Below are 141211 nucleotides of genomic sequence, written 5' to 3' on the forward strand. Positions count from 1 at the left end.
GCTTGGTCATGTACACAGAGTGGAAGATAGCAGGATCCCTAAGGAAGTGCTCTAAGGGGAGATGGCTTCAGGCACCAGCCCCGTTGGCAGACCAACTCTGTGTTGCAAAGATGTCTGCCAACATGGCTTGAAGGTTGGCAACATCAACCCCACCATTTGGGAATCCCTTACAGACAACTGCAGTGCCTAGAGACGGTCCTGTCGTGCAGCCACAGCAGTGACCAGAGGAGGAATGACCGCTGGGAGGAGCATGGAGAGAAGAAACGCCATGAAGCATCTGCATCAACACAACCAGATGTCTTCTCATCTGCCTCAGCTGCAACAAAACATGTCTCTCCTGTATCAGAGAGGGCGCTGTAAGCTTCCAACAGTTTGACTTCGCCCCCCAAACACACTCCTCCATTGTATCCTGAGGCAAACGAATGCCAACCCTCCCGACAGCCAATAAGCATTCTGGGGTCAATGGGCATGCTCAGTCCTCATTGGACAGCTTTGGGGGTTTCCCACCACTGTAGAGAAATTTTATTTCTGAAGATTTTTTGTATTTCTCCAAGTTTTGGAATTACCTCAGGTCTACATAACCGCAGAGCCAGCCCACCAATGAGGCAGGATGAAGCACTCACCTCAGGGTGTGGAAGCCCTGCCCCACCTCTTCCACCACTGCTGGAATGCCCACCTCTCACCAGCGAGTGGCCTTGCCACTCCTCTTCTCTACCCATGGAACAGAGAAAAGGAGCAGTACCTTGAGGAGCACCCCAACTCTCCCCAAGTTTAAGGGGATACACACATTCTGGCAACAGCAGAAGTGAGGGGGGCAGTGGAAGGATAATTCCAATTTCACCACAGGTGGCAAAATGGGCCACCCCTGGGGATCAAGATAACTGAACCGGAATTACCATAGAGCAGAGATGGGAAATGCGTGACCCTCCAGATATTGATGGACTACAACTTCCATCATCCCTAACCATTGCCATGCTGCCTAAGGCTGATGGGCTTTGGAGTCTGTCATCATCTGGAGAGCAACAGGTACCCCATGCTTGGAATAAAAAAAATAAGCAAGATTCTTCTGGAAGTTTCTCTTCAACCTGTCTCTAGTCTAAAAGTAGGAGAGATGCAACTACCACAAGAGTTACCAAATGCCATCATTATATATATTTTGGTGCTGGGGAAAAACTTTCCTCTATAACCAGGCCTTTGGCCTTTTTAATGTATTTTCTTTGGGGGGGGAGTGTTCCTTTGTCTGTCTGCTTTTAAGTTGCTTTGGGTCGCTCTGGGCATGAAAAAGCAACCAACCAATTTAATTACTAATGATAATGTAGATGGCACTTGTCCCTTTGTATACAGGTTAAGCAGCTCAGTGTGCACATGAAGTCTTTGCAATGCTAGGCATAAAAATATTGTGTTAATGAATTTCTGTTCTCTGAAAGAATGTTATTTGTAGCACACTCCCAGCTACTAAGAGTATTAAGTGGCTCAAGCGCTCCATCACATGGACAACCCGGGCTCTCATTTTGCAATTAAGATGCATCACAACAACTGGCTAGAAATTCCCACCAGCATCAACAAGCAGTAAAGGCTAAACAGTGGGAAGATTTTAGCCAGGTATCTTAAAAAGCCAGGAGCCCTTTGAGCACAGAAGAGAAAGCCAGAGGTGCTGGAAATTGCTCAGGGCAGTAGTGTCCAAAGCTCTGAACAGGGACAGCCAAAATGCTTTTCTTATGGATGCAGGGCATGTTGTATGGAGTCCCATTGTGCAAGCAGAAATCCTTGCATTGGTGGGACACGGTGGTTGAATCCTGCCCCATTTGTACATCCAGTCAAGCACTGTGTACTTTGATTGGCAGTAGCTTTGCAGAATCACACACTTTTTCCACCACCTGCTTTTATCTGGCAATGCCAGGGGTTGGACCTCAGACTGCCTGTGTGCCATGAATGTAGCCTGCCACTGGGCTACGGTACCTTCAAACAGTACATCAGAGCTCACACAAAAGTAATATGCACTATTATTTGTGAAATAAGAGAAAACTTGCAAAATGAAAACCACAGGTGGTACAGGTTGTTCCAGTAAATTTTATTTGTTTCTATATAATCCCAGTTTCTGGCTTTGATGCTTTGTGTATAAGGAAGATAAATTGCTTAAAAACAAAAAATAAAAACAAAAAAAACCCAATTCTGATATTGTGTTGTGACGTCTCAAGAGATATTATAGGACACAAGTCAACTACATGGCACTCATGCAGCCAGAGCTACAGTGAACAGATGGCCAAAGTTTCCAGCCAGAAGTCTTCAGGCTCTATGATTAGTCCTCCTGGAGCACGCTATGGCAGAGGCTGGACTTGTTTTGAGTAACCAGAATTATGGTTTCTAAAGAAAATAAAGTGTTAAAACAGCCAGTCGTCATATTCCTTTTCTGAAATACACATAAACGTTCTTTGTAAGTTACATGAATTCAAACCATGTTTTGCTGCAAAAATAGTTGAATTAACAGAAACCTCTATTGAGAAGATTATAATGAAATAATATTAAACCAGAGAAGGAACCCACCCTTCCCTGACCTGTAGAAGTAATTGCTTATTTTTCTTATATACTCCTTCTGTGTCCTCTCTTCAAGGAACTCAAAGCTACAAGCATGACACCCAATGCCCAAAATTATCACAAGAACCCTGTGAGGTAGGTGCAGCAGAAAGTTGTGTGTGTGTGACTGTCCCAAGGTCACCTAGTGAGTTTCATAGCTGAAAGGTGATTTGAGCCCAGACCTCCACAGCTTCTATCCAAAACTCTATCCACTATGGCCATCTGCAATTTAGTCCAACTGTCCACACTGGTATAGCCCCACTATTTTGAAATGTGGTGACAACAGTTAATGCAGTCGTCAGCGCTACAACTATAGCTCTGCCATGCGCTGCAAATCTTTATGTCATAGGAGAATTGTAGTTGGAAGGAACCACAAGGATCATCTAGTCCAACCCACTGCAATGCAGGAATCTTTTTTGCCCAACGTGGGGCTCAAACCCACAAGACAGGAATTAAGAGTCTCATGTTCTAGCAACTAAGCCATCCCAGGGATATGTTTACATACAACATGAATTCACCTCCAACTGAACAGAGCACTCGTTAATTGTATGCTCCACTTGCATTGTTAATTGAAATAGTGCCCCCCCCCCAACAATCAGTCAAGAAAATATATTATACCCTGTGGAGTGAGAATAATTTTTGCTATTCAGCAGAGTTTCCAACATATTGTATTGCTTTCAGTGTGAAACAATCCAATTCAGTGCTTAAGACCAATCATGAAGAAGGTATGACAGTGTAAAAAACAACAACCTGCCTAACCAACCCACCCACCCCGCTTGCTCTTCCATTACTACTGAACCCTTTTCCATTTCTGAACCCTTTTCAATTTCCATTTCCATTACTACTGAACCCTTTTCCATTTCCTAGCCTGGAGAAGAGAAGGTTAAGGGGTGATATGATAGCCATGTTCAAATATATAAAAGGATGTCATATAGAGGAGGGTGAAAGGTTGTTTTCTGCTGCTCCAGATAAGCGGACACGGGGCAATGGATTCAAACTACAAGAAAGAAGATTCCACCTAAACATTAGGAAGAACTTCCTGACAGTGAGAGCTGTTCGGCAGTGGAATTTGCTACCAAGGAGTGTGGTGGAGTCTCCTTCTTTGGAGGTCTTTAAGCAGAGGCTTGACAGCCATCTGTCAGGAATGCTTTGATGGTGTTTCCTGCTTGGCAGGGGGTTGGACTGGATGGCCCTTGTGGTCTCTTCCAACTCTATGATTCTATGATTTCTGTATAGCTGCTGTTCCTAGTCACAGAAATGTGGCACAGCACAATAGGAGCTGCTTGTATGCCTGTACCCCTTTAAAGGCACATGTACAATGGCAAAACAACATGCCAAGGATACAGGCACCCTGATTTCAACTGAGCACTAAGGACATCTATTGCCTTTGTCTCTTGGTGGTTATTTACGTACCCCACTTTTCCTTCCAAGAGCAAAATGTGACATACATGAAGTATCCAAGTGGTTGCTTATCTATCCATGCCCTGGACAAGACCCACACCTATTTATTATTATTTACTTAGCTTCAAAAAGCTAACTGCATTACGTGCCTTCAGTCCATATCCTGGCTAACTGCAGAAGGAAAGCCATGACTCTGACTTTGCAAAATACCTGCTGGCTTTGGATACAGATCGGAAGACAATCTTCAAGCTTGCTTTCCGTCCCATTTGATACAGGGAGGAATGATCCTGGAGCGATCTCTGCTGGCTTCTCTGAAAGACTGGCCTAGTTCAGATGAACACAGCTATGAGCCTTCTGCTTGCACATGAAACCTGTCTGCTGGAGCCACAATTAAACCAGGAAAGCTCTGATTAACCACAGCTTCCTGTCTCATTGAAACCGAGAAACTTCAGTTACCTGCCTTGAAACAAGACGGGTTATCAAACCAACTTCAGTATATGGTTTAATACCCTGGCTTATTCAGAAGCAGGTAGTTCTAGTTTCCCATTCAAACCAAACAGGGAACCGTGGTTAATTAGAGCTGGCCTGCTTTAATCATAGCTCAGGAACGAGGGAAGGAACTGCTTGTTTATGTAAAAGGCCTGTGCATATCTTGGCTTAGTAAGATTATATGATTGCTCAAATGCAAACAGTGTGTGCATCTCAGCTCCATGAATCCAGAGAATGAAAGAACAATCTTTCAGTGCAACGAAAGCTTTAGTTATTACCGTGATTCAACACACAGCTGACCAAAGCAATGCTAAAGGGGGGGGGCATGGGATAAAGGAGAGCACCAGATGACCCTCAGGGTCCCTTCCAACCCTATGATTCTACCACATGGTGGAGGATCTGGCACTGCCTCACCCCTGCTGCTTGCTCTAGCCAGAAGGGGAGGGAGTGGGGAGGGAGGTGGGAGAGGCACCATTCTCCATCTTTTATTTCCCCTCCCCATTAATGTCAAAGGGAGGGGGAAGAATCACTATGTCTATTCCAGAACCCTTTCTGAGGGGCCATTCGATCCTGCAGATCCCAAGGCCTGCTGCAATCCACCCTGTTTCAAGCCCTACCGCAACACATCTTCAACAAAGAATTTTAGGGGTGCACCGGGAGTGTAAGAACTGTTCTGCCAGTGGAACTCCTCTCCACCCACTGAGCAGCACTTACACAGCATCCTAAGGTGGCTTGAGCTATCTTGAAGCCTGCAGCGTTCCTGTTCTACATAAAACAGCAAATTGAGGCTTACACAAATGCCACAATTGTACTACTCAAAAACTGTTAAGTAGAAAACTTGCATGAATTATCAAAGGAACTTTTGGTAAAGAGGACCCCCCCACAGACACACACACAATCATTTACGTCACCACCTGCAATAAATATGTCATATAAAAAACTTCCTCATGTGCAGAAACATGAAAAAAACGTTCCCAGTTCCCTCTACTTCCAGTAGAAGAAATAGCAGCTTTTCAAGTGGCACGTGGACATTTTTTGCAACGCTCGTCTTCTGAAGAACGCAATCCTAGAAGTCAGCATCCAGAGTAAAAACGTTCTCGTTGGTGTCAGCCATAACAGCGAAACGCTGATACTCCGAAACCCTCTTTTCAAAGAAATTGGTTTTTCCTTCCAGCGAGATGTTCTCCATGAAGTCAAAAGGGTTTTCTGCTTGAAAGACCTGAGAAAAAGCAAAGTTATTATTATTAAATCGCAGTTACTGGCCTAAGCACGACAACATTCCTACAAATCTCTGGTAGCTAACTGCTGGAGGCCTTTTCCAATGAGGTAGTACTCCTTTCTCTTAATGGCAAAAAACAAAACCCTTCTATAACATGGCCTTTGGCTGATTAAACAACTATGGCCTTTTAAATATGTTTGTGGAGAAGGGTTTGTTGTTGTTATAATAGCTGTTTTGTGCTTTGCTTTTGTATTTTTATGCCGTAAACCACCCTGTGATCTTGGGAATGAAGGTAGGTATATCAATTTAATAAAAAATAAGTAGAATAATTCTGCCTGCAGCCTTGTCTGTGCAAAAGCAAAGGCAACAAAGCTTTAAGTCTTCTGCAGTTACTTATCTGCCTGCTATATGGCAGCTCCTGAATCAACATCCACTCCCCCTATCACCTCTTCCACTTTCCCAGGCACTTTTACCAAAGCTAAATTTCAAAACTGACAACACATATTCTGAGGCCATTTAGACAGAATGACAAGTCCCGCTCTGGCATTACATGAACCAGGCCTGGGCGATGTATCAATCAGCATAGTGTCTGCTTCACCCAGTGTTATATTGCAGGTGAAGCAGCCACCGCTTCCGAGTCATAATTTCTTACGACAATATTTTAATTTGACTTATTGGGCCCTAATGTCTGATACTCACATTTCAGTGAGTTACAGGTGGGTAGCCGTGTTGGTCTGCCATAGTCGAAACAAAATTTTTAACTGAAAATGATACTGACATATTACTGTTTTTTAGGGATGCAAGAGGTATGACACCGTTTATGTCTGCTGTAAGCAGCAGAGCATATCCTGCAATTACCATTTTAGAAAGTGCACAAAAAGTTGCCAAAGGTATGTGAATACTATTTACAGGTGGGTAGCCGTGTTGGTCTGCCATAGTCAAAACAAAATAAAATAGAAAATTCTTTCCAGTAGCACCTTAGAGACCAACTGAGTTTGTTCTTGGTATGAGCTTTCGTGTGCATGCACACTTCTTCAGATACCAAGCGTATCTGAAGAAGTGTGCATGCACACGAAAGCTCATACCAAGAACAAACTCAGTTGGTCTCTAAGGTGCTACTGGAAAGAATTTTCTATTTTATTTCAGTGAGTGTTCTATTGTCTCTTTTGTTGTTTTATTTTACTTGTGTTCTTTTTTTAACAATACAGTGGTACCTTGGTTCTCAAACTTAATCTGTTCTGCGAGTTCATTCGACTCCCAAAACCATTCGGAAACCAAGGCGCGGCTTCCGATTGGCTGCAGGAGCTTCCTGCACTCAAGCGGAAGCCGCAGAAGCCACGTCAGACGTTCGGCTTCCGAAAAACATTCGCAAACATTAACACTTACGCTGGTTTGGGAGCCAATTGGTTGGACAACTAAGCCGTTCGGGAACCAAGGTACCACTGTATGTTATTTGTTAACAAGATGTTACTTGTGACCTTACATTGCAAGTCACCCTGCACACTATTTATTTTGCTGCAGAAAGGTGGAATACAAATTTTCTCAAATAAATAAATGATACAAAACGATATAAATAAGTAACACAATTAGTAAATAAGATGTACAGTATTTTGCAAGGCAACCTGACCAAAGAAATGTTAGAGATTTCAAATTGCCTACGTGCAGAAATTCAGCTGTCTATCTTCAAGCAATTACCAGTTGGCAGAAAGCTCTCTCTCTAGACCCTTAGCAACGACCTGTGATTGGTCAATGAGTTCCTAAAGAGTGAGCTCTGTGTGAGAGCTTGTGTGGTTAGTGTGTGGTTGGTGTAGAGAAAGTGGTCAGTGTAGAGAGAGAGACAGTGAGAAAAGATTTTATGTTTTGTTTCTTTTATTTGTATAGTCTGTACATAGTAACTTATGGATACTAGTTGTTTCAATAAATACTGTATATAGTTATCCAAGGAGTTGCTGAGTTCCTGCGTTGTGCTGTCCAGTTAATTACACAACAGCCAGAAGCTTCCAGAAAAGGTCTGCGGTTAACTCTGCTGTGTCCAGGAATACGTTATACTCCTGACACTAAATCTTAAGAAGAAAGACTAGTCAAAACATTCCTTGTTTTATTCTATACAACATATATTTTATTTCCAAGTGCTTACAGAGCTCAGGTACAACCCTGAAACAAATGACTATGGCAAAACTTACTAAGGCCCAACCCCACTTACCTGGGAGTAAGCCCCATTGAATTCAACAGGACTTACTTCTTAGAATACATGGTTAGGATTATATTGTAAGGAGAGTAGTGTTAAATGTTTATATCTTCCTGAGCTACCTTACCTTGGAGAAGCCCAGTTCCAGAAATAACCAATCTGCTACAAACTCAATATATTGTTTCATCAGAGTGCAATTCATTCCAATTAAGCCAACTGGCAAGGCCTCTGTTAAAAACTCCTGTAAATTAGAAAAAAGGTTAGATATTTTAGGAGAAGCACAGTGCCAGCTACATAGGAATAACCCATTATAGTCTTGATTCCCATGTTAACAGAGGCCACTTTAAATAGAGCCACAGCTACAACTCACTTAGATCTGGAGGTGTATGTCAAGGTGCTCCATCCTGAAGCAACTGTAGTGACAAACAGTGACTGGTGCAAAAGTGGAGTAGAGCAGGCACCTGACTTTTTAAGAGGAATAGTATTTTTGGTGCAGAAGAAGAAATCCGGAGACTCATCTGCTCACCTGTTCAATTTCAACTGCATTGACAACAATCTCTCTGACTCTTTCTTCTGAAGGTTTGTTCACTAAATACTGAAACATTAGGCAAGCAAAGTTGCAATGGAGTCCCTGAAAAATGAGAATGAAATGGAAAATAAGGGACACTCACCTTGCTCCTACAAACCAGCAGCCAAAAACCTCTCTTTTCCACTTTTATTTATGCATTTAAGGTGCGTGTGTATATATATGCGTAAATATATCCATTCATCCTAAATTAAACGTTAAAAGGGCCAAGCTTTTTACAGCAACACCCACCCACAATTTTAAAACCTGAATAGAACTATCCAGAAGATATTGATAAGACAGCAATATAAAGCAGCAAAGAAGAGAACAGGGGTCTCCTAACAACTCTCAGCACCCCTTGACAAACTATGGTCCCCAGGACTCTTTGGGGGAAGCCATGGCTGTTTAAAGTGGTATGATGCTGCTTTAAATGTATAGTGCAGACAGGGCCAAGTTGGCTTCCAATCCACCCACCCTGATTTTTCATATTTTAAAAATTTCAAGACAGCAACATGCATTATTAGTTGGGGAAAACACACCATTCTTATTAAAACGCGCTGTGCTTAATCTAAAGTGATACATTTACACAATTTTATTTCAACAATTCACATATTACTGGTTGTTTTGTTTTTTGTTTTAAAAAAAAGCAAGTGTGGGGGGATTTCTAGCATCTGTGACTCTTTTATTCGGACAGTTTTGCTTTCAGAGAACAAGACTGGACCCCATTTTGAACATCAGCCCCCCACCACATTACTTCATCTCGGCTAATGAGTTCATTGGAGAAAGTGAGGCCCGGCATCAGTCCTCTTTTCTTGAGCCAAAATATAGCCGCAAAAGAACCAGAGAAGAAGATCCCTTCGACGGCAGCAAACGCAACCACTCTCTCGCCTGTTTCAGAGGAGATTAAAAAACACACACACACACATTATGGTCACAAAGTTCAGACACCAACCCCTCAAATTGTAGAACAGAAGGTTGCAACATATAAAAGGAGAGGAAATTCCAGTACAAATACAATAACAATCTGCACCGAGAGCAACATAATTAACAAGAAAACAAAATATTTTTTAGAGAACACAAATAAAAATCAAATGCAAAAATGCAGTATGAACTCCAGTGTCCCTCCTCTCCACACACGCCCCAATCCTGGTAGGACACCGAGATCCAGCACCGAGGGCCTTCTGGCGGTTCCCTCACTGTGAGAAGCAAAGCTACAGGGAACCAGGCAGAGGGCCTTCTCGGTAGTGGCACCCGCCCTGTGGAACGCCCTCCCATCAGGGGTCAGAGAGATAACCAACTACCTGTCATTTAGAAAATACCTGAAGGCAGCCCTGTTTAGGGAAGTTTTTAATCTGTGACTTTGTATTGTATTTTAATATTTGTTGGAGGCCGCCCAGAGTGGCCGGGGAGACCCAGCCAGATGGGCGGGGTATAAATAAATTATTATTATTATTATTATTATTATTATTATTATTATTATTATTACCAGCTCATTCAACCACCTTCATCCACTCAGGTGGAGTCTTACTCGATACCAGTTCAGTTTCTTACACTGAGTGGTATTAAACAACTTTAGAACACTCAAAAACATTATTTCAACTAAGGCACATATAGTGGAAATACATTACTCAGAAGCAACCTACCAAAAGTGGCTTCCCTGTCTCTTATCCACCTCAGTGCCCAGTCAGCTTTCCTCTTAACGCACGGCATTGTTTCAATAGCGTTAAATAAGAAGTCCCTGGAAAAAAACCAAACCAAAAGATAGCAAGAATCTGAGGCACCAGTATCACGTCTGTGCATCAGACAATATGGGTGGTTCAGCTATGTTTTACCCAAAGCGGACCACCGATATTAATGAACATGACTAAGCTAGGGCTATTAATTTCAACAGGTCTACTCAAGAGTAAAACATAGTTGAATGCCACCCTAGGGCTGTGCAAAGCATCCCAATACAGTTTGGCGCCCAATTTGGTAAACCTGATCAGGCCCTATTCCAGCCAGATCACTCCGGGGCCCAGCCTGACCTGGGCCAAACTCAGATCCCGAACAGGATCAGGGCCTTGTGCAGCCCTAAGTGACAAGGGGGGGGGGGGAGAATGAGATGATACAAGCCGCCTCCTTCCACCACCTCCCTGACCACAAGTTTAATCAGGGTTTCACACAGCTGTATCTGAAGCAGGGGGTCACCCACAGAGGGCTCAATCCTCTCATAACAGATACATGATTAAATGATCTTCTGAATGTGTGCATGTTATGGCAAAACAATAAGTTTTTGCATCTCAAAGAACGTTAAGACACAAACATTTTTCAGATCCTGCTTTTCAAACTAGAAGGAAATATTAACTCATTTCACCACTGAGTAATTTACAGCATGAGTGACAAGGCTATTTCATTTCAGTACATTAATTCTGAAGGAAAATTCACCCTTCGGTCAATAGTGACTGTCATGGTAGGACAGAGGCACCCTTCCGATGCCAATACATGCCCAGATAAGCCACTACTGAACTTAGTGACTGCTCTGTCTTTAAATAAATAAACAAACAAACCATATGAACTGGCATGGGGAGAGAGATGAACCAGTATTCAACTTCTACCAGTCTACCTCATTTCACACATCCAGCCCCTTCATGAAAAAAGGTATTCACCATTCTATTCTAGCTACACACATTTTCCATCTTTGTAATTTTGCACAATTTTTTCCAGGGTTGTGTGTATTCTGTGATTTCATGAAAGTGCTGTGTGAAGAAGAAGAAGAAGAGTTTGGATTTGATATCCCGCTTTATCACTACCCGAAGGAGTCTCCAAGTGGCTAACATTCTCCTTTCCCTTACTCCCCCACAACAAACACTCTGTGAGGCCTTGTAGTTGCTGCAGAATTCTCAGCATTTCAAGAATCACAGTTTTAAAATCATGTTTCTAGTCCATATGACTGGTCATGAGCCTTGAAGGTGTTTTGTAGAATCTCAGAAGTTTTATTTCTAGAGGTCAAAGAGCAGCGCCTCAATACCATGCAGTTCCTTGCTCTTTCTCATACGTACCTGAAGCTGAATTATTCAAATTAAACAAATGCATGGTTTCTTAACTTGTATCATTTATACAGAGGAAAGTTTTTTTTAAAAAAAAAAAAGTTCAAATTTTGGATTCCTCGGATGAATATTGCTTCCTATTTTTAAGCACAAAAGCACATTCTGGTCTGAGTTTAATGAAACTCCTGCTACGAAAATGAGCTGCAATGAACCTTGGCCACAAGCATACCTGTGAGGAGATTGGAAACATCTGAATCTACTTTTTAACTAACCACATCTGAATTTGAGGAATTGTGGCTTATGTAAACTATAGTTAATGAAAACAAAACCAGCATCTGAAAGAATGATTTGGCTCTGACTTCTCCTAACCATAGTTTAGTTTTAAACAAGCCACAATTCCCAAGCTGGGAAGTCGCAGTGAACTGTGGTTTGTTGAAAGGAGACATTTTTACCTCCTCCTCATAGAAGCAAGAGGGAGAGAAGGAAGGGAGGAATGTTGGAACCAAGTCCTACTGTGGCTTATTGCTGCAGTGATGGTCTCCTGTTATGTCTGAACCAGGCCAGAGTCATTCAATATGGAAAGAACACAAGAGAGAAATCCTCTATATTGTAGCAATACTTACGGTGATTACCTTTTCTCGGGATCCTTGATATAAGTGTCTATTAATAAACTGTACATCTCTGAGTGAACATTTTCTATTAGTATTTGGAAGCCATAGAAACAGCGAGCTTCTGGGATCTGCACTTCCTGACTAAAACGTTCCACCTGACAACAAAAGAAGGTTAGAGGTAATTCACACATATACATTCTTAACAACTCATTGAAGGATGCACGATTTTACCATCACTGGAAAGCACTACTGTAGCGGATTTCTCACAGCCCCTCCTCCTCCCTTCAGCAATTATCTGCCTCTGAGCCCCGTAAGGCCGTTACTAGGCGGGGGGAGGGCTGTAGGAACCCAAAAGCATGACCCAATGCACACCGGTACGCTGCCACCACTCCCTTGCTGTGAAGCCCAAGTAGAAGTGTCAGGGAGTCACACCTCCACCTTAATTATACAGGCTTCACGCCTTGGCCCACTTTACCGTGTGGCCCAAAGGATATTTCAGAAAGCCTGGTAGGGTCCAAGCGGTCAGACGCTGGATTCAGCTTCGCTATTAACCAAAGGCAAAATAAGGCAACAGAACTATAGTTCAAAAGTTTATTTAAAAAGAAAGAGATTAAAACAAGGTTACACGTTTCTTAGGAAAGAGTACAATCAGAAAATAAGAACGTTGTAAAATATAACTAACTAAACATACTCACAAAAGGCTTGGTTAAAATAAAAGACAGTTGTTCTCGGCTATCCAGCACGAACACAGAGTGAGTTTTCCCGGGGCAGCTAGCCGCTTGCCCCCAGCTGAGAGTTACAGCCTCCTGGTCACCACCAGCCACCGGTCTCTGACAATTAGCATCTCTAAACGCGGGATTAATATACATAATGATCCCGCGTGGGGTTCCGATAATTATCCAACCCGATTTAAGCTTGAATACACATCCTCCAATCACTAAGGACCTCAGGCATATTTCACAATTGTCAGGTAGTTAACACAGCTGCATGAATGTTGATTAACAGCAGCTCCGGGTGTCTGTATACTCCCCAATTTTCCCAGCCTCGCTGTTTTTTCCCTAATGGTCACTGTTTGATCTTTAACTCTCCCTCCCAGCTGGGCAAGGACACCACTTAGCGTAAATCTTGGTTTGGCTAGATAGCCCCTTAAGAAGGGTAAGAGGAGAAAGTTTATCTTAAAGGGAGCGCCAGGCACGGCAAGCAGGCCCGCATTCTCAAGATGCCAATTTCCTTATACATGGCAACCTCTAATTCACCTCGGAGAGGCCTACCCGCACTACAACTACATTTGACGTAGTTATCAGACAACAGGAAACTTTGGCCAAGGGAATGGGTGTTTCATATCAACACGTGGAGCTGCAATCCTCAAGTACCTTATATGGATGTGCAAACTCATCTAAGGACCTTAAATATTTGAACTGCTTGCTCGAAACGCTAATGGCAAATAAGCCTTGAGGTCATATGCCAAATTTCTAAGTGTTTCATCAGCTTGACTGCAGGTGCTGAAATAGTAAATAAGGCAGGCAGCACAAGGTTAGAAAAGCAGCCCATAAAGTAACTTACCAGGTTTTCGTTCACAATTCCATCGCTGGCTGCAAAAAAAGCCAGGATATGTGAAATAAAGTATTTTTCTTCAGGTTTCAGTTTGTTCCAGTGAGGGAGATCCTTTGATAAGTCAACCTTTGTGAGGAAGAAGAAAAATTCATTGCAAATTTATACTGTAATGGTTCATTAATAACTCTGTAAGACAAAATAAACTGTTGAGGGAAATAAAATGACAATTTATATATTTATTAAATTTGTATACTGTTTTTCATCTGCAGATCTCAAGGCAGCTCACGACATAAAGTTACAAGATAAGAACACAAAATACAAAAGAACAAGAGCAATAACAAAACCAAAACAAACCAATACCCACCCACCCACCGCACTCATATAGCTCCTACAAAGATTCTCTCCGCCATGTCTTGTGCTTCATTTAAAGACATTTGCAAGGACTGGATAGCTTGCTAGTGGACGTCAAAGAAGATGCCTATAACTTGTTCAAAGACTTGTTATTCATTTTGTTATTATCACCATTATCCATTCACTCCTCCAGAAGTCCCAAAATGGCTAACAGCAATAACAAATAATAAACACAAAACCAATATAATTAATTAAAAATAAATTAATTTATGAAACAGTACACTAAATATGCCAGGATATCTGCACTATGTATGATCATTTCTTGCTAACTGTTCCCTGCCCCACTGCAGGTGTAAATACAATCATTTCAGGAGTCATCACCAATCTGTTACCTTAAAAAATTAAAGGTGTATCTATCTAGCATATATTGAGCTCTCAGTGTCACTGACTGCAATTTTTATATCTCATTGCCATTCAGTTACCGCCTTACCATTTTCTCCTTTCTCTAGTCCATTTTTTCCTTTCTCTAGTAAATGAGCACACAAAGTCGAAAGTCCTTTAGTGAAACAGTAGGTATACATTTCGGTAATACCTAGGTATATATGTATTTTGTTTTTCTAGCCTGATCAACATTATTTATTATTTCATAGCAGATAGATAGTTCGAAAGCACGTCCAAGTTCAAGTAGATAAATAGGTACTGCTCCTGCGGGAAGGTAAATGGCGTTTCCGTGCGCTGCTCTGGTTCGCCAGAAGCGGCTTAGTCATGCTGGCCACATGACCCGGAAGCTGTATGCCGGCTCCCTCAGCCAGTAAAGCGAGATGAGTGCCACAAGCCCAGAGTTGTCCGCAACTGGACCTAATGGTCAGGGGTCCCTTTACCTTTAGATAGTTAAGAGCTTAGGCGGCTTCAGCGGCGGGTGCCTGGTGCCCCCCAGAATTCAGTGCCCATGTGTCCTGCACCCCTTGCACCCCCCGGTAAAGATGGCCCTGGGTGCCACATAATTCTTTTATTAATATGCTAAAAGTTCATCCACACTCAACAAGTCAGACACAAAAAGATGAACCAACTGCTGCCAGAAAGACTACCTAAAACAGCACATTATCAGTGGCCCATATCAGTGTTCAAATGCCTGGGAGAAGACAAATGTCTTTGCCTGATGACAATGACAGCACCAGGTGAGCCTCTTTGGGGCAAGTGTTAGTTATGTATCTACAACTCTCGGCACCCTTTAGAAGTTACAGCTCCCAGAATTCTTTGGGGGAAGCCATGACTGTTAAAGTGGTACAAGAGTGCCTTAAATGTATGGTGTGGTTGTGACATCAGTGAATGGAGTCAGTCTTTCGTCACCCTCTCTCCTAGCTGTCCCTGAAGTCTGGCTTTCCTAGGTCTCCTTGACCCTTCCTTTCTTTTTATTCTTCTATACTAGGGGTGGCCAACTCTCAAGAGACTACGATTTCCTTTCAGGATTAAAAACTGGCAGTGATCTACCCCCATTGGGGGGGCGGAGGGTTCAGCTCAAAGTTGTTGAGTGTTGAGCTTTTTTGGGGAAGGAAAGCCCCCCATTTTGGGGGAGTTCAGCTCAAAGTTGTTGAGCTTCTTTTAGGTAGGAGGAAAGCCCCATTTTAGGGTGGGGGCAGCTCAAAGTTGTTTAGCTTTTTAGGGAGGAGGAAAGCCCAGTTTTTTAGGGGTTAAAAAAGCTATTGGGGGGAAAGTTCCATTTTTGGGGTGATTAAAGGCAAGGGACAAAGGGGTAAAGTCACTCACAAAAAGATCACTATGGATCAAAACAGCAGCACAGAGAAAGCTCCGTCTTCCCTTCCAGAGATCATACAACAATGGAGGGCAGGGCGAGGGGGCATGGCAGGAGTCAGTTTTCGACCGCAATCTACCAAAACTTCATGGGGGTCTTACCAGTAGATCGCGATCAACCTGTTGGACATCCCTGTCCTATACCAACCAAAATGATTAAGGGGCTAGAGGAACTCCCCTACGAAAAAAGCCTATACAGGTGTTTTAATTTACAAAAAAAGAAATGGTCATCATAGAGGTATATAAAATGATGCATTCTGTGGAGAAGCTTTTCTTCTTCTCTCATAATACCAGAACAGGAGGTAATGCAATGAAGATGAATGTTGGAATATTGAGGGCAAAAAAGTGTATTTCTTCACACAGCGCCTAGTCAAAATATGGAATTCACTAAAAGATGTAGCTGTGGACACCAACTTGGATGGCTTTAAAATGGAATTAGGCAAATTCTTAGAACTATCCATTAAGAATTATAGCAAATTCTTAGGCTATCAATGTCTACTAGTCATGATGGCTATGTACCAACCCCAGTATCTGAATATCTGTTTCTGGGCAACACCAGCATCAGAGTGTTGTTGTCATGCTTGTGGAATTTCTCCAAAAAGCATGTGGAAGCCACTTGAGAACTGGATACCCAGTTGCCTCTTCTGGAATGTCCTGAAATGTTTCAGAAACGTCTTGAAAGTGGTGTTGAACTACACAAGTCAAGCATAGACTTAAGCTTGCTTTGTTTGCACAGTTTATTGTGGAAACTGTGACACCTCTAACACAGCAGGACACAGAATACACACCTGCACACACAAACACACCCCTACCTCTGCATGTTGTTACACTCACCTCTTCCGCTGTCCAGAAGGAAGCTTGTGCCTGCTTGTACATTTTCCAAATGTCTGGATACTGGATGGGGAAGATGACAAACCGGCGAGGGTTTTTCCTTAAAAGAGGCTCTTCGCCCGATTTTAAGCCATCCTCAGTCTCACCTGAAGATGGCAACAATCTCTAAAGCAAGAACACAACGAGTAGTCAATAACATCGGCCCAGAGATGGAAAAAAGATAAAGTCTCAACCAGAGAAGAATGGCAGATTAAGTTGATGAATTATGCCGAAATGGCAAAAATGACCGTTAGAATCAGAAATCAGGAAGACCAAAATTTTAATAAGTAATGGTGGAAATTTATAATTTATCTTAAAAATAATTGTAAACAGTTAAAATCGTTAGTAGGATTGGAATAACACTCGTAGTTTAATGGTGAATTTTGAATATAACGGAGATGTAAAAGATTTGGATTATTATAAAAGATGCAGGAGGAAATGACTAACATTAGGACCAAAAAGGGGAGGAGGGAAGTCCCGGAGATTCTTTGGAATCTTGTTTTTATTATATATGTTGGATATTTGATTGTAAAACTTTATTTGAAGAACCAAATAATATTTTTTTTTCCAAAATATAAAAGAACACAAGAGTCGTAGAGGGTGGGCTGGTTTTCTACGCCGCCTCGCTGAAAACTCAATGACGTATTATATAGCCTATGTTTTGCTCGGAAGTCAGAGCCACCGAGAGCAGCGGAGTTGGCTCCGAAGTAGACGCGAGCATAGGATCTCGGTCCTGGAGCTCGATCCTGCTGCCCCCCCTTCGCCCTTCCCTGCTCGGATGCAAGGGCCTCCGGGTTTGACGGGGGCCTGATCCCCAGGAAACGCGCGCACCCATCCGGGGAGATGGAGATCCGAATCTGCCCTGCTCACCTCGTCCCGCTGTGGCCTACGAGTGCCGCACGACGCAGGGGGCTCCCGTTGCTCGCCCATGGCCCCGCAGCGGGCCCGGCCCGAGGGCAGCGCCGGCGAGGGGAAGGCGGCGCCGACGACGGGAACTTGCGCGCAGCAGCAACCGGCGGGCCTGCAAGGGCAGCGGCGTCGGAAGAGGCCTCGACCCGGCGGCTCCTCCTCCTCCTCCTCCTCCTCCTCCCAGAGGCGGGAGCGTGTGCGGCCGAAAGGGAAGGCAAATTCTCGCTATCCCTCTGCAAACCCGAGTCTCTCCTCCTTCTCGTCCTTCAAGTCAAGGTGCAGACACAGGTCGAGACAAACAAACAAAAATTAAATTAATAAATAACCCGTCTGAATTCAGCGCTCTGCTTCAGTGGCCTGGAAGAAGTTTCAGCTTTAAAAATGTGAACTGGAAGATATGTAAAATAATATTTTAACATGCATTCGAGTTTGCATATTCACCAGTCATGGGTGCTTCAGTTGAGATTCGTGGCTGCATTGCTGGGGTTTGGACTAGGTGACCATGTTCAAGTTCCAGAGATCTGTTATTACGCTAAACTGATCATCCCAGAGGATCCTGCCCCCTTAAGAGCCCTTATTAGTTCTACCTGAAACTGCAGAGATTGAACTTGACCAAGCTTTTGAAGGACACCAAATTGGGCTGCCCATATCTTAAAAACCCATTTTAAGCACATTTCAACCAACAGAGAATTACAGGCTCAGTAGTATGTTAAGGAATTGTAGCTCTGTGATGGTTAAACTACAGTGCCCTGACTGCTTTGATGGGATCAGAGTGGTCAAAACAAAAATGAATGGCAAAAAGCTCCCGAGGATCTCTCCAAACGGGGTGAATGGACAACAGAATGGCAAATGTGATTTCATATAAGTAATATATAGGGATAGAGTTTGAGCTGTTTTAAGCGCAGTAAACTTATGAGGATCTGGAAGCTGGCTCTTCTCATTGCTAGATGGTCATTATTTCGACAGACAGCCTCTGTTGGAAAGCATCAGTTGCCAAGATAATATGCACAAAGGATATTTATTCGAAGATCACAAGGCATGCAGAGAACATATGGAAGAAGGCATGAGATATGTTAAAAGTAGCACTTGGTATTCGGCCTGGAACCTCATTGGTAACTAGAGCAGCTCTTCTGAGGACTGGTATCCTGCGGTCTCTTTGGCATGCCTAGTAATCTTGCTGCTGCACTTTGGATCAGTTGTCATTTCTGAACATTCAAAGGCAGGCCTGTGGTAAGGGCAGTGCAATATTGAGGTTAGTAGGGCATCTATCACAGTGGTCTGTTACTTTTTTATCAGGAGAGGATGTAGCAAGAGTACCCTCTGGTTAGAAAAAAAGACACTCCTGGCCACAAATAACATTCAAGCACCAAGGAGCAGAATGTCCAAGAAGGAGGAACTGGAGTGACACTGCTTTCAGTGTGGTGGTACCAAACCTGTGGAACTCCCTGCCAGCTGAGATTAGGCAGACACCCCTCCTAGCTGAACTTCAGACACGCCTAAGTCCCTTCCAAACTCTCTGGTTCTGTGGTATGGATTCAGCTAAACAGTTGCACTAGCTAGAGGAGTGCATTAGTACGAGAACAATCTCCCCTCTCCTCCCCCATGGGCCCCCCAAATCAGCCCTAGGGGGTCAGGAGAGCCCTCAAAACTCACAGGGGGAAGGCAGCAAAATCGTTCCACCTAGCAAGCTGAAATGCTTGTGCTGATGGAGCAATGGTAATAGCGCAACAGTGAATTCTACCCTCTGATTCTATTACCACCTTCAAAGCTCTGAAAAGCTATAGGCTATATACATGTCTGTAGCCTATACATAAAAGCTGTAAACCTAGAGGATTAATTTGTCATCCTGTTTATAACTTAATGACTGCAATCCAAGCCAGAGGGATGACTCAAGAAATGTTCCACTGAAAGATGTCATAGCAAAACCATATGCCCATCTCAGCCTCCAAGGTAACTTGAACGGACACTGCTTCACTAGAAGTATTTACTTAGAAAGTATTTACTTAGGTATATGACCCTGCAAAGAGGGTTTGGCATTATCTCATTCGGCAATCATCATAATCTGTTGTTGACCTCTCTTTGGTTCCAAAGTTGACCTTTGCTCAGTGTCTGGCCAGCCAAAAATGTTTTTGGAAGATTCTGTTGAAATTCTTGCAACGTAAGGAGCCTCAAAAGATTTCATCCGGTGGTATTCAAATATTTTATCTGGAATGCATACCACGACTTGCTTTTAAAAATATATATCCCAAAACTCATGCAGCACTTTTACCTGGCATGTGGGTCTTGCAGTGCACTGAAGATGATGTCATAGACGGAGGTGCATAAGACTAAAAAGAATCAACTCTGCCAGAATAACCTGTGAAAAATCAGTTCACCTAGGACGCTAAAGAGCCTTAAAGCAATTGGATTTCATGTTTATTTCATTCGTTTCAAGATCACTCTTGCTTGCATGTGCCTGGTAGAGTGAAATAAAATATCCATCTCCTGCAACTTTCACAAACCCCATGACACATAATGGCAGGGGTGAATGGGGAGCTGTATTCCAAACCATCTGGAAGACATAGCATTGGTGAAGGCTTATCTGCCGCTTAATTCTTATTTTTATCTTTCTTTGCAGTACTTGTACTGTACTGTACTTTTCAGTTTACCAAGATGCTTATTTCAGGGATTTACATGAGATGATTTACTGGTGTCTTTACTATTAAATGTCCCATCTCAAATCCTTTGTACTGTGATTAATATGTTTGCTCTTACATTTGCCTGTTTTAGTTAGGTAGCGCAGGCCTGCTTGCCAAACAGTATAGGATATGTAAGATAGCATTGTTCGGTATCTAAACAAGTTTATATTTAGTTTAAAATTGCTGCTTGCTAAATGAGACAATTTTTGCATTGTATGTTTGCTTGAAAGACTGAGGCCCCATTTAACATTTGCTGCTCACTCCATCTCAGGTTAGGCTTAACTAACGGAAAAATAACAAAAACAAGCAATATACAGAGAATAATTGTGAACACACAATAATAAAATGTGACACAAACAGGCTGCGGTGCTTGACTCTCTCCTACATTGGCCTTGTGGATGATGGTGACAGTCGACCCCTACTCCCCGACACCATCTTCTGGTAGAAGACCAAGAACCTATGGTCAGCAGGCCAAAGTGACTCACACATGTTAACTTCAAGCCAGTGGGCTCAATAACTACCAGGGGAACAGGCTTAAGAAGAAACCCAGTTCCATTTTTTAAATCTGGGACCGTTAGTATCAGCTTTCAAACCAGCACTGTGTGTTGCAATATACAATCGGAGAAACCACATCTATACTTCTAGCTTCAAAGAACTAAAGTTTTCCTATTGCTTTGATTTTTCTTTTACTCTATTACCACATATTTAAAAGAAACTAACTTAAGCCAGACAGCAATGTGGTGTACAATTTTAATAAACATTTCTTATGAAAAGCTTGATACTGTTCAAATATACAGAGAAAAGCTATTTATATAGCTACATATACATCTTGAGTCAATGACTACAGCATAAATCATTCTAGCTTTCCCCTTCGGTTAGAGTATCAGCAAAGTGTTGTCTACATGTATATTTTTTCTTTTTAGGCTACTATATTGGGCTTGTTGACTGTGTAGTTTTATCCTGCTGTGATTGTTGTAAAACAGCTATGTTATATACATAATTATACATATAACATATGGATATGCTATATATACACAGGTTATATATAACAATACTTTACAATATACACAGCCTTTCATAAGAGGGCTCTGGAAGAGATTAACCTTATTAAGCCTCAACACCTCAGTGAGGTAGGTAGCTATCATTATTTTACAGAATGTGAGTAAGAGGCCCAGAGACATTAAGCAACTTGCCATAAAAGCCAGTAGCAGATTCAGAAACAGAATCCAAAACTTTATATCCACTGAATACATCACCAGAAACTCCATCCTTATCCCTCAAAGGGCTGTCATGGGGGAAACTAATTAGTTCATCAATACATGCAGAAAAAATATTATTTTAAAAAAGCACCTGCAGTTATTCCCTAACTATACAAGTCTGGCACAGTCACCTTTAAGAGGACAAACAGTCTTCAGGGTCTACTGCATGGGAGGTCAGAAATGTGCTCTAGCGAGCTTCCCCAAGGCCTGTCAGAGTTAGATTTTCTATAGAAGGCAGCCACTCTATTTTTAAGCTAAGGCAGAAAGGGGCTTGAATGCTCTTGTTAAGGGTGAGTGGGGGAGAGGAGTAGTTTTCCACTTTGGTAGAAATTTAAGCAAGTCTGCAGCGATGTGCTGTTCTCTCCCCACCCACCCCCTAGCCAAGAACCACAGGGACAGGGGAACAACTGAAGCTAAGAATCATAATGGAAATAGTTTTATGTCTAGTACGAGATGGTGAGCAAGCAACAACACAGAGCCTCCCCCTTTCATACATCACTTAAGAACTAAACAAAATGGGACCCTAGCGTACTGAAATACAATAGGACTCTCTCCCCTTCGTTGTAAAAATGTTTAATTAAAAAAAAAAAGCAAGCACTCAGCACACCACAATACATTTGGCAAACTTTTCTTTGTGCTGATTGAACAAAACTACCTTACGCCTCCATCTTATACAGCCTGGTGAAAACAAGAGAGCTTGCCAGGGCAGGGCAGTTCTGCTAACTGTAAAATGTGGGCTGAACTTCCATTTCGACTGAAGAGGAGGATGAGTTTTATTCACTTAGGAAATTTAGAGTGGCTTTGTGAATGACTGTGGTGTGTGGTGATAACTAGGATTATACAGGCTATATAAATAAAAACTATTGTTTCTTCAGTATGACTTTGTACTTTTGTCTGTAATTTATTAAAAACTGTAACAAGATACTTAAAAAAGGCTAGATACAAAAGTAGTTAAGCTGCTCACGAACATTAAATTTCTTCAAAATGTACCTTCAAATAATCATGATCTTATAAACATTTTACAGTTACCAGGTAGTGCCTAGGCTGAAATTTTAAACAGTCTGAGACACAGCAGAACAAGTGTCCAGGTTGGAGTTGGAAGTGGAACAACCTTCTGACTGATTGCTCGAGGAAAGAGGGATACAAAAATGTTGATTGTGAACGATTAAATACTGTGCATTGGCTTCCTTGTTATGTACAAAAAGATCCTCACTAAGGTACACAGATTACATGCAAAACATTAGTGGTGGTATTTGTGTGCCAGTCCAATGCAAAGAGACAAAACTTGCAATGGCAGTGGTTTTTGTAAGCAAATGTGAATGATTTCAACTCTTAGCTCTAACTGGCAAGAACTTTTTACAAGTTCAATATACATGATGCACAACTGCAGCCAACCACAAAATTAAACACCGTTTAAAAAAAGTTAAAATAAAACACAGAACATACTTCATCTTTTATTTTGAAATTCCCTACTCCCTCTATACAAGAACCTTTGCTGAAGCACTTTCCACAAAGGCAGCAGTGAATTTTCTTAGAACATTTTACATATTCCTTCCCCACCCTCCCCCGGCAAAAAGCTAAATCACAGTGTAATTTATATTGTTCTGCTGTCATCTTTGGCTGGGGTTGGCCAGGAAGCCGGCAACTAGCAAATGGTTACAGTCCGACATTGCTAGTGTTCCTTCGGCCCCTTGGGTTGCAAACTTACAGGAATGTTGCATTTAGTCATTGCAATACCAGCAGGGAGAGTATGACAGCATTAACTTTCATAAACTTTTATAGACAAATGGAAAATCTACAAAAAAACTAGCTATTAATATTACACAGCAATACACACTTTTTATACTCTACACAAAACCAAAATTTTTGGTCTTAATGGCGAGTAGCAACTTCTGCTTGAGAATCTGTTTAGAAGAATACAGAGGGACATAAAGGCGAGAAATACAAGTGTTCGCTGTAGGAAGGTGTTGGTCATCTGGTGGCCTTATTGTGATGGATGGCATGGGCTGAAATCCTTCTTCGCTAGCGGGCAAGGATGGGCTAGACGTCCAGAAATAAACCTAAGGTGGAAATAAACAGTGACCTATTAATGATTTGGGGAGGGAGGAACTCACATGCCAATTTCATATTCCAGTGGCATGCAGTGAATTTTTTTGTAGAGGGACAGTTAGGGCCGGAGGCGCCAGCTTGTGAGGGCGATGGGGGGGGGGGAGAGATTGCATGCATGATGTCCTGACGTCACACACATGAGCATTGGTGGGCTTTGGGAATGTGAAGGGAGGACTCATTGTTACTAATGTTACATCCCTTTATCCCAAAATCCTGTACATTCAAACAATATTTAAGATGTTATCTGTCAGCACCATCTTTGATTCTTTGTTTTTCCACAAATAATGGAGCTCTATGGTAGAGAAAATAATTAACACAGAGCTTGAATTGGTTAATAATCTGTAAAAGAAACCTAAAATGCTCAAATAACGAATGTGAAGCATTTCAGAAAATGACCATCTCATTATTAGTTTTATGAGAGTAACTAAAAGTAATCTACTAGAGATTCTCATTGTCCAGTCTTTTAAAAAACTCAAATGTTGAAATCAGAACTAATGCCCAAGGGGAAAACTTACTGATTAACGGCATTGTATTGTAGCCTGATTTTGATACTCCCCCCTCAGTTTCAAAAGAGGTTTGAAATGTACCAGGAGGAACCAATCTTGAAGAGACTCCAAATCCCAAACTCCTGGGTGATTGAACTTGCTCTTAGGGCCCAAGAGGAAATGATACCATACTGGGGTAGTTAAAATAAGAAACTGTTTTTCTCCCCAATGTGGAGTCATCTAGTACCAACAGGGATTAACAACTGCCATGTTGACCAAAAGAAAGAATACTTACTAGATCTTGCCTTTCAGTCATACTCATCTTCTCAACTATGGACCAAAACCAACGTTTGAACTGCAAAAGCTTTTCAGCATTCTCTCCTGTTCAGAAATGAAATAAATTAACAGGCAGATAATAACATTTAGTTGTGGATATCAGATAGTGGACTTAATGGAAATACTCTGATTGTACAAATAGCAACAACCAATTGTGAATTAAAATGCCAATAGCAGACAGAGGGATCCAAGCACATGCTTTCACTAGACTACTTTTAGTACACAAGTAATAGTTTATATTTGAAAGGTTGGAAGAGACTGGTGTGAAGGAGAAACGGATAGGCCAGGGGTCCCCAAACTATGGCCCGGGGGCCAGAGGCGGCCCAATCACCTTCTAAATGCATCCTGCGGACGGTCCGGGAATCAGCGTGTTTTTACATGAGTAGAATGTGTGCTTTTATTTAAAATGCATCTCTGGGTTATCTACAAATACAATGGAGAGACAAAGGGCTGGATGCACCAACCCGTTCTGCTAGCACTCTGAGCAAAGACTCCCACTAGGGCAACAGGGCTTTCTCTCCCTCCTCACCCCCCCCAACCCATTCTGGAGGGCCAGAAGAACCCCTACATCGGCATGTGGAAGGAGGAGAGGGGAGATCATTCCATCAGGCAAGCACAAATGCTTGCGCACATTGAATTTTTCCCATAGTCTGCATGCTTCAGGAAACATTACATTTGTCCACCCAATATGCAAAAAAAGCAGTCTGGAGCAATATTACTGCTGCACGACTAAAAGATTACACAAAAATTTCATACCTGATTCATCATTGAAGGACGTAAAGCTGATTAGCATTTGCACATTTACTTCACCACAGCCATTTACGAGAAGCCTGAAATCTTCTGCTGTCAAGTCTTCCAATGAATTCTTTGGAAGTACATCCAGCAGACCTTTCCTCATTGCCTGAAAAAGCCACAATAATTTTAATTTAAACACTACCAGGAACGGCATGTTGGCTGGTTACTACACAACTAGATGGAAAGAACCAACGACTGGCAGATAAATCTGTTTGTCATGGCAAGTGAGCTATTGTCCTCTGGCAAGCTTTATGAAGGGAGCCCTGCACTTGGAAGGTGGAGCTTGGTGACAGGGTTGTACTGGGCTTTCTGAGGTGAGGAGAAGAACTGGGAACTGTACATGACCTCACGTAGAGGGACAGAGCAAGGTCAGGAACAAGAGGAGAGGCAGAATCTTGGGGTTGAGCCAAACAAAGTTCTAATCAAGAGCATTGAAGCTGCTGGACATAAGTAAGCATTTCCCCTTAATTTCCATGGGTCTATTCCAAGTATTACTAACATTGGCTCCAACCCTTGGTGTTTACAAGTTTTGGCCTGTTTATTAAGGTCAGCCAACATTTGTGGACACCCAATTTCTAGCATGTTGAGTTGTAGTAGGGGTCCCATTTGTTCCTCATGACATGGCTTGTGTTTGTGGGATGTAAAGGTGCAATCAAGTGCAACATTCCAACAGAGGACTAACAGCCTCCATATTCTAACCGGTTGCTGGGAGAACCAGTTTGTCGGTTGCTGGTAGTTTCGAAAGATAACGGCTCAGTTGCAGTCACCTCAGGACCAACTTCCCTCAGGTATAGTTTATTTGCTTGTTACGTAACCTAAGCCTGTCTTCAGGCACAGTTCTGTAAACCTGAATGAATCTAAGAGTAAAATAGATTGATATTAACATGAATCAGATTTGTGTGTGTATTCTTTAAGAGGGATTCAAAGGGATTTTTAACCAGGAAGGCATCTTTACTAGTAGAACTCAGATGAGTCAGCAACAAGCTGATCGCTGCATAAACTTATAAAGGGGATTGTTTAACTCTGCTAAAGTAAACCTTCCCACAGTGTTTACTTCTGCATTGGAATCATGAGCCAATAAGGCAGCACCTTCACAAACACCAAGTGAGATACTTTTTTCATCTCAAGGTATTAATACAAAATTTCTACTTCTTTTTCCTGACTGACTGGCCAAACAAACTAAAAAGTAAACTTGCACCAGCTGTCTGAAGTGACAGCCAGAAAAAAACCACCTGGCCTCCTTCCTCCAGAAGGGCAGAAACTAGAAGAGCAGAGCCCGAAGAATAATATGCTCACACTCAAATCATAAGAGCAGCACTTCCTGTGCTGTTTGTAAATTTCACAGGAGCCTTACAATGCTGCAGGTGAGCAGCAGAAACCCTCCTGGCAACCATTGCTTGCTCAATTTCAGGGACTGCACAGAAATTGTGATGTATCGATTCAAAGACACAGTTCTATGCAAATCATCCAGTGTGATTAAGAAAACATCAAAATAAGCCAATGCCTTTCAACTGTACTACTTTCAGAGAAGCATGTCACATTACTTACGTGTAGAGGCTGTTCTGCAACTACTAACATTCTGTGCTCAGCATATTTTCGGACGTATTCATAAACATTTTGAGGAGTGACTGGTATATTTACACCATTGGAGATAAGTTCAACCTAGGAAAATATTGTGAAACAGAAGGGTGTGTTTTTTTTAATTAAAAAAAATTCCAACTTGTTAAAATACTTACAAATACCTAACATAATGCAGTGTTTTTCAACCTTTTTTGGCCAAAGGCACACTTGTTTCATGAAAAAAATCACGAGGCACACCACCATTAGAAAATGTTAAAAAATTTAACTCTGTGCCTATATTGACTATATATAACGTAATTCTCTTGAATAGGAATCAAATAAACACAAAGAAAGTATTTTATAATTCTTGGACTTAAGACCCGGGGGCCGGATGTGGCCCAATCACCTTCTAAATGCTGCCCGCGGATGGTCCAGGAATCAGCGTGTTTTTACAGAATTGGAACCTGTCCTTTTATTTAAAATGCATCTCTGGGTTATTTGTGGGGCATAGGAATTTGTTCATATTTTTTTCAAAATATAGTCCAGCCCCAAGTAAGGTCTGAGGGACTCTAGTCTTGTACCTGACTGACTTTTTTGTGACAAAGACATGAGTGGAGAAGCTCCTGAGACATCCTGACATGATATAATTAACTGCCATGCCACACTTGAGAGCCCAGCCAATGTGGTGTTTCCCTTTTTTGTGATGATCTTGTGTACAATTCACGGCAGTGGTTGTCCACATACCTGTGCAATATCGTATATTCACAATTCACACCCATGGCAATCTGGCAATTCCTAAACTGCCACCTGTACACCATCTGCTTGCCTTGTGAATGGGCGTTATTTATCCAGCAGTAGGTGAACACGCTGAATCAGTTTATTACTTCTCTTACACATGCACCTATGTGCCAATGTTAACAGTTCAATAAAGACTAAGAAAAATCGACACAAAAACAAAAACCGAGCAAAAATACAATAGCAGCCAAAGATATCCGCACCCACAGGACCCAGCGCCACCTCCGCTGGAGGTGGGCGAATTCCCAGTGAACTCTACCATTTGAGCTGCGGCTCCAGGCCTTGGAGCCTGGTGTCCCTCTGACACTCTCTGTCCTGGGAGTGGCGGGGGGGGGGCACGACAAGTGGGAAACAGGGAAGTGCTGTTAGGGAAGCAATGGGGCCTCGCTCTGGCGCTGGGCTGCCTTTTCAGGGCGGGTCAGAAACGCAAACCAGCCGGCGAGAAGCGCCCCTCATTCCGCCCTCCCGCGAAGCCCCAGGCCAAGCCCTTCCCGAAGGGAAGCCCCGCTAAGGCGGCCTCAGAAAGCGAGCCTGCTCCTTCCTCCTGCAGACTTGGGGACGACGGGGCTCCCTTCAGAAAACCGCCGCCGTCGCTCCAGCCTCCCTCTTGCCGCCTTGACTTCAAACCTCTTCCCTCGTTTGATCACCAGAGCTGCCTCGTGCCCGCTACTTACCCGCCACGTCCCCTCAGGGCGCCGGCCGAGCAGCGCAGCCGAGCGAGGCGGTTGGGGGGGGGAGGCAGCGGCTGCAGCGAGACCAACCCGCCCTCCTCACGCACGCACGCGCCATCACCAGACACACCTTCGCGCGCGTTGGTCCATTTCCCAGTCACTTGAAGGAAGGCAACAACAACGGCCGGGACATTTTTCCCACGGCACACCAGGCAACATCTCGCGGCACACTAGTGTGCCGCGGAACAGTGGTTGAAAAACACTGACATAATGGAAACATATTCCAAGGGGAATTTCCCTCAGCCATATGTTTTGTTAAACTGGCCACTAATATTACAGAAGCATCCATCCATTTCCAATTAATAGCAAAAAGGGGAGAATGGTCTGAGTAATGGTGTAACTGCTGTTTACCTGTCCTCCACCTTCCTCTTTGCACAGGTCTATTGCAAATGCCAAGTCCATTGCTGCAAAAACAGCATCAGCATCTGTACTTTGCGAAGCGAGGATAAGTTGCCGCAAACTTTCATACATTACCGGATCAAAAAAAGCAAAATCATGCCAGTTAACCTGAAAATAAAATGCACATGTAAAACATCACTTTTAGTTTTATCGTCAGCTCACAAGACAGCTACTCTACTGAGAAGTTTTGCTGTTAAGAACTTCAAAAAGCCTTACAAATATTGTGGCCATACCAAGCAAGTTAATCAGGAGAGGCGATATGTCCAAATCTTTTGTTCTTTCATAAGGAAACAAATGTGCCTAGTTCAGACATAACATTCCTCCCTTCTTGTACACCTAACCTTGGCTCTGGTTTCTTGGCTTGCTCTAAATTACAGTTACTACTCATGTGCATGCCAGGAAACTATTTTGAATACAGTACAAGCCACAATATCAGGATAAGCCTAGAGGGCACCATAAGGGAGGGAGGGCTCACTGCTTTCTCTCACGTTATGCCATGTCTGATTTGGGCCTATGTCTCCATTCCATCTTACGCCTGTGGTTAAGAAAGGTTAATGATCCAAAACACCGTTTGAAATAGGTTTGCACATCACAGTTTTTCCTGAGGGGCCCTGGAGGTGGCTACAAAGTACAATTTCCTAAAGCTCAAAGAAGCCTGAATGAACATGGAACTGGAGGGAGCTCCCATTTTCTGGTGGAAAAAGTACACAACAGAGGGAGGAAAAATCATTGCTTTAAATGGAAGGTTGGGTGACATAGCGGCAATATCCAATTAACCAAGCTCTACATTTTAAACCAAGCACCACAATTTTAATCAAATAACACTGCAACCCTATAATTAACTATTCTTATGATTTCTATGCAAGTTTACCTTTCTGCCAAGAAGAACTTTTATTACATGTCGATTTAACGTGATGGGGCAAAGTTCATTCTGTAGCAAGCATAAACCTAGAATTCTGAAGAAAAAAACATATCAGAACAAGAAGTTTTGTTTTTTTTAAAAAAAGAAAAGAAAAAGTGATGAAGAAACCAAGTCAAAAGAAGAGCACCTAAGCAAATGAGATCAATTATATTTTCAAGGTATAGTTGAAATCATTGTAAACCTGGTGCTGAATTGCAAAATCTTGCATCTTTTCGTGACTGTTACTTTTATACACATTCTAGTATTTTTCACACAAAGCGATGCACACAAATCTAGAGAATATTTTACCTGCCAATATTTCTGAAACAATTTAGTCTGGCTTCTGTATTTTTGCCAGGCCTTGGTGTATAAAAGCCACGCTTTCCAGGTTGATAGAACAGCGGTGCATTGTCATCGCCATCATCTGTATCGTCTAATTCCATGTCTACCACACTGCGACTGGAACCATGACGTTTTCTGTTTTCCTTTTATTAAAAATGAGAAGTAAAAAAAAGGGGGTTTGGGGTCTTTTTTCTGCACACTAATGAGGACTGAAATATTCTTCACTGTTACAAGTTGTTTGTCAAAACCACATCCAAGTAAAAAAAAGGGAATTAAACAAATAGTAAAGTAATGGAATTGTACACGTAGTTGTAATTTTATTTGTACAGGTAATCCCTTTAAAGCAAACAGTTTAAATAAAATTTAGTTTCCCCACCACAGTACTAGACTGAAGGACTCTTTCCCTCTTGCAAACAGTCCAACATATTCCATGCACATACTAGTAAACTAAAAAAGGCACTGTTAAAACAGATGTCTTACTTGTACTTTATCTGAAGAATCCAACAAGCCAAGGTCTAGGATACTGTCAGCTCCATTTTCCCTTTTGAACAGAATGAAAGAAAAATATTTAACCAGAGTCAATGTCATGTTTTAAAATTCAATTTAAATGTTATTGTAATATAGTAAAAATAAATCACTCTTTTTTGTCCTTCAAGAAATATGAAAAGAAAAGTGGGCACAGATAGATTTTACTAGCTGCTAAATGATCTGCCTTCCTTTCTCAATATTCTGAATACCCAACAAACAGCTTTCCAGTGGGAAAACAAAGAAAAACAAGTACAAAACCACAGGAATTCTGTAGAGGAGCTACAACATACAAAAGATCTAATTCAATTTTCCCCCTGTGACAGCTCAAAGCCAGGTGCAATCTGAAAAAGTTTTCCCTTAAGGATTTATCCCTAACATTAGTTTACCTTCCATGCGCAATAATAAGTTCCATAGCTTCATCCACTCTCGCTCGAAGGGAATCTTCACTGGCGAGCAACAGAAGCAGCTGAGCAGGAGACAATTCCAACAGCATGCCAGTGATCTTGCTTGCGAATGCCTGGAAACAAGAAATTAGTATCTTATATTCCATTTTTTCCCTAGTCTTCTCCATCTGCTTGGAAATTACTGATTCGGGAAAATTCAGCTGCCCTGGACTCAGCCCACTGCTGTAACTGGTGCTTGTGGGCTTTTGCATTTATTTAAAGGGAGGAGGAAGCTCTGGGTATGGATCCTGTTACATATATAGCTGCTGCTCCACCAGAATTCATCTTGAAGCCTTTTCCCTAGGGGAGTACAGGATCCTTAACGGGGCACTACAACTACAAAGAATTGCAGGTCTAAGGCAAAACTCTTTGTATTCTTCAGCTTATTCACTATTCACCAACATGTCAAGTATGCGTAGACACACCCAATTTTTAAGTGGAATACAGTACATATTAAGAAACAAGAATGATTTTCGCCACAGTAGACAGAAGATAACATTAGCCTTACAGGTTGCATTGCTTGTACACGGGGATAAAGTCTTTCCCCCAGGGCCTGCCGATGTGCTGGAAGAGGATCAGGGTCATCACTAGGATTCCCTTCTGATGCGGGTCGAAAAGGTCTGGTATCAATGGAGAGTTGCCTTCTAAAGTCCCTTAAAAACAACAGCAATTCATCAGAAATTGTCTTTGCTCTCCGAAAGGTCCACATCAAATGCACTACAGGGTATGCTCCTGCTGCGCTAAACCCATCCTTCCCCACCTTTTGTTTTGTGTCCCAGTAAAGTGGCAGGTGCTTCCTAGTTAATTTTTGCTCACTTTTTGAGTCCGTTTTCTGAGGAGCATTTAATTTAGAGATTTATTTTGTGCCTTTCAATGAAATTCCTGGTGAGAACCAGCAGTTTATTATTACAAATCATCTCCTGTTTTGAAGTTAACTTCAAAAGAAAGCTACTTACCTATCCCTGTCCCTCCGAGAACCAGTTCGCAAGCCGCTGCTGTTCCTTCTCATTTCTCTTTCGCGCTCCCTTTCCCGATCCCTCTCCCCTCTGTTTCGTAATCTCTGCATGAGACCTTAATAATAATAATAATAATAATAATAATAATAATAATTTATTTATACCCCGCCCATCTGGCTGGGTTTCTCCAGCCACTCTGCGCGACTCCCAATCAAATATTGAAAACACAATACAGCATTAAACATTAAAAACTTCCCTAAACAGGGCTGCCTTCAGATGTCTTTTAAAGGGGTAAGACATACTTATGGTTTGTAAACAATGCTCACTTTTGCAACAATGCTCATTTACAAATACTATGAAAGATCATGAAGCTGTGGAAACCAAGGCTGAGGGGGAAGAACACAAAATTTAGCTTGGAATCACAATTCCAAATTAAGATTTAAAGACATATATAAATCAGGCTTGTTCATCAAGTTCTATTCCACCACCACACAATATTGGAAGTTTATCTTAAAATATTTGAAGAAGACAAGGTTAAAATGTAACCCTGCATTGGCTGAAGCCTCAAAAAACCCAGCCAAGTACATGTAATTAAAATAAAATGCATCTGCTTTCCCTATTAGTCCTGCCTCTGTTACCTTCCCTTTCTTCAGTTGACTCCCCTTTGATGAAGTTTAGCCTATAGACTCATGGCAGGAATCTGTTATCCTGTATTCTATGGAAATAATATGGTACCAAGGAAGAATTCTGGCAGTCTGACAATTCTTCCTGTTCCCATCCACCCACTCAATGTTCTCTTAGTGCATCTGCAGGCATCTTTATTTCATGCTAAATTGTTCTACACTATGTTTAAATGAAGGATTGATGGAGAATGCAGATTTCCCCCATCAGAATTGTGTGTATTGTGACCACCTTAAGTGCACAGACTTGTGTTGAGTACAAAATTCAGCACCCTCAGTTTTACTGTTAAATAAGCAGATGTGCCCCTCGTAATGATTTGAAAACCTGAGGATAATGCAGAACCCTGCATAATTTCTTGCTCTTCATCCTGCTTCACTGTTCCAAGTCTTCAATGTTATACATAACACATTTATTATAATATACTTACTTGTATGTGTCCCTTTGTTGGCATTCTGAATACAGTCCAGATTTGGCAGCTTCTCATTTGACAAAAAAGCTTGTGCAATGGCAGTGTAAAAGCTTCTTGCTACACCACTGCCTTCTCCTGGTTCATCCTTAAATGTGACCTTTACCCTGTGGACAGCCATTGGAGTTGTAGCACATCGGCGACCAAAATGATTGTTGAGCTGCCTCATCGTCTGCTGAATTAGAAGATCTCTATCCCGATCAACCTAGAAAACACATTAGGAGAACACCTTAAAGAACAGACAAGCTAAAGAATGAAAATATGATATACAGCCACACTAACACCAAAAAACATCCTTCAGCTGCAGCATACACAGCGACGGCTGGGCCACCATTTTACATCCTAATTTACTGAGGTAAGTAATTGCAAGATCAACAGGTATCCACAACTGCTCATCTTTTAAATCTAGCTAAACTCAGAAAGACAGAACTAAAACTTCTTACCTCTAGTGTTAAATCTCTAGACTGTTGGTTTCTCAGTTTTTCCATTTCTCGGCGGAATTTAGATTCTTTTACTTCAAACCCACCTAATTCAGTCAAAATCTACAAAGAGAAACAATGTATTAGTAAAAGGAAAGGCCTACAGAACAATCTAGCAGTCTTCATTCAAGAAGATACTTACTGATCCTGGTTCCGCTCCTACATCTTCCATGAACACTCTGCCAAATAACTCTAGGGAAAGGCGCCAACGTCCAAGCAGCATATCATGAGAAATAACCATCCCCATAAAACTGCACTGCGGCCTGGCAGACAAAAATTAAAAAAGAACCAGGAGAACAGAGATTATTTCTGTATACTAAACTTGTTAAAATTAGGATTATGTTGTGTTCAATTGCTGCCAAACAACTCAAAGTTTCTAGCAGGAAGAGGCAAGTGACAATCTCTCTGCAGTTTCCATCAAGGATTAACTTGATGGCAAGCACATGAATTAAATAGCAAGGTAACATACAAAGAAAAGTGGAACTTGCCAAAACAATGTAAACACCAAACAGCAATGACAATTGAAAAATCGAATAAGAACCAAGATGGAAACCCTGTGTTTACAACACAGCCATTCCCTCTCTCTCTTTTTCCTGTTGCTGTTGCCTATCCTAAGTAGTCAATTGTGGCAACTAACACTCCTGGCTATACAGTATTAAGGACAAAGGAGTAAAAGTAAAGGTGTTGTTTCGTAAGTAATGGTACCTGAAGGATGTCAGAGGTGGACCTTCACTTTCGGTCAGTCCAATCTCTGCCAGTAAACTGCTTTTCAGCTGTGCTGCAAGATCATGAGCTGAAGGGCCCGGCTTAGAACTCTCCGATTCTTCAGATGGCACATTTTGTTCTTCTTCCTTCTTCTGCCGATTCTGCATGCTCATAACATTTTTTAAATTTGCTGCATAAGACATTTTGGTTGGAAGAACCTAAACAAAAGGGCAATGAAACAGGTTTGTAAAACACTGTAGGGTATTTTCATGCTCTAGACTCATCTGCAATACTATTTTGGTACAGTCTGCATATAATCATTAACCACCGTCAACTTTATCATGAAAGCGCTGATCTTGGCTTCTTTGCTCTGCCCCACCAACAAGCAGGAGAAACAAACCTGGCGTTATGTCCCAACCAGGGACTCTGGTTTGTTTTACTCAACCAAATGCAATCTGTAAATCAAGACCAAACTTTGCCTACAGATCATGGTTTGGTTGGAGCAAAACAAACCCCCATCACTGGTTCAGACATAATGCTACAGCCCAACTCATGACGTACAAACAAGGTCACTATAGTGTAAGAATCCAAACTCTAGTAATAGCCGAGCCCGAGAGTTTGGGTTAACTTGACTGGTCCTATAGAAATCAGTGGGATCAAAGTTCATTTTTATCCATAGATCTCTCCACTGAAACAAAGCAAGCCCTAAAAATGTCCAAGCTGATAATATACATAGTACAGTGGTACCTCGGGTTAAGTACGCTTCAGGTTAAGTACACTCCGCTTAAGAACAGAAATCGTGCTCTGGCGGCGCAGCGGCAGCAGGAGGTCCCATTAGCTAAAGTGGTGCTTCAGGTTAAGTACGCTTCAGGTTAAGAACAGACCTCCGGAACGAATTAAGTACTTAACCCGAGGTACCATTGTATTACAGACTGAGATGAGGAGCACTCCAAAATAGCAATGTGGAATTTTCAGATCTAATTTTCTATGGGAGCAGGCCTTTTCTCTTCCAATATCATCCTATTAACACCTAAATTTAATTTTGCATACACACAAGTGGCCATGAACATTTGGAAATCTCCACTGTGGATGCATCCATCAAAAAAAATCTAACAAGCCTTTTTTGAAACAACTTCTATGCATTCCCCACTTAGAGAAAGAGTTAATAGCTATCTGACTAGAGGAGCAGGCAGCAATTGCATTTGGGTAAGGCCTGTCTTCCAGCCACTGCAATTGCATTTCCAGAGTCTGAAATGAATACTGTGGTAATCTTGTGGTTCTTTAAGGCAGGGGAAAGTCCTTAGAAGGTCTGGAAAGGTACTGAGTGTAGTGGATAAAGAAATATGGAGATAGCTAGATTAGATAGATAGATAGATAGATAGACTTGCTCTCCTTTTTTTTTTAGCAAAGTAAGAGTGAAAAGAGAAAGTGGAGGAACGGAGAGGGAAGGAAGCAATGTTATGAATTTGTAACATGTATCACAATAAATTCATACCTCAAGACAGTTTCTATCCACAGTCACTTCCATTAAACACTTTCCACTATTGGCAGAGGATGAATATAGACCCTGACTTGGCCGACCAAACAAATCTTCTTTTCTAGCATTTGGCTGAAAAAAACCCAGAGGTAATTTACATGTGAGCTAACACTGATGCAGATGCAACCTTCCTGATTACAACATAAGCAGCTGGTCCATGCATCTCTTCTCTACAGTGAGAATTTCGATTTTTCTTCCTCATATGCCACCATGCTTTGAGGAAGAGTAACATGCCAAAAAAAAAAAACCTACTGGCTGTATCAATTCCTCCCTTGCATCTTAACAATTAGCCACCCAGGCCCAGGAACAGCACTCCAAATGACTATTACAGGGTTTAATCTTAATGAATATTTTGCTTCACGAACATCAGAACAAGACTGATTAAGGCACTTGGGTAGTTAGCTTGTTTTGCAATGGGTGCGACGGAACTAAGCCACTAAGCCAACCACAAAAAGCTGTTGTTTGGAAAGACGGAAATTGGAATGGTGTACCATATCTTAACAAAAACAATATTGACATATTGGACAATAAGGGACTGAACTTCCTACTGCATATATTAGCAGAAGTTGTAGCTGATTTACAATCTGCTCACAATTGATTAACAATCGCTAAGGTGTCTGGAGTATTAAATTATGTGTGCAGCTTAGGAATCAAGCAATTTAAGCTTTCTCAGTTAATATTACCTGTAACAGATGTGGCTGGTCTGCTAGTGGAATGGCCTCTGCTAGAGGAACTTCAAAAGGATTGGGCGGAATACAGCCAAGGAATGTCATGGAATCTGATCGTCGGAAGAATGGATGATTTTGGCCTGTTTCAGCTGGAAGGGAGTCATCATCTTTGTCATTAAGAGTAGCACCTGAAAAGTGTCCAGTTAAAACAAATCATTGCAATATAACAGTGATTATTTGACACAGATTTGCTCTGTTACACTATGCTGATAACACTTCTCCAGTTTTTAGGATAAAATATGACTTTTGTCTGCTTCTTGATTATTAGCTTATATTTTTTCCAAATTATTAAAAAATACTAATTGTGATTTATTATTTATATGCCGCCCATATTACTGGATTGACCCAGCCACTCTGGGTAGCTTCCAACAAATTAACATCCATAATACTTTTGCACGTTTAAAATGCTATATAAAACAAGGAACAGCATTCAACTACCCTTCCTATTTTTTAAATCCCCCCTTTTCTTCGGCATCGTAACAGCTATCAAATGATTGCAGCTAGTTCCTTCATTCTTTTCAAATACTTCAAAGATGAACTTGTCAGATTACTCATTGGATTTCTAGTCAGACTGCAGTTCTGCAGACAATTTGTCGTCTTCTTTCAGTCTCTCTCACTCACTCTCTCAGGTGCCCACATCCAACACAATCACTTTTTTGCAACTAAGCTACTGGAATTTTCCACCCTACTTTCAGGTGAGAAGCTAAACAAAGATAAGGGTGGCAGTACAGTTTCCTAGTACCCACATAAAACTGTGCTGGCTAGACTTAAAAATTGAGTTTCTAAAGCCTTCTAAACTCAACCCACTAGAAATTCCATTTTCCAGTGTCTACAAAGGAAGGGCAGTCCATGTGAATGTCTACGTCTTAAAATGGTGTTGCTACTGCCACAAGCCCTTATTCCCTAGCTTCACAAAGTTAAATCTGGGAAAGGAGAGCAGAAAACAAGCAAAGAGGGACAGTGGGGAGCTCATCCAGGTGTCCTAGTGTTAGGATTTTTTGGAAGACTCTTGAAAAACCACACTAGGAATACAAGATGAATTGGTGTGGGTGAACCCATCACTACCATAAACCCTAGAAGTTGACTAGATAAGTTATTCAGTGGCAAAGGAGACACTCTGAAACTTTTCAAAGGCATTGAACCCTGGCACTGAAATAGGTCCTACAGCTGACCCCTGGAAAAAAAAACAGCTAGGACTTCATTTTTATCAATTTTATTGTGCTTGAATAATTATCGATGTCCGTGAATCCTTTAAACCCAAGATCCAGAGATATGATCAAGTCTCTATCCAGCTCCCCACAACCCCAAACTGTACAAGTACTAACTTTGATTTGTGTCATCGTCATTTTCGTGCTCTGAATCTTCATTGTCAAGACCAAGTTCCAAAAGTTCCCGGGTCCTTAAAAAAAAAGTGAATGACAGGTTATTTTAGATGGCACGTGGTACTAAAATTTACAACCAGTGCTACACAAGAAAAATAATTAAAAGTATTGTATCAGCTATATAATCCTACAGCTATACCATACACATGCAGGTCCCACTTTCCTCAGAAATTGTTCATTAAGTGAGTGTTTGCATAAAAAGCTTATGATTGCCATTGATTCCTATGGGGGAAATCCCAATGTGTTCCCATGGCTTGCCGGCCTACTGCTTGCCCCTCCATCCTGAATTACTTCCTATAAAGCTGTGCCGAATCCTGATTCAGCCTACCTTATTGGTTTATAAGGTTTTTACTAATATCTGTAATATGTGTCTTTTTGATGCAATGGCCTGTAGGCTACGCATATAAAGTTTGTTGTTGTTGTTGTTCCTATAAAGCTGCCATTTTTACCAAGATCACAGTTCTTACTGTGCTCATATTTCCCCAGTCACAGGTTCATTTGAGAGGGGTCCTCCAGCTGCTGTTCAGAGCTGCAGCCAGAGGCACCGTCCCCACCCCCACCCCACCCCACCAAGCTGTGACTAAGGAAAGGAGTCCAAATAAGGAGCCTGAGCTCAGTAAAAATGGCAGGTTTAAAAGAGGTAATTCTCTAATATTTGTATACACAGAGGTTCCGCCGCTCAGATATCTGATTCAGATGTTCATGTAATGAGGTTAGGTAAATTCTTAATATCTGGATAAATGAAATTTCGTATGAGTATTTGGAAAATTAAGGCCTACATGTATAGTGTACTCATATTTTTATAATGTAATGTTCTAACTATAAATGCAAGTGAAGGCTTAGTGCCAAACATATTTATTTGTATCATTGTGTGTAACACCTTTCAACAAATTCCAAAGGGTAGTTTAAATCCAAAAAGCTGAATATATTTAAATCCTTCCACTATTTTAAAAACAAGCACCCAAAGCAAGAACATTCATTTCCTAAGAAAAAGATAACTGGGAGAATAGTGTGTTTATGATTATGATGAATGTTTCACTTGCCTTTCAGAAAATACTTTGAAAGACAAAAGAGAAATAATAGGATTGGTTTGTGGGTCTTTGTAAATTGGCTTCTATGTTTCTCGGTACATTGTTAAATTGTTCTGTTTCCTGTTGAAAGAGCTTGAGTGCCTTAACTTTGGTTTCACCAAAGAGCTATGGTCACTCGGGTGAATATATGCTGGGAGAGGAATGGAGGCATGTGACCATCAATACTATTGATCTGACCAATGTATCATTCTAGACCACCTTTCCGGTTTGGTACTGGGGGTCCATGACATTCCCTCCTTCATTTTTCAGGTGCCAAAACTGAAAATGTTCATATTTCTAGTCAATTCTCATAACCAGACCAATATTTCAGCAGCAATAGCTAAATTCCTACCAGAAATGCATCATCTTCAGCTATACGTATATGCTAATCTACTGTGTATGCTACATATATAACCACAAGACACATGCATTAGTGTTATGAATCAAAGGGGACACCAATGCCCACTGCACAGTCTAGCTATATTTCCATTGAGTAACTGGCTTCCGTACCTCTTCCGTTCCAGCTGAGGTGTATCCAAGGTAGTCTGCTGGTTCATTGCTTTAATCCAATAAATGAGAGCTTGAAAAACATACGCTACATGTTTCAATGAGCAGACATCCAAAACTGGAAGAACATCCGAATGCTCATCGTTGTGAGAACGCATCAAGGAGAGGGCGTAATTTAAGAAGTCCCCCCTTGCCGACATCATCCCCTGACGAGCACTAAGCAGTGTAGCACGCCTGTAATTATAAAAAAAATATGTTTTGGGCCACAGGAGTACATAGTTTAAACAAGGATAAGCCTCTGCCCCTGGGCTGCTTTCTTTGGCAAAGCTAAGAGAAATACTTGCATTTTAGACCAGGGGTGGCTAAGCTTTTTGTCAGCCAGCCCTCGCAAGGGCTACATGTCAGTGTGGACTACTGCACTGAATTTTTGGCTTGTGGTTACTTGGGGGGGGGGGGAACTAACATACAACTATTAAGGTACACTTGCATACCTTCTGCCCTCCAAAGTTCTTAAGCTAGCTTCTTCTCGTGCTGTCATCCTCTCCCTCCTGGTTGAGTTCTGTGATGCATGAAGTGGGTGGTTTGGGTGCCCTGGGTCTCCAGCAGAGGCAAGGGCAGAACCATAGCGCAACTGAGCTTCGGTGGAGTCCATAATGCTCACCATCCAATTCCACGTGGGTATCAGTTTTTCCTCAACGTAGTTCTAAATCAAATGTGATCAACATTTTGTATACATACACACAAACATAAAAAATTCAGACAAGTTCTGAACCATACTCCACAATGTATCCACTTTGTTCGTCAATTCCCCTAATTTCAACTGTTACCTTTACTTAGTTCCTCACCCACCAGTTTTAGGATCTGGAGGAGGGGAGAATTTCCCTTCCTGGTGGCCAATATAGAGGGCAGAAGAATGATAATAAGCATGAAACAGTAGTTATTTACTGTGACAATACCAAGGAATTTAAAGGTGGAAGCCAGATTTTGCATTAAAGACACTCCAATTTAAACATGGAAATTGGCATATCTTTGTTGCACTTTACCTGCAAATTCACAGCATCCTGGTATGTCAGCTTCACAGCAGCTGGGATCTGAGAGTACACCAGGTGATTGTACTTGGGAATGAGGCCCATCAGATCAGATATTTGTCGGATCACAATGCTATATGCCCTCGCCAAACTGCTTGCCGATGTTAAATAGCTGCTAGCATTGCTAGCCTCAAGAGCCGCTGCTGCTGCCGCCGCACTTGTGCTGATGGTGCCACTTCGACGCAGGTTTGATGGATCAATATAAATCAAGCCTGCTGAACTTGCTAAAAGTAGAAAGAAACACATTTGGGGGGCGTCAACAGCTAAACAGAAGTGAGCTCCAGTATTAGCACTAAGCAGATTATCAATATTTGATCCTATCTAGTCCATAAATTATTCTTAAAATAACAAAAGCACTTCACAGCAGCTTATGAGAAGATGCACATAAATTACTTGTACCCCTTCTGATCAAGAAAAAAACAAAATAAAAAATCAGTTCACTGGGTAGGAAATCAGAAAAAAGAAAGGCCCAGTGGGGTAAAAAAGTAAATAAATCATTTTTATAATACCTGCTGGAGCAGAGGTACTAGATGGAGCAGTGCTGGTAGTCCTCTGATTCTGGGTGTTACGTACAGCCCACTGCATTGAGCGAGGTGCCTGGGCGGCGCCATTGGCATGAGAGCTGTTTGTTGTTCGCTCCAGAGGCTCGTCTAGCATAAAGGTCTCTTGCTCTATATCATCACTCTGACTGCTACTGCTATCTGAATCACTGGTGTCATTGGACTGAGAGTCATCCTCAGAAAAAAATGCTGGAACACTGCTAGCACCTGTGGGGAAAGATATACTATAAGGGTCACTGATAAGAGAGCAGGGTGAGCTTTATTTATTAGGCCAGAAATCCAAAGTATACTGTGGCAGTCAGCTCCTACAAAGTAAGAAAAACTTTTTAAGAAACACACAAATATTTCCCTACCTCACGTTTTTTTCAACATATTTTTAGAAGACAGAGCTGCAGATGCAACCCCACCTTTACACATCCATCAGGCTGCAAGCATAACAACATTATTAACCTGACAGTTGCTGTTGCTGTAACCCACCCTGGGACCTTATGGTGAGGAGTTCTATTTACGCAGGGGTAGGCAACCTAAGACCCGTGGGCCGGATGTGGCCCAATCACCTTCTCAATCCGGCACACAGACGGTCTGAGAATCAGCATGCTTTTACATTACTAGAATGTGTCCTTTTATTTAAAATGCATCTCTGGGTTATTTGTGGGGCATAGGAATTCGTTCATTTCCCCCCAGAAAAATATAGTCCAGCCCACCACATGGTCTGAGGGACGGTGGACCAGCCCATGGCTGAAAAAGGTTGCTGACCCCTGTATTAACAACAACAATAATAGTTAAACATTTCTGATTTTCTCCTACAAAACAGTCAAGGTAACTTAAAAAATAAGCAACTTGTAGACTTCAAGGTTTGCTCATCAACCTCTCTCGGACTAGGGGACACATTTAAATTATTTCAATAATGTATAGCAATATATTGTCCCCCCTCCCCCCCAAAAAAATTGCATAAAAATGAAGGCTGATATAAATAATATTACCTGCTTCTGATCCTGCTGTAGCCGCAGTGACAACACTTCTGCGCCCACTAGCATTGTCCTGGTTGCTATGGTTACTCTCACTATCACTCTCAGTTTCTGCTGCTGCTAGAAGATCCAACTCCATATCACTTCCTAATAACAAATTTATAGAATTATGTTAACACAGTGGTCTGCATGATACAATATTTCAGATTCTTCACAAAGCTATCTTTCATTTTAAGCTTTCCCACTGCTTAACTGTTGAGAAGATTAAGGCACTCCAGTAGTACATTAACTACTGCTTAACTCAACCGCATTTATCTCACAAGCTTGCTGTTTTTTAGACCGATATTACTAACACACAATTACCAACATGCATAGCAATACAAGTTAGATTGGAATAGGGGGTTGCAATAGCTTTCTGTTTCATTTCTAATTGACCTATAGAAGGTTCATTTTACAGTCCCTTGTGAATGGTGAAACCTACGGGTTGCATCCAAACTAAGATACCCACACTTAGGTCCCATTAAAATAAATGTAGAATGTCAGCCATCACTACCATTAATGGGACCAAAGTGAGAGGAAGTAAGACTCACTGAGGTACAGAGGACTTATTCTGGATCCAACCCTGTGCATGTCTTAAAATGACAAATAAACATGACCAGGTATCATACCATCTTCATCATGCTCATCATGCTGCCCTTCTGCCTCAGCATTTTCCTCGCCATGTTCTTCTTGCTCATCATGGTGGTCTTCTTCCCCAGCTACCCCCTCTACCACCTCAACCTGAAACAAGAATTATTATTTTTTACACTGTGTAAATTCTTACGATCTTCAAGGATGTTTTGTAAATACAGCTCTCAAAGCTATGGCTGTTTAAGACATTTTGCACTCCATTCCTAGTTTTGGGCCAGCCCTGTAACATTTTGCTACCTTAGGCAAATAACAAAATGGCACCTTGCACCCCTAACTCCACCTACAGAAGTATGGCATACTGATAGTTGAATCTTATTCTATGACTGGTGATGGGACATCTGCCTGCTGTAGAATGTCAAAAGTAAGTGATGCTCTACTATTTTTCAAACATACGCATTTTTTGTTGTGATGACTATAAAGTGAACACATTGAAAAGTGTTGCTGGGTTCATAACAGCTTTTTGTTATTATGTATTTTCTAAATTAAAGAGAACTTTGAGGCTAAAAAGTGGTGCTCATACTCATAAAAGTTTGGGAAAAGAGGGAATCAAATTGGCTACTCCCAGCTTAGACAATAGACAAAGCCATTCTCTAATGTACCACAGGACTTTTTGCTGCTAGAGGCTAACATGTATTCTTTTTTGGTAGTGTGTTAACACCAAGGTTGTACACTCATTTACATCCCAAACTGCAGTATAGCTGAAACTTCACAAGCCAACTTATTATTTTGTATTCTAGTACTAGATTCATTTAACATTTGCACTGGTATCTACTTTATAATAAATAGAAAGTTGCCCACTGAAAACAATTAAGACAATAACCTCTTCAACATCTGCTGACACAATGTCATCTTGCTCTTCATCTCTGCCACGAACTGGTTGAGACTGACTGATCCGCCTTTGCTGTGGATTTCTAATAATATAGGACGACTGAGACTGACTGGAACTACAAGAAAGAAAGAAGCCTTTAAAAAAATACAATTATATATATTTACACAGCATCATCGCATATGATTTTCTTCTCTTAACACAAAAGTATCAACTTAAAATACAGCAGACAGAAGAACCTCCATAAGTATATTAACATTAGTTTAAAATAGTCAGTTTAATATAATAGATTTCCCTTCTCGTTTTTGAAAGCTTCTTCATTTAAGTTCTTTTGAGCTACCAGCCCAGTCCACTTCCCATGTTAGCTGCACACCTTGTTCTACCTATGGCTTGTTTAACAAAACCACAAGCCATCTCACAGATGAACAAAGGAGCCTCAGCTTGTTTCTCCAAAGCTTGGTTTGTTTGCCAGCTGCTCTTGCTTTGTGCCTCTCTACCATAGTGAATGTCTGGGGATGGATGGCCAAAACATATATGACTTAGAAGAATGTATTTATAATGATAAACATTAAGGAGCATTACCTGCTGGACTGATCAGAAGACGGCCGGGGAGGTAGTGGTTCTACTGAGAACAGTTCTTCGCTGCCTTGCATAGCATCTATACTAGTGCTTGCCAATGTAAAAGGTGCCGTAGGACGTGCAATACCCATTCTGACTGGGATAATGAGGGATTCTGCTACATTGCACAATTCCTCCACAGCGTAAGGTAGCAAAGCTTGGAATACACGCTTGCATTTCCCAATTGGCTGTGGAATGAAGTTACTGGAAACAAGACGTGGGAAGGGAAAACACTGACATCATCAGCCGCATTCAAAAAGGTTCAGAATACACACAAACCAGGACAGCTTGTTTAATTGTTTTGTATTTGCACAACTATTTATCTGTTCATCCTGTTCAGTCAATAGTCAAGTTGCATTGCTTCCCCCTTAACACTGCTAAAATACAGCCCTTCTTTTTGTCTCTTTGGCAAAAAATTTGGTCCCCACCTATAGTCTAGAGGTTGGCCTACTGTTCCACTAGCTGTCTGGTGGATTCAAAACAATATGTTGAATTCTACCTTAAAACTGAAAGAAAGTTAGAAGTATATTATACAGTTGGAGCACTACATTTATGGGAAAAGACTCAAAACACAACAAGTTTAATTATAAAACGATGACTAACCCATTCATCTAGCTTTTCATAAATCAAAGCATTTTATTTACTCTGCAGTCTTTATAGCAATATGAATCAAAGGCATAGTGTGGTGCCCAAGTTATACAACCATGGCAGGCTTTGGCTTACATTTGGTGGGAGACAGTGATACTATCTGGGATGCTGTATGGAGACATGCATCCTAATTTGGTCCTATGTTTCAGGATACACAGCATGAGAAAGCCCCAAGGTTTCTGTGTAATAATGCTATCTGTAGACACAGATGTGTGTATTTGTTTCATTGTACTAACTGAAACACAGTTTGAATTTACTCTCCAGAGGACTGTTTCCAGTTGACGTGTACACCACCTACAAAATACAATGACATCTACCCTTGAAGATGATCTGGAAGTTGCAGATGGTGCAGAACATGGCCACACGGAAAGAGTGGTACAGCAAGATGGGACCGCACAACACTGATCCTGCATGAACTACACTGGCTACCTATTTTTTTGTGCTGGGTCCAACTCAAGGTCTTTATATATTAAAGCGCCAACAACTTAGGACCTCACTACCTGCTAGTTCTCTCCTTATCTGCCAGGCCAGGCCTTGCAATCTGCAGGAGGCAGCTCATTTTGTAGACACACCAGTGAGCATAGCTCGCTATGGGGTGTGTGTGACAAGGGATGGAGTCTTTTTGGGTAGCCTCACACTTGTGGAACTCCCTGCCTATAGGGATCAAGTTGTCCCTCTCACAGTTTTTAGAAAACAGCTTCATTCACACGGGCATTTGGGAGAAGTCTGAGAGCATATGGCTACTCTTGATACTATTGAACTGGTGAGGGGCATTTTATAAATAACAAATATTAAGCATTTTCTCTCACTGCCCCAAGCAGTAATTTAAGTTTTGTTTTGTTGTTGTTTTTTTTTAAAAAAAGCTTACTTTTTCTTTTTTGAGGAAGCCATTTCCACACTGAGGATAACAAAAACTCTTGCCACAGAACGCAGAAACCTCATTGTAACAGAAATTGCTTCTTCTCTGCGACCTGGAGTGTATTTGTTCTGCAGTTCCTTTACAAGTGTCCCCAGCAAAGTATCTAAAAGCTGTAAAGAAAAGTTTACTGGAGCAAATGTCTACTACGGCTACGCAACCATGCAAATTCTTGTGCAAAGGAACTGAATACGTAAAAGAGTTATGACAAACTTGCCACAACTTAGATCTGCTGATCACTTTAACGTTCATAACTTCTAAGCGTATAAGCATTGAATGGACAAATTTATTTGGCACTGTGTTATTTAAATATACCTTACCAGTATGTCTGCTGTACACTTTACAATAAGGCAGTGTGTAAAACAGTCCAGCCGAATAGTTCCACTTTGCTGATTAAGATACACTTGTTCTTCAGGCAACAGATGACCAATCCTACTGCTTGCACTAAGACTTGGAAAAAAGCAAAAGAAAGCAGGGAAAGAGGAAATATAATGTAAGTTGCCAAGTCTATGATACAAAGTCAGTTCTCAAAAGTGTAATCATAACTAGTTCGTTAATACACACGGGTCTTTGTTCTCCTGTGAGCCAAACATGATCATAGACTTCAGTGCATTCCAATCTTGCAAAACCCGTTCCAAGGCAAGCTGTGCAAATCGTGGAGGTTCTAAATCATGATCTGGCATATCCGAATCTAAAGCCAAGGAATTAAAGAAAAGCATGTAAGCAGTTACTGCAGCAGTTGCTACAATAAGAGAAAAATCTTGTAAACGAGAAAAGGGTCCCACCTTCAGGATTTGCAGTCTTACGATTACGGTCTTCCCTAATTCTTGGTGGCCTATACTGGCAATGTTCTACTGTTTGTCTTGCAACTGTCTGCACCAAGAAGAGCAAAAGATGTTCCCCCCTGTAAACATACAAACAAACCAAGAGTTGACATAGGGACTACACTGGGGCTTTTTGTGGGGCAGATCAATCCCACCAAAAGGGACACTTGCCTACTATTTGGCATTGTGACAAGGTTCGTGGTGGTAAGCAGCCGGAAAAGCAAATCGAGACGAGCAGACTTCTGTCCTGCAATTAATGTTTTGCACTTGCATTTCTCCCAGCAGTCACAGTAGGCTGTTGGAGATGTGCGTTTGAGTCTGAAAGTAGAGACAAAATGTGTAAATACAATTTATAAATTTATAAACAGCAGTTTGCATATTGATATACACTACAACCAGTTTCACTATGTCCATAATCATTTTTTTTAAAACCCTGCTAATTAAACTGTTTTTTATCTGAATACCATTTTCCAGTTCTTGTTAATGAAAGGCTACATTAGTCTGAGGAAACGGTGGCCTTGGAAATGGGGTAACAACTTCTCCCCCTATTATCAGTCCTATGCAAATGCCTGATTTATCTCACCTCTCTATGACACTGCTGGAGAGGAGGCTACCTAGCTGGTTACATCTCCCCTCCCCATCCCTACACTGTGGACCCAGGCCCATGTTGCAATTCCAGCTTCCTTCAATCATCTATCAATCCATTCACTAACGAAAATTTTAGGTACAGCAGAGCACTAAGAGAAATAAAATTCTATTGCATTTTAAGCAAAATGAAACAAAATCATGCCTGAAAATACACAACAACCTACAGAAGTCTTGATGTTAGGAAAAAACACACGTACTTGCAATCATGACCTTTGTGGCACACCCTTGCGCACTCTGTGCAACAGCACAGAGACTCCAGTAAACCGCATGTTCTACATTCAAATATATCCTACAAAGAGAAAATTGAGCATTTTAGGGGGGTGGAGTACTATGTGTAATTCTACAATGCTGCTTTTAAGTGGTAGCTAACAATTCTATATGTGTCTACTTGGAAGTAAAGAACCGTCAAGTTCAATGGAACTTACTCCCAGGTAAGTATGCACAAAACTGCAACCTTATTTATTCTTCAAGAGTTTTCAAGTTAGATTACATTAAAATAATGTTAAGCTTCTTGTTAATGGTTTCTTGTTAAGCCAAAGAGAGCAGTAAGAGCTTCCCCCCACCCAGCCCTTTCCCCAGAAAACCCAGCAGTAAGAGAAAGGCAAGAATTTAAAAATCTATCCTTAAAAGCTCAGGATTATGGCCTTGTCTTTACACCTAGCACAAAAAACCAATTAAGTTCCCTTATTTTACCTGATTTATGTGCTCTGCACCAGTCCATGTAAAGCTGCAGGTATCATTGCAACATAGGACATATAAAGGAGAGTCATCTGGGTTTGTGCCAGTTGGACAAACCATTCCCATAAACACATCCTCTTCTTTTTCACTTGATGTTGCCTCCGCTTTTTAAAAAAGGAGAAAGATAGTGCTTAAAATGAAGTTATACATGCTCTTTGAAGAACTAGCAACTTAAGGTTATAATCCTCAAATAATTCTCAAAGGCCCTCTACGAAGAAAAGAAAACATCATGGCACTTTAACATTACTGCTAAACCACAATGCACATCAGCTAACCGAATGCACTCCAAAATGACTTCAAATTGTATTAGTTATACTAAACAAAATTCCTCCTCTATGCAGAACAGGTTTTTATCCTTGTTTCATTGAAAGGTGCCACTATTCACAACCTTCTATCAATAATTGCCCTGACCTATTTTCACAGAAAAGAAAAGAAACCCAATGGATATCAAAGCATAACCTCCTGCAGGGAAATTATTACAGGAAACTGTATCTATTGAATCAGACACTTTTTAAAACCAAGAAGATAACAGGAAGTTATTCATGGACAGCAGGGAGACTGGTATTTTCTATTAATTCAATATTTTACATTTTATTCCATTGTCTAATCCAAAGATTTAGGAAGGGGAAAGCCCACAATTACTGGCATACATAAAGCAAGAATCACAAATAGTATTCACATACCTTTGGCAACTTTTTGTGCAGTTTCTAAAATGGTAATTGCTGCAGGATATGCTCTGCCACTTACAGCAGACATAAACGGTGTCATACCTCTTGCATCCCTAAAAAAACAGTAATATGTCAGTATCATTTTCAGTTTAAAAGGCAGTCTTCTAGGTTTAGCAGTAAGAGCCTGATTTAGTACAGTGGTACCTCGACTTACGAGCGACTCGACTTCCGACGTTTTCGACTTCCGAATCAGTTCTGGAAGCGAAAAATGGCCGCCGCTTCCGAAATTTTCGAGTTACGAAGGGAAAGCAGCGGCACGATACCTTGACTTATGAGGTTTTCAATGCGGTTTTTTCGACTTGCGAAGTTTTTTCCCGTTCCGAGATGGCGCCTTCGACTTACAAAGATTTTGGCTTACGGGGCGCCTTTGGAACAGGTTATCTTCATAAGTCAAGGTACCACTGTACTGCCCCAACTTTTAACATTAAAGTGAAGGTAACAGAGCTGACGCATAAACAAAAATGGAAAAATCAATATATTACCAAATACAAAATGGAGCATAAAATGAAACGGCTTTTTTTAACTCTTCTTGTTGTTTATATCAAGGCTCAGTGCAGCTCTGTAAAACATACCCAATTCCCTCAACCATTCTTCATAAAGCTTGGCTTCCCAATTAGATGAAAACACTACAAGAAATGGACATAAAGATCCCTTACTTGGCTGATAGCAGTTCCCGAAGATAAGGCTGTAAAACCACACTGTCGCATAACAATTTCAGTATGAAGTGAGCATTTGCCTTCCGGTCCTTTGATTCCACTACAGAGGGTTCTGTAGAAGGACCTGCAAATTGGAAAAGTATTGGTGAAAAACAGCTGCCTACAAAAGTAGCTCACTTACTTAAAACATTATAGACAAGAAGAGGGATTCCTGTATCAAGCTTTTATGATTAGCCAACACTTTCACAATGTCAGAAACCTGATGCTAAATTATGATTTTGAGTGTATACAAAGGATTAGAAACTTCATGTCCTGAAACCAAGACAGGCCAACATATTTTAATGTGTGAAGCAGTGCCAAATATTTTTAAAAGGACAAACAGACTGATATGTTAAGCATCCTTATTATACAGAATGATGGGAAGATGCACCTTCAAGTTATAGGAGGGAACATTTAAGCTGCACTAAAATACATGTATGAAGCGAGCATTTGCCATTTCTTTTTGTTAAGTTATATGCAAGTGTAGAAAATAGCATGTTCTCACCTGGTATTGTGGAGGTGCTGGGTCCTTGGCCAGTGCCAGTTGTTGCTGTGGTAAGAGATCCCACAGCAGGGGCCAGGATAAAATCAATGTCACCATCTTTTAGTAAACAGAACAGTAGGATGCACATCAATACATAAAACACATCCCTGGCAATATGCGCACTCCACAGAAACTAACTACACTATATCTTTAAATTTTCTTTCCTTCCAAAGGCTATTCAATGAAACTACTGGTAAGTGCAGCTAACATTATAGCAGATAGCAAGTCATTATTGAAATAAGCAACATCTGCCTACAAGCTGTAATCAGAAAATTTAAACACTCAGTTTTCACCTGAAAGCACAGAAGTGGCTAACTAGCTAAATGCTTTGCATCACTGAAGTTGTAATAATATTGATGCAATGCATTTCTTATTCCTACGCTCTTTCACAAGTTCACACGAAAGGCAATTTATATCTACTTTTACACTTATGCACAAGTGCATGTGAAAATCTTACCAGGGTCCATCGCAGGAGGATCAGGCACCCAGCTTGGAGGAGCGATGGGAGGAGAAACTGGATCCTGATGATCACTAGATGAAGCCCCTGCTTCATGTCTGCCCAAACCTGCTGCTCTCAGAGATCTTCTCATCATTTCTCTCAGTCGCAAACTAAGACCAAACAGGAAATCCTAAAACTAACGCTGCCTGTTCTTGCGCAGGGAGCATACCAAAGGCAACCTAGTGTTCTAGAATGCCAAACAAACTTTTTTCCACATTTATAACTAATACGTGGAAAAGAAAGCAATATTAATGCCACACCAATTATTAAATGTGAAAATATGGCACGTATTTTAGACACAGTACTGTTAATGTACCAATTCAACTTTGCATTCTGCTCGTAACTGCAGTTAGCCTGAAGTTGCTCTTGCATTTAATTTATAAGTGAGCCCCCCCCCCCCGAGATGGGGGGAGAAAAGGGAATAACTAGCAACCATATATACATTGCGGGTGGTTTGCAAGTGAGTGGGCTCCAACACAGGAGTACAGGGTGGAATTCAACTAACAAACCCTGTCAGTGGGAGCACTTGCATAACAGCTTCTCCACTAAAAATAATAATAATGGCTGGGATGGGGTTGGGAGAACCCCCAAAATAGCAACCAGGGGAAGGGAATCATTCCATCTGGAATGCTTGCACCGATAGAACATTATCATATTGCAACACTAGGGTTGCATGCAACTACATCCTGCCCAGAGTAGACCCCACTGAAATTATTGAACGTTTTAAGTTGGTCATCTTTATTAACCTCAGTAGCTCTAGTCTGAGTAGGATTAGTGTTGAATACCACTCATTGGAAGCTCCCTTACACAGAGTGAGACCACTGATCCATTTAGCTCAGTACTGAGTACCCTGCCTGGTGGGGGCTCTCAGGGTTTCAGTCAAGGGACACTCCAAGCAATGAGATCCTGGAGATTGAATGCAAAGTCTTCTACATGCCAATCAGATGTTCTAATACTGAGTGACAGCCCTTCCCCCAAAGCTAAGACAGCTATGATGATGGTTCCTCCATCCACCTGATACAGCGGCTTCCACAGCGGGAGGAATATTTTTCCTGGCTACAGAAGTGGTTTGCAGGCATGAGCAAAGCCATGCTCAGTCTCGCCCTCTGGCCACCTTGAAGCCTTTGACCATTCCTGAACTTGCCTGCTCTTGCTTTTAGAAAGACTGGAGCCAGAAACACACTCTAATTCTCCTCTAATAAGGAGTTAAGGAAAGACTGTCATCAATCCCAGCCAAATATGAAAGAACTGTGGCTCAAACCAGAGAAAAGGGCACCTAGTCCTCTCCACCTGATACAAGTTATGCCTCTCTGGAGGGCTGCTGCCAGCCAAACCCTGGGTTAGATGGAGGGTGCTATCAGAGACAAGCAGAAAGAGGGAAAGCAGCACCACAGTAAGTCAGGGAAAGAAGAAGCGAGCTCCCATGCTTACTGGAAAAGGATATTTATTGTTATTGCTCATCAAAAGAGTTAAAAAGTAGTTTGTGATATGGTATGGTGGTTTTCTTATTCAAAAAAGAGAGCCAGAAATCTAACCCACACACACTTAGGAACATAAGAAGCTGCCTTATAATGATCAGGCTGTCTGCCCATCTAGCCCAGTATTTTTTGACTGGCAGCGCCTTTCCAGGGTCTCAGGAAGAAACTCTCTTCCCATAACCTGCTACCTGATCTTTTAACTGGAGATGCCAGGGAATCAATCTGGGACATTCTACATGCAGACGATGTGCTTTATCACTGAGCCATGGGACCTCCCAAGCAGCTCTTTGGATCCTGGCCTACATTAATTCATAATGTCTTGCCGGTAATTAATACTGCAATAGCAAAAAGAGAAGTTTCCACTAGCTTACCTTCTGCTACTAGAGGATCCTGCACGATTTCCTGGTCCATTACTTGACACCACTGAAATAGCATTTGCAATCGCCTCGACGGCAGATAACCTTTCAGCAAATGTGTTCCTTTCGGAGCGCTCTGCTTCTGAAGCATAAAGAATAAACTTGGCATCTGTTTATTACAGAGACATTAAACACTAAAGAACCAAAAGCTTCTCTGTCACTTTTATATAAATTTTGTATATGAAATCAACATGGAATTTCTCAATATTTATATGCAAATGTATGATAACAATGGGTTTGATTAATGAATAGCAAAAAGCCTCCAGCAGAGAAGAGAAAGACAGGATAATTTAAACTGGAAAACACATATCACACAAATACACAACCGGGCAATTCTAGCACTCAGTGGTAAGCAGGACAGCTTAGGTCCTTTTTGCTAAATAAGAAACCAGTTTCCAAGCAGCCCCATAAATCATTCATTTGCTGGACATCACATTCAGAGGTTCAGAAACATGTATGTACTTTAGAGAATTGGTAAGTGAATTTGCTTGCTTTCCCCTCTCCATTCTCATCCCTATTTCCTTTGCAGCATGCTTAGTAGATTTATATGCTATTATTTTTAAAATTGTACATGGCCTTGAGCAAGTTAGGAGAAGGGTGTAAATGGTGTAGAAATGTATTTTAAATGATTTAGAAAGTACACTTTCTTCTTCCTCATAACTTCCATGTATTTTGCCCCACTGCAGACATATACAGTATACATAGATGTTTCCATATTTCTAGTTTAATAGTATTCTCTGTTTTGTAGATCTCCAGTTCATGCTGTAAAACACAGTTTTAATGCATCATACGGGCCATTTTTTGACATAAATTGCTCCTTTCCAACTTTCTTTCTCTCTTTGTTTCAACAGTCATAACCTTATGCTTCAAGTTCACAATGGCCTGTTTCGTCTTGAAATTCCTGTCTTTCTGCAAGCGTCATCTGCTAATTTCCCCCAGTGTACATTAGAGGCAAGAATTATGGCTGGATTCCAAGCACTTCCACACATGCAGGGAATGGAGTTGGCGCTAGCTTCTCCGTGCTGCTTTGAATACTGCACCAGATGGTCCCATAACCTCCAAGCACAGCTTTTCAGGATTGGAAGACTGCAGTGGGAAGGGAGCCTTGAAATAGCCTGATACACACATGGAACATTGAGCGCAGCATTTCAAATCCCACCCTTTTTCCAAGTGACTTACTTTACCAAGTGGAAAATGTGATGCTGAACTGAAACTTGTTGCCAGTTGGGACATTTGTTTCCCTTTCTACCCTACTCTCTTCCTGCATTTTCCAACCAGATTGCCTTGCTGGTTTATGACAAGTCTCTACTGATGAAGCTGCTGTGTGTGTGTGTACCTGTGTCTCTGCGTGTAACTATTTCAGAACAGGTTTTGAACAATTCTGACTCCTCTTTCTAGCCTTCTTGCAAAAGCTCCCAGAAGAATCTCATCAGCATGAGATTACTGAACTCACCCTCTTCCTCTTTTGTTTCTTTATTACTGGTTGGAAAACACACAGATACGCAAGCATGCAGAATATTTCGATTTCCATCACATCTGTGACTGAGGAAAGTCTGCAGCATTTGTGGATTCTGATCCAAGACCACAGCTTGCTCGAGGTTCATCAAATACTGTCTGCAGGCCTCATAGTCACATCGGAGAATATGCTGCATTAAAGTTTGCTTCTGTGCTCAGAAAAATTGAGAGAGGTGTTAATAAAACAAGAGCAAGCAACATTCCCTTGTCCTATGCTACATTCTGCAGCCTGTTTTAGCATCAGTACTTTATCCTGAACTAAACAAAGTACGGGATACAAATGAGATAAATACCTAAAACTGATTGTGTAACATTTTAAAAGTGCTATATATTTAAATGATAAGCTGTAAGATTTTAGCTGTCAAGTGCAGGATCAACAAACTGATTTGAGGACAGGTTGGAAATCCTATACCCCAGCTATAATGCTTTTAAAATTGCATGTGTGGAAAATGAATTTTAGTTATGCATTTATTTACATTTTAAAAAGCTTTATATCCCATTTATACCTTTCATAAAGAAGTTGCCTAAAGTGACTTACAAATAAAAAACAAACATAACAGCAACAATAATCCAGTTATGAAAACACAAATTAACAACATTTAAAAAGCATCTAAAAAGAAAACACACTAGCACTAGAAATCAATATTTAAGCAACAGAATCAAAAGCTTGTTTAAAAAGAAGTTTTCAATTGCTAGTGGAATTTAAATAAAAAGGACTATAACCTATTTTAGCATTGTTTTTAAATGCATTTGGAATACCTAGACATCCCATCTTATTAAAAACTGTTATTTAAAGTTAATTTCTGGGGTGGATGATTTTTTTAAAATAAATCACAACATCCGAAAATGATGTCCCAAAACTGCTATCACAGTAAAACAGAGAGAAGATGAACATACACAACTATTTGCACGTGATTCCATGAATCTATGTGCTCTTTTAGGCTTGCCCTTCCTGACCCACTTAAAGGTGGAAATGTGGATTAAGCTATGTTTTTAAAAAATCACATTTTCTCCCTGCATTAAAGAGAATTTAGGAACACCTATAAACAATAATAGCAAACATTTGAACAAAAAGTAGACTTTTTACTAGAAGTATCAATTTAGGCAGCTGTATTTTGTAACTAGCAGTAAGCTACTTCTGTCACAGAGGTCTCATATCTAAAATTACTCTGTTAATATATATTTGTAAAAAGGAAACGTTCAGTTGAAAACATTGAGTAATCTAGGTGGTACAGGATAATGTCTCTAAGAGAGAGTATGACAGATATATATATATATATGAATTACCAATACCTCAACAGCCATTATAATGATAGCAGCTTTCTTTTTTATGGTTGAATTGGCAGGAAGGTTTGTTAAGGAATGAACTCCCATTCCCAGACTGCTAATAGGAGGAAGATCAAGCCAATCGGGGTCTCTTATTCCACCCATACAATCTTTTGCCATTGGATATATAGTGCCATTTCCATCTCGAAGAATGATTGGAGATTCCTGCACAAAAAAGTAGTTTATACAATTCAAATTTTCATTACGTATCTCATTCATTTGTTATTGATTTGTAGCTCTATCACCTAACATATTAACATAGCTGCACTGATGAAGCCAGTCTGGTGTTCCTGCTGATATGCCCACACAGTGCTGACATCCCCATCACCTGATACCTCTCCCTCCAGGTAAGGTTAAGGTAAAGGTAAAGGTAAAAGTAAAGGACCCCTGGACAGTTAAGTCCAGTCAAAGACGACTACGGGGTGCGTCACTCATCTTGCTTCAGGCCGAGGGAGCCGGCGTTTGTCCACAGACAGCTTTCTGGGTCATGTGGCCAGCATGACTAAACCACTTCTGGTGCAACAGAACACCGTGACGGAAACCAGAGCGCACGGAAATGCCGTTTACCTTCCCACCACAGCGGTACCTATTTATCTACTTGCACTGGTATAGTTTCGAACTGGGAAGTTGGCAGAAGCTGGGACAGAGCAATGGGAGCTCACCCTATCATGCGGATTCAAACCGCTGACCTTATGATCGGCAAGTCCAAGAGGCTGAGTCATTTAGACCACAGCACCACCTGCGTCCCTCCAGGTTAAGTGTCAGACAACAGGTGTAGTACCTGTCGTCCTCACCGACCACCTCCTGCAAATATCCAGAATGGACTAGAAGACTGAGTTCAAATGCTTTCTTAGTGCAGTTTGAATAGGGGAATACATATACATTACTACAATAGCCAATATCAGAAGCATGCTCTTCTTTGCGTGGGGATTAAACACTGGCGAGTGGTGTCTCTTCAAATTCTGCAGTTAGGTTGCAAGGCAAGTGAGAAGAGAAGGGATTCTTTCAAAGATCCATTAACTTGTGTCAGTAGTTTACAAAGCCTCATCCCTCACTATACCATTGATCTACCCACCTTTTTATTTTTCTTTACCACTTCCTTCACCAGATATGGATCAGGAGCACTGACAGTCAAGTCAAGTCTGCCATGAAGATTTATTTTTCTACATTTCTTGTTTAATGGAATCATTTATCAACATTAGGTAACCCATTAAAGAGGTACTTTTAGGGTGGTAGGAAACATTTAAAATGCATGAAGCTGAGAAGAAACAAACCTGTCCAGCAGTGAAAATAGCAACACTCCTCTCATTCTGCCCAAGGAAAGCAATACTGCTAGTGGGGAAATTGTTTTCTTGTTCTGCTTTTCCAGTTGCAAGATCAAATATGCAATATCTAACCCAGTTCCCGGTCTTCAGGACGGCATGTACTCCTGAAAGAGTGCAAAAAAGGACACTGACCAACAGACTATTTCCTCCAAAAAATATTTCAAACCATTAAACTAGCAAATATTGATTCATGAAATAAAGATCACTCAGTTTAACAATTCTCTAATAGGATAAGTACCTTTCTTTTTTCTAAAGCAAGCAATAGATAAAATGAGAAGGAAAAAACCCTTCCTCCTTACCTTTGGAATCTACATTCACAGCTAGGATTTCTGTTTTTTCTGGAATACATAACTTTTTAGGAGTCCTCTGAAAACAATCTGGAACTTTTGGTGTCCCACCAGTTTTTACCACCTGTAACAAAAGCAGATTTCTGTACTTCCAATGCAATCTAAAGAATTGGCTTAATCCCCCCCCCTTTAAGAATGTACAATTTGCTTGAAAAGACTAGGATTCTTCTGCAACAGCAGCCAACCAGATGCCTAACAAGTCATCCCCTCTTTTTTGTCCCCAGCATGTGATAAGCGTAAGTATGCCATCTATTTATGTGAGGGCTCCACTTAGCTGTCATAGCTAACAGACAATGATTAATCCATGAATTGGTCTACATTTTTTAATGCCATCTAAGCAAATGGCCAGCACTACATCCCAGCCATGTATTTAAAGTAATTTATGTGTTGCGTGAAGTTCTTTCTTTTGCCTGTTCTGAACCTACTGCTTAATGTCACACTCCAGATTCTTATAAAAGAAAAATTACTCTGCGTAATTTCTAAAATCTAACTTATGTCGCCCCTTAGATGTCTCTTTCTAAACTAAAAAATATGCAACTTCTGAAGACTTTACTTTTAATATCTCTGGTTCTTATATTCTCAAAGTCTGACACCTCTTTGAGATGGAGTGATGGAAGTGAACATAAACTCTAGAAACCGTGGCCACAGCAGAGATAATCTAACAGCTTCAAGGGCCAAAGTCTTGGCGTTGCAAACACACCTGGAGCTCATCTATCCTGAGCAACCGACAATCTTGGAGAAGAGAAGATGGATCAGGATCTGAACCAGAGCTGTTTGTACAATTTGCAGTAGTAGATGTCCCCGGAAATTTTATAGCAACATAAGCACCATCCACTTTCAGTACCTATAAAAGAGAACATATTGCAGAGTGTTGAAGCAGAACTAAAACTCTCTGAAGTGAAGCGGGGGGGGGGGGGGGGTGGGATGCGGAATCACTGTACTTAAAACATCCAGAAAAGCAAGCAGTGTCACCACACAAAACCAACATTTTCACCAACAATACAATTTCAAACCACTATGGCTAGGCTCGCTGTAAAACAGCTTTCTTCTATCCATTTTTAAAGGATTGGTACACAGCAAATTAAAGGAAACTAAGAGAGCTTATTTTATACAAACCTTCCCAACAGGAACATTCTTAACATCTTCCACAAACACAACTTCCCTAAGAGACCACTGTTCTTCATTCACTTTCTCCTCTTCTTTTGGGGCAGGTGTAGATCGCCGCCGCTCTTAAGAAAATAGTAACAGATTAAAAGTCTCCTTGTAGCATGTCTGCGACATGCATATTCTATGTCTAAAAATGAGCACATGGCTACTTATGTCACTTTTCACAGGAAGTGCCTTCTGTGAAGTTTGCACCATCTACTAAAATTGTATTTTGCTAATTTTATTCTGTAAGTATTCCTCTACGGAACACTGTTTCTTATATTAGTCATTGTGGGGGTTCAGGAATTAAATATGGATGGATACATTAATATAATTGGCAGGCGTTGCACCACAGTGGTTTTCAGCAATGAAAAAAAAACCAAAAACTCCCCATATGACTTACTATATGGCATTGATGCACTGCTTGCTATTGAAGAAGCATCACTACAGGTAGAAGCTGGAGACGGTGGTGGACCCATTTCAGTTTTCACTGGTTCCTGTTTGCTTTCAGGCCTAGGATTATTATTTTTTAAGGCAGTTGTTACATTTATTTTCCATGAATACAATGTGAAAACTAGTCAAAACTTTGGACAGAGATACAGTTGAACCTCAGTTTATGTAACCCTCTGGTTACGTAAACTTTGGGATGTGCGCGAGGCAAACCTGGAAGTATTTTACCGATTTTTGCCCCACGCGCATGCACAAAAGAGGTCCTCGGATTGCGGAAACCTCGGGATCCGACCAGACCTCCGGAACGGATCCCATCCGCAACCGGAGGTACCACTATACTAACTTTTGAATTGTTTCTTAAGTCAACAGAAGTTTTTGCTGATAGAATATAACAGCAAACATATACTGCTTACAATATACAGAAGAACTGTTTATGGTCATTTTCAAACTATTAATTTGTTTTGGAAAAAAATCAACAAACTCTTAAGTATGTGGTTTGCCAGAATGAAAAGGCAATGCAAAGCCATTCTTTGTGTGACTTGCTTCTTTCAAGTATTTGCTAAAGAGTCCTCAGAGCAATATTTATAGCCCCCCATTGCACTCATGTCTGTTTCATTTATGGAAACAGTGAGGAGCTGGAGTACAGAGACCCACAATCTAATGCCAGTTCAAAATCTTTTTCAGCCACCGTCTACTGTGTCCCTGTCAAAAGTTTAGAACACTTACTTTGCTTCAGTTGTTTTACTCGCTTTCTCCATGTTCTTTAAACTCTCTGGTGACCGGAGCTGAAACCTACAGCTGTCATTCATATTCCAAACAGATTCCATTAAGACGCCAACTTTAGGAATCCCAGCGCTAATTGAAAAGGCAACAGCTCCAGCATGATAGAGAGGATTATTTCTCAAACACACCTGCAATCAATCAACAAGGGAGGTAAACAACTATTTTTATTTGTTTGTTACCCACCCTTCACCCTAAAGTCCCATTCATACCAAATGAAGAATCAAAACTATGCAAGCAAAACAATACTTAGAAGAGGTTAAGTACTCAATATATTTTTATCAGATTTTTTAGTAGTGACATATCTTAGCAGCAAAAGTCTTAGAATGGGTGTAGCCAATAATAGGGTGCACCTTCCAGATGTTTCCGGACTACAACTCCTATCATCCTTAGCAATTGGCTATGCTGGCTAGGACTGATAGGAATTGTAATCCAACAGTATCCAGAGGGAACCACATTGGCTACCCTTGTTTCCTACCACATAGTTTCCTAATAAGGGCACCTGGTTTGAAGGGAAGGGAAAAGGTTAAGGCAAAAGGGCAACTACAGGCACACCAGCATATCTGAAACTTTTTAGGAGCAACAGTGACAACACAGAGAAGAAAGGCAAGAGCCTAATATGGTTGCACAGAGCTGCGTACAAACAGGTGGCTTAAGCTCTGCCACTTCAGGCTATGGGAGCACTTACGCTAGAGTACTTCTGCAGACTATTTGCACATGTCACTGCATCATAAAAAGGGTCTTAATAGTGGATTTGTTTCTTCTCAAAGCTTTAAAAAGTTCACACAGTAAGCCTCTACATACCTGAGTACCAACAGTGATATTTGGCATTGAGGAGATACCAGCACTAGACTTAGGCTTTTTATTTTTGGCTCTAGCCTTTTCCAGCATCTTCTTCCTTTGGCTAAAAGGAACTACACCCCTAGGAGGAAACATACTAATATAAGGTTAAAAAAAAAGAGCTGTGTTGTCTTTATTATCCATAAATGTGATTTTCAAGGTGATGTGGTATTGTTTAAAAAGGGGAGGGGGGGAAGCAGTTCATTTTCAAATGTTTATTTCCAGAGCTAATAAAATAAAATAAGATCTGAGAAGCTGAGCTCCTGAAAACATTATTCCTGCTTACAGGTTCCTTCAGTGAGTATCCCATGCAGTCATATGTATGGGAAATGTGTCTGTGTAAACCAAACAGGTCCCTCCAAGAAAGTCTGAAAAAACTTACTTGGGGATGCTGCCAACCCTCACTCGTACACAGCAGCATTCCACACATCGGCCAAGGAAGCAGAGGCAGCATTTTCCCACTTAGTTCTACCAACAAACCATTGTATACAGCATGGCCAAAGACTTGCTTTTGAATTGATTTCTTAATTGAAGTATTTTTAAAGTGCCCTTCACCCTAACTCAAGCAAGGGCAGCATATAAAACTTAACATGCCAAAAATACAATACAATAAAACAATACAGCAACACCACGCATAAAGCATTCAGAGCCAACTACAAGTTTCAACAATTGTGATTGCTGCCTAGGAAAGCAAAGAATGAGTTGTGAAAATCTGACTGAGATCTTGATACCACATTCACAACCCTAATTAAACAGAGCCTTACTGACTGGGGAGAAAGGTGGGAAACAGTTTTCATAAAAAGTATAAAGAAAAAAAAACAAGCAATTGTATTCAGGGTTCAAATTTTGTGGCCAGAAAGAAACTGAGGGAGGGCAATGGTTTCACCTCTTTTCCAACATGTGGAATGTGGCAATCCATGAGGCAGGCAGGGAAAAGCACTCCTAATCTTTCAGAGCTTTCTAGAAGGTTCCTGCTATGATCTGTGCCGCCAGTGGGACTGTTCATAATCAACCAAAAGAAACTTACATTGCTGACCAATGCCACTTAAATTGTTGAATCATTTAAAGACACATTGGTTCTCCTGCATTGTTTATTATAGCCACTACTAATCTGATTTAATTTAATAATTATTAAAAGATTTTTTTTTAGGCCACATTTCCAGACAAAGCCCTCTTCAAACAATGTATACAATATGCACTATGAAGCAAAATAACATTAGTAAAAATTTGATACAACTTGATACAGAATACATTCAGTGTCTGGGAGAATTAGGAAAACTTAATCTATAGATAAAGGCTTTAAGCCATTACAAATCTGCCCAGCCTGGCAAAAGAACAGAAGAGTTTAGACAGTTTCAGATTAATATCCTCCCCTGCACTATCAAACTGACACTCTTATCACACATAAAATCTTATTTCATAACAAAAATCAACTAGCACTACTAATAAGCAACCAGGCTTTTGTGCTAGTTTAGTCATAAGGCCCCCATGAAGGAATGGAAGTAAAATTAAGCAGTTAGAACTTCTATATTGCATCCCTGCTTCTAAACATATTTTCGCAAGTGAAACCCCCAAAGGGCACAATACCTACTCACCCACTGACTGCCAACACAAAACTAGACTGATCCTACAGAAGATGCTTAACCACTTGTGATGAAATGCCTCAACTATAATAATCACAGTTGTGTCTTGGACAACTCCGATAGCGGTATCAGCCTTGTATAAACATTTATTTATAGATTTTATGTCATATGCAGTGGAATATCTATTGTCGTAAAGCTGTGAAGGTTTGTTACAGTAATAAAGCATTAGCTCTTCTAACTCTGAAAGCATCCTCTTTGGCATTAAATACAAAAATCATTAAAATAATTCAGCGTCAAGTCACTTCAATGCTTTAAGGACAAGAGCATGCTTTGTTTCTCTTTGATCCAAGTCTGGTCCTTTCTTCAAAGCAATGTAACCCCCTAAAGAATTCTAACCAGAAGGGAAAATTCAGTTCCATTAAAAAAAAGAGAAAGATGCATATGAACAAGGATGGGTAAATTCAATGTACCTTAGTGACCCAGTTAACACCATGGTAAACCAGTTATTGGTTTATTTGGTTAACATGCCAATCTTACGCACTTTACTCCTGTATGCTGTATGAGCCACAAGCACTGTCTTAGCTTTATGTCAAAAGTAGGGATAATGGTTAGTTTCACTCAAACAAATAATGCTTAGTGAGCTAAGAACAAACATTGACCACAGGTTGTAGTCTGAAGCAAACAAACCATAATCTTTGGTTTGGTTTCCCCTGTGGGGAAATCACAGGGGGAAATGCTATGAATAAGTCAGAAATTAAATCGTTATAACAAAAAGGGGGGGAAACACTATGGGAGATCACTAAGATTTTTAATTTTTTTTGCTCTCTGGCACCATCTGGTGTTGCATGTTTATAACACAATCAAAACACTGTTTCTTGACTAATGTAGCTGAGTCCATGGTTTGTTTCTCCCATTCATTAGTCATTCATTAGCACAGCAGGCAAGATCAGCACATTCTTAGTAAACCATTAACTGCTGTTTACCATGACATGTGAACAAGGCCGATGTCAACTTCTCTTCTATTGGTTTTCAAAGAGCAAAAAACCATCATTTGGACTCTGAACTGAAATATACACTTACCACCAGTACAGGTTATTCTCCAGCTGAGCACAGGTATAAAGAGCGCAGCAATGCAGGGAAACTATCCGCTCTCCTTGAAGTTCAGAGTACGTCTGTGCCGTATGTTCTAGTTTAGAAGCTACAGAACTCAAGGTTTCATCTACCCAGGTAGCTACCTAAAAGGAATAGAGCACAGCCATGCAGTGGATCTTAACACAAATATGCCTTTGTATTCATGCAGGGCACGATATAAAACAATGAGAATATAATCTTGAGATTATTCAAGTACAACCACTTCTAGTATAGTGCTTTGAAGTTTTGCTTCAATCCTTTTTGTTCTAAGCATGCCTTGGCCCTGCTACAACCATTTTATCAAGCCAGTAGTAGTTCACATTATCACAGAACTCCCCCACTGTACCCATGTGTGCATGCCTTTGTAGACAGTCATTCCTCACTTCCTCGAATTGAACAGGAAGCTTTTGTAGGTGGAGCCACGATATGCATCCAGCAGAGAGCAGAGTGCCTGAACTTTATTTAGAAATCTTTATTTAGAAACCAAATTACTTGATCTCAGAATATTATGCTAGAATATTTGGATTAGCAACTTTTAATACAATGGACTAACTACTTGTTCGTCACTTGAGACCAAAGGGGAAGTTTGTCATTAAGGAAGACAAACCTATTTCTGAAACCTTAAGTGTTACGTTTCTATGGCAAATAAGCTTTCTAAGGCACAAGGACAAGAACTGACTCAAGGGCCATACACAGTCCACAAATGGCCTACCCTTGCTTTATACCAGGGTTGTCTAGCCTGTTGCCCTCCAGATGTTGACAGTCTACAATTCCTGTCAGTCTCAGACAGTACGGCCAACTGTCAAGGATGATGCGAGCTTCAGTACAACAACTTCTGAAGTGTCACAGGATAGCCACCCCTGCTTTACACATTCTCTACTTTTACAGCAGCTTCATTTTTTCTTATGGATTCTTCTTCTAAAGAAGGAAAGTTTCTTTAATTTTGTTACTAGTATAAAGTCTTCTCAATTTTAACAGCAAACAGATTCAAAACATTCTTTTATCTTCTTTCTAGCACACCCCCCCTGGCTTGTTTTTATGATGAAAAGTTCTTGCTTCAAGGTTATTCGCAAAACCAACCTCTGCACATATTTGCTGAAGGCCAACTGTAATCTTTTTCTATGGAATGGCAATGCGAGGAGGAGATTAAAAGCACTGAATTTTATCCTCAGTGTTTCGTACCTTATTGTTTTCTGTGGCAACAGTTGCTCTGATGCTGTTTGCAGAAAGGAGGACGATCTTCTCATTGGTTAATCCCAGGGACACGGCACGTGGGTGATGTATAGAAGGATTCTTTGAAACAAAAATGAAGCAGACAATATTTTAAAATGTCACCACTGAAATATCAATTGTGGCTACCAAACATTTGGCAGGGAGGGAGACCTAGTCTTTGTCTCTCTCCCAAGTCATAACAAGGGAACAGGCATTACCCCATACCAAGAGCAATGGTATACCTTTTGCCATAGAAGCAAATGGGCGCTATTCATATATGACAGAACGTTACAAGGAAGCCAAGCAACACATCAAAGAGCCCCACCACTTTGCTATGGCTGCTCCTCTCCAGCTGTCAGGTTGCTGCTGCTGCTGAGGGGAAGGAGGAAAGATGCACAATTTCAAGCACAGCCAGTGGCAAACCTTTCCTGACTGACTTTCTCCCAGCCACTGTAATCTTCAATTAAATTGGCGAAGCTGCTAAGGAAGAGGAACTGGCAGTGGCTTTCCAGATCCAGCACTAGGCGTGGAGAGTTCACTATTCACACTGAAGTGTAATCAAAGCAACAACTGTAATGTAAAAGATTTTCCACATCTGCTTTGATACCATGTGGATGAGACTTAATATCTGAATGTGTATTTGTCCTGCAAGACAATACTATGCTTGGTAATTGTTTATTTAAAAATTCAATAAAGTTTGTAATAATAATTTTAAAAGCTGCACAGGAATCTCTGTACGTGGTGCTTTTTAAAGCAACTACATTTTTAAACACAAGGGATTACCACATTTTACAGAACATAGCTAGACATACCTGCGCATTTCTGTAAGGTTCAGATTCACTCCATTTCCACTGATACAGCTCCCCTTTACTGCTCACTGCCACAAGTTCAGAATACAGAGCACCAATAGAAATAAATTTCATCCCATCCTATAAAAGCAAACAAATGAAGCTTAAAACTTCAATATTACGAGTGCTAAATACTCACAAACAATATAAATTCATCACAAGGTAAAAGAATTGTTCAGACCATTTGGTGTCTGTGAGAAGTTGAGAGGTTATCAGACATAGTTTTATATTGAGTAAAAATAACTATTTTAGATTGTATTTTATTTTTGACATTGATAGGGTTTGGCTGTATCATTAGTGGGTTCTGTATAATTTCAGAACCTTGACAATGCAATTTACTCTAATAAGAAATTTAAGGGGCTCTAAAACCAAAACAGCACAAGTGACTCTTGAAAGATTTATCAGATAATGCTAACCTGTATACTCAATGGTTTAATGGTAGTAGATGAAGAAATGAGGAAGGTTTTACAAACAAAGGAACATGTTTAGTGGATTATATGGTTATTCCTCTAACACTGGCTATACAAGTGAAAGAGTTTCTAGTTCTATTAGGACTGAGAAGTGTCCTATACAGAAGCCTATCCTTGGAGTAATATAGAAGAGGTATCACAAAGGAGGGTTTGGTGGCCACCTGAATTTAAATTTGTGCTGTTGTGCTTTAAACAAATTATTGAATTATTAAAATCAAAGCTGCTGAGTAAGTCAGGATTTTCAGGAAGAAGAAAACAGACCAAGCTTAGGTATGATAGGAATTGCTGGACTATTAGGCATGAATTGAGGAGGTTGTTTGTTAAGATGAAAGAAACCATGGAATTAAAAGATTTGAAATTTCTCCTTGAATTAAGGAGAGAATATAAACAATGGAAGCAGCAAAAGAAAAGCAGGCGCTATGCAGTTTTGAACACATATTATGCTTGCATCAAGAGGCAGATAATCTTTTTGGAAACTGATCGTGACGGAAACAAACTGAGCGCCTATTTTGGAATTACCTTTACATTCAACCTAATAGCTTTCTGATAACCACTTGAATTGGTGTGGTGAAATGCTGTGACCTTTCAATGGAGCATAAGACATTTTGATCCAAATTCTAGCTGATCATCAAGGATTAGTGTTACTATCGAGCAGGGTATGACCTGGAGCGCTAATACCATTGCTCTGGTAAAGAAGGCCCAGCAGAGACTTTACTTCCTCAGACTTTTAAAGAAGAACAATCTGAGTGAGAGACTGCTGGTGTCCTTCTATCGAGGCAGCATAGAGAGCATTCTTACATACTGTATCTGTGCTTGGTTTGCCAGTTGCACAGTCACCGACAGGAAAATGCTCCACAGCCCAAAAGATTACGGTGATCCTCTCCTATCTTTGGACGAACTATATAGCTCCCGTTGTCTCAAAAAAAGCAAACAACATTTTACAGGATTCATCTCATCCTGGATATACAGTGGTACCTCGGGTTACATCCACTTTGGGTTGCGTTTTTTCAGGTTACGAACCCCGCAAGCCCGGAAGTGAATTTTGCCGCACGAACACTTCTGCACATGTCCGTGCAGAGTGCAGCGCAGTATTGTGCTTTGTGCATGCACAAAATGGACATCCGGGTTACGTACTTTTCAGGGTGCAAACGGCACCCCGGAATGGATTGGGTACGTAACCCGAGGTACCACTGTAGTCTGTTTGCATGGTTGTCTTCGGGCAAGAGATACAGAACAATTAAATCAAGAACGAATAAACTAAAAAACAGTTTTTATCCAAGAGCTATAACTATTTTAAATGCTGTAACCAAATGATATGATCTTTGGGGAGTCATGATGGATGGTATGTATGTGTATGTGTGATTGTAAATGCATAAATGCATATATGTGGCTGTAAATGTGGAATGGCATTCAATTTCGTTGTACTACATACAATGACAATAAAGTATCTATCTATCTATCTATCTATTCTATTCTATTAATCCAAAAGACTCAACTGAACTTTGGACACACGTTTTATATCTTGCCCTTCCATCTTCTCCAGCCATTTAACTGCAAGTACTCAAAAAATGTTTAAAGCACATAAAGTTGTGGTCAGTTCTCTCGTCCCACTTCTCTTGCCTTGCTCTAGGCAGGGGCATTATATATCATGTCACAGCAAACCTCCTCATTCTTCAATTCTCCAAGGAAGAAGCAAGCCAGGAAGCCTGACTGATGACGCATGTCTTAAACTGAAACCAGGAGAATACAAATCCAAGAGAGATGAGAATGGAATAAACAGGACCACAGCTTAATGTTCCTGTGGTGGGCATCTCAGGTTAAAAAATAAGCCCACTCCATGATCAAGTAAGATTCTGCTAATTCACAACAGCTGTAGCTCAGCAATTGAGTGCATGGCTTGCATGCGAGAGTTCCCTGATTCAGCTCCTGCCAGGTAGGACTGAAAAGATCCCTGCCTGAAATCTGCAACTTCCTCTAGACTCTACTGTTCTCAAGACTTTACTGCACTTCAGATACCCATTTAATTATATCTCCTGCTTTGTGAAAAGGCTACTTCACAGTACGTACCCCCCAAAATATTGGAAGGAAATAATGAAGGGGAGCAGATACTTGTCTACACTAATTAAGAGTCCAGACTGGCTTTCAGTCTTCTGGGAAAGGAAGGCACAAATATAGGAAGTAGAGTTTAAAAGACAAAATAGCTCATGTCCATTCAAATAGGACCAGTAGCAATAGTAGAGTTCTTAGGCTAAACATATCAGATCTACATATGGCCCACCCACTCTTCACTACAATTGTTCCTTAGAAGGGCAGGGAGGAAAAGAGAAATAGGTTCATAGTTGTTGTTTTTATCATCAGAGCAAAAGCAATCATTTTCAGCTGACACTAACAAATAATCACACTTCTCGAATGAAGGAGGAAAATTAACAGCAACAGTGTGAAAATGAGTTCTTTCATCTGCAAGGCGACAGAAAACAAGTGAACCAACTGGTGAAAGGGAAAAGAGTAGACAGAAGAAACGCAAAGGATCAGCTTTAAAAAAAAAATCACCCCATTGCTTCAAAGGATGGCAAACGTGTTCATAAAGACAGAAGAGTACTTGTTCAGGCTCCCAAAAAATATCAGTTGACACAATTAATTTTATGTCCAAGTGAAAGGGATGCTAACTATAAACTACTAAAGGCTGGAGGCCTGTGCACACTTCCATTCAAGCAACCCCCTTCTATTAAAGTCAACAATACTTAATTTTCCAAGTGAATGAGTTTATGATTGAGCAACACGTCAAAACTGAAATGACATGAACACAAATGATCCACAGTCAATGTAAACACATCCATAATGTAGGAATTACATGCAGGGGCATTTGATGAGGAATTTGGCAGGGGGAGGAAAGAGAAAGATCCACATTTACAGACAATACAATATATTCCAATTTTGCATTTTTAATAAAATACAACCAAAATACCTTATCCGGCCACCACTGCAAGTCCTCTCCTAAAGAGACTGGGCTTTGGACAGGTGTATTCTTCTTGTCAAGGTTTGGCTCCCCTTCTTTGCTTGTAGAGCCTCTTTCATTATCAAATGAGGCTCCATCAAGCCACCTTCTTTCACGCAAACGTAAAACGGACTCACGTTCACGCAACAGCTCAGAGTCTCTCTCTAAGGGAAGAAGGAGAACTGGTATGCAATTGGGTCACACCAGTGGGATAAAAGTAAGCCACTCTCTAGTAAAGACCCTTCAGGATGCAACTAACAGCAGTTAAAATCTACTTATAGATTTCACTTAAGTGTAAATATAAAAATGACATGCAACACTCAAAATATTAACCCTTTCAAGCATATGTACTTTGGTATTGCCAAAATAATTTGAAATGCAAGAATGAGACTAGAAATAAAGTTCAAAATCTGAAGTTTCAAGCTACTCAAAAAAAAATGAATTAACAGAAGAAAAAAATTACCTCACTGTTTACTTAGGATGAGATAAAAAGTGATTTAAGATTTTTATAGTACCATATGCAAAGAGTATATTGTGGGTGATCTTATCAAAGAACAGCAAGAAAAATAGATGCCACCAAACAAGGCAATGTCTCTTTTAGAGACTTTTTAAGCTAACCAAAAAGGAGTGTTTATTAGAGAGTCTCAGAATTTTTCCCAACCACCACCACCACCACTTGAAAAGGTTAAAAAACAATCTTAAACTTCTGTAAAATTTGCTAATCCAACCCCTTCATTTAAACAAACATATAGGACTTGCTTTGATTTTTAAAAACTTATGGCAAAGTTGCTTAACTGAAAATTTTTGTAGTCAGACAACGTTCTAAAAAAAGATTTTTGAAGGAGAATGTTCCTTACCAAAATGCTTTCCCTCCAATTGGCCTAAAATTGTCTAAAGCCAGTACTCTCCAGTTCTCTCATACAATTAAAATTTTAACTCAGGTAACCAAGCTAAATATCCAAGAGTCAAATATACATGGAAAATAAGGATTTTTCATCTTAACATAGAAATAACCTTAGAAAGGAAAAAGGGAGTGATTTAAGAAAAGTCAGAGTTTGAATATACGTACATGCACATAATGCATTTAACATATGAGTCTTCATTTGTATTGATAAACTTTTTAAGAACAAATCTCTCGTCTTTCCTCCTTGCTCTCTTTTTCCTTCTGGTATCTGTCATTTCATTATCTTCCTTTATTTAAAAACTAATCTCCACATAGCTTACTTCTTTCCCCCCACCCCACCCCTTGCTCTACAGCCCGATTCCTAACAACTTTTCTTTTTATCTCCCATGACCCATCTACTCGGACTAATGCTGGGCCAAAAATCACCTCCCACCCTAATGGTACTGATCATGTCCCATGAAAAGGTTTGGGGGGACATTTTCTGCCACTTTGGGGGCTAGTAAGGCAAATTCAACAAATTGAGAAAGGCCTCCCTCTCCAATATGAGGTGGTGGAAGGTTCCTTATGCTTAAAAAGAAAAAACTTAACCATGAAACAAAGGTTTCCTTCTGCTTGAAACAGAGCTGCAATTGACCGTCTGTTGATAGGTCCTATAAAATGCTAAATAAGAATGACTAAATCATGATGAGCGATTGTGTTCACTGCTTCAAACAGCAGTAAAACATCTTCCATTTGAACAAAAAGATAGTTGTGATAACATTTTCCTTCATATTGATATCAGTAATTTTCAGTCCCTCTCCAGTTCTATGCTTGTATGAATTTTACTGCCATTGTTTACACCAGAACTATGCCTTTGGGTTGGGGAAAAGGAGGAGGAGAGGGGTGTACTGGGGGTGCGTGTGTAATTTTTTATATATAAAAAAGATGAACAAAAAGTAAAAGCATTAAGGAAACCCTCAGACACCTCATATTGTATAGGTAAGCTCTCTTGTCCCCCAAAATGCATCCAATTTACCACCCCCCTCAAAAGGCAACTCTGGCTGTTCTAAGTCCACCCAGTCCCCATCCTCAAGATCACTGGGGAGAAATGGGCCAAATAGGTAAAACACATTTAAAACAGCTTTTAGAGATGAAGAGCAGACTAGAGGATCGTGTAAACCTTCTCCCCACCACTTTCTGCATAAATTCCTCTTCTCTCCTCCCTCCAGCTTTGGAATTACATGCGGCCATTGCCAATCCAAGTTAAGGTGAAACCAAGCATGTAATAAACTCATTCCAATAGCCCTAATGGTTTCGTCTCTCTTTTAATGTAGAAACTGAAGACAGAGTGTGTGCACTTGAAGAGGTAGAAGGAGGATGCATGTGATCCTGCAGCCTGCACTCAACACCTAAACCAGGGGTCGGCAAGGTTACCGGACAATGGCGCACACTCTTCTGGGTCGGAGGAGTGCCTGTGTGCATGTGCACAGGCGCCATCAACCTGGAAGTCGGTCCCCGCACCGCGCCACACCAGTAAGAGCAGGCAGCGGCAGGGGTCGCCATGGGCCAGTTAGACGAGCCCCGTGGGCCACTACCAACCCCTGACCTAAACCCTAGCTTCAACATTATGTCTGAACCATGTCTCAAGAATGATGACAAGGTATTTTGTTCTAATCCTCTACGTCACCTACAGAAACTGCATAAATAATTTTATGTCGCTAGATTGGATAAATCTAGTATGTCGAGAAAATTAAAATTATGCCTAATACGTACAGCAACCATTTTACTGATCCTAACTTGTGATAACACATAGATGTTCAGGTACTGGAATACCTAACAGAAAAAAATTGAATAGGCAGAGCAATACTCCATGAAGATCATGATAGAGGTTGGATTAACAATTGGTAAAATGTTATGGATACGCATAATAGTTATTTTTAAGAAGCTATGAAGGAATAACTAAGTATCAGATCTGGTATCACATTTCATACGCTTTTCAAGTCATGCTTAGAACTTGACACCATGCAAAGTATTCTGTCATTGCAATGGATTATGAATAACAGACATGGAATTTGAGCACTGCAAGCCATTTCAGAATGCAGTTAAATTCCAGCTTGCCTCACCTATTGTTGAGTATGTCATTATTACTACGCTTTGCAAATAAAATGTTTACTCTTAGAGCAGTGCATAAGGAGCAGTGGAAGAGCTTTCAATGCTACCTACTGGAACAGATGTAGGACTTCTAGCTATACTATTGAGTTATGCCTCCAGACTCAGGAAGGCACAAAATTCCCTGTGTACCATGGATACTGAGCAATTGAACTCCCTTTCAGAATGTTGCATGAGAAAAACATTGAGTTTTTCAGTAAGTACTCCCTAAGTAGGCATGGTTTTTTAAAAAACTGGCTTTAGGCAGATTGCTTTTGGAAAGCCTCATGCACATTTCACCTGTCAAACTTTTCAAACATACTGCTAGGAATTTATTTCACACACTTACATCATACAATTTTTACAGCTTAATGCAAGAAATTTTATATATCTATATTTAAAACAGAAAAGGGTTGTACACACAAAACTAAAGACAAGAATCACCAGCATGTGCTATAACTAGTGTACTGCACAGCAATGCTACTTATTTACAAAGAAAAAAAAGGTGCAAAATTACCTCGGGACGAGCTTAGCCTGGAAAGTGATGAGCGCCGAAAGGATGGATAACCAAAGTAACTAATATCTTCTGAAAACATAGCATCAGCATCAATAATGACACTTGGGTGAGCAGAATGTATGTCAGCATCCAGAAGAGACATAAGATCCTCTATAAGAGGAGACAAGGATCTGAGGTGAATTATCAGCTACTTGAAATATCATCTTGAAAGACCATCACCAAACAAGACAAATCCACCAACAAAAACTGATGTTCTGTTCTTCAGATTCCCTAGCGTTTGGATGTATTGCCTACTGCTCACATATGCGATCAAGCAAAATGTCCTGATTTAAGAAACCAATGTTAGCTATATCAACTGCTTGGTCTAAACTAATCCAGACATGGTTCAAAGCTGGAAGCAGTTAAACAATATAAAAAGAACAAGGCTCAATAAGTTTATGTTCCAGAAGAAAGCAGATAAAAAAGACTTCCTCCAAAGAGAATAAAGCTCATGTCTGCCTATTGCTAAGACAATAACTTCCTAAACTGGAAAATGTCATTTTTAATAGAATCTGCTGATAAATTCTGCAAGAACTCATAAGCATGGCCCCCCAAACAAACTCTACCTTTTCTATCATTAAGTAACTGATTTTAATGGTAGCACAGTGCCCCATCTTTTAATACTCTATCTTGCGATGATAAAGATCCTACCTTAGGTGCTGGAAAAAAATATCTGCCTTCCTGACTTTCTGTTAAATTCTATTAAATTTATTTTCCAACACAAAGCAGGAAATGCTGTCCACATTGACAGCAGATATATTTTTATATTTCTGACAGTGTTTTTCAATCTCTATGAAATCACACCCCACTTCTTACATTAACTAGGCTTTCCATAGACATTCCCAACCACTAGCCTTGCTATGGGTACTCATCTAGGTGCACTGAATGCGTCCACCCATCGTGGACATCCCTCTTTTAAAGTAATCTCATTAAGACTGCCACTTTCACTTTGAGAAACCCTGATGTTTTTATACATCTGATACCAATTAAACATGCAAAATTGTTTTCAGCTTCTTTCCTCCCTCACCCAAAATGTCCTTCACTGGTACCTTGCACAATCCCAGGGATCCCTCCACGAAGTCAAGGAAACATAGGTTTATGCAATCCTTTCAGCGTCCATCCTAAGAATCACAACCTCAACACTAATTACTTTCAGCTTCTCTGCACATGGCATCCTCTAGAACAGAAGTCCCCCCCCCAAAAAAAAAATCCCCACAAACCACTTGAAAGTTGCTGAGGGTCTTGGCAGACCACTTCATAATTTTTCTGCCTGTTGTAGCAATTGTAATGTGCTGTGCCCAATGCTATGTGATTTGTAACTGTTTTTACTCACACACCACAGAGTACCTGAATGAAGCTTGCAGACCACTTGTGGTCCACAGACAATGGTTTGGGAATCCTTGCTCTAAGAACAAGGATGAGGAATCTGTGACCCTACAGATGATGTTGGACTACATGGCCAATGGAAATTTCACTCCAACCACATCTGGAGGGCCACAGCTTCCCCACCCTTGCTCTAAAAAAAAGGGTTGAAAATTCAAATTACTAGTAACAAGTGCTTTTTGTCTAGAAAAACAGGTGCTGGTACTCACCATGAAGCTGTTACAGTTAAGTGCCACACTTCTTAACAACAACAAAAAGAGGTGCCGGTACTACGTACCAAACAAAACATTCACTCTGTCCTTACACAGATATCACCAAATAACCAACTGGATAAATCTACATATGTAACTGAAACAAGCCCCAAATCTAAACATGCTAAAAAAAAAAAACCTATCTCACTATCTGTCTGTGAACTATTACCTCTGAAATATACCTAGACAAAGCTAAAGCCAATAGGGTACACCACCACTTGCCCTCTTCCAAAGCCTCCAACAGATGCTTATTTCATATGAAATCCCCCTGATACAGTGATGATTGAGAATTTGAAGGTCACATTAAAGATAAACAGTAGAGCTGAACTCTCCTGTAAAAACAATGGAGTAACTTGGCTGAATAATTTTGCTTCAGTGCTGCAACACAGATTCCAGCAGCCACACCAAAACTACTGCTGCAGCTCAGAAGCCAAGTATTTTCCCGTGACAATGGCCATCAGAACACAAAGTTAAGATAAATAACCAAAGAAACCAGTATGTTGAACTCTGGAAAATTCCGTGTATATAGAATACCAGGAAAGGGGGGCAAATACTAACCAGCTTTAAACAGCAAACCTTTGCTCTCCAAGCAGCACCCTTTTTCATGCAGCCTCAGGACTGTTTCACGTCCATATTTTATCAACATGAGACAACTTTGGCAGTGACCTTTTGGTGGAGATGCACATGGCTCAACGTGCACCTAGAATACCATTGCCTTATATCTCAAAATTGGGACTTGCTGGGCATCTATTGAGCCTTACAAGGGATGTGATAAACCTCCCTGACCCAAAAGTGCTGTCAAATCTATTTGAGGTAAAAGTATCGCTGTGTAAATTGTTTTGTTTTGTTTCAGTAAATTTTACCTAGTTCATATTTAATGTCTTAAAGCAACAGGAGCATTACAACTGTAAGCACACTTTGTAGGAATAAAGGTTTTTTTTTTAATAGTCATGCTTTCAAATATGTATTTCAATGAGTAAAAACAGTGGTGCTTTGTCTACCTGTCTGTGAATCATCTGCCACTGAGCTTGTTCAGTTCTTCCCAACAACAAGAAATCACACAAGCGAACCAAGCCCCACAAAAGACAGTCTAAGAGAACACTAGCCTTTGAAAGGGGTTGGGGATGTAGGAGATACTCTCATCCCCCTTCCTTTTGTCTGTCACAGAAGCTCAAGACAAGGAAAATGAGATATGGAGACATGAAAAAAACTTTAGCTGAAAGAAAGGAGCAGATAGGGAAGATTTTGCTTGGCATTTTATTAATATTTAAATAGTCATCTATGGAAGATACGAAATTTAGCAGCTAGGTTTAGAGACTGCAATAGCTCCTTATCTCAAAGGCAAGGCACAAGCCAAGAGGCACAGCATGTTTATAGAATGAGAAACATGAAAGCTGGATGCATTAACAGTGCAATCCTTTTGACTGTTTACTCAGAAGCAAGTCCCTACTATGATCAACAGAACTTTCTCCCTAGTTTAGGATTTCAGCCCAACATATTTATAGTCTGCCCTTTATACATTCAAAAAAGGCCCAAAGTGGCAAAAATTTGCATACCAACCAATGCAACTATTTTTAAAAACCTTTTTAAAAATAGTCACCAGGGAGCAGTTCACACAGGTTGGTATCCAGTCATTATCAAGGACAGCTTCACATGGCTCAAAGTTACATTGTGTAAATAGGCCCTTTGCCTAACAAGCACCCAGGTTAATTCTTGTCCCTGGCATATCACACATTATGAATCACTAGTCTTTCACAACAACAGTAATGTCAACTGCTGTCAATTCGTTGTTCACAATATTATAACAAAATTGCTAATTCTTCGCTTGTCAAAACAAACATGCAAATTATTTACAGTCTTCCCACTTTATAAGCTTCCCACTGTGGCCCTTCATATTAGACAAGTTGTGCACCCTGGCTCTCCCATATTTGAGGAGCAACACAGTCTAGAGGTCTACATATACAGGCTTTGTGTGAATGTGCCTATCAGGTATGGAAAATCATGCCCCAAATAGGAATGCTTATCCATTATATAAAATGCCGAATTACTCAAGACTGGTACATTTTAAGTGCACAGCTGTTCTAGCATAACTGTCTCCTGAGAGTTACAAAACAGAAGGTCCTTGCAATAAGAACTCTTTACACTTGGGGGGGGGACCCTCTTAACAAGATAAATGATGATGGTCGAAGTATGTACAAACTTTTGTTATACAGTACTAGACCTCTGAACTGTTGCTTCAAATCCAATAAATTAACTCAAGACATTCACTTCCATACAAGTTAACCGTAGTTTTGTCTTGCCTATTACTTTCTCTCTTATTTACTGGAACCAAACAGCAATCAATATTTTTGTATCTCTATAGGGTACATAGCAAAGAACATAAAGCTAACTCTTTACCAGTACTTCAAACTGAAAGTATATTGCACTTTGACAGAATAACTTAATATTGTTTTTAATGATGAAAAAAGAGGAAACATTGCGCAATACAAACCTCCAGGAAGGTAAGATTCACTCGCCGTGTCGTCACCATCATCCCCATCTTCATCATCACGGCTCAGCAAGTTGTTGACTGCAAGATTTACATCAAGATTTGTCCGCTGGAGCTCTCTGATAATTACACTCCTAGATTTTCCTTGTAAAACAACTTGTGCCTATACAAAATAGAATACATTTTTAACAATGTAACATGTTACACCACTCCAGGTAATTTTCATCAACAGAAACAAATATTTCTGGAGTAGTAGAAGTCAACAATATACTCAATATAAGCAGATATCATGTTTAACTGGAAAAAGGTAAACAGGCTGGTTTTGGATAATGCTATTAAGTAATGTGAAGTCTCAGTAGCTTCTGGCTGTGGAGCAGTTTATAAATCTGTAAAAATAAAAATCTATTGCTTATTTCTATTCTTTGCTGCTTAAACATTCCTTCCCTCCACTCCACAGGCCACTTTTAAAGAGGCTACCGATGTTCCTTTTTGGGGACATCCTTAATAATAACTTTCTTATACCCAGTCTTCCAGGAACAAGCCTCCAGCAAAGACATGAAGGAATCATGCCACCCTCGCACCAAAGCTCATGGTACACAGTGTATATATATGGGTAATTCAGGACTCCTCTCTAAGTAGGTGGAAAGAGTGAGATTCTGACTTCTGACCCCTGCCAAGCCAAACCTCAGCAGCCCCTTGCCTGGAGCATGGGTATGCCAAAGCTTCTGACAGCAGCTGGTTATTTACTTTCAAATCATGCTAGACAGGTAACAAAAATGAGAACATGGTCCAGAATTTGGAAGAATCATCTCCTACCACATAAAACATTTGTTCAAATTGCCAGGGGAGGCCCTTCTGCTCATGTGGCTTCAGAGGTGAGGCTGGCCGGGGCACAAGGTAGTGAGTTCACCATAGCAGTGCCGAGAATAAAAACTTATGCAACATTTGGGGGGGGGGGACTGTCGTTCAGAGGCTTTTGGTCTAAGAGACTGGAGATACTTCAACCGACATATTTTACCTGACACATTATTTCTTTTGGATATTTGCTGTTTGGTTTTTTAAAAGTATGATTACAGTATATAATAGTTTGTTTTTGATTATGTATGCCATCTCAATAACTCGGTATAGATATGGCAGGGATAAATATCCTGCCAGATAAAAATGATTTACAGGGACCGTTGTGCTTCTCTATTCCTTGGCTATATTGAATATGTCAGCGTGTATCATATAGCACAAAATCTGCCTCTTATAAATATACTAAAATTAAGAAATTAGGAAAATGATTATCAATTTACAAGGAAGGTGTGAATTTACTATCAGAGAATATTAGTTAACAACTTAATGTGAATAAAATCAAAGTGTTCTAGTGCCCAGGTGGGGGTGGAGGAAGAGACCAACAGAAAGAAAGCATAAAAATAATACAAACATGTGCAGTGTCTGAAGAAATTTACCCACAGGCATTATAGGAAACAGAACGTAATCTCAGAGCAATTATCAATTATCCCTGGGAGTCCAGGGCCAATTAGACTAGTCTCAAAGACGTGAAAACAAGCTCCATTATCTTCACACAATACTAAAGAAATACTAACCAACTAACCTACTTTGAAAATTCTTGCTAACCCTCATATCAACGGAAATTGTTTCTTCTCAATAATCTGTAGTCTGCCTGCTAATCTTTAGAAAACAGTCAACACAAATGTTTTTTTTCAAATGTTCGAACATTAAGTGACTTGCATTATGGGTGGTGTTTATTTCTTTATTCACTGAAAATTGGGCCAGGTGTTTTTCAAAGGCTGACTCAAAATATTTCAGTCCCAAGACCACAAACAAAATGTGCTCACAGTCAACCTTAGCTTTACATGAATCTGATGCAGATACTCTTCCTTTTCTCATGTTTCCAACCACTGTGAACATCTAAGGGCACAGAAGCATTCCATCTTCCTCCAATATATATACGTATATGTAAGAAACTTACAAAATAAATAGATAAATAAGCAAGCAAGCATCTTCCAGTTACTCCTTTTCCACAACTTTGAAATATTTCATCACAAGAAAGATTCATACCTGTGAAATGAGTTCTTCTGGAATAACAGATGCTGGAATCACTGGCTGGGGCTGACTACCCAAGAGCCCAGATCCTCTATCACGTCCTGTTCGAATAACTCGCGTTTGCCTCCTGGAATCTCTAGCTCCAGCTGATGATCTACCAGAGGATCCTCCTCCACTTCCTCCGACACCTGAGCTCCAGCGACTCCTGAGGAATTTTAAAAATGGCAATAGATTTATGTGTTTGAGCTGTTTTACAAGCTATCATGTATCTGAATTTAACTGTTGACTACAGTACACTAGCCATGTGATTCACCAGCCTTTTAAAATGAAGCTAGTATGCTTGATACAATGGCATCTTTTCTGTACAGCAGTTTTGCAAATGCAATTTCTTTAAAAGAATCCAAATAATATAAATTCACAAGCTAGTTTGCATTAAGATGCACTTCTTTACTTTCAGCTTTTACTTTTTATTCTACATTCCAGCCAGCTTCTGAAATTGTTAGCAATGAAGTCATTGCATACATGTGCAAAAGATCAATATGCTTAAGTTTTCATATCCAAGAGCCATACATTCTGAGTTACAAAATCCGACCGCTACACTACAAATAATTAAAACAGAACTCCCCCTATTAAGTATGACATCATTTTCTATGCAAAATGTTTATATACTACATCTTAATGGCCATATATTGGTTAAAATTATAAACTGCTTCAGAAATAGTCATCCTTTCCAGTAAAGATCTCCTTCAGAAGAAAAGGCACGATATAAGTATCTTTACCAATAATAAGTGGTAATTCATTTTGAAATATTTGCATGGAATATTTGCACTGGAAATGTAGGATATTATTTATGCTTGATTTCTTTTTCTAGGCTGAAGATTGGTATTGTTTTAACATAATGTTTTATTAACTCAATACACTTGGCACAATCCAAACATGAGGCTGTTCAGATATCTTGAAACTGAAGTAGTGAACCATTCTTGAGAAGATACTAACAATTGTTGCTGATGTGATACAAATGCAGCAGGTTTAACTAGAAATCCTCTCATTTTTTACTTCTAAATCATGCTAGCATTGTTCAACAACATAAGTAACAAATAAGTCCGAATATAGGTCATGACACACATGCAGATATTTTTCCTACAAATGTTTTTATTTGTATTTTTAATATTAGTCCCTTACTACAAAGCAGATTCATGTGACATTTTGAGTAAATTATGTTCCCCTAAAATGAAGTTACTGTAATTCGGGGGGGGGGGGGGAATCTAAAAGGACTACCCACAGTAGCAGGCATGTTTTTATTATGGTTAAAGTAAATTAGATTGCTTACAATTATAGATTTAACATTCCAAACTTAACATCTTAATGGCATTTTTCCAAAAAGCTAGCTAAACCACTTCTGCATTTCGGTGGTCTTATACATACGGGAGACAATGTTATGTGTAGCCACACATAACCAAGCGCAAACAGATGGTAGCCTCAACCCTATCAAAACTTACCCAAGGGTGTTGCCTGCCAGTCTGCCCAGAGTTTCAGAACCAGACAGAAACCATGGGGAATCACTAGTTCTGCCTGGCCTGGATGTCCTTCCTGCCCCTGAGCCACTGCTCAACTTTGAACTGAAAGTAAAAGATGGTAGATCAGTCACAATACAATCCCAAATGGGTTACAAACAAAGCCTGGAATCCCAGGTTTAAATTATCAGGGACTTAGTCTGGTAACACACCAGCTTAAGCAACACCCTTGGGAATCTTCCATACTTAGCTGCAATATATATGATGCTCTAATATGAAAAGAGAAAAGGCATGTAAAGCATGCCTAATGAATTTGGTGGTTGACAAAATGATGTCCTACTAAAAAAACAATTCTGTGTCAGGAATTATGGTAAGATTGTGAAGTGTCTGTATAAATGAATGAATATGCATTAGATTTTAAATTAATATAATCGTGAGTTAATGTAAAGCCCAAAAACCTGTTTAAACCAAACATTAAACATATCTGATAATAGTTCCCCCCAAAATAATTTTGAGCCAAATAATAACAATGTGGATCCAGAAAACATACCCTAGCAAGTGGTAAATATGTAAAAATGTAATCTCAAACTTGAGTGATTACTGAAATTATCTGAAGAGTCGGACACGACTAAAAAACTAAAAAAAAAACCTTGTTATAACACCTATAACATTTAGGATTGTAAGATTCCGTTCTTATCATTTAATATAAAATAGGTCATTAGATTGGCCTTAATTTTGCCTAAGGTCTGTACAGCCATTACCAGTTTGCTAAAGCAAGACACCCAAAAAGATGGTTCTCCCTCCTCCCGTTTCCATTTTCAATTCTGCTGACGGTTCGGAATCAAAATACCAAGAGAAATTGGTTAGATACTTCTTAAATACACAACAAAAGTAGTCCTTACCCATCATTATTATCAGGTTTACCCAATTCCAATCTGTCTGGCTGAACTAAAAAGCCAATCCTGCAGACTCTACCATCCTAGATTTAAAAGAGAGAGTGTCCAATATTGAAACAATACTAAACTTTAATTATGTAAAAAAAAAAAAAAGTTTTCAGCTGTGGGTCAAGTTGGTCTAATTGAGACTGGGAAAACTATATTTAACTATATGAATTAAGTTTAACAGTATCAGTACAATATTTTTGTGAAACATATTTAAACAAATTACCTCAAGGAGAAATGCAGCATGATTTGGTCCCACCACACACTGTTTAATAGTGGCCTGCTCCAATACATTCAAAGGGGGGTGGCTGAAAACAAAAAGCAAGCATGGGTAACATTTTTAAAGACTCCTTAACTCTGAGAAATAAACCAAGTGGCATATGGAATGTATAATGAATATAGCTGTAACATCTGAAACTGATTAAAGATGAGCATTAGTTGCAGCAACCCAATGTATTTTCAGCCATAAGACAAAAAAGAACAAAATGTTAAAAGCCACCAGGGAACATTATACTATATTTCAATAATGTATTTTCCAATACATATCTTTATGAAGCGGTGTTCCCCAAGTACTAATTTCTGACAATAACTGTGAAATATACAGCAGCCGCCAGTTTTAACCCTGCCTATGCACTTCAATTCATTTAAACTGTTTTTTAATGCTAAACTCCAATTATCATCATCACCAATACTGATTTACTAATCACCTTCTAAACAACCATCTTAGGTGATTTATACATAATTAAAAACAGTTAAGGACACAAAAACAAACAAGACAAAAAACCAAGATCAAATAATTAATTTGGATACCAATGAAATACAAAACCACATCCACATGGCACTTTGACTATCACAAGTACATCAGTAGCTCTTCCTTTCTGCACTGACTTGGGCAACAAGACTTACCGTATGTAGTTAGCCAAGTAGCAAAACTTACCGTATATCGCGGCGTATAAGACGACTTTTTAAGCCCGAAAAATCTTCTCTGAAGTCGGGGGTCGTCTTGTACGCCGGCAACATCATGACCCGGAGTTCCGCCCCGCCACTGGCTGCATGGAGCCTCTCCCCGGCGCTCCAGCCGCAACCGCTGCCTCAGCCGCCATGGAGCCCGGGCTGGGCGTGGGCGGCAAGCGCGGAGGCTTCCTGTGCGGCGACGGGGAGGTTCTCCCCGCTGCCCCAGGTGTCGCTGCCGACGCCTCAGCAGCCGTGGAGGCCGTCCTGCGCTTCAGCAGGAAGCGCGGAGGCCTCCTTTGCGGCGACGGGGAGCTTCTCCCCGCTGCCCCAGGCGTCGCTGCCGACGCCTCAGCAGCCGTGGAGGCCGTCCTGCGCTTCAGCAGGAAGCGCGGAGGCCTCCTTTGCGGCGACGGGGAGCTTCTCCCCGTTGCCCCAGGCGTCGCTGCCGACGCCTCAGCAGCCGTGGAGGCCTCCTTTGCGGCGACGGGGAGCTTCTCCCCGCTGCCCCAGGCGTCGCTGCCGCCACCTCAGCAGCCATGGGGGCCGCTGTGCGCTTGGGCGGCAAGCGCGGAAATCTCCTGTGTGGCGCGGGGGACGCTCTCCCCGCCGCTGCCGCCGCCTCAGCAGCCATGGATCCCGGGCTGGGTGAGTATACCCCAAACTCTGTTTTTTCACATTAAAAGTTGGGGGGTCGTCTTATACGCCGAGTCGCCTTATACGCCGCGATATACGGTATGTAGAGACAAAGCTACTAATTCTAGAAATGGTGAATACGAACACTGAACAACTAAGCAGTTTTATCCAACCTCAGGTCCTCCAATTTTGTTGGACTACAGTTCCCATCATTCCTTATCACTGGCCATACTAGCTAGGAATGATGGGTGCCACAGTCCAACAATATTCTGGGGGACCCAAAATGTGGAAGGTTGCCCTAAAGTTACTCTTCCTTTGAAGTTATAGCCTATAACACTATCTCACCTGTTTAAGTTGTATTTGTTGAGCTTCTCTGAAACTTCCCTTAATCTGCAAGAGAAAACAAAGGATCTTTTAGCATTAATGTTTCTGACCAAAATTTACTTTGGCTATTAACAGATCTATTTATAATGATACAACAAATGCTCATGGTGAGTGAAACCTCAGAACCAGATTAGTAGCTGAGATTTCCAGTGGTCAAGAGACAGGTTAAGTTATGAACATTGTTCTAATTCTCTTACATTTATATTCTACCAATTTTCTGTCTTGCAACCCAATACATGCGCTTCCAAGGCAATCACCCATCCAGGCACTGAACAGACCCAGATATGTTTAGCGTAAGCAAGGTAGAGGCCTCATGTGCCTTCAGACCATGACCATAACAAATGCATAAATAGCATTTGGTTAGCAGCTTTTAAAATGGCCTCATTTACCAGGGTTGCCAAGCACCCCTTTATGTCACCACTCTCGTAGCCAACATATTCTTTGCTCTTCTAGCTCTAGTACTCCATTATCTGTAGTTCTCCTGCGCCTCAAATTCTGCCCTCTTGCAGTGCCTGGTACCTGTCTGGTGCCAACCTGACTTCCTTCAAATTCCTCCTCAAAGCCCACCTTTTGCATGAAGCCTTTGTCAAAACCCCTGCCATACTACTAAACTCAAGTACGTACAACTGAAACAAGTGCATGTTCTTCCCCAGTTTACTTTTACTTTGTCCCCGCCCCCCCCCACTTTCTGTGATCAACTTAAAGTGGTTTTAGAAGGGAGCCTGTCGTATTGTACTTTATAAAGCACAATATAAATTCATAGCATTATATAAACAAGACAACATAAGAGCTGAACCATGGATATTTTATGTTTTCTTCATTATGCACTGGTCTTCTTGCATAAGTAACTTCAAATGCACCTTGAAACACACGATATGCAAGGAGGTAAAGCATGTATAATGTACCTATCTTTCTTTTGGTTTGATCACATGATACACCAGCCTTTGCCAACCTGGTAGCCTCCAGATGAGTGTTAGAAACACAAATATATAAGCTAAACAACAAATGGCTCCTTAAGGTAAAAAGGTAAAGGACTCCTGGACAGTTAAGTCCAGTCGAATTCGACTATGGGGTGAAGCGCTCATCTCCACTTTCAGTTCAACAGAGCCGGCGTTTGTCCGCAGACAGCTTTCCGGGTCATGTGGCCAGCATGACTAAACTGCTTCTGGCGCAACGGGACACCGTGACTGGTGCCAGAGTGCACAGAAACACTGTTTACCTTCCCGCCGTAGCGGCACCTATTCATCTACTCGCATTGGTATGCTTTCAAACTCCTAGGCTGGCAGGAGATGGGACACCTGCATGACCTTAAACCAGGGTTACAGCCACTAAAATGGGGTGTCTAGTCGTCATTTGGGGGTCAGGCAGTTTGAAAGTCATACTTTTCAATACAACTTTTTGGTTCCTGAAATTCATTCTGATTCTGCAGATAAAATATAATGGATAGGATATGCTGCTAGCGTGTGAAAACGGCCAAGACCCAAGGATCCCCAGGCATGGACCTCTAGATGGTGGAGACGTCAGGCACCATCCTGGTGCCCGGGCATCTTCACTTGGTCGCAAGTGGCCAATAGCCAGGTGCAAAATGCACCTGGTGAATTTCGAACACTGTTTTAGATTACAATTCCCATTGGCCCTAGCCAGAACAGCCATGCACAAAGGCATTCAGCCTCATTTTATGTATGCCCCTCCTTACATACTTGAGTCAACCTTGCTGTTAACGTGTCTGCCTGTTCAGTAGCAAGTACCCTGCCACTGGGAAATGAGCAGTCATCTTACAACAGCCTTCTAGCCAGGGTGGGGCAAATGAGCGCACCATCACCCAGAGTTCTGCTTTATTCCTACTCCATTCCAAGGATATATGTTTTTGAAAATTGTTTTTTTATTTGTGACATAACAGTTGGCAGCCTCTATGTAAAGGATGAAAGCTCATTTTAACGACAGGAGCAATTTAAGACAGGACTTCTGAAAAACTCACTGAAGAAAGCACAACAAAAGCCTCATTTATAAAAGCCCCCAAAGACTTTCCCTGACTGAGGGTAGATTTTTCGTGATCACAATAACCCTTTAATTAAGTGATCCCACAGAAAAACAGCCCCTACATTAATTTAACTTGAAGAGATCAATATTAAAATTTGTATTATGGGCCAGTTAGATTCCACACAGCTTGGACTTTCCTTTGTTCTGTTTTCCAGCTTTAGTTGTGTTGTCTACCCAGCCAGCAATCAAGAAGAATGTTTGAGTGCTTGTTGTAAGAAGTGAGGGTTAGTTTTTTCTGCAGTTATTATGATGAGTAGAGGAGGACTGGGCACTTATTGAAAAAAGGTGAAATAATGAGGTAACCTAAAGTGAGCTAAAATACATCTACCCCAATTACAGGTAGGTAGCCATGTTGGTCTGCCATAGTCAAAACAAAATAAAAAATAAAAAAATTCCTTCCAGTAGCACCTTAGAGACCAACTAAGTTTGTTCTTGATATGAGCTTTCGTGTGCATGCACACTTCTTCAGATAGGTATCTACGCCAAGTAATTTTTCAGTCCTTTAAAGCACTCACTATACTCAAAATCATAATGGCTATTTTTTCTTCTTTTTCTTGTGATGCTAGACAGCAAAGGATGAAAACAAGCCTAGAGGAATAAAACCACCACTGTGCAATCTACAGTTGGCTGGCTGGCTGGTTCTACTGTAACAGGCCTAATTTCTGATTTTCCCAATACGTGCAGCTCAGCATGAGGCCTTTCCAGGGTTTCTGGGAAGAAATATCAACCCAGCAACCAGTAAAAAGAAATATCCAATGGATTTCTAGAATTAGTTTCCAATCACTAATTCCAATCACTAATGTGTATCTGAAGAAGTGTGCATGCACACGAAAGCTCATACCAAGAACAAACTCAGTTGGTCTCTAAGGTGCTACTGGAAAAAAATTTCTATTTTGTTTCCAATCACTGTTAGCCTTTTAGTCCTTTATATAGCAAACAGTAAACAAAAGATCCTTGACCGCACAACAGAAAGGAAGATCTATGGAAAAGTTTGTTTTCATATGGAATCTAAAGCTGAGACACCTAATCCAGCATTAAAGCTAAGCTGACTGCCATGTCCAAAGTAGCTCAGTTCATGAAGAATCAGAACACAGGTGAAAGAAGACTGTAGCTATTGGCAAAGTCAAGCTTTTGAGCCTGGTTATGCATATTTTTATTTGATTTTTTTATTTATTAGATGAATATACTGCTCTTCTTAATAAGATCCCAAGGTGGTTCATTTGTCCTCAGCACCACTCCACACAAGTTTTTTACTTTCTAAGTTATAGTATAAACTATTCTATTTTGTTTTACACCTTTTCGCAGCCTTGTTCACTGCATCCATAACATCCTTAGAATCATAGAGTTGGAAGAGACTCCAAGGATCATCTAGTCCAGGCTTCCTCAAACTCAGCCCTCCAGGCGTTTTGAGACTACAATTCCCATCATCCCTGACCACTGCTCCTGCTAGCTAGGGATTATGGGAGTTGTAGGCCGAGTTTTAGGAAGCCTGATCTAGTCCAACCCCCTGCAATGCAGGAATCTTTCACCCAATAACCCACAACCCTGAGATTAAGAGTCTAATGCTGACTGAGCTATCCCTCAGGTCAAACAAAAAATATGCCAGTCATCTAATTCCTGGTGTTCAACTAAATGCTCTGTTAACATGACCTTTACATAGCCAATTATGTAAGTTAACATGCTCTCTCACTGCCTTTTCCTTCCTTTGGACTGGCCCTCACCTCTTCTCCATCAGGGAATAAGCGGGATTGGCTAGCACTAGGCCCCTTCAAAACACCCCACCTCAAAATGTGGCTGCTCCACCTAACAAAGAAATCTGGCTACAGGCATCTGCATCATCAGCACTGCTCTCAGGAGGCAACACTACCAGTCCAAGAATGCCACTTACACCAAGCATGCCGCCTAAGGCAATGTGAAGACAATTTTCAAGGTTATTTAGCTTGAGAAGGCAAACTCTCCCAGTGCAAACTACTTGGGAAGGGATATTATTATGCCATGGCTGGGCCTCAAGCAGTCTGGCTAGACATATTCCAGACTCCAGGCTAATAAAGTTAGCCACTGCTGCAACAGGCAGTGACTGCCAGTGTTTTAGTATTTTCCACGATGTAGATTACATTTGTGCTTTGTGTTTTTGTGTCATTGTTTCCCCCCTCTTTCTGTTCTGTGCACATATAGGGTAAGGCCCCTCACAAAACAGGCTCCTGTACTTGTACTCTGAAATACCTGCCACATGCCTGCCTTACATAAGACGTGAAAGGAAATCAGAAGTGGAGCGGTTAACATGAATTGCTATTAGATCAAAAATACATTTCACTGGTAATACATTTCTCTCTGTGTTCATTTCAACAATACAACTGCTAACCTTTCAACAAGGTGATCTCACGATGAGAAGGGGAAGACTGTGATTCACTAAAGAGTAGGAAATAAAACCACCAAGAAGAAGAGTAGCCTTGTAAAAAAAAAAGGACCCCTGGACAGTTAAGTCCAGTCAAAGGAGAATATGGGGTTGTGGCACTCATTTTGCTTTTTAGGCCGAGGGAGCCAGCGTTTGTCCACAAGCAGCTAAACCGATCATGAGGATGCCAGAGTGAATAAGTTCAAATTTACTATCCTCCTTTCCCACACTTTCCACTTGTGATGTGCTGATGGCCTGGGGGGAGGGAAGGGGGAACCAATACTTTTCTAATGTATGAAGCTCTTTCCACCTAGTCATATTCTTACTCTGAGCAGCTGGCATTTTTCTAGCTGGCGAGTGTGGAAAGTCCCAGGCTTCCTCCCAATCTGGAGAGGGGCCAGGGATCACCACTGCAGGGGCAATCCTTGCTGAGACTCCCTTCACAGCCAGCACAGTTGGAAGAAAGCTAAAGACTGTACTTCCAAGGTACTTCACACACCTCTGAAGGGCATCACCAAAACAAGGCACCGTTTTCCTCTACAGCTCCCACTACAAAAGAGGCAGGGCTTATTTTTGTACCACACTTTGACACAGCATGATTCCAATGACATTTTCCCACCTGGGAAATGCCCCAAAGTCCTGCTGCACTTCAGAGGGAGCACCACAAGGTCAGAGACAAAATCCTGAGCCCTGGATAGGAGCAAAGTTTCAGAAACCAAATTTTTGGTCAGCCACCAAGACCAGACAAAATTTATGGCCCTCATTATATCCAAGTCCCTGAAACAGAAAAATTACTTAATGCCACCAATACCTTATTTTAAAGTATCCTGTTCCTTTTTAAGTGTCGCAATTAAAGAAAAATGTTGACGAACCAGAAAAGGCTCAGAAGGGAACTATGAGAATAGAAAAGGCTGTGGATTAATCATGCGATAAGCCTAAAGAAAAGTATGGATTCTTCAAAACAGAGCACTGTAGGGGACTCTGAAAAATTAGGGTTGATGTGCACAAAACTACATAAATTCTGGGATGGGTCCCACTTACCCATGTGCCACATGCACACTCCAAAGCCACATCATATATTGTTTCAAGCTCATTAATGTCATCTAGAGTTATATTATGAAGTGGAATACTGGGCAGGTTCAAAGTTGTATTTTGTTTTGTTTTTTAGGTGACAACCCGGAGGAAGTGTGTGTATGTAACTTTATTAAACACATTCATGAAGTCTATTTGTAAACAAACTTCGGAGGAAGGGAGTAAATAAGGGAGTAAATTAAAACTAACACTGTCCAGAGTATATACTGTATCTCAAAACTCTTGGGGGAGCTGAACAATACACCAATATGCCAGGTATCTGTAGCATAAAATCTCCAATCATTTCAACTGAATTGGAGCAGAAATGAAGAGTAACACTGAAATTAATGAATACTGTGGACTGCATCCTTAGCTGTTATAGCTTCTTGAAAGCATAGAATAGAGGTTCCCAGCTATGCTCCTTTAAAATCGTTTGAGAATGTTTGGTGAATGTTTGCTGTCTCTAGGAGCCACAGCCCAATGCGAGCTCCAAACTTTTAGACCTCAAACTATGTTAACATTTCAACAAAATATATAGGGTTGAATCCAAAGAAAAATAGCTGAATGTATGTCGCACTGAAATCAGTGCTACAAGTAATTTTCTCTAATTTCAATGGGATGCGGGTGGTGCTGTGGTCTAAACCACTGAGCCTAGGGCTTGCCGATCATAAGGTCGGCGGTTCAAATCCCCGCGATGGGGTGAGCTCCCATTGCTTGGTCCCAGCTCCTGCAATTTGAAAGCACATCAAAGTGCAAGTAGATAAATAGGTACTGCTTCGGCGGGAAGGTAAACGACGTTTCCGTGTGCTGCTCTGGTTCGCCAGAAGCGGCTTAGTCATGCAGGCCACATGACCTGGAAGCAGTCTGCGGACAAACGCCGGCTCCCTCGGCCAGTAAAGCAAGATGAGCGCCACAACCCCAGAGTCGTTGGCGACTGGACTTAACAGTCAGGGGGTCTCTTTACCTTTAATTTCAATGGGAATTAAGTTTAACTAACTTGGTCCAGATCCAATCTACAGTATCTAGATACCTGCAGAATACCCTGTGCTAGCTAAGCATGAAGATATTTTAAATAGTGTAATGGAATTTTGGAAAGGTAGGGAGAGTTCCAAAGGCACAACTACACACAAGCAGAAACACAGAGTTGTTGCCAAAATCACCTTCCCAGATCATGCAGGACATCTCTCCCTCTTAATGTATAAGACTTTCCACCCTGAACATGACATTCTGCATTTCCCTGCCACACATTTTTGTTGGCTGGTAGGGGAAGGTAAACATTACAGGGGCAGATATTTGTATTCGTAGTTGCATTCTTATTATTATTTTTATGTGTGTGATGGCAGTCTGCTAGACACAGTAAACTGAACTGATACACATTACATATCAACAAAGCTTAGTAAAACGTATTTAGATTCTAATTTCAACAATCTTCTACTGAAGGCACATGCTTTTTAACCAGTAAAGAATGGCCTGATTTAACAGCTAGATCCTAACGCTGAAGCAGCATATACGCAAATAAACAGCTGCTCCAGGCAGTGTCACAAAACATGATAGTACACCACTGTTACAGGAAAACTATGGACGTGGCCCCAATTTATTTTATCCCTTTATGATGCTGTACAGCAAAATACATGGTCAAAAGCAGGATAGTAACAGGCAGGAAAATGTTGGTTTACCAATCCTAAATTGTACTGTATTCCATCTCCTGCCCTGTGAATCAGAACTAAAATCCTGCTTACCCTCACCAAGGGAGACATCTTGAATCCCTAATTCCTGAGTAGAGAGGCTTTTCAACACCTTTTAAATATAGAAGAGCTTCCCCTCTCTTAAGTCACCATGATTACAAGTCACAAGTGCTATGGGACCAAGCATGTCGACTCAAAAGGGTATTTGATATTAATACTGTTCTACATCAGAGAAGAAAATATATACCCAAAAGGTAAAATTAATATTTATTACTCATCTGCTTCTGGTTTCATGTGATCAACATTAAACAAAAAACCCAATTCACACAGCACTGAAATAGGTACACAAAAATAATCTGATTTTTCCAACAGTCAAATTGTGATCATTAATTAGTGGGAGCCATTTTGATAGTGCAAACAGATACATGGTGCAGTAGTTATAAGTGTCTATCAATGACCAGGGAATCCCTAGGTCAAATCCCCACTTGGTCATGAAGCTCACTGTGTGAACTTCAGCCAGTCACTTCCTCACAGCTTAACCTAACCTAATTGACAGGGTTTTCTCAAGAATAAAAAGGGGAGGAAAAATCATGTATGCCAACCTAAGCTTCTCTGCAATCAGACCAAAAAGCTCTGCAATAGTCAAACATGTTCTATCCTTGTGAGCATTTGTTATTACGTCAGTAAAAATGAACAACCGTAATAAAGTTGTTCTTGAAAAGTGTTTGCATAAATGAAACCAAATCTATGCTTTTCCAACTAACAATTAAAAAACAAATCCCCATATTTATGAAATATTTTTATGAATTTATGAAATAATCATTTGTTGCTAAGAAGTTACAGCTACCATCAGCCATTTTATAAGGTGTTTTGTGCATTTAAGTCTGCACTAAAATTGGTACTTTAAGCATTCCTCACTATCACAACTTCATGAACAATTTGCTTACGGTTCTAAAGCTACACCCATAATCAGTGTCACCAGGAAGAAACCAAATACCATGGAACCCAGTGGGATATATTTTGAAGCAAACATATTTAGAACATGGCTGTAGAAGTTACATGAAGATGTTGGTGTACTTGCCTCACACTATTAATGTCCTATCTCCACCCTTCTATGACAGAAACGTGTCAAATTCATAGACATTACTGAGGCTACAGCCAATCTCTGAGGTGGTATTTCTCTTAGCACATGACACTCACTGCAGTGTTAAATGTGTCACCAGGTCATTCAAGAGAAAGAAACCACACCCAGACAGGCAGGCCCGTAATAGTTTGAATAAGATGTAATCCTCACATTGATGTACGTTACTTGCTAAATATTTAGATATTCATTTTCTACTGAAACCTTTTTCAGACATCTTTCTTAGATAAGCATACAATCCTATGCACACTCAGCTGGGAATAAGCACCACCAAAACACAGGGGTATTATTTCTGAGTAAATATGCTTAAGATTGTGCTGCACAATAACAGCATAGACTTAGACCATAATCAAATTTAATAAAGGCCCAGAGAGTACAATTACAGAAAAAATGTCTACTATCTGTTGCTATTTAAAAAAGAAGTAATAGATATATCTACATGTTAACTGTAACAAAATTATTTTTGTGTTGTAATACAGAACGTTAAACATTACTGGAAATCTCAAATTGCTTGCAATTTAGGCTTTCCATTATGCTCCCAATCATATACATTTAGCAGTTTCAAGACTGTCAACCCCAATGCAATCAAGCCTATTTCATAGATCTCCCCTGCATGAACAACAGCCACAATAAACATACTGATTTACCTATCCCTTTCCCATCACTAATTTGCAGTTACAAATTCCCTTTTAAGTCCCCCTTAAAATCATATTTAATTCAAAACCTAGTCTTGCTCCTTCGCTTTCTACACCTAAAACTGACAAGATTAGCAGCTTCTTCGAGATAAGATGAGAGAGCCCTTCAGAATTTTATCTGATGGTGTGCAACGTTCGAAATAGCTAAATTTCCATTGCGGTCAAGATTCCCGGAGCGCCAGAGTTAAAATATACAGTACACACCATCAGAAAAGGCCAAGTTACACGATGCTTATAGCGTGAAACCCCACGCGGAATCGCACTGTCAGTCGAAGTTTTTATTCAATGCCGGGGAGAGAAGACCGGAGAGTCTGCTCAACCCCACCTTTTGCAAACCCAGAGACAAAAGCAAAACCAACACGTTTCCAAGCCCACGTTTACCCAGGATCCAACGCAGGATCCAACGGGATCGTTGCACCTGGGTAAGCATGCATGGAACCGTGCCTCTCATTTGACACCCGCGGCTTTACTTATTTATTTATCGGTTATTTTTGTTTTTTTAAGCGTCCAAATGCACGAGGCGGCTCCTGCATTTACAACCCAGGCGGAGAACCTTGTTGACGCTCACAACATATAAAGTTAAAAGGGGTGGGAAAAATAAACAAAATCCCGGGGAAGGGGTGAAGGAGGTGTGTGTGTGTCCCCCCCCCCCACATTCCACCTCCAACCCTTCACTCCCGTCAACCAAACACGCGGGGCTCCTCCCCTCACGCACGGGGGCTCCTCCCCCTCTTCTGCCTCCTCTGTCTCCCCTCCTCCCGGGGGCCCCCGAGTGGCCTCCCCTCGCGGGCTCTCCCTCCTCACCGGTCATTGAGCTGGTCCTCGGTGCCCGGGAGCGGGTGCACCACGAAGTGGATCGATGTCATGTTTCGCTCCCCCTCCCTCGAGGGAGGCGGACAGGGGCCGGGCGCGCGAGGAGGAAATGGAGGGTGCGGGAGGGGGGGGGAGAAGAGGAGGAGGAGGCGGAGGAGAAAGGACGGGCGACGGCGGGCGGGGGGGAGGGAAGGAGGGCTTGGCGCCCCCTCCGGAGTGCCGCTGGGTGTCTCGTTCACACTCGGGAGCCTCCGCTGGGCGCGAGGGGAGCGAGAGGCTGGGAAGCGGCGTGCGCGGGAGCGGGGAGCTCGCGGCGGCGGGAAAGGGTTCGGTCAGCGCCCCGCTCTCACACGCGCCGCCATCTTAACTTCCAGCGGCCCCTCTCTTCCCTCCCTCTCCTTGCGCCTCGTCGGGGAGAGAGCGGACGGGGCGGGGCCGCCGCCGTCCGGCAGCCAATGGCAGGCCGCCGCTCAGCAGCGGCCGGCCGTGGGGATGATGTAAAGCTCGCGAGGGTTGGCCGGCGGCCGGCGTGCGTTGCGTCAGGCGCGGGCTGGGGAAGAGGGAGGGCGGCGTGGCTGCGCGCGCCGCTTTCGCTTCCAGTGCGGAGAGGGGAGGAGGAGATGCGCGTCGGAGATGCGCGTCAGCGCCGCCTTCTCCCGATGGTTCCGCCGCCTTGGCCGCCCGGCTTCTGGGCCTTCCCAGAGAGCGGGAGATAAAAAGGCGTCCTCTTTCTCCTCCTCCAGAACAGGCCAAGCAGCAGCGAAAAGCGTGGAGAGCGGGGAATAATAATACCCTGTGAGAGGGGACGGGGCATCCGCCTCCCGACGGGAAAAGTCCCCGAGTGGGAGAGGCTGGCAGGTCGCCATAGGCCTTTCCCTTGATTTGCCAGCCAGATTCTGCCTTGTAGGAGTTGATAAGATTTATGATGGGGTGGCGGGGAGGGAACACGCGAACGTGTGAACGTCGCACTTGCAGCTTTGCCTGAGGATAGCCCCGGGGAAACCTTTACTGCGGTTTGTGTAAAACGGGACTTCCGTGCGTGACGGAAAGGGAGGTGCAATCCATTGTCTCTCAAGACAAGACCGGTGCCAATAACATGGTTCCTTCCTCTGCCCTGTCCCCATTTTATCCTCACAACAACCCTGTGAGGTAGTTGTGTAATAGTGAGTCACCCAGCAGGCTTTGTGGCTGAGTGAGGATTTGAAGGCCACATCTCCACAATCCTATGCCTACACTTTACCACACTTGAAGACTGTGGTTTTAATTCTGTTCACTGGCTGTTCATTTGGTTGTGTCGCCACCCTCTTCTTTTTCTCCATGAGGTAAAAAGAGTGTCAGTTACCTGAATGAGACCCAACTGGCCCACTCGCAGGTCCTTGTAGCTACCTCTGATCCAGCTTGGGGAAAAATCAAGTTTGAATTGTACCTTTGTACAATTGGATAGGGGACGTGGGTGGCGCAGTGTTCTAAACCACTGAACCTCTTAGGCTTGCCGACCAGAAGGTCGGTGGTTCGAAACCCTGTGATGGGGTTGCTCCCGTTGCTCTGTCCAAGCTCCTGCCAAACTAGCAGTTCGAAAGCACACCAAAAAGTGCAGGTAGATAAATAGGTACCGCTCTGGTGGGAAGGTAAACAGTGTTTCTGTTCACTGCTCTGGGTTTTGGTGTTCCGTTGCACCAGAAACAGCTTAGTCATAACCCAGAAGCTGTATGGCGGCTCTCTCGGCCTGTAAAGCAAGATGAGCACCGCAACCCCATTGTTGTCTGCGAATGAACTTAACTGTCAGGAGTCCTTTACCTTTACCTTACAATTGGATAGTTAACATGCACACTTCAGGCAAGCAAGCAGTGTTATTCAGAGCTCAAGGGCACCAAACCACTCAAGTAGGGTGCAAAACAGAGCCACTGAAGGGTGTGACCTGGGAAGAGTCCTCAGAGCCAGAAATAGAGGCTTGGATGGTCTCCAGATCTGAAGTTGCATTTCCATGGGCTAGAGTATAGAAGCCCCATCGTGAACTATTAACCTATGGTTATATGATTTGTGTGTAACTTTCTGAGGTCAAAGGCCTGAGCTTTAACCTTGCTGCAACTTCTTTTTAACATCTAAAATATGTAGCTATCAGGATTACCCAAAAATGTAGTTTGCGACTGCAACATCTATGACTCTTAGGCAGGAACTCCTTTCCAATTTCGTTGTTGCTTCCTACTATGCTACCAGGAAGTTTGCAGTAGCTCGCTCTTCTTGCTGCTGCTTCCTCTTATGCACATAAACCAATATACTCCTGATATAGGCATTGTTCTGATCATTATTGTCTGTGTGGAATCAGTAATAATAATAATAATTTATTATTTATACCCTGCCCATCTGGCTGGGTTTCCTCAGCCACTCTGGGCAGCTTCCAACAAAATATTAAAATAGAATAGTGTATTAAACATTAAAAGCTTCCCTAAACAGTGACACTAAATTAGGACTTCGTCCTTTTCTTGGCAAGCTCATAACCTATCGCTTATCCAGAATGACCAATAGGCTATAGGTCATTCTTTATTTGCTACATTTACATGCCATCTTTCTTCCCATGGTGGAAATGAAGGAATAATGTGTAGGATTCCCTCACAGTGCCCCATCCATACACACACACACACACACACACCCTGGGCCTGGTTGGCTTCATCAATAATATCACACTGTGTATCTTCACACCATGCTGCTGACTGTTAACAGTTGGCATTCCTTTGGCTGGCCTTGGCTGTTTACCTGCCAAACTGGCTGTAGAGTTGTGCTGGCTGTGTTTAGTCTTTAAACCTCTGAGTAAGCTTGTGTCTGTAGGTGTTGCTGCTCTCCTGACTGATGAGTCATGAAGATCTCTAACAAGGGGCACACTATGGCTGGGGTCCCCAACATGGTGTCCATGGCACCATGCTCCCCTCGGACACCCTGCTTGGTGCTTACCAAGGCCACTGGGTACACCCAGTTTTTAATATTTGTAAAAGAACATCAAGCAAGTAAGGACAGCTTTTGGATGAGTTGAGTATTTTGCTTGTTCAGTGGGAAAGGTTCTGCACACCACCAATTTTTCTTCCATGAAATGGGTGTTTTGTGGTGCAGTTCTTAGGTCTTCAAATGGGCATCCTGCCCCCCAAAGTTGGAGACCCCTGCACACACAATGGGCTCTCCTTGATAACATGCCCATGGCACAAGCCAGCAGGTCTTTTGTAAGTGACAAATCTGTCACTTCACTCTCCTATTGTTGTTCCCATTAGCAAATACTAATGCTATCTGCTTTTTAGTAGATAACTATTTAAATAATGTAAGAATTACTTTTTGTGATCATTGTTTTCTCAAAACAGTTTGGAGTTTTAAGAACTGTGAAACTAGGAAACGTGGTAATACCTTAAGATGAAGTTTGAAATTTTAAGAGTCTTATAAGAAAAAAACAGTATGCACAATACAAGGTATTTGAACTACAAGATTTTGGCCATTTCAGTTTTTGTTAAAATGAGTGCCATGGTGTCTCTTAACGCAATAAGCTGAATGTTGGAAGATTCGGGTAAAAGAAAGTCCTTCATACAGTGCATAGTTGAACTGCAGAACTTGCTTCCACATGAGGCATGGAGGCCACCAATTTAGACAGCTTTAGAAGAGGATTAGACAAATTCAGGGAAGAGGGCTATCAAACGCTGTCAGTCCTGATGGCTCTGCTCTGCCTATAATATCAGTTGCAGGAGGGTTTCCCATGGATCTGGTTCACCACTGTGAGAATAGGATGCTGGACTAGATGGGCCGCTGGTCCTGATCCAGCAGGCTCCTCTTAAAGAATGGCTCAGACCCATAAACATCTGTATGATTTGTACACTGTGTGTGACGTCTGGGAAATCAAATAGTGCAATTAGCTCAATAGATATACTAAAGATGTATACTGTGAAGCTGTTGTTACTATTCCAATGTGATTTAACTATTAAGTGTTGCATGCTTCTCTGTTCATCTCAAAGCTAATTAATGGAACAGGAATGGCCTCTGAAATCTGGAGGAGCATCTGCTAAGCTCTTTTTCTCAGAATGTTCTCACCCTGCAGGGAAGATTTTGTAAGGCTTTAAGAGGTACTGCCTTGGGGGAACCCACACCCATAGCTTTACTTGCAGATATATTGAGAATCAAGAACTACAGCGGGATTCTTTGGGATTCGGGATACTTTGGGATTCGGACTTGAGAAACACCAGTGGGTCAGGGGGAGCTGCAATTTATGGAAGAAGATTACGGACATAAAATCCACGGAGAAATCTCATTTTTTAGCTGTTTTATCTCAACACAACACAGTGGCGTGAAAGAAGAATGAAGGACAACATCAGAAAGGATATGGAAAACATCGTAAGACTATGGAATGCAATGGAAATTCGACGTTGATTAAGACCCCTAAAAGTTTGAAGCATGGGAAGTCGTATAAAAATTAATAATTCAGTTTATTTGGACCTATTTGGATTATTCAATATTCATATGTAAAATTGGAATATTTGATGTGATTATTATAATTGGAAAATTTAATAAATATAATTGGCAAAAAAGAGAATCAAGAACTACAGAGTTGGAAAGGGATCCAATGCAACTATCCAGATCAACCCACCAAGCCTTCAAGGATACATGAAAAGCAACTAGAGAGGAGGTCCCTGCTCCTATAATTTGCTAAAATTGCCTTTTGCTGCCCTCTGCTGCCACCTGGAGGCTGGTTAAGAAATAATGAGCCAGTTCTGATTGCAACTTGTGCCTGCTTAAAGGTGCGTCAATGAGTTCTAGTGTAATGAGAATCAGTAATGAGTTATTTATGTTGTTGCTGCAATCAGCTGAGTGCAACCATGCATTCCATGCATTAAAATCTTCTGAGGAGGGTTTCCACCCCACTCTACCTCCACAAGGGACCCCACTAGCAAAAGCAGGCCATGGGTTGATCCTAGAGCAATTTCAGTTTTTGGCTAGGATGCTTAATATGTACTCCCAGATAGTAAAGGTAAAGGGACCCCTGACCATTAGGTCCAGTCGCATACAACTCTGGGGTTGCGCCACTAATCTCGCTTTACTGGCCGATGGAGCTGGCATATAGCATCTGGGTCAAGTGGCCAGCATGACTAAGCTGCTGTGAACCAGAGCAGTGCACGGGAATGCCGTTTACCTTCCCACCAGAGTGGTACCTATTTATCTACTTGCGGTTTGACGTGCTTTCAAACTGCTAGGTGGGCAGGAGCAGGGTCTGAGCAACAGGAGCTCACCCCGTTGCGTGGATTTGAACCTCCAACCTTCTGATCGACAAGCCCTAGGCTCTGTAGTTTAACCCACAGCGCCACCCGCGTCCCAGATACAAGTGTCATAATGTCAGGAAACTCTTGTGTATTAGATAGAGGCAAGAAAAGGATAGCTATGGAATATTAGGGTGTGGTGATTGCTGTTCAGAGTCAGAGCTCCAGTTGCGTACAATCTACTTGGTGTGAATTGCTGCTAGTCCACAGAAACTAGCAGACCAAGAAGTGGGTGTTGTATCTGCTGTTGCACCAAAAACAGCTGTGCTATCCCTAAACGAGGTGATTTGAAAAGTCAGGGACTACAGCTGGTAGCAGACAGAGCCAGGACCAAAAGATGGTGCAGTTTGCAGCATTACATACCGGTAGCTACTACTCTCTCTGTGCCACCCCATTCATTCTCTTATATTTCCCTTCCTCACACATAGCAAAAGGATATGCTTCCCAGAGGGGCAGTCTGGAGAGCAAAAAGTGGGCCTACAGTATCCACAGAACAAGGTGACACTAAGGGTACATGTGAAATTTAGTCAAGGCATTGTTTTTACCACTTGAATTGTAGTAAAACCTCTGCAATCAGTTTTTGGGCTTTAAACCCTGTGATAGGATGTACTTTTCCTGTCCTGTCCTGCGCAACAGTTGTCTACAGGACCCCCTGAAAGCATTGTTAAAGATGGGAGTTGTACCCAACTAAGTTTTACTCAAGAGTAGAGCCACTAAAATTAATGGGCCCAAGTTAGTAATAGTTATTCATTTTATTGGGTCTACTTTGAGTAGAACTACCACTGAATACAAAGCAGGATGTTAAGGTACTGTACTTCACCAATTCATAGAATTTTGTAAAACCATAGTTCAGGGCATCCTGATCAAAGCAAAAGTCTGAAAATTGAGCCTTTTATATTTCTCGCCTGAAACCTGTGACATAATGGCCATTTCACAATATCAGAGTAATTACAAGCAGTAGGAGGCAGTGGGCACAGAAAACTGAATCCCGGTGTATTTTAACTAAAAACCATCTGAGGGAACTTGGTATTATTTCTGAAGGAGGTGGAGACATCTTCAGTCTTGTTACCCAAGAATTAGATCTTCAGAAAGTTTGAGGGATATCTCTTAGGAGGCCACATTTTGAACGTAAAATGGTTCCTGAACTAAATTTTGAGTTTAAATTTAATAGTTGGCCCCCAATAGTAATGTTATAAGACATTATTCATCAGTGGATTTGGCTTTTCAGGATATGGGCCTGATTTGCTTTCTGCCTATATGTTTTATGTTTCTGTGTTTATAAGGACAATTGTACAACGTCCAAGTATTTCGCCCAAACCAATCTTTAGTTCCTATCACAACATCATTAACATACCCACATCGCACTCATTTCCTACTAAGAGTACAAGATACCCCCCTGAGAAATTCTGAAGTCTGTAATTTGGGCTTTTAACAGAAGTCTGTAATGGCTTTTAACAAATACCACAAACTCTGAGCTTTCTGACTTCTTTGTACATGAAAGAATGACCTTGATGCTTCATCACCAGGGTGGCATTTTATATTCAGCAGCTGAGACACAACCACAGTTTACCGTCCCCATGGCGATGGCTAGACTGTGACATATATGCAAAGCAATGATGTCATAAACGCCATGCTGGAATACAGCCAGAACACCAGTTGCTTGCTCCTTAATGCAAACTTCTGGCCGGGGCTTGCAAGACCAATTTTTTTTCCCCTGACGAGTGCCCTTTATTGAAGGCTGTACTCGTCGGTTAATATGGTTTAATGCCTACTCATGGCAACGCTCTGCAACGCCCTGGAAGCTGTTAGGCGAGATTTAAGGCGAACCGACAGAGAAATAAAGAAGCGCTTAAGGCTTATGGACATGAGTTGCTGCCCTAAATCCTGCGAAGTCCAGGCAACCTGCCTCTGTGATATAAGTCTCCACCCACACTGTTGCTGTCTTCTCCACCCCTACCCGCACTGCCTGTGTGACATACTATGCTGTCGTCCCTGTAGACCGCCTTGCCTCTCACCTATGGAGCGTAAAGCTATCAGGGCTAAGATAGAAGCTGAGCAAGAACTGGCCAGGTAAACAGGTTTCTCTAGTTTGTCACTTGTGTAATTATTTAACAGTTGCTGTTAAGGTGTTAAAAGGAGCAGGGTGGAAGCAATGGGGAGTGCATTTGTTCCTATGTATCTAGTTCCATAAAGGGCTGCAGATGGTGCTGTGGTCTAAACCAGGGGTGGCCAACTGCCAAGAGACTGCGATCTATACACACAGTTAAAAACTGGCATTGATCTACTGGCAGTTGAGTTTTTTCAGGGAGGAGGTAAAATGTTGAGCTTTTTATTAGGGGAGCCACAGTTGTTCAGCTTCTTTGGGGGGCAGCCAGTGATCTACCACACACGTCCAGTGATCTACCGGTAGATCAAGATCTACCTGTTGGACATGCCTGGTCTAAACCACTGAGCCTAGGGCTTGCGGTTCGAATCCCTGTGATGGGATGAGCTCCCGTTGTTCGGTCCCAGCTCCTGCCAACCTAGCAGTTCAAAAGCACACAGTGCAAGTAGATAAATAGGTACCGCTCCGGTGGGAAGGTAAACTCGGCGTTCTGTGCGCTGCTCTGTTTCGCCAGAAGCGGCTTAGTCATGTTGGCCACATGACCCAGAAGCTGTCTGGACAAATGCCGGCTCCCTCGGCCTATAGAGCGAGATGAGCGCCACAACCCCAGAGTCGTCCGTGACTTGACTTAACGGTCAGGGGTACCTTTACCTTTATCTAGTTCTGTAATTCGACCACTGCAACAATAGATGTCCTACAAAAGAGGAAAAGGAAGCACATTTGCTGTTTCCAGGTCTGTTTTAAACTGGGTCCTTCTGCATGTTGCTATTTCATTGCCTAATTGTTAAATTTGTATACTATCCTATACTCATAGATCTCAGGGCGGTTCAGAACATAAAAGTTATTTAGGAGGTCACCAACTTGGATGGAGCCAAGTCCTGCCACCCTCTCCTCTCCCCCACCACCTTTTTTTTAAGATTCAGAATTTTTTTAAAAAAGATGAACTGCTTCTTCACACAGTGGCGTGGTTAAGCTGTGGCATTTACTCCCACGAGATGCAGCGGTGGCCACCAATTTGGGTGGTTTTAAAAGAGGATTGGACAAATTCATGGGGGATAAGGATATCCATGGCTACCAGTCATGATGGCTATGCTCTGACTCTGCCCTTGGAGGCCGTACTGCTCCTGAATGTCAGTTTCTGGAAAACACAGGAGGGGAGAGGTGCTCCTGCGCTTGGATTCTGCTTGTGGGTTTCCCATCGGCAACTGGCTGGCCATTGTGAGAACAGAATGCTGGACTAGATGTGTCATTGGCCTGATCAAGCAAGCCCTCTTATGCTCTTAGAAGTGCATTATGTATGTACTTTTAAAGCCTGTGAAGGCACCGCAGCTTTGGAATGCCCTCTCAAGGGAAGTACACCAACAAAGACACTGTATTTCATGCATGTCCAAAGTCTGTTACGGGCGCTTAATTTGGCCCCCACGGCAGTTTATCTTCTGGGGTAAAATCCTTAAAAAAGCTCAACAACTTCAGTCCGCACAATGTAGTTGGCATCAAGGTTCCAGTGGGGTATTCCCCCTCCCCCATTTAATCTGGATTTACCCATTTATCAGAAAATCCCATAAGTTTCTCATTCGTTTGTTTTTAAAATGTTGGCAATGACCAAATCAATACTAAGCCCCTGGCAGGAAGCACATGTGAATAAGTAGAAAAACAGAGCCTGCTGGCTCAGGCCCATCTAAGCCAGCAATCCTGTTCACACACAGTGGCCAACCAGATGCCCACGGCCAGTATCTGGGTGCAACAACATTGTCTCCACCTGTGATTCCTAGTAACTGGTATTCAGAGGCATGATGCCTCCAACAGTAGGGGAAGAACATAGCTATCAAGATAGTATAGCAATGCTCCAGGGACAGAAGTGCTTGCTTCCCCCACACCCCAGAGATCCTTCCTGCACTCCTGATTTGATGCTGTAGAACCCAAATAGGATAACAGGAAAATGTTGTGTTGGGAAGCCTCAGTGGCGTGATTTTTGTAAGGAAACAGCTTGCTTTCTCATAAGCAATATTAGACAATAATTAGACCCTTGTGGCAAAAATGACCTATTCTCTTATATTCTCATAATTTGTGGATTCTCATTTTAGATTTGCATTGCACACATGCCATAGTTATCAGCAGAAATATGCAAAATTTTACAATCGTACAAGCAAAATAATCACACAAACAAAATTCTTCCCAAAGCGTGGGATAATCTCCCCTTCAATGCAACTCTTAAGACTCAGCTACATTAGTCAAAAAACAGTGCTTTGAATGCGTTATAAACATGCAACACAAGGTGGCACTAGAGAGCAAAAAGATTTTATTTGCCATTTTCCATAGCGTTCCCCCCCCCCTTTTGTTATAACAATTTAATTTCTGACTTTTTATAGCATTTTTTCCTGTGTGTAGCTGGTTGGCCCTGTGGGAACAGAATGCTAGACTAGGTGGCCTTTGGTCTGATCCAGCGGGCCTTATTACTATCACAACAGTCAAACAATAAATAAAACATATCAAGAAGCACGCATCAAGGTTGATCAATTTCCACATAAATCTTAAGGTCTAAAAATAACAATTGCAGAAAATTAATATCAATAACAGCAACAAGAAAGCCCAACAAAAAAACACTAAACAATCCCTCAGCCCAATAATCTGTTCAGCAGCCTCCACTTTTGTAGTTTGAGTCAGTCAAGGCCCTCCCAAGCCAGGTGGGAAAAGCCAGCAAGACAGGGAGCAGGTCTTCCAGGACTCACAGCCAAGATGGTCTCTGGCTGTATATAATTTGAGACTCATATAAGCACCACACAGGAAACCAAAGTTTTACAGCCAGTGGTTAGACAGATAACAGAATTAGTGTGGCCAAAATACATACGCATCAAATAAATTCAAGGAATGGCCCTACCTCGCAGGGTTGCTGTGAGGATAAAATAGGAAATTCCATGTATGTTGTTATGAGATTCTTGGCAGAAGGGTGCACTACAAACATGTGATTACCTGGCCTGCCACTGCATCATTTATCATTGAGCATGTTCACCTTTCAGCAAATCTGAAAGTGGCGTTTGGATTTTGATTGTAAGTGGAATAAAAAAGCCATGTTCGTGTTTCCTTTTGTGTGCTTGTATACTACTTTTAGTCACTAGGTAACTTCAGAACAGTTTCCATAATAAATAAATCCATGGGCAATATCCAGCAAAATATTTCCATTAGCTCAAGGACTTCTGACTGTGCAATGGAACTTCTTCTCCCTCTATGCACCCACTAAACCCATTCTGGGAGTTTCTCTAACCTTCCAGAGCAGATTTCAGGAGGGATGTGGATGGCGCTGTGGGTTAAACCACAGAGCATAGGGCTTGCTGATCAGAAGGTTGGCGGTTCAAATCCCCACAACAGGGTGAGCTCCCGTTGCTCAGTCCCTGCTCCTGCCCACCTAGCAGTTCGAAAGCACGTCAAAGTGCAAGTAGATAAATAGGTACTGCTCTGGCAGGAAGGTAAATGGCGTTTCCGTGCACTGCTCTGGTTCGCTAGAAGCAGCTTTGTCATGCTGGCCACATGACCTGGAAGCTGTACAGCGGCTCCCTCGGCCACTAAAGCGAGATGAGCGCCGCAACCCCAGAGTCGGACATGACTGGACCTAATGGTCAGGGGTCCCTTTAGCTTTTAAGGTTGCGCAGAGAGAGGAGAAATGAGGGAGGGGAAGTTATTTTGAGTCCTTGCACTTACCAGTAGTAGTGGAACTGCTTAATTGGATCCTGCCCCATATCATTAAAGATCACACAACACAATTAAAATACCTAGCAATAAAATATAGATCATTTGGTAGAGCATGAGACTCTTAAATCAAGGTCATGGTTTCAAGCCCCACGTTAAGCAAAATATCCCTGCATTGCAGGGGGTTGGACTAGATGACACTTGTATTCCCTTCTATAATAAAAGATAACCCCCAAGTTCAAAAACAGTCTAACCATAGCCTGTGACAGCTAGAGAAAGAAAGTATGTTTTCAGCAGGTTATGGAAAACCCCATCTGTGTTGTGTCTGCTCTTGACTCCACAAAGAGGGAGCTTTTCAGAGAAGGCTCTACTCCAGGTCCCTTCACAATAAGATATGTCCATTGGTGGATCCACAAGCAGGGCCTTCCCTGCTGATCTCAGGGGTGAGGAAGGGGACTTTGATAAGTGCTGCTCCATCAAATCAAATACCGGTACCCAAGATCCTATGTCATTCAAGAGCAGGGATAAGCAAATCTGCCAGTTTCTGTTTTTCCCCAATCTTACGTTCGAATCACTTTGTGATTTTTTTTAAGGTTCTCGTGAAAATTTATCATTTTAGTGTGAATTTCTCCTAATGAACACATTTTTTGCATTTTTGTGTGTTATTTTCACAAATACGTGCATTTCAATGCACGCTTTACCCTAGTATATTAATTTTTTTGTGCACATGACTGGAGAGCAGCATTGCAAAATTTGGAGAAGTGTGAATTTTGAAGGATGGCTTTCCTTCAGCACTTGTTTCCAACTGTGTATTCCTTTTCTACATAGGCACATTTCTTTATGTGTCTTGCTTTTAACTATCTCTAGATTGCAAGCTTTTTAGTATGCTTATAAAATGTCCTGCATTAGATGGTGTTTATATATTTATCTCAGATATATAATTGCCAAATGGCACCTTTAACCTTAGTTACAGTCACCACAATGGAATGTCTAGGCTCCTCTTTTTTGTTACTATTTTTCATTTCATTTCCATACCACTTTATATAGTATATATTTATACAGTATACATTTTTAAAAAATCTCAAAGCAGTTTACATTAAAACAATCCAGAATAAAACAAATGCAAGCTTCAAGGAAAATATTTCCAATCCTTCTCTAAGGGACATTTTGCTTTCCCCAAATTTATTTACCTCTTTAATTTATATAGCTGTCCCATAGCAGAAGTACTCTAGAAAGCCAGTGTGGTTGTAGTGGTTAGAGTGTCGGACTAGGATGTGGGAGATCAGGGTTCAAATCCCCACTCAGTCATGAACCTCACTCGGTTACCTTGGGCCAGTCACAGCATCTTCACCTACCTCACAGGGTTGTTGTAGGGATTAACTATGTACTCCTTGGAGAAAAGGCTAGGATCTAAATGCAAAAAATGAGCTCTTCAGCTTACTTGCTTAAGAAAGCTGGAGAGGCCAGCCAGATGAAGATGTCAGTTGCCAACCTGGCATCCAGAGATCTCCACATGGTCGCAATTGGACCTGTGCCAGTTGCAAAACGCGGCTGGCGCGTGGCTAGTTTCCAACACTGCTAACACCCCTACAGAGAGAGAGAGAGAGAGAGAGAGAGAAGGCCACTGGCAAATGATTAGAGTCTAATATTGCAGCAAACCTCACAGATTTGTCACTGCCCAGTTCTACTAACACATAGATGAGTTCAACCCTGTGGCATTTCTTGTGAACTGGTACAAGTCGATGTATTGCAGGCATGTCCAACAGGTAGATTGTGATTTGGCTTCCTACAAAAAGCTCAACAACTGGGTAGATCACTGCCAGTCTTTTTACAACAATGGATAGATCACTGCCAGTTTTTTTATACTGTGAGTAGATCGCAGTCTATTCATTGGGAGTTGGACGTCCCTGATGTATTGCAACCATTTGGTTTCCACTGCCACATAATGTGAATCCATCAACACAATGTACCATCAAATTAGCCACTGCTGCTCATCCTGTGTGCGGGATTCTGGCCACTTGAAGCAGCTTGGCTCGTTTGGCTTTCCTATTTTATTATCGTAACCATTATTACTACTGCTGTTGCTATTATTTTGCAGAATTCGAAGAAGGATTACTAAGATGATGGCAGCATGTAGCCGCCCAAAGCTGCTGGCTTTAATGGACGTTAAGGGTTTCGACCCAGAAGACATTACAGTGTGTGTACAAGATGGGAAAGTTAAAGTGTCGGCTGAGCACGAGGAAGAATTTAAGACTTGCAGAGGGAAGGAGTACAACTACTCAACCGTCACCAAGGAGATCTGCTTGCCACCAGGGGTGTGTGAGAATGAAGTCACTTATACCATAGGACCCTGCAGTCTCGTGAGGATAGAGTCCCCAGGCTGTGTCCCTGCCTGCCTGCTTAGCCTGCTTTGAAGAAGACACTGGATGATCAGCTCTGGCAGCTGTTCAGTATTTGGATGCGACCTCAGTGGATCCTCAGGGGAATGGTTGTGTTTGGTTTCTTTTTTCTTTCTCTTTTTTAATATCGCCCTTTAAACGTGTTGCTGTCCATGTGAACCTTCTTCCAACAACGACAATGCTGAGCATCTGCTGGTTTGGCTGCGTTTGTTTTTATTTTCAAGTTGTGTTTTAAAGGGCGTCTTCATAGCTGGTAGTTGCCACAGGAGGGAGAATGTAGTGCTGGATTACCAAATAGGCAGAATAGGCACAGACCTATGGGCTCCGGCCCTTTTAGGGGGCCCGCGACAATGGATCAAAATAATATTGATTTGATCTTGAAAGTAAATTACAATCAAGCTTTCTTAGTTACTGTAAATGCAAAGCCGCCCCCGCCCCCCAAGATTTTGACTGCCTAATGGCCTCTACAGGGTTTAATCCAGCACTGGGGAATGCCATTCCTGTTTATTTTTAGCTGCGGAGCTGAAAATTATGGGGAGGGACCCTCGCTCGGTAGTAGAGCACATGCTTTGGGGATCAGGTAGCAAGGGATGGGGGAAGACGCTGTTCTCGAGATCCCTGGAAAGTGGCAGCGAGTCAACGTACAGTTCAGAGCTTGATGGACCAAATAGGCTGACCTGGCAGGAGACAGGTTACTCTGCCCCTGAGCACTTAAACTTGTAGTTTGTACCGCAGTAAAAACAGAACAAGCCCCATTTCACTCGGAGGGTTTTTTAACAATTCAGCGGTGTGTAAATGTCATTAAATAAATACATCTATGTCTTTCTTTATTAGATGTATATACTGCACTTCAGCATAAGATCTCAGGGCAGTTCACAGAATAAAAGACAGGATAAAAACTAGCAACGAATTAAAAACAAAACAGCAAAACAAGAGCTCCCCTTTCCCACAGAATATTAGAATATTAATCAGCCCAAGGCTTGCTTGAAGAGGAGCATTTTTGCCAGGCTTCTAAAAATATATAATGAAGGTACCAGGCGAACCTCCCTGGGGAGAACATTCTACAAATGGGGAACCACTACAGAGAAGGCCCAGTCTTCTGTTGCCACCCTCTGGACTTCACATGGGGGCACTCAAAAAAGGGCATCAGATGATGAACGCAGAGTCTGAGACGGTTTATAATAATAAATTGGAACTGGTAGGGCAGAAGTCACAGAGAGACCAACAGTAACATATCCTCCAACATTACTCTGACGAAAATTGGGACACGCGTCTTTTGGTGCCTTGGTCTTGTGTGAGTCAGCAGCACCACTGCAAACGCCAGCGTATGCTCGTCCCTGGGACTTTCTGGGTTCATATCAGAAGCCAAGATGGCTTCTGTAATTCTGGGACTGTCCCAGGCAAATGGGGACAGTTGGAAGGTATGCAGTATGGGGAACCAGAGCCAATGACACACAGAGGCTATCCTACCTACTGAGTTCTATAAGGGATATCCCTGAGGAGGAAGCTAACAGGCAGTGCCTCTCCCTGGGCTGGTTATAAGAAGCAAGCAAGCGGGGCCTGGTTGAGGTTGACGGAGCACTGCCCCGTGTGTCCTGAAGGATCAGCCGCCACTCAACATAGAAGGATCTTTCCTAGTTGATGGGAAGGACTTGGCCCAATTGAATTGTAGGGTTGACAGTGATGGTATGTGAAGGCTTAACAGAACGACATGGTCACTTTGTTTGGAAATTAGAAACGTGGCTAAAATATCTGTTCAAGATCTGCACACCGCAGTTGCCTAGCCTACTTAAAAAAAATGCAAATATTAAAGACTCCATGTTGCAATTGAGAGTTGCCACAAGAGCCTTCAGCACACAGAATAGGAAGCTCTTGGCTGAAGTCCTTGCTGATCCTGCCTGACAAGTGGTGTTCCAAAGCAGCAGACTACATTGCTGAGTCTTAAATAAGAGCACATTTCTAAAGGAAATCGTATGGTTCATTAATGTTTAGGAAAGTGTTTTATCATCGTTCTCAACATCTAAAGTGTACTTTATCCAGTTAGTGTAAACCTGGGTTCAGAGCTAAAAAGAAAAGAAAAGTACAAGCTATAAAATCCATGTCATTGCTTACTCCTTGGTTTTTGTTCAGCTTCTGAAGGGTGCTTCCTACATAATGAGTTCTGGAAATAGTATATATGCTGGAGATTGTACATTAAGCAACTTGAATTTGTGTTACTACATGAATACACAATCTTAGGCTGTTAGGAGCAATCCTGATGGAGAAGAAGATTCCCTTGTATGACAGGCAGCACAGATGTGGAACCTTTTTATAAATAAGCTGTACATAGATGTCTAAATTTGTTTCCTGTTATTGCAAGGACTGGTGTAAAGATCTTAATTAGCTGAAGTTTATCTTTGGGGAACGGTAAACACGCCGTAACCCTTGACAATTCTTCACAGTTTTCAGTTTTAACTTAGGAGAATAAACCTCATCCTTGGGGGAGAAAAGCTTGGTGCAAATAAATCACGCAGTACAAAAAGGGGTGGGTGGGAAAGAGAATGTCATATTTACATCAAGCAATTCATCCTATGCCATCTGGATCCTCTGCAGTTACTTTGCCCATGCTACCCATAAAAGTGGACAGGTGCTTTCTTATCAACGCCTGCCTCTGCTGAGAAGCTTGCTTGTTCTAAGTGAAAGTGGGGGCCCTGTGCTCCCCCCAAACGCTTTTTGCACTCCAGCTCCAACCAGCATGGCCAGTGGTCAGAGATGGTGGGAGTTGAAGCCAAAAACATCTGGTTCCCCATTCCCTGCTCTCCAGGCTTAAAAGAGTCACTGGAAGATACTTTTTACCACTAGGTGGCATATATTTGTCTAAAGTAAGACCTCATTGTCTCTATTTATATCTTACTGGCAGGTGAAATTTCACAGGCTGAAATAAGCACAGCCTGAAATGACCCCTGCTCCCTTCCCATATCAGGCTAATGCTGGCACTGGATATTGATTTTCCCTAAGTGGGCCATGGATACTTCTGAAACATTAAACCACTCAGAACTACTGTGCAACTCCCTGCTTATCCCATGTGCTGCTAGATGAGAACAAAATCACCCCTAGCCTTCATTCGCACGCATATACGGACATCATACTTTCAGATAGCACAATGATTTTACCTTCTGCCATCCTATATCCTAAGAGTGAACGCATTCTCCAAGTGTGGATCTTTATATAGCCAAAACAGTACCATCCATACACAAGTTGTTGTCAAATTTGGGGAAATCCCAAGGTTTGCAACAAACTTAATATTTTATTATGAAGGAGGGGACACCACAGAGGATCCCAAGCAGGACTCAGCATGCTCAGCACACTCACTCACTTTATTTAGGGAGGAGGGTTAACAGGAAACCAGGGGATGGAGATTAAATGGTGTATCCTAAAGAGCATGTCTGGATTGTTGGAATCCTGAACAGAAGCCCTCCACGCTGCAACATTTTGCTGCAGGTTCGACTTTTACTATTCCCAGTGCTTTTTTCTGGGGGGACGCATACCCCTAAACATTTTGTGAATTTTTGTACTTTTGTCCATTTCTGGCTCAAACGCTATTTAATTCTGCAAGAATAGTTAGTAATCTATTTTAACAAACTAAGTCTTGATGACCTCAGCTGTCTGATAAACTCCTCAGCAAAGCTGACAAAACCTCTCATTGTTATCAGTAAGCAACCCCAACAATAGCTCAACCTACAAAAGTATGACTAACCTCCACCAGTGAGGTTAAAGATTACGAAATGACAACATGTCCAACAGGAGAGCGCTTGAAGCATTGTCAGGGGCAGTTAGAAATACATTTCAAAGTACCATATTTGCCTGAATATAAGCCGCACTTTTATTCCAAATTCCAACCATGAAAAGTTAAAGTGCGGCTAAATTCGCTACCTTACAAAAACTGGCTTTTACGACATCGCTGCTGAAACAGACATATGGTAAAACGGAACGGGTGTGGGTGCCTGCAGAATTTTAAGGGAGTGGCTTATATTCGGTTCCACACACACACACACACACACACACACACAAATTATAAAGGAGCGGCTTATTTTCGGGTGCGGCTTATATTCAGGCCAATACGGTGTTCGTGGTTAAGGTCATTTAAGGAAACACTATCAGCTAGTAGTCTCCAGTTTCATGCATGAGTCTGTCTGTTTAGGAATTTTCATCTATTGCTATGTCATTATTGGGATGCAGGCAATGTGAACAATTTGATGTGTGGATGTTTCTCTGAGGCTATGTCTCACATTAATATTTGCTGTGGGTCTTGTGAGCCACCACCACTGGTATTTGAAGCTAGTTACACATTAGCCACAATCCATATCTCTTCTGTACTTCCTTAAGAGATACTGCTGTTTGATGCATTTCCCCCCAAACCAGCTTCCATCAGATTTCAAAATGTAAGCTACTTTCACTTCACATTAAGTTGAGGTATGTACACTTGAGATGGCATTTGCCTCTGCACAGAACACAGGGGGGTTGCCAGGTGGGGAAACCAAACAAGGAATGTGCATAATTGAGGACATCCCGGTCCCCTGTCTGGTGTGTATAGCAATGTGCAAATCCAACTTGAAATGCAGCAGATCTTATTGCATTCTAAGGCACAAATGTGCACATAACATTAGAAACTGTTTGCAATTAAATATATCTAGCATTTCAATGTCTGAACTGCAGTCTGAAAGTGAGTGCGGGTGCCATACAAAGTTCATGCAAAATATTTGTCAGACATTCTCTTTTCTTTACAAATGCAGTTAGCCTTGCAATTTCCAACTTGTGTGCATTCAGCTTTATGTGCTTGGCAATATATATATAGTGGAAAGCGGATAGGCATCCAGGGGAAAAGACGTTGGCAATCCCATCTGACATTGAATCCAATCTGTTTTGACAATACACAATTTTGGCAAGAAGAAGAAGAAAAAGAAGAAGAAGAAGAAGAAGAAGAATTTATTATTTTTATCCTGCCCATCCGTCTGGGTTTCCCCAGCCCAACAGATTAAAAACAGAATAAAATATCAAACATTAAAAACTTCCCTAAACAGGGCTGCCTTCAGGTGTCTTCTGAAAGTGAGATGGTTGTTTATTTCCTTGGCATCTGATGGGAGGGTGTTCCACAGGGTGGGCACCACTACTGAGAAGGACCTCTGCCTGGTTCCCTGTAACCTCACAACTCGCAGTGAGAGAACCGCCTTCAGAGGAGGACCTCAGTGTCCAGGCTGAACGATGGGGGGTGGAGACGCTCCTTCGGGTATACTGGGTCAAGGCCGTTTAGGCCGTTAAAGGTCAACACCAACATTCTGAATTGGGCTCGGAAACGTACTGGAAGCCAATGTAGGTCTTTCAGGACCGGTATTATATGGTCTTGGCTACTCCCAAGGCGAACTAGGCAATTGCCTAGGGCACCAAAATGGAGGGGGTGCTGGCCAGGCTTGGGCGCGCTAGCAGCAGCTTTTCCACTGTAGCAGAGAGGCGCTGCTTGCCCCCTACACCACCCCCGGCTCCCGCTAAAGCAGGCTTTGGCGGGGGGGCGGGCGGCGGGACGGGCGAGCAGCAGCTTCTCCCTACAGCAGAGAAACTGCTGCTTGACTCTCCACCACCCCCTCCTCCCACTAAAGCAGGCTTTGGCATGGGGGGGGCTGGGGCCCAAGAAGGTGGTCTCGCCTAGGGCGCAAGAAGCCCTAGCACCAGTCCTGCTCCCAGTCACCATTCGAGCTGCCACATTCTGGATTAGTTGTAGTTTCCAGGTCACCTTCAAAGGTAGCCCCACGTAGAGCGCATTGTAGTAGTCCAAGCAGGAGATAACCAGAGCATGCACCACTCTGGCGAGACAGTCTGCAGGCCGGGAGGGTCTCATCCTGTGTACCAGATAGAGCGGATAAACAGCGGCCCTGGACACAGAATTTACCTGCACCTCCATGGACAGCTGTGAGTCCAAAATGACTCCCAGGCTGCGCACCTGGTCCTTCAGGGGCAGTTACCCCATTCAGGACCAGGGAGACCTCCACACCCACCTGCCTCATCCCCCCAAAACAGTACTTCTGTCTTGTCAGGATTCAACCTCAATCTGTTAACCGCCATGCATCCTCCAACCGCCTCCAGGCACTCACACAGGACCTTCACCGTCTTCACTGGTTCTGATTTAAAAGAGATGTAGTGCTGGGTATCATTCGCATACTGATGAACACCCAGCCCAACCCCCCTGATCTATCCCAGCAACTTCATATAGATGTTAAAAAGCATGGGGGAGAGGATGAACCCTGAGGCACCCCACAAGTGAGAGCCCAGGGGTCTAAACACTCATCCCCCAATACCACTTTCTGAACACGCCCCAGGAGGAAGGAGTAGAACCACTGTATTACAGTGCCCCAGCTCCCAGCTCCTCTCGATGGTCCAGAAGGATGTCATGGTCGATGGTATCAAAGGCTATTGAGAGATCCAGCAGAACTAGGAAACAGCTTTCACCTCTGTCCCTAGCCCGCTGGAGATCATTGACCAGCACGATCAAGGCAGTTTTAGTCCCATGGTGAGGCCTGAATCCTGATTGGAAGGGATCCAAATGGCCTGCATCTTCCAGGCGTGCCTGGAGTTGTTCCACAACCACCCGCTCAATCACCTTGCCCAATAATGGAAGACCAGGTGATAGTTGGCCATATCAGCCAGGTCCAAATATGTTTTTTTTTAAGAAGTGGCTTAATAACCGTCTCTTTCAGTGGCTCTGGGAAGGCACCCTCAGAGAGGGTCGCATTCACCACCCTGCGGATTCCATCGCCCAGCCGTTCCTGGGTCACTTTTATGAGCCAGGTTGGGCAAGGGTCAAGGAGACAGGTGGTTGGTTTCACTTGTCCAAGCAGCCTGTCCACATCCTCGGAGAAACAGATTGGAATTGATCCCACACAACTTGACTAGACAGGTCTCTGGCACTCTCCCGCTCTGGCTCTGCTCCCATGGTGGAGTCTACCTCTTTCTGAATCTGAGCCACTTTATCTGCAAAAAAAACTTTGCAAAATCATTGCAAGAGATCTTGGGGTCTTTACCAGGCCCCGATGACGCAGGTGGTTCCGCTAAATTGCGAAGCACCTGAAAGAGTCTCCTGCTGCTGTTTTCTGCAGATGCAGTAGAGGTGGCGAAGAAGGTTCTCTTTGCCGTCGCTATCGCCACTTGGTAGGCTTGACATTGAGCTCTAACCTGTGTCCGGTCAGATTCAGAGTGAGTTTTCCACCACTGGTGCTTTAGCTGTCTCAACGATTGTTTCATTGCCCTCAGCTCCAGGGAAAACCATGGGGCTGTCCAGGCTCCATGCAATCAGAAACGGCGCTTCGGAGCCAGACAGTTGATAGCCCTGGTTAACTCCGCATTCCAGCGGGACACCAGGGAATCAACTGAAAGGCCATCAGCATGGGATAAAACATCCCCTACCACTCTTTGGCAACCATTTGGATCCATTAAGTGGTGGGGGTGGACCATCCAAATCGGCCCCACCTCCCTGCAGAGGGAAATGGTTTCAGAGATGACCAAGCTATGGCTGCAATCCCTGGAACATAACCCCCACATAAGTTGCAAACTTACTGTATACAAGTTAAGTAGCAGGTTGTATCAGGGAATGATATTATAGAGCATCACGAAAACATACAGCAAAATCATACAGGGAAACCCCAGTAGACTGGTGTTTTCTTGCAGGTGTAGTCTGCAACATGTTTTTGACACAGTAACAGTGCATTATTGATTGATTTACTCTGTTTTACTAGTTGTTCTGTGATGCTTGCCCAATGCTGCAACATTATTGCTGTCCAGGACAGCTATAGCACAACAACTCTACAATAGAATTGTACAGTTGGAAGGGGCTATGAGGGTCATCTAGTCCAACCCCCTACAATGCAGGAATATTTTGCTCGATGTGGGGCTTGAAACCATGACCCTGAGACTAAGAGTCTCATGCTCTACCAACTGAGCTATATTTTATTGATGGGTGTTTTAATTGTGTTGTGTGATTTTTAATAATATGGGGCGAAATCCAATGAAATAGTTCCACTAATGCAAGGACTTCCAGCTGCACAACATAACCTTCCCTCCCCCTCCTCTCCCTTGTACCCCTGGCCCTTTCTGAAATCTGCTCTGCAGGATTAGAGGAGCTCCCAGAAGGGGTTTAGCGTGTACACGGAAAGGAAGTTCCATTGCACAGTCAGAAGTCCTTGTGCTAATAGAAATATTTTACTCATGGTTTTATTTGTTATTATGGAAACTCCTCTGAGATTACCTGGTGATGAAAAGACCAATGGCCTGCCTTCATAAAAGGCAGCTTCCTATGTTAATAATAATAATAATAATAATAATAATAATAATAATAATAATAATAATAAAAGTTCCAAAAAATGAATCAGATCAAACCATGAATATCTTGCAGGTGTAGTTAGGCCCTAACATGTAGAAGTTGACCTATCCCTTGCCAGGGTATCCCTACAGACAGGAATGCCAACTTGGCCCTGCGGCCATGGGTTCCCAGGACCATGGGTGCCATGCACTGTGCATGGCCCTGGCGCCAAAATTTGTGGGTGCCCAGCCCCTTCATGGGCAATTTTGTGGGTGCTCAGGTACCCAGGGCCCCAGGGAGCTGACACTTATGCCTACAGATAATTATCAATCTGGGAGTAACGCAGAACATTTAAAACGTAACAGGATTAGAAAAAAATACTTTAGAGTTAGAGGGAAAGGAAAAAGCATCTTCTACCAGTAGAGAATGTATGCTATGAACATTAAAGGTCAGTTCTGAGAAGTGCAATGTTACAGCAGAATCGCATAACTGGCTGGGTCACTTGTCCATTCCTGTGACCTATGAACCTCCTAGTCATTTTAAATGCAGGACTACCAATGAAAGATATTTACACTTCTCAGTGGTGTATGTCAACATGTCTGTACTATTTAAAAATAGCCCTAAGGGCTGGCTGACCCATTTGATCACGGAGCCTTTCAGTTTGGCAATGTGCTTATGTTTTGGATGTTTCAAACACTTAACTGATTTAGAAGCAGGACAGCAGCCTTGTTCCAGAAGGACCTCATGGCAATGTTTGAGAATGTGATCGCTGCCTCGATCCAAGCGATTTGAGTGAGATACAGAATCTTATGATTATGAAATCAATTTGGGAGGTGCATGGGCTTTTGACTTTTTGCATGGAGTTTATTGTTGTTTTTCATTCCAGTTTGTTAATTGCTTTCCAGCAAAAAAAAAAGTCTCAAGTGACAATAAAATACATAGTAATACAATTAATAAGCATCTGTTAAAAACAATAGCACACTGTTTATCCACCATAATAAATTAGAAAACAAATACTTTTCCTCCACACAACATCAGGATGAACACCCAGATGTAATTAAAATGGCCACAAGGAACACAACAATTAATATCCAGGTACCTGGGAGAATAGAAACATTTTCACCCAGAACAAAAAAAAATTAGTGCTGGTGCCAGGCAGAGGCTGCCACTCAAAAGAGCCCATTCTCTTGCTACCATATTATGGAGACTTCACTTGGAGGGTCTCAAATTATGATCTTACGGTCCAGGTAGGTTAATATAATGAGAGTTAATGCCTGAGGTATTGCGGTTCCAAGCCTTGGTTGCCTTTATTTTATTTTATTTTATTTTATTTTATTTTATTTTTATTCAACCAAAAATCCACACACATCAACCCAAAAACATAAAAGAAAGAAGACAATAACAATAACAACAACCTCAACAACAACAACAACAACAACAACAACATCTACAACATATCTTCAGGCCCGTTATTTTCTCTAGGACGGTCATCCTTTTCCTGTGTTGATACATTTTTTGTCAATAATTTTGTTTTTGTTGTATTCAATTTGAAGCCTGCTACTTCTCCAAAGGCCCTAATCAATTCAAACACTCTCATCAGGCTCTCCTTGGGATTTTCAGCCATAATAAGTAGATCATCTGTGAATGCCTTGAGTTTATATGCGTTACTTCCCAGAGTGATGCCTTTCACAAGTTGATCTCGTATCTGAATATTTAAAACCTCCATCACTAGGATAAAAATCAGTGGGGACAGTGGACCCCGTTGCAGCGTTCCCTTACTTATTTTACACTTGTCCATGATTTTGCCATTTATGATTATTTTAGCATATTGTTCTGAGTAGATAGCATTTATTCCCTTACAAAGATTTTCGCCCAGACCAATTTTTTGTATTAAATTTTTAAGAAATTTCCAGGAAACGTTATCGAACACTTTTTCAGCGCCGAACAGCATAAAGCTGCTGGTTTATCAATTTTCAAATCCAAATATTCTATTGCGTTAATCACAAATCTAAGATTAGTTTGTATCAAATGTCCTGGAAGAAACCCGGTTTGGTGTTTGTGTATTATTTCTTTCAGAACTATTTAAAGCCTATGTGTAATAATATTGGTAAAAATCTTATAGTCATTGTTTAACAGGGCAATAGGTCTATAGTTTGCAATAACTGCAGGATCTGATCCTTGTTTGTGTATAAGGGTGATATAACTCTCTTTCCAAGAATTTGGTAATAGTCCATTCCTAAGGATATAATTCATTCTGTCCTTCGTAAGTAAAAATAGGTAGAAATAGTGATTCTTCTCGTTTTTTTATAATAAATAGCCGGCAAGCCATCCGGGCCTGGTGTTTTTCCTACTTTGCATCTTTGAATTGTTTGTTGCACTTCCATGGCAGTTATTGGCAAATTCAATGTAGAGACTTTCTCCTTGGAGATTAAAGGTAATTAAAGGTAATTTATTTTTCCCAAGTATTCCATTATTTTTTCGGTTTTCTCCAATCCTTCTCTATATAATTCTCTATAGAAATACACAAAGTTTCTACTAATTTCCTTCAAACATCATCAATTTTAATTTTATTTATGATTCTCTCCTCTTGTTTCTTTTTCAGTTGCCAGGCCAAGAGTCTGCCTGGCTTATTCGCAAGCTCGAAACTTCTATGTTTTAACCATTTAATCTTCCATTCTATTTCTTTGTTAATTATCATTGAGAATTGTGTCTGCAATATTTTTATATTTTGGTTGCCTTTAAAGCAGCATTTTGAATTGGACTTGTAAATGAGTTGGCAGCCTGTGCAGCTGGGCCAGATTTCCTATACCACAACTACAACTAAGCCAAATTTTACTTCCTGTGCAACTGTTTCTGAATGCTGTATGGAAAGGTCAAAGGTCAGACACTCAAGTGGCTCCAGCTCAAATGCTTAGTCCAAATCCTCAAGCAGTACCAACTGAAACTCATCTAACAAAATTGAACCAGAGTTCTGGATGTCTCTCAATGCTAGCCTGCTGCAAGAATGGAGCCCAGGTCCTAACAGATACCATCAAAACGCCTTGTGCATGAGTCACAGCAGGCAAACCAAGAATCCAGTGCCTCCTTTTGGCCAGCATACAAAAGGCTTCAAAACAAATGGAAAAGCTGGGCTGGATGGCATACAGAAGATGTAATAGAGGTAGCAAAGATGCTCTTCTTTCTGTAGCCCATTGAGTAGGCTCAATAATGAACAAGTACAGTACTAGCGCTTCATTGCATTCAAGCTGCATACCACAGAACCATCTCAATTCGCAGGGAAATGAGTCTGTGTTCAGCAGCAATCGTGTGAATCACTTGGGTCATATTTGCATTCCACAGGCCCACCAGATCATCCACAGCAGCACCAGCCATATCAGCTGGGAACAATCCCCCCCAAGCCAGCTTATGAGGGCAGATGATACTAATGAACACCAACAGGTGATAAGAGAAATTATCCAATATCTCTATTAAAACCAGGTCTCTCCATAGTTTTCAGTTTAGTAATAAGTTGTAATTCAGCAACTTCTCTTTCAAGTCTGTTTCTGAAATTCTTTTGTAAATAGACAGCTGCTTTGAGATCCTGTATTGAATGTCCTGGGAGATTGAAGGCTTCTCCATCTTGTGATTCCTGATATCAGATTTATGTGATAAGAGAATGGTGGTAAAATTCTCCATTCACCCTCTTCCTGTCCAGAGTGTATCTGACTACGTGCATTGGGACAGTCCCGTGACTGCCGAGATATTAAATAATTCTGATTTTTAAAAGGTGATAAATACTATTATTGTATGATGTGGGGGTGGGGGTCATGATTTTATCAAGGTGTGATGCAGCTCTTGTATTTTGGCCTAAATCAAATCAGAGCCCTCACAGATTATTGTGAACCACATAATAGTAGAGTTGGAAGGGACCCTGAAGATCCTCTAGTCTGCAATGCAGGAATATGCAGCCGTCCCATACGAGGACAAATTGTGTTGCTTTATTTCTGCACTCTCTATCTCTATGGTGTCCTGTCTGTTTTTTTACGCCCACGGGCTTTGAAAGAAGTAAGGATGTCCAGAACATGGTCTGTGGAACACTTAAGAGCTCTGAATTCATGCTGATGCTGATGGTGTGATGATAAAGCAGTGCAACAGAATTTTATTTTATTTTTAGAAACTAAAGGGTTCATTTAACTTTTATTATATTAGATATATATATATATATATATATATATATATATATACGCATGCATGCTGTTTAGCTTGGAACGATTCATCCAGAGTACTTCAGGTCTCTACAGTCAGCATTCTGGACAGCCTCACCTTGAAATGCCTATTGAAGGACAAACACAAGCATAATAAAGCTAAGCTGGCTAGTAGGCCTGTGCATAGTTTATCTGAGGCCCAAGGGTGTCTGGGAGGGCCAGGGTGTTTTTGGCATGACAGCGCAAGTCTGGCAGGCACCCCCACTGACCAGCTTAGCCCTCCAAGGCCCAGGGCAAGTGTACCCAGCTGCCGTTCCTCTCTGCACAGGCCTGCTGGCCAGTGTGAAGCTGCTAATGTTCTTTTAAAACAAGAATACACACCACAAAGCTTTTATTTTAATGTAAGAAAGAGCAAGGGACAAGCTCCCACTCCAGCAATCAGAAATATGAAATATGGATTTCCCTTGTTTTTCAACAAATCAATATTTAAAGGGACCAATAGGTGGGGGAGCGTCATAGAGATACCTGCCTGTAATTGGGCAGGCTTAATCAACCATGCTGCAAATAAGATTTTCCATGTTGGGGTCCATAGTATGGATGCAAATATATAACATTATTTTTAAAACACAGGGTTTATGTTTACAGGCACTTACTGAAGGGAACATATATGGACTAACAAATTTTGATGCACAGTACCATGCTCTAGATCAGTGTTTCCTAAACTTGGGTGTCTAGCTGTATATGGACTACAACTCCCATCATTGCTGGCTAGCAAGACCAGCAGTCAGGAATGATGGGAAGTGTAGTCTGAAAGGAGCTGGAGACTCAAGTTTGGGAAACACTACTCTAGATAAGATTGAAAAAAAAATTGTAACATTTAAACACTGCATGATTGTGGGGCTAGAACCAAATTGTGAGTTCACTGCCTTTAGAAAAGGCCACGTATGTTTTATTGAGTGCTGCATTTAGGTTTTAATGTTAATTTTTTCATTTGCTTGGAAAATTAAGTGAGAACACACACATTTTATATTAAAGAAAACTATCTTTATCGTAAACAAGGTATAAAGTACATTATAAGAAATATTGTGCAAAAAATTTAAAGTAGTCACAAAACAGATATTACACCATTCTCCAATAGTTCACTTTTCTTCAGTATGGTACAATATAAAGCAGAAAAATGCTTGGAGAATCCTGGCGAGGTGTCTTTACTCTCTCCATTTCCTACACAACCCTCATTTTACTGATTTTAATCAATTTTAAACTATACCTTCAATATATAAAAGCAACTTATATACTTCTACCATAAACTATCCTCCAGAGTAACTTTTCAGAATGTAGCATACCATACAACCTTTGTCCTTCCTTCTGAATTCAAGCTGTGTAGTTTACTCTTTAAGGATTATATTTTAAACAAAGTGCACTGTATCAAGGTTTTGAAAAATTCAGTGGTATAGAACTGTATTGGTATACAGGAAACAATACACAACTTAAAAGCAGAAATATTCAAGCTAATGGTACTAATCATGTTTTCTAAGGGTATAGTAAAAATACTATTGGACTTGCTTGTAGTAATAATTGAATAGATCAACTGGAACCATACTACATCTCTCACTCAAGTTTATGCTTAGTTGTTTGGAACAGCTATAGTTTATATATGCTAAGATATGGAGGTACATAAGTGGAATTCCATCATCTTTCATAACTGGGCCTCAGAGAATAAACCAAAAGGAAATTACAGCACTCTGCTATAAACAGGTCATCCTGATTCCATATCATAAACTGGTATTCTTATGTATTTTGTTTACAACACCTCTTCAGAATTTATAACACCTGCATACCTCTCTGGCTTAAACCTAGCTGAAGCATTGAGCAGGTGAATAGTTTTCCACATGTTTAAAGCCACATTCTTGTGCTGGCATTGTGCTGGCATTGACACTTCCACTTCTCCAAGTACAAAGGAAACCTCCAGCCCTTCTGGTCACTGCTGCTCTCAGAAGTACAGACAGCCATTGCCTCTCCATCTGTTCTTGCACCATCAAAGGATGACAGTGCAGAGAACCACAGACATTTTGCAAGCTGTTTTGTGTCACCGTGAATCTCCAACCACAGTGACAGTAGATAGTTAACAGTATTGTCAGTTGGTGTTATTTCACTGTGCAAGATCAGAAGCAGGAGGTACAATAATATCATTTAATTTGCTCACTTCCATCTGCCAGTTTGGTAACTTCTTGGCTGACAAGTGGCGACGTGCATGCTTTGTTAAGTGGTCACTCCTCATGAATCGTCGATTACACATTGGACAGGCAAATTTTTTCTCTCCTGTGTGTGTTCTGCGATGGCGAGAAAGTTCATCAGAACGTGCAAATCTCCTATCGCAGCCCTTCCAACTACAGCTGAATGGCTTCTCTCCTAAAATACAAAATGGTAGAAACAGAGCATTTATTTACCAACAGAATATACAGTTTTTCTTACACCCATTTTCAAGAAACAGAACAAGAAGTATTCTAAGAAAAATCCTCATCTGCGCTGTCAACACAGACCAGACAAAACCTTATAGAATCACAGTCTTTGTATTTCCTAAACCTGTACAGCCATTTTCTAAAAAGCAGACTTCAAATTAAGCTTTCAGACTTCCAGTCACAAACCTAGAGGAATACTGTACCACTATTAGATTCACTACCCATTCTAAAACAGCAAAACAGTGACAGAATGAAACATAAGCTTAAACCTCAGCAGTGAGATAAAAATGCAATAGCCTTTGTTAAGATTACAGTCCTATACATATATATCAGGGAGAAATAGCCCACTAAACTCAATACTCATAGAACTGCACTATTAGTGAAAAATTCCTATGCAAGTGAAATAATGTTGAGGAAAACTTTGGGTTTCCCGTTATGTTTTCCACAATACAAAACTCAGTAAAGGAGAAACCTCAATATTACATGAATGACATGCAGACACATACAGACAAAACAATTTCCAACTTCTCAAACAAAATTTACCTGTATGTGTTCTAACATGTGCTTTCAAATGGGAACTCTTGAAATATGTTTTTCCACATCCTGGATAGCTGCACACATGGCTTCTTATTCTTAAAGAGTCAATGGATGGAGTGATCTTTGTTGCAGCAGGAGCAAAACCTGGAGCAGGAGCAATAGGTGAGAGCCTGGTGCCATTGGGACTGATCATAGGTGCTTTTGGATTCTGAACAACAGTCTGTGGAACAACAAACATAACAGCTCCTTTGGGAACTTGGGCTCCCATGAACACCATAGGATGACAAAGGTTTTGTGACAACTGACTGCAGGGAGTGTTGGGTACTACTGCTGTCACAACAGAGTTGTTAGCAGACAGTGGAACCATTTGGCAAACCAATGGCACAGGAGGGACTCCTCCTGCTTGCACAGGAGATGTGGGAACTACCAGGGAAGAGCGTTGTGCTGAACCAGGCACAGACAGAGGACTACTGAGTGTGGTCTGCATGAAAGGCACTGGACTGACTGTCAACACTGAATGTTTTTCTTCTTTCATATCTGGTCGCTTATCTTCAGACACTGCAGCAGCCAGTGACACACTTTCACAAGATGGATTTTGTTTCGCTTTTGCATTGCCTTGTTGCCTTGCTTCCCTTGTGTAATCATCCCGAGACCTCAAAATGCTGTCTGTTCTGGCTGGACAGGTTCTGTGACTGCAAAGCTGAGCATCGGCTGTATGGCGAATGACACTTGTCGCCTGTGCTTTCAGCATTCTCGATTCTGAAACTTTTTCGGTCTTCTTAGAAGCTGTTGGAGAGCCCTGCTCATAAGTGTCAACAAGTGACTTGCTCTTTACAGTAGGTGGCGCTGGTGCAGCGGGATGGACTGCCTGAGCCATTTCAAGGTCAGAAGGGCTGTAGGGCGGAGTCAAGCACTGAAAGAATAAAAACATGGTGCAATTAGCTCTCCACGCAACACAACTAATTAGCATGATCTATGAACTTCAGACTGCAATTCTACACATGCTTACTTCAGAGCTAGTGCCAATAAATGGAGTAAATTTCCTTCTGAAGGAGCATGCATAGGACTTAGTTGTAACTAAGAAATTTATAATAATTGAATAAAGCTTACAAAGGCTGATATTTGAAAGTCAGTAGCGGGTAGCAGGTTGTCCTCAAGTTCTTCAGATGTATCTGATGCTGGTGTTATTGGTCTCAGTTCAACGTACTTCTTGAAGTCCGATTTCCAACTGCAGCTCATGGACATTAAAGCTTCTACTGCTTCAAAATCACTCCTAATGTGCTGCTTTTCAGTTATCACCTCCATTCCTTCCTGCTATGAAAAAGAGAGGATGTTTTTCAGTATCAAACAGCAAATATAAGCTTATATGTGCATCAAATATTTAAAAAAAAACAGATTATATGTAGTAACTCCAGTGTTTTAAGAGCCTCTCCTTTCCTTTCCTATACCCCTCCTTTGAATGGATTATTTATTCCTAGGTTGGATACCATGAAAACTGTAATCAGCCAAGGGTAATGAAATCTTATTGACCTCAATGAAACTCAGTCCACAAAACAATTAAGCTTAAATGGTTATAGTTAAACCAAGGTATCTCATTAGCTCAAAACAGTTTATGTCAAAGTACTTCAGTCCAATCGGATTCGGATCAGTCTGCAAGGTTATGTAGAAACACTTAAAATGTTTCCCAGGATCACTCTAGAGAAACCTATGTGGTGTCCTATGCTGTTTTCCCAGAATTGTAGAGTTGGAAGGGACCAGGAGCATAATCTAGTTCCAACCTCCTGCACCCAACATGGGGCGAGTCTCATGCCCCAGCAACCAAGCTATCTCAAGTGTTAAAACAAGTTTCAGAAACTGACAGTCTTCCCATCAGGGAACCACACCTTGGTCTCCTGCTTGACAGGCAGGAATACTTACTACTACACTATTATTTCATTAGTTTTATGGTGTACCTTTGCTATTCCAAAGCACAATCCTACACAAGCATGCTCTTAAAGTCATTTGACACTGGAGTTCGGTGGCACATACCCCCATGCAAACATGCACTGACTTCAGCCTTAAAGGTTCCTTTATTGCTACTATTGTGTTTTAGACAAGCTAGGGACACAGCCTTGTGTTTTTAAATATTTGCTTTGTGCTAATTCATTCCATTACTAACACAAGGGAGCTGCACTTCTCTCAAAACGTGAGCCCTACACATGGCATGGGAATTAAAACCAAGTCCTATATCTGTAGGGCTTCAGCTTGGCTATCTTTAGGTGATCCAGGCAAGGGCCCTTAAGTTGTGGTTTAGGGGTTCCTGTGAACAACTTGCTCCTCCCCGCTCCAAAAAGCCACCCCACCCCTCAAATTCCTTGCTCGTTTCCTGCGTGCGGAAAACGCACTTTTCTGTTGCGCTCAGCCTTGGTCTGAAGGATGCGTTTTGAATTTATGTGCAACACTTTTTAACCGCCTTTATTAGAGCCCCGTGCATTAAGATCTCTTTCCCATAAAGTTGGCTAACCCGCCAATGCCTGCCTTCAGAGGCAACCCCGTGCACCATGCGCCTGCCCTACAAGTCACGCCCTGACCCGCATGCCAAGCCTTGAAGCGCGCGCCGCAAGGACGGCATACAGGCGCTCCATTCGCCTGCGCGGAGAGCCACAAGAAGGCGCAGAGCAGCCACAGCCGAAAGGGAATGGCTACATCCGCCGCCGCTCGGCGACTACAAGGCCTAAGGAAGGCGGGGGCAGGGAGATCCTCGCCGGCAGCCGGATCTTGGAACCGAGCCACGTTCACCTCAGAAAGCCTCCGCCGGTGACTCACACCGCCCATTCCAAACAGCACGCACTCGCTTCTCAAAGGACCGCCCTGCCCGCCGCCCATTGGCCGCCAAGGTCGGGCGCCGCGGGAGACGATTGGCCGGTCGCTACACCCCCCCCCCGGGAGAGAGTGTAGGCTCAGTGGGCGGGGACATGTGAACAAAGCGTGATCAGCGGATGCTGCTCGGCGCTCGGGGAACAAGAACTGGGAATTGCCGCTCAGCGACCTTTCCCCTACTTCCTTGCCGCCGCGTTCTAGAATGCGAGAGGCGGGGAGGGGCGGCTCGAGCTCTGGCCAGCCCCGCCCACGCCTCGAGGCAAAAGGAGCAGAGGCGAGCATCTGTGCGTGCCGGAAGAGATCTCGCCTGCTGCTGCTGCTGCTGCTGGGAAAAGCTGATGATGCTCGCCCACTTACATCTTCAGCGCGGGGGCGAGCCTTGAACTCAGCGCCCCAACCCTTCCACCCCACCGGTTCATGAGGCTTCTGTAAATGCACATTTTTTTCTGGGAGGCACCCCACCCACCCGCTTCCTGCGCGTGGGTTTGGGCAGGCCTGGCACGCTCCCATAAAGGCACCAGCAGCCGTGCGAATGTTTGCTTCCTACTCTTGGAACCTGATGGGCGTCAGGAAGCCACACGCGGCACACAGAAAAGCCAAGCCCCCGAATCCAACGAGCTCTGCTGGGAACAGAAAGCGGCTTCCGCCTGAAAATGTGGGGGGCGGGAGAAGTTCCCGCCCAGGCTCGTCTACTAGAGAATGAGGCGGAAGGAAAGGGGCGAATGCACACCGCCAAGTGGGTGCCTGTGGGCGCCTCGCCCGGAGGAATGTGGGGCGAGCGGTCGGCGCCCTTATTTTTATTCTGGAAGGCCAGCCTCGCCCGCTCAGGGAATGCGGCTCGCCCTCGCCCGGCCTCTTCCCGCTTTCCTCCAGTCATACCATTACCCACTCCGGGGCCGGCCTCGCCCCCTCAGCACCGCCACCCACCCGCCCAAGTGCTGGAGGCGGCGCCCCCCAAACCGCTTCACCGAGCCCACAGTCACCCACATATTGGGTCTCACTCGCGCCCTGTTTGCTTGCTTCCTCCCTCCATTACATTGGGGCTCTCTAAGCGAGCTTCCTGCCGCCGCCACATGCCTACTTCATTTCCCGACCTTCCTCACCTCATTTTTCCTCACGCGGGGTTACTTTCTACCAGCTTCTTTTCTAATATCTTATTTCCCGGGTAATTCCACACAATAGTTGTCCTTCCTCGGCAGCCTTTAAGCCTCTTTCAATTTCTCCCCTCCGCCCGCCCGCTTTTTTCCTTTTCTCTCAAATTTTTAAGAGTTGCCTTTCACAGAGTTGGAAGGGAACCGAGGGTCATCTAGCCCAACCCCCTGCTGCAATACAGTACAGGATTCTCACCATAGAATCAGGCCACATACCGAAAAGTTCCTCCTCGAAGAGGGCCGCACCAGATGCTCCCCTATAGCCATACTCCCCTCCAGGAAGTTTCCAAGAGCTTCGCCTCCCCCCCCCCCCAAAAAAAAGCCTCTAGCAAATTCAAATATATATAATCCAATTGTGTTGTGTAGCAACATTTATGCACTGCACCCCAGTTCTTTCACCTCGCTGCACACCCCCGTTTATCAACCAAATATTCGTTTTCACAACACACCCTTGCAAGAAAAGGTTCCACTAAGCCCCATTTCCTTCCTCCCCAACAGGTCTTTCGCTTCTTAAAAGCCGGAGACACACCTCAAGCTGGCCGGATCCCTCTCGGCGTTGCCCCTTTGAACAAATACGCTTTTCCATCTCTTAACAGAAATCGCATCTCCCCCCTCCCCTCTCCTCCAAAAGCACTTTTTCCCAGCTGAAAGCTTGGTCCCCGCCCCCCAATCCACTCCACCGCTTCAAATGACTCTTGCAATGGACGGATAGATATACTTACAGCAAGCTGGAAAGGAGACACTCCAAAATTCAGCATGACCCCCGATGGAAGGCTCCTTCACTCTCTCCCCCACCCCCTGTCAGGCTGCAGCCCTGATGCTGAACCAGCGAGGCTGCAGCTGTTGACAAGTTCCCTCCCCGCCCCGGGCGTTCTCTGCCTGCCGCTGTCTTTATTTTTCTCTTTTTGTTCGCAGGCAGCTCCCCATTCAGGTGGCGGCTCCCCAGCGCGGCGCGAGCAAAGGCGGGTGCCAGGCGCGGCCAATCGCCTACAAAGGTGTGTGAGGCCCTGGCCAATGGGCGGGCGGCTGCTGCGCGTGATCAGCGGCTGCCCAGCAGCGTGGAGGCAAAGTCATCTCGGCGTGTACACAAACCCGGCAGCGTGTCCCGGCGCAGCCTTCGGGTAAGTCCCAGTTGCTGGCTGAGTCAGTGTCACGTCTCTTCCCGCCCCCGCCCCTCCTCCCCTCCCCTTCTCCGGATCCCTGTGGGAGAGGCGAGGTGGGCTGCAGGGATCTTGTGCTTAGCAACTAAGACAGCTGGTGGTAAAAGTGGCATGCAAGAATTTTATTTTATTTTTTAACCCTCCCCATTCGTCTCCATCGTCTTATAAAGATAAGATATGTATATAATAGGAAGTATCCATGAATGTGGGTGGTAATATTGTTCCGCAGGGAACCAGTAGCTAGGCAACTGAGTGTAGCTTTTAAGCAGCATCAGAGTCAACAGATTTATTTATTTTTAATCCTTTGGCACTTACCAAGCTCACTGTAGCCCGTGAAAGTTTATGCTACAATAAGCTAAGGTGACACAAAACTCCTGTTTTTCCTAAACTAACAAGAGTTTTGTGGCACTTTAAGGTTAAAGGTAAAGGTACCCCGACCATTAGGTCCAGTCATGGACAACTCTGGGATTGCGTGCTCATCTCGCTCTAGAGGCCGAGGGAGCTGGTGTTTGTCCACAGACAGCTTCCGGATCATGTGGCCAGCATGACTAAGCCGCTTCTGGCGAACCATAGCAGCGCACGGAAACGCCGTTTACCTTCCCGCCGGAGCGGTACCTATTTATCTACTTGCACTGCATGCTTTCAAACTGCTCAGTGAGCAGGAGCTGGGTCCAAATAACGGGAGCTCACCCCATCGTGGGGATTCAAACTGCTGACCTTCTGATCAGCAAGCCCTAGGCAGCGCCACCCATGTCCTACGGCACTTTGTTACTGCAGCATAAACTTTCATGGGCCACAATGAACTTGGTAGTCTTTCAGGTGCCAAACAACTCTTCTTTTGTTGCCTGTCTAGAACCTGCTTAGGACTGGGCACTATTTACTATTCACCTATTTGAGGAAGAGTGTGATAATTTGTTTAAGGAGCTTGGCAATTAAGACTTCTGAACTGAGAATTTTAAGACCTGAAATTTTCTGGTAAGGCTTGGGAGGCAGGGAACCAAATTCTGTTTGTTTGTTTGTTTGTGAAATTTATATACCAGCATTTCCTTCAAGGAGCTCAAGGTGACATATATCCCCTTTCCATTTTATCCTCACAACAACCCTGTGAGGTAGGTTAGGCTGAGAGATAGTAACTAGTTCAAGGCTACCCAATGAACTTCATATCTGAGTGGGGATTTGAACCCTGTTCTCCCAGGTCATTGGCTTTCTTCCTGTATCAGAAGGAATAGGGAAAACATCAACATTAGGGATTGCATGAAATGCCTGTCTCTGCTGAGGTGGGGATGGCTGTACAGTTGCAAGGTGAGCCAGCTATCAGTAGCAATGAACCCCTATGGGCTGGGTTCTAGTGGGTAGGAGAGGATAAAGTAATTGTGATTTATCCTTTCCAGGTTCCCATGTGTGTTGATTGATCAGAGTTTCAAAATCCCATCCTTGGCATTAAAAGTATAGGAATTAGACGACACAGCCTTGTTTTGAGCAAGTCCATGTATGAAGCAAGGTATCCCCCTTTCTTACTCTGCTTAATAAAGAATCAGGCAACAACCTGTGAAGTAAGTTTAAAAATAGGATTTACTTACTTTATATCCATGCATTGGTTCACAGTAAGAACCAATGCAGTAAGAACCATGCAGTCAAAATACTTTTACAGTATAACAAGCTTCAGGCATGTGCCTTAAACTGGAGAAAATGGCAGCATGTCTGCATCCGACACTGGTCAAAGGAAGGGTGAGGAGAGAGGAACATGGCAATTTGGGGCACAGTGTCATTGAGGTTCCTCTAGAAACACTCTGCTTTATCTCTCCATTCCATATGAATTAGGAGAGGCTGTGCAGGTGTGGTTGCGATGCTTAGAGGCAGTGATGGACCAAATGGGACCAATAAACTGAATCTGTTCAAGACACAGGCGCTGAAGGTATTACTACTACTACTATTAAATTATTAAATTTCTATAATCCCTTCATCCAAGGATCACAGGACAGTTTACAATATAAAAACACAAAAATACATAACATGGTAACAAACAAAACCAATACCCCTAACTCCCAGTTTAAAATGCCATAGATTGTTTAATTAACCAAAGGCCTGTGAGAAGAGGAATGTTTTGGCCTGGTGCCTAAATATATGTAATGAAGGCACCAGGCGAGCCACCACAGGAGAGGCCCATTCTCTTGTTGCCACCCACTAGACTCTGATGGAGGGGGCACAGGAAGATGGGGCCTCACAGATGATGATCGCAGGTGTAGGTATTCTCAAGTCCTGGAATTTGGTAGATGGCTTGTTCTGGATGGGTTTGCACTTCCCAAAAAGAACAATAAGGGTTTTCCTCAAGTCAAGGCTGTCAGTCGTGATGCAGGTTGCCTCTGCAACTGTTAACTGGATCGTGAGAGCCTGGCCTCAGTAATCCATGCACTAATAACCTCTCAATTTGATTACTGCAATGCATTCTATACAGGGCTGCTTGTTAAGGACCTTCTGGAAGCTGCAGCTAGTGTAAAATGCAGCCGCCCTGCCATTAGGTGCCATGATACACCAATCCTCAAGAGGAAGGGGTTAAATCTCCCTCCCCCATCAGCTGTGATTTCAGTTATTATCAACCAGCACCATCCAGTGGGGGGAAAGTGGGAGAAGAAAGTACAGTGGACAGTATTCAGTCAAGCAGTTAACGTTAGTGCAACAACTTTTAGCTATCCGGTGTAATTTCCCCATCTTCTCTTCTTCCCACCTGCACTCTTGGCCCCTCCATTAAATTTGTTCCTAAAGGTTGGGGGGAAATGGGCCCATGTTTCAAATGTGGCTTCTGCTGGGTCTAGATAGCAGACCCCTTCCAGAATCCAGCAACTCACATGAACAGTTCCAGTTCAGTGTTGATATGCCACTCTCTAGGAGTTGTTACTTGGTGCATCCTGTCTATTTTGTTTGTTTTATACCTTGCTAATCCTTTGTGGTAAGACATTCCTGTTTTTGGTTTTGGTTTTGGTTCTGGATCAAACAGCACTTAGCAAAGTGCCTCTTGTTTGGTTTGGTTTGTAGCAAAACAATAGTTATTATGCAGTTGTTGTTGTTGTTGTTGTTTCTTTTCTGTGATTTCTTTAGCAACGATCCTTCCTTGAGCAGCATTTAAAAACGTTGCATGGAGACTATTACTGTTCACTGCCAAGTTTAATGGGCAGAGTGTTGACTACTGAACAAATGATACCACCAGCTTCTTAAATTATGAATGGCCGACTGGCTGTTGACAAAGCAATTTTATCTTGCCCCCAGAAGCCAAATCAAATTTTAATTAAGGCATGGTAAAAAATAGTTCCACATAAGAAAACTGTTCTCAAAATTGTGTGTGTGTGTGTGTGTGTGTGTGTGTGTGAGAGAGAGAGAGAGAGAGAGAGAGAGAGAGAAAGAGAAACATCCTAGACTTCAATGTTTATTCAGATTCAAACACAGAATAATTATAAATGACTTGGATGAAGGAATTGAGCAGATGCTTATCAAATTTGCATATGACATCAAATTGGGAGGGGCACTGGAGGAAGAGGAGTGCAGGGGGAGTGCACCGCCCCCGGCAGTGCGATCCTGGCAGGGTGCCATCGCGGCTGTACCCCACCCGCGCTGAGCGCCCCAACCCTGCAAGTGGTGCGCCCTGCCTTCAGGACGCACGCCGTGCCCCCAGGATGCGCGCCAGCCCTGCCCCCGCCTACTCTCCACCACCACCGCCCCCGGTGCTGGAGCATGAAGCTCTGCCACTGGGGAGGGGTAGCCAATACTTGGGGGGAGGGGGGAATCAGGATTCAAGATGACCTTAACAAATTGGAGAACTGGGCCCAGACTAACAGAATGAATTTCAGTAGGGACAATTGTAAGGTTCTGCACTTAGGCAGGGATAACTGGCTGCACAAATATAAGATAGGGGACACCTGGATTGTCAGTAGTACATGTGGAAAGGATTTAGGAGTCTTAGTGGCCACAAGCTTAATATGAGTCAACAGTGTGATGCAGCAGCAGCAAAAAAGAAAAAGAAAAAAGAACTAATACTATTCTAAGCTGCATCAGCAAAAGTCTAGTGTCCCAACCAAGGGAAGTAACAGAACCACTCTATTATGCCTTGGTCAGACCACACCTGGAATACTGTGTCCAGCTCTGGGCACCACAATTTAAGAAGGATATTCACAAGCTGGAACATATGCAGGTAAAGGTAAAGGGTCCCCTGACTGTTAGGTCCCGTCACGGACGACTCTGGGGTTGCGGCGCTCATCTTGCTTTAATAGCCAAGGGAGCTGGTGTACAGCTTCACAAAGATGAAAAAGGTTTGGAAACCAAGCTTTATTAGGAATGGTCTAGAATAAGAGCTGTTTCACGGTGGAATGGACTCCCTCAGGAGTAGTGGAGTATCCTTCCTTGGAGGGTTTTAAGCAGAGGTTGGGTGGAAATCTGTCTTAGCTAAGACTCCTGCATTGTAGGGGGGTTGGACTAGATGACCCTTGGGATCCTTTCTAACTCTACAGTTCTATTATTCTATGGTTCTGTTGTCTACCTGCTAAGCAAATACATCTGCTTCACAGATAAATATGCACTCAGTATGCTTTGCCAAGATTCGCACGTGCACACAAGCAGGGACTGATGCAAAACAAGAGAAAATAGATAGAAATATTTGTACAGGGTTATGTGGTGAAAAACCAGGAGTTCTGTTTACAACCCGCCTGTTTAATCTCCAGTTTAGCCTGTTCCCTAACAAAAATTTTTAAGGCTGATGGTGACTTGTCTGAGATAGTAGTTAATGAATCCATGATGGATCTGGGGCAGAACCAAGGCTAAAATTCATGACTTTATGGACCATGTTGATGTTGTTCCAGAGTCATGTCTTAATATTGATTGCCAGCATGCATAAGCCAAATCAGATGCCCTTTTAGTTAGCTTGCATGTTTCCTATTGATCAAAGAGTGCAATTTATCAAACATGGCATACTTAATGTTTTTAGTGTTTTTCTGTCATCGTAAACTGAACCCCCAGCAAATGCCTAAGCAGTGAGTTTCTCCACTAGCTGTTCAGTGCCAGGCTAGCATTTTGTTCTTTAAAATTAAGGTACTGTATTGTACTTACAATATTTCGGTAGTTTAGAGGAAGCTGCTCTGAGGGAAGCACAACATGTCATGTTTGTGCAACATTCAAAACCCTTTGTGTCATATCCCAAGGGAGGGAGCAGGACTGTTACATAAGATAAGCTGCAAACATCAGCTTCCCTGGTACTTGGTGAGGAGAGAAGAGGATTTGAGGCATGTGTGGATGTGAAGAATGAGACCTACATAAATAGAGCATATATGTATGAGTAGCAGTGGACTTATGCTTTACATACCAGCTAAGTGTGACTCAAAAGTTGTATACAGTATGCATTGCTTCTAATTATTATAACCCCGGCCCTTAAGTCTTGTACCAGGCATAGGCAAACTCGGCCCTCCAGATGTTTTGGGACTACAACTCCCATCATCCCTGACCACTGGTCCTGTTAGCTAGGGATGATGGGAGTTGTAGTCCCAAAACATCTGGAGGGCCGAGTTTGCCTATGCCAGTCAAGCTTCTAACTAGTCTAGAAAGCATACTTACAGTACAATTCAATAATGTTTACCCAGAAGTAAGTTCCACAGACTTTATTCCCTGGTAAATGTGTTGAGGTTAGCAGCCGTAATCCTAAACTTGGTTTTCTTCTTATACTGCGTTTACTCTTGCAGACAAAAAGAAAAAGAAAAAAAGCAGTGTTCTGGACTTAATGTTTCAGATATTTCTCACAGATTAGCTACACACCCAGCTGCGCTTGTTCTCCCCCCGCCTTAATTTCGTGATGTGATGCATGCATGCTTTGTTTTTTTAAGCAGAAGCAATTAAGAACTGACCTTTACCTCTAAATAAAACCTTGGAGTCTGTTGCAGAACAATTTGCACTAGAATGACACAGTCTGGATGCTTGTTGTCATGCTACAGAGTGTTACTAGGGAGAAAGCACATAGTTTACATGCTTTCCAAACAGGTTCTGGGTACACCAGAGCTTGTTTTTACTCAATTTTTCTTTCTTTCCTGCCTTAGATCCTCTTATCTTTTCCTTCAGTATATTGCTCCTCGCCCCCGTTTCCACATATCATGATGATGTCCTTTGGTCATATGTTAAAGTCAAGGTCCATGAGAGCTTTATGAGGTTTATGCAGATAGTTTCAAAGTGAAAAGAGGACTGCAGTCATTTATCTGGCCAGTTAAAGCTACGAGAAGCAAACTTGGGAGGTGGCCCCGTGTACACAATCGGCTTTATCTGCAATGTGATATGGATTACGAGATGAAGAAATATGGTAGGGAACTAGAAAAAATGCACCAGGTGACCTGGACCCCACCATTGGTTGATGGTGTGAAGAAGACCAAAACCTTTGGTGGGGAAGGAAAGCAGTGGTGAAAAGAGAAATGGCACTCCCATCCTCAATATGTTGAAATTGCAGTGGCAGACTTCCTACTTTTTAATGCAGCCATTTAAAATGGCACTCCGAGCTGCAACAAAGATAGAAGCATTTGTGTGAGTTGTCACTGAATGGAGAGAAATGTGAACATGCTCGAGTAATCCAGGAGTTAGAAGGATGGAGGGAGAGCAATGAGGGGGAACAACCAAGTGAAAGAAGGACAAGGCTAAAATAATTCTAGCAAGTACACTGTAACTAGCTTATAAATTATCAGTAACTGTTACCGGTACTTGCCTGCCCATAACTATTTGCTATCTCTTCCATATTTCCCTTCTTCTCAAACTCTGAATCTGTTGTCCTAAAGCTTCTTATTTTATACTGTGTTTAATTGCCACTAGTGTATTGAGTTGTCATAAAGACTTGTCTTAATATGTGCCTGCTAGTATCCTCTACCTGCACTTGTCGGATAGGTACAGTGTGTATTTTCTCATTCATTGTGTATTCAAGTTAGTTCCTAAATACTGACGCAGCACTTGCTAGCCAGGAAAGCAGGCAAGGTGCCAGTGGCTAGCCTGTGTCCCAGAATGCTCTAGCTCAAATTTCCATCGCTGTGGATCATGTGAAGGGTAAGTTCCTTCACAAAACTGTGTACAGGTGTTTCTGCCTTTGGACCTTAGCACATTACTCTGCAGTTGTAGAAAGGTTTGACTTTGAAATGTTTGTCTGAGTCGTATTTGTTGCAAGAAGAAACTGCATGATTTGAACATAAGCACCACAAATTTCTTTTTGTGCGGTGGGTGGTATCAAAGTGTCCTTCACACCCACACACCTGTCTTTGCTCACTTGAAAACCAGTAGCATGAATTCCCAAGTAAATATTTCCCCTCCCCTTAGTTCCTCTTCTCCCTTCCCAGTTGCTTCTGCTGTTCTTAAAGTCATGACCTGGGATCAGCTGGGCTTGATTGAGGGTGGGAGAGATGAGTCTCTTTCCCCCTTTTTTGTACTTCCTTGCTGAGGAAACTGACTTCTGCTGAATTATTTTACAGTCTTTCTATAGGTTTTTTTGTTTTGTTTTTTGGTGGTGGTGGTGGTGGGGACTTTTCCAAACAACTTCCAGCCAGGAGCACTATGGACAGCAGGTCTGAGTTCCTTTGTCCTTTTAGTAACTCAATTTACACAACTTAAAATGATGTATAATTTTAATTTTATTCTATTAGTAGCTGCTTGTTTGACCATATCACACGGCTGGAAGGAGTCCTCAGGTTTTTATATAAATATTTGGTTCCATAAAGTATTGTTTATTTATGAGGAATTGACATATAAATTAAGGGTAACTTGGGTTACAGCTAAACCTATGGATTTTGTCTCCATTTGGCAGCCATTTGTTACTTATATGATAGGCCAATCACAGGGATGGCAAGTCCCGATGAAATATGGCTTTATTGATTATTCCTAACATTTGTTTTGCACTCTTTCTTTATGAGGCTGGTTTTTGTTGGAATATCTTATTCACTATGTAGTCTCTTGGGAATGTTCTTTATAATGGATGTGAAACCTGGTTTGATTGGATTTTTTGTACTGTTTTTCACCCTATTTATTTATTTCATATTTCTTATGGCTATGCTTCCATGTGACAACCATCAGAGCAGATTTTCAGAGTTAAATGAATTACTTGGGTGCACACAGTAGCTTTTTTGCTGAAAATTGAAGCAGTGTGACTTGGTCTGTCTTCAGTTTGGCAAGCTAAGTGAAATTTATCAAAGGCTACACTGTGCTCAGATGAGTTATATAGGCACCAATTGGATATGCAGTCAATCCACATTAACTTTTAAAAGTTCGCAGTAAGGGGCAAATGCAGAAAAACCTTGAGAGGCCACTATTAGTCAAGGTAATAAGCTAAGGATGAGAAGTGAAGGAAAAGACCTGCTAATGAGATAATTTTAATGCTGCTGCTTCATACATTACTATTTCTAATAAGGAAATGAATCTGTGTGAGAGAAAAGCATGTACTGTATATTGTTGCTTGTAGAGGGTGTCTTTTTTGTTTGAATGCATGCCAACAGCTGAATATAATAAATACTCAGCTATTATTTGAAACAACTTTAGATATTTAGCTTATTGGAACATGTGTCCCACCACACAAATTACTGAGTAGACCCACCAAAATTAATGGATCTAACATGGTCATATTCATTCATTTATATGGGTCTACTCTAAGTTAAACTTCATTGAATACCATGTCTGCAGTTTCTGAGCTCTGGGCACAGTACTGTGCCTAAGATTTCAGATTACGGTAAATCTGCAGTGGAAGGAAAAGAGGATTTTTTTCTGCCTCCCCACTTCCAGCTCCTCTCTGAAGACTGGAGAACAGATCTTCTTCAGAATATTAGGGTTGTGGGCAGGGGAAGGACTAAAAGTAACATAATATTTTAGCTGCAGTTCATTCAGTTTGAGCTTTGTATTCTTGTTATTTTTTTAAAAAGCACACCCAGACATTATCTGTTGCTGCACCCATAACCTAGGTTTAAGGTGCCATTTAGCTTAAGGTTACCAGATATTTTTCAATGAATCCGGGGACACTTTCAACTTCAGTAGGAATGATAGGATTTTGTCAGGGGACTGATTTGTAAATCCGGGGACTATCCCTGGGAAACGGGGACGTCTGGTAACCTTAATTTAGCTCCTAGCTTTCATATCTCAGTTTCTAACAGTGGTTACAGAGCCTTGTTTATTTGACACCATTTTATCATAAAAGTGAAATGGAGGCTGGGGATAGCAAGGTAAAATATTATGTTGCGCAAAAAGCCTTGGACTGGTGTGACAGATGGAAAAACTCAGTCAAGGCAACACTGGCTATGTAAGCCCTAAGTTGTTTGTGCTGCACTTACGATGTCAGTCACAAGATATTGTCTTTTTATTATAGGGTGTCACAGTGTAAATGATTAACACGGGCCATAGCATGGTTGGCACCAAGATGATACACTACATTTCAAACTGGAAAACATAATATTGTTCGCTTAGGAAGAAGGATCCCAGGAGGATTAAAGAATTTTTTAGCAGGGGAGGGAGGAAGAGCAAGGATTTGATCCATTGAGTTTAAAGGTGTTGTTTTTATGAGTCTCCTGCACCAGTAGTACGTCAAACCTATTTTGAACTTGGGGCTTCTTTTAAAATTCTTCTACTTTGTGGGTTCCCCATATCCACTACCTATAATAATTTGTTTACAGGTATCTTTTTCCTCCTGGAGCAAACAGGGCAGGCTGATTGGTAAAATGGTACAGAAAGAAAGGGTTAAACACCCTTCCCAACCTATCTCTGTTCTAAACTAATTGTCAGCCTACGACGTGTTTTTAAAAAAATGTATAGAGAGCTGGCATAGATCTCCTGTCCTGGCATAACCTGTAGTTTGGCCCAGAGTTTAGTGGTTGGCTTCAGCCCCTTCAAATCAAATAGACAAGCAAAATATGACCTCTAGTGGACACTTTGGGACTGAGATTAACGATGTGGCAAATCATGAGAAACTTGAAAGAACCAGGTTGAAAGAATAGGCTACACGCTGATTGGATTTGTTTATTTTGTTTGTCTTTTAAACCCCACCTCTAGGCAACCTCAGGACACAGAAATGTACATCTTTCAGTGATGGTGGATCACATGTTATACGAGCAAATTGAAATCTATATATATATTTCACTTTCCAATGTACCCAGGAAGGCTGTAGCTGCCCCTGGGATGTTTCAGATCCTTGCTTGAGATGTTCTGTTAAGAAAAACATTGTAAATTTCTAACCCTTTTCCTTTCAGAGAGGAAAAACTTGTATAGTCAGCCGAAGCTCCTCTATTACCATTGTTTTTGGCTGTGGAATAAAAGGGCACTGGGAATCTATAATACCTGTACAGGAAAGTACCAAGTCAGACCATTGGTCTATTTAGCTCTGTATTTTTTAACTCCCTGGCAGCAGCTCTGATGAGCTTCAGACAGGAGTCTTACCCTGCCCAACCTATTGATGTTTGGGATTGAGCTCAAGGTGCTTTGCATGTAACTACCAAGTTACAACTCTCCCACTAACATCTGGCACATATTTTAAATTTTATTAATTTTTAGTGGAGATCCAAGTGGCCTTGGTGGCTTGGAACACCTTTTGTCAGCTGCAGCCATTCCTGGATTGGAACAGCTTGATCTCAGTACTCTGGGAATTGGTAGCTTCAAGACTGGATTACTGTAACACTCTTAGTGTTTGGTCCAGAAGTTAGAGTTATTGCAGAGTGCTGCAGCATAATTGCTGACAGAAGTGAGACACTGCCCATTAATTGTATTGTTTTTGGCACTGCTAAAGTTTGGTTTCAGCTAGCCTTCCTTGGCATATTATTATTATTATTATTATTATTATTATTATTATTATTATTATTATTCCCCTGTGCTGGATCTCAGTGTCCGGGCTGAATGATGGGGGTGAAGACGCTCCTTCAGGTATACAGGACCAAGGCCATTTAGGGCTTTAAAGGTCAGCACCAACACTTTGAATTGTGCTCGGAAACGTACTGGGAGCCAATGTAGATCTCTCAGGACTGGTGTTACGTGTTTTAGCAAGCTGCATTAGCATGTGATTTTTAGTAAGCATAGTTGTTTTTATTTTATATATTTTTTAAAAATCTGTAACTTGTTTTTAATGTTTGCTTTCATTGGTATTTTTAATGAGCACTTTTCTTTTGTAAGGCCTTTTAGAGTTTGTTAGAGGAAGCAGTGCATAACTTTTGTTAAATAAAATTAGTGCAGCAACTAAATCTTAGGGAGAAAATTTCCTACTGTAAAACAACTGCATGGTCCTTGCCCTAAATGCAAGCCATTCCTTCTCACCACCTCTACATTGAGGTCATGCAGAGAACTGAAGCAACACCCAGCTCTATCTCCTTTTCATCAAATCCAGATGAGGCAGTGAATTTTCTGAATCAATGTCGAGGCACAGTAATGAACTAAATGAGTTCCAGAAAACTAAAACTTATATCAGACAGTATTGAAGTTCATTTCCCCAGCTGAGTGGTATTCAGCCTGGAAATGGTGGGTTTGTTCATTTATAAAAGTACTTTATGTATTATTATTATTATTTTATTATTTGTACCCCGCCCATCTGGCTAGGTACCCCAAGTCACTCTGTGCGGCTTCCAACAAATATTAAAATACATTAAAATGTCACAGATTAAAAACTTCCCTAAACAGGGCTGCCTTCAGTTATTTTCTGAATGTCAAGTAGTTGCTTATCTCTTTGACCTCTGATGGGAGGGCGTTCCACAGGACGGGTGCCACTACCAAGAAGGCCCTCTGCCTGGTTCCCTGTAGCTTTGCTTCTCGCAGTGACGGAACCGCCAGAAGGCCCTCGGCGCTGGATCTCAGTGTCCGGGCTGAACGATGGGGGTGGAGACGCTCCTTCAGTTATACAGGACCGAGGCTGTTTAGGGCTTTAAAGGTCAGCACCAACACTTTGAATTGTGCTCGGAAACGTACTGAGAGCCAATGTAGATCTCTCAGTGCCGATGTTATGTGGTCCTGGTGGCCACTCCCAGTCAACAGTCTAGCTGCCGCATTCTGGATTAATTGCAGTTTCTGGGTCACCTTCAAGGGTAGCCCCACGTAGAGCGCATTGCAGTAGTCCAAGTGGGAGATAACCAGAGCATGCACCACTCTGGTGAGACAGTCTGCGGGCAGGTAGGGTCTCAGCCTGCGTACCAGATGGAGCTGGTAGACAGCCACCCTGGATACAGAATTAACCTGAGACTCCATGGACAGCTGTGAGTCCAAAATGACTCCCAGGCTGCGCACCTGGTCCTTCAGGGGCACAGTTACCTCATTCAATACCAGGGAGTCCTCCACACCTGCCTGCCTCCTGTCCCCCAAAAACAGTACTTCTGTCTTGTCAGGATTCAACCTCAATCTGTTAACTGCCAGAGGTAGAGCTGGGTATCATCCGCATACTGATGAACACCCAGACCAAACCCCCTGATGATCTCTCCCAGTGGCTTCATATAGATATTAAAAAGCATGGGGGAGAGGACGGAATCCTGAGGCGCCCCACAGGTGAGAGCCCAGGGGTCTGAACACTCATCCCCCACCATCACTTTCTGAACATGGCCCAGGAGGAAGGAGCAGAACCACTGTATAACAGTGCCCCCAACTCCCAACCCCACTAGCTGGTCCAGAAGGATGTTATGGTCAATGGTGTCAAAGGCCACTGGGAGATCCAGCAGAACTAGGAAACAGCTCTCACCTTTGTCCCTAGCCCGCAGGAGATCATCGACCAGCGCGACCAAGGCAGTTTCAGTCCCATGATGAGGCCTGAATCCCGATTGGAAGGGATCCAAAAGTAGTTCATTTATATAAAGTGGTTATATGCTGCCATCTCATAAAATACTAGGATGTGTGTACAATATGTACTTGTATGAAGATGCTTACTGAATCTCTGCTGGAAGAGGTTTCTGATGGATAAAATAATATTTTCATAAAACTTTTGAGCCTGTGGCCTAGCTAAACTGGAAAGGCCCGTGGCTACCTACCTTTTCCAGTACAAAACTAGTTGCATTTAGGTACTGTCTGTAGCAAATATTCATACTGAAAATAATAAACTCTTAGAATCCATGGTGGCCATTGTATGCATGAAAATAGCCATGGCAATTGTGATCAGTCTGGAATTGTTTTGTAGGTAGATGACATAGGATACTAGAAGACATTTAATGAATTGGAAAATTAGTCAAAGTCTTAAAAACAATTGTATATACAGTAATCACATGATCTGATGAGAGCTTGATCTGGAGAGCTAAATGACTTTGCTTGGTTCAGAATGATGACATTGGGTTGCAACTGCTAAGATTGCTGTGATCCTTCGATTTGTGAAATGAAATCACGTGTATTCTGGAGGTGTGTAGGAAACATTGCTTTGGATGTGGTTCTTTGCAGCCTCATTTTTGAGGCTGTCCCTATGTGCATTGGCATTTCAGTAAAGTCCAATCTTTTCAATTGGAACCTACATCCTTTTCCTTTGGGTTTCAGGGAGGGATACTTCCTAGTCTAGGAACCCCTTTAAATTTCTCCAACAGTTCCACAGCATGGAACTGATGACACTAAATGTGAGATTTCTAGTTGATGCCAGTTGGGTTCTCTGTGATATGGAAAAAACTAACAACAGTCATCTGGATGATCTCAGTGTTTGAAATTAAGGGGTCAGGCAATCCTTATGGTATCTTGGATCCAGGTTTTTCAGGGTGTTGTAGACTCTTGGACCTGGCCTGGTAGCAGAGATGTGACATACTATTGGCTGCCTGCCCCCATTAGAAGTCTTAACTGCTGTGTTCTGCCCTAGCTGGAGCTTTTGGAGCAGCCCCACATAGAGTACACTGCAACAATCCGGTCTCAAGGTTACCAGTGCACTCCTTAGGATAGGGAAGCTGGGCACTTACTTTGAATGTCCTTTCTTGTTTAGGGTGAATGAAGCATCAAACAAATGGGTCACACACTCCAACTGCACAAGAAGCACCTGATTAGCTGTTGGTGGTATATCCTGCACTTGACAAAGCTAGAAACAAAGTGCACTGATGCATTAACTACAGCTATAGAGGAAAGGAGCCTGGAAAAGAAGAGGAGCCTCCAAAACTACAGAGGAAACTCAGCACTTGCTAGAGGTATCTATCAGAGGATGGCAACATCTGAAGCTGTATATTTGTGCAGACCATTCATCAAAATGGGGAAAGACTTTGGAAGACTCGCTTACCCCAAACAAGAAAGAACATTCATGGTAAGTGCCCAGTGTTGCCTTAGTTTGGGGTGGAGGCATCCTACAGGAGAATATGTCTAAGTTACTCAGAACCTAGAACAGTAATTTGGATAGTTATTTAGAAGACAGAGGGGCAGAGTGTGCCTGCCAATGGCCAACTCCTCAGATGCACTGGAATCCATCTTAAAATGTTTAGTGACGGTCAAAGATGATTTTCATGTGGCTGCGCTACAGATTTGAAGAAAAGTGTGAGTGGAAAATGCTAGGCTGCTGGAATGAGCAGTAATCACTTGTGGTTTTGGAAAATATTACACCTCATATGCTTAGCACTCATAGTGTTTGAAGCCTTCTTCAGCACAAAGCTAGGTTGGGAAGAAACAACTCTTAAGGGTCCTGCAAATGTCTAGCTTATGCCACCTTTATGCAGAGTGTGAGTGTGTTTGGGGCAAAAGGAAGAAAATGTTCTTGCATTTGGTGAAAAGCTAAATTCCTTTTTTGAATGAATGGTAGACCCATGTGCATGACTCCTCTTTGTGGGCCTCAAAGTCTGCATGTTGT

The 141211-nt window shown here is 42.0% G+C and overlaps 4 protein-coding genes across 16 annotated transcripts; 1 reads left to right on the plus strand and 3 right to left on the minus strand.

Moving 5' to 3' along the window:
• Positions 1-5258: 5258 nt before the first annotated feature.
• On the minus strand, positions 5259-16803 carry RRM2B (ribonucleotide reductase regulatory TP53 inducible subunit M2B). The gene is made up of 8 exons (XM_033155687.1): positions 16625-16803; positions 13637-13753; positions 12095-12228; positions 10080-10174; positions 9191-9324; positions 8398-8502; positions 7999-8112; positions 5259-5683 (listed from the first exon to the last, which is right to left on the minus strand). Exons 1-8 carry the CDS (start codon positions 16664-16666, stop codon positions 5531-5533), a joined length of 894 nt encoding a protein of 297 aa, XP_033011578.1. The 5' UTR covers positions 16667-16803; the 3' UTR covers positions 5259-5530.
• A 4180-nt stretch (positions 16804-20983) lies between these two features.
• On the minus strand, positions 20984-92451 carry UBR5 (ubiquitin protein ligase E3 component n-recognin 5). 7 transcript variants are annotated; one of them, XM_033155695.1, is made up of 59 exons: positions 92309-92451; positions 82439-82483; positions 80733-80814; positions 80468-80544; positions 79551-79670; positions 78067-78256; positions 76006-76165; positions 71842-71991; positions 68264-68475; positions 64793-64909; positions 63951-64061; positions 62718-62872; positions 60019-60136; positions 59161-59345; positions 58388-58497; positions 57955-58067; positions 57539-57682; positions 56791-56902; positions 56441-56595; positions 55134-55331; positions 53779-53989; positions 52281-52407; positions 50390-50541; positions 49894-49989; positions 49350-49473; positions 48649-48746; positions 47921-48069; positions 47425-47516; positions 46751-46897; positions 46541-46659; positions 46320-46446; positions 46076-46205; positions 45708-45868; positions 44156-44395; positions 43568-43691; positions 42726-42837; positions 42073-42204; positions 41039-41296; positions 40485-40753; positions 39933-40144; positions 39445-39675; positions 37808-37881; positions 36438-36610; positions 35713-35826; positions 34218-34435; positions 33655-33775; positions 33477-33575; positions 32995-33238; positions 31887-32001; positions 31439-31583; positions 30874-31004; positions 30440-30500; positions 29927-30102; positions 29588-29672; positions 28669-28824; positions 26780-26893; positions 25193-25337; positions 24396-24481; positions 20984-23566 (listed from the first exon to the last, which is right to left on the minus strand). In XM_033155695.1, exons 1-59 carry the CDS (start codon positions 92368-92370, stop codon positions 23354-23356), a joined length of 8397 nt encoding a protein of 2798 aa, XP_033011586.1. In that variant the 5' UTR covers positions 92371-92451; the 3' UTR covers positions 20984-23353. The 7 variants fall into 7 exon arrangements, with proteins under 7 accessions (XP_033011586.1, XP_033011580.1, XP_033011583.1 ...); XM_033155689.1 differs by lacking the exon at positions 92309-92451 and having other exon boundaries at positions 52281-52404; positions 82439-82505; XM_033155692.1 differs by lacking the exon at positions 92309-92451 and having other exon boundaries at positions 49894-49938; positions 82439-82505.
• Positions 92452-99237: 6786 nt separating this feature from the next.
• Positions 99238-105981, plus strand: ODF1 (outer dense fiber of sperm tails 1). The gene is made up of 2 exons (XM_033155696.1): positions 99238-99672; positions 105489-105981. The coding sequence occupies exons 1-2, from the start codon at positions 99377-99379 to the stop codon at positions 105802-105804; spliced, it is 612 nt and encodes a 203-aa protein (XP_033011587.1). The 5' UTR covers positions 99238-99376; the 3' UTR covers positions 105805-105981.
• A 13340-nt stretch (positions 105982-119321) lies between these two features.
• KLF10 (Kruppel like factor 10) lies at positions 119322-126135 on the minus strand. 7 transcript variants are annotated; one of them, XM_033155700.1, is made up of 4 exons: positions 126028-126135; positions 122406-122609; positions 121302-122208; positions 119322-120708 (listed from the first exon to the last, which is right to left on the minus strand). In XM_033155700.1, exons 1-4 carry the CDS (start codon positions 126061-126063, stop codon positions 120449-120451), a joined length of 1407 nt encoding a protein of 468 aa, XP_033011591.1. In that variant the 5' UTR covers positions 126064-126135; the 3' UTR covers positions 119322-120448. The 7 variants fall into 7 exon arrangements, with proteins under 7 accessions (XP_033011591.1, XP_033011592.1, XP_033011590.1 ...); XM_033155701.1 differs by having other exon boundaries at positions 122406-122606; positions 126028-126108; XM_033155699.1 differs by lacking the exon at positions 126028-126135 and adding an exon at positions 125835-125915 and having other exon boundaries at positions 122406-122606.
• Positions 126136-141211: the final 15076 nt, after the last annotated feature.

This window comes from Lacerta agilis, chromosome 7, assembly GCF_009819535.1.
Source record: "Lacerta agilis isolate rLacAgi1 chromosome 7, rLacAgi1.pri, whole genome shotgun sequence".
Lineage (NCBI taxonomy): Eukaryota > Metazoa > Chordata > Lepidosauria > Squamata > Lacertidae > Lacerta > Lacerta agilis.

Bases quoted from the DNA above. Each gene is read 5' to 3' on its own strand.
- UBR5 (XM_033155695.1), bottom strand. From the start codon at position 92,370: ATGACATCGATCCACTTCGTGGTGCACCCGCTCCCGGGCACCGAGGAC. The intron at 55,332-56,440 runs GTTTGTTTCTTC...TTTTTTGTGCAG, and splicing joins CTATTTTCACTGCTGGACAG to GAATCTCCAATCATTCTTCG. The intron at 41,297-42,072 runs GTAATATTATTT...CTTTCCCCACAG, and splicing joins TACAGCAGGATCAGAAGCAG to GTGCTAGCAGTGTTCCAGCA.
- KLF10 (XM_033155697.1), bottom strand. From the start codon at position 123,837: ATGGTGCACGGGGTTGCCTCTGAAGGCAGGCATTGGCGGGTTAGCCAA. The intron at 122,607-123,747 runs GCGGTTAAAAAG...TTTTCATAGCAG, and splicing joins TGCACGGGGCTCTAATAAAG to GAAGGAATGGAGGTGATAAC. The intron at 120,709-121,301 runs GTAAATTTTGTT...TTTGTATTTTAG, and splicing joins ACATGTTAGAACACATACAG to GAGAGAAGCCATTCAGCTGT.
- RRM2B (XM_033155687.1), bottom strand. From the start codon at position 16,666: ATGTACAAGCAGGCACAAGCTTCCTTCTGGACAGCGGAAGAG. The intron at 12,229-13,636 runs GTAAGTTACTTT...TTTTGTTGTCAG, and splicing joins GAATTGTGAACGAAAACCTG to GTGGAACGTTTTAGTCAGGA. The intron at 8,503-9,190 runs GTAATGTGGTGG...CTCATTTTTCAG, and splicing joins AACTCATTAGCCGAGATGAA to GGACTCCATTGCAACTTTGC.
- ODF1 (XM_033155696.1), top strand. From the start codon at position 99,377: ATGGCAACGCTCTGCAACGCCCTGGAAGCTGTTAGGCGAGATTTAAGG. The intron at 99,673-105,488 runs GTAAACAGGTTT...ATTATTTTGCAG, and splicing joins GCTGAGCAAGAACTGGCCAG to AATTCGAAGAAGGATTACTA.